Consider the following 144,179-nt stretch of genomic DNA (forward strand, 5'->3'; position numbering starts at 1 on the left):
AACCACAGAAGGTTGTGTCTCACTCCTAGGTTGCTTGGGGTCAGTGGAGCTCTAGAGACCCCTTGTCGAGTGCGGAACGGAGTTGTAGACTAGTGTGACCACAACATCTAGGGAATTGGAAGATCCTATTCCTAGATAATTGATGGGAAATCATGGTGCCATGTGATTTGGACCAAGTATTTCTGTTGGACAGAAGGGTTACATAATTTCTCTTGTATGGGTAGGAGACAAAGATTAACTGGAAAATAAGTTAAGGAACTTGTTTATCAAAAGGATTGCTTGCATTGTTGTCAGAGAGAGAACTAGGGAGAGAGAAAGAGGAGAGAGAAGACTGCAGAAGAGAGAGAAATACTGCAGGAAGAGGGAGAAGAAGAGTGACGAGGAGAGAGAAAGACTAGATTTAGAGAGAGAAATACATGAAAGAAGGGGAAGCCATAGAAGCTATGAGCAAGATGGGAGAGAAAGTCTGTAATTGTATTATTGTGTCAAAAAGATGTGAAAATTTACATCTCCTCTCCTTTTATACCAATGTCAGTGTGACATGGCATAATATCAATGTTATTTACAGTAATTTGTTATTCCCAGCTTCTTACAATCCATCCCTTCCCAAAAGTTTTTGTCCTAAAAAACAAACATGGAAACATCTAGAAAAAGATGGATAGAATAGAGTACTACTTTGTTTTTACAGCTTTACAAATGGAAAATGAATGAAGTATGACTAACTACATGAGCTGAAATTGAAGAACGGAAGTAAGACCCAGCTATATACATGATTTGGAATACTTCAGAAGCATATGGAGCCATAAAGTCTTCAACAAATAATCCCGAAACAAAGTAGACAACTTGCTGAGTAAAAAGACCCTGCTGGACCAAATCTGCCATAACTTCTAGTAGAAGTGTCCAAATGGGACATACCATATATCAAAATGAAGCTCTTGAAGAGTACTTTAAGCCCATGTAGATAGCTTAACTCTGAAAATTAGGCACGATAAAAATTATTCTAAAATAGCGTGCCGTCCTGAACCAGTCTGCATCATTACTAGCTCCATAAGCAATAGGCTTCAGCCCACCAATGTATCCCTCAAGTATGGATACTCATCCAATATAGAATCAGGTCTCCAAGAAGCTTCTTCAGGTGGTAAACCTCTCCATTTGATCAAATATTCCACAATATAACGTGATCGAAGCTTCTTTTCACGTTGACCTATAAGAGCCTCTGGGATGTACTGAATAAGACTGTATTCATCAATAGGTGGTAGCTCATCAACTATATCCACTAGATCATCATAATAGGGCTTGAGCTGACTAACATGGAAGACATTATGAATCTTTGTAGAAGAGGGAAGCTCTAGTTTGTATGCCAAATCTTCAATTCCTTAAGGATCCGGTAAGGGCCATAAAACCTGTGGGCAAGCTTATTACTAGATCCGTCTTTTAACGTGGAGTACTTGGATTTGGGCATCTTCAACAAAACCAACTCTTCTTCTTGGAACTCTAAGGGCCTCCTCTTCTCATCAACATACATCTTCATTTGATCTTGAGCCTTCCTTAAATTCACCTTACATTGCTGAAGAAGGGCTTGCATTCTTTCCAACTCTTCCTTCCCATGAGGATTGATCTTTTCACTAAAGATGACTGTGGATAAGGGTACCTTGTAACCATACAAAGCCTCAAAGGATGAAACACCTATGCTCGCATGAGTGGAATTGTTATAAGCAAACTCAGCCAAGTGTAACCAAGAATCCCATGAGGTTTGGATATCATAGCAAAAATGGCGAAGATAAGTCTCCAACCATTTATTAACTCTCTCTCTCTGTCCATCAGTTTGAGGATTATAAGCCATAGATGGAGCCAATTTAGTGCCCATAGATGTAAATACCGCCTGCCAAAAGTTACTCATAAACTTTGAGTCTCTATCATGGACAATCACCTGCGGTAATCCATGTAGTCTAAAAATATGCTCCATAAATTGGTTGGCCACTTGAGAAGCAGTAAATTGAATCTTGGTTGGAATAAAATGGGCTACCTTGGTGAGTCTGTCTACCACCATGTAAATACTATTCCATCCCTTCTTGATAGTAGGTAAGCCAGTAATGAAATCCATAGTAATATGAGTCCATTTACCTATAGGAATAAGCAATGGCTGTAACAAACCTCTTGGCTTATGGGTGATGTCCTTATTTTGCTGACAAGGCATACACTTCATAACAAAGTCCTTGACATAATTCCATAGTCCTTTCCAATAAAAGCTTTTACTAATCCTATCGTAGGTCTTGAAAACTCCTAAATGTCCAGCTAGAGGCGAAGAATGTAACTCCTCCATAATTTTCCGCTTAAAAGAAGAAGTAGAGGGAATAACAATCTTGCCTTTCCACCAAATAAGACCATTTTTAAGCTGGTAAAGCGAGTTTTCTTCCATAAGACCTTACTGTAATTTTTGAAAGATTTGGCTAAATTTCTCATCTAAAAGATAAGCCTCCTGTAATTCTTCAATCCAATCATTATGTAATTCTGTCATAGTTGAAACTTTGCAGGCCCACATACGAGAAAGAGAACCAACCACTATGTTATCTTTGCCCCTTGTATGAGTGATGTCAAAATCATAATTCTGTAATGTAGCTACCCAACAACATTGCTTTGGAGTAAGATTGGACTGAGTAAGGAAATACTTAAGTACCCTATGATCACTATGTACTCTGAATCGGCTGCCATATAAGTAATGGTGCCACTTCTTGATTGCATGCAAAATATCCAACATCTCCTGGTCATAAACATTCATGGCCATTTCTTTATCTCTAAGCTTACAGCTCTCAAATGCAATTATTCCATGCTCCTGAAGCAAAACAACCCCAATGCCACAGCCACTAGCATCACACTGTATAGTAAACTCCTTGGAGAAGTCCCGGCATACTAAGATAGGAGCAGAGGTAAGGAGTTCCTTTAACTGGTTGTCTGCAAGAGCACCCCAAAAGAAAGCCTCCTTCTTCAACCTGTCAGTCAAAGGAGCTGCAATTGCTGCATAATGCTTAATAAATCGGCGATAGAATGAAGATAAACCAAGGAATCCTCTAAGAGAGGTAGTAGTAGTAGGCGTTGGCCAATCTCTTATGCATTACACCTTCTTGGGATCAACCTGTATTCCCTTTTCATTGACAAAATGTCCCAAGTATTCCACTTCAGTCTTCATGAAAGAACATTTCTTCTCCTTAGTAAAAAGCCTATGATGTCTCAATACATCAAAAACCCTCCTCATATGTGCCAAGTGATCCTGTAAAGTCTTGCTATAGATCAAGATGTCGTCAAAGAACACCAAGATAAACTGAAAGAGGAAAGGTTGTAAAATCTTATTCATCAGGCTTTGGAAGGTAGCTGGAGTGTTTGTAAGTCCAAATGGCATCACTAAGAAATGATAGAGCCCACGATCAGTCCTGAAAGCAGTCTTGACTTCATCACCCTCTCGCATGCGAATTTGATGATACCCTGACCTCAAATCAATCTTCATAAAAAATCGAGCCCCCTTAAGCTCATCAAGAAAATCATCAATCCTGGGTATAGGATACCTGTTCTTCATTGTGATCTTATTGAGATCCCTATAGTCAATGCACATTCTAAAAGATCCATCTTTCTTTTTTACTAACAGGACTGGGGATGCATAAGGTGAAGAACTTGGTTCAATGAATCCCATTTCAAGAAGTTCTTTGATTTGCTTGGCTACTTCCTCTCGTTCACACTTTGATAATCTGTAAGGTGGCTTATTGATTGTCTTTGAGTTGGGCTCCAAATCAATGGGGTGATCCACTACTCTCTTAGGAGGCAATGAAGTAGGTACTTCAAACAAATCTCTGTACTCCTCAAGAAGAGCTGTCAAGGCTGGATGGTTTGCTGAATTATTGGGCTGATCCTGTGTTTCTTTATTCAAATGCAAAACAAATATTTGTGAGCGCTTTTTGTACTCTCTTTTGAGTTGTTAAATGGTGATAAGCTAAAAATCTGATCTACTAGGAATTCCCTGTAAATGGATAGGCTGTCAATTGGAGATAAACTCCATATACAATTGTGAGAAATCCATAGTGATCTTGCCTAGTGTCATCAACCAATCACAACCGAGTACAATATCTATAGGCCCCATTTCTAGAGTGATCAGGTTTACCTTGGCTTCAAAATTTTCAACCAACTGTAAAGAAACTTGTGGAAAAATCTGTGTACTGATTTCCTCTTCACCATGAGCCACTTGAACTCTAATGGGCTACTGTAAGTCTGTGGGAACACAATTTACACTAATTTATTATTCCCAAATTCTTACAGCTGTTTCTACTTGTGTGCTATAAGTTACGCGAACAAACCATGTTCCCTAAAAGGCTTAATTACTGAAGATGATTTTAAATGTCACACACATAAATGTGATAGAACCTCATTAGAAAACTAAAGCTATTGAGGGAAGTGGGTCTCGGCAAAACCCCGATGATGGGTCTATCCAACAACAAGGTGGTCCTAGAAAACTGGGAGGCTTCTCACAAGGTTTTATTGTTGTTTGATCCTTAGGTATAGATAGGTTAGAACCCAATTCATGCCGTTTTAGGGGATTGGAATGGGACTATGCCCTACGGATAAAGAGATTGAGTGGCGCATCCCTCTCGTTTCCCATTCTCTTTGAACCAAGTGTGGTATGGATCTGCTTTGGATTGGGTATCTCTGCGTAAATTAGGATGTCCAAAACTCGATGCTAAGAATGTTGTTAGGAGACCTTGACCCCTAGGAACCTAGATTTCTGGTCGATCCTAGTGGGTTCAACCGTGAATGTTTCATTGTGAGGTAGACTCGGGAAACCCTAGGTGACAAACCCCAGAACATTCCATGGGAATGCTGGGTGGCGATGCTTAGATTCATTTCTCGATGGACCACAAAAACATGCTTGGACAGTCGTGGCATGTTATAGTTAATGGGTTTTGTTTTAGTGCTGTAGTAAATAGATTCGATGGAGCACTTGGAGGGAGCTGCTTGCTCTGCAGAAGCTTCTTATGGCTAAGTCCGTGTGATATCCTTCCTTTATGAGTTCTTTTCCTTTATGTTGCATGTGTATATGTACGTGGAAAAAAATTATTTTTGTTATCCTAGGGGTGGTATTTAGTCGAAAAAAAAATAAGGATGGTTGGAACAAAAATACGAGTAGAAGAAAAAGGATTTAGTATTACCTTGTGAGAGCTTGGTAGGTCCTTAGGTATCGAGATTGGACTTGAGGCCAATGTCTTGTTCTTCTTCTTGGGCCACACTAGGCTTACTCCCTCCTTTTTACATGCTTGAGTATAAAGTACTAAAGAAAATGTGGTAAAATGAAAAATACATGATATTCAATAGCTGAGGCTATAGGAATCCTTGCTTAGTGGGATTTCTTAGCCCAATTGTCCTAGGTCAGGTAGGTAGGTTAGACCACCACTTAGGATGATCTCTTTGTTTAATATCTCTTTTAGCCACTCCATGTTGGAGCACTTGGTTAGTAACTAGCTCTAGATCTTTGTCCAATTATGCTTGGCATATCCCTCATGGACTTCATGCTTTGATTTTATTAGGGGTAGGGTGAGGGCTATGCTTGTGCTCTATTGTATATTTTTATTTGAAGCAGCTTTTTCTCTTTATGGTTTGTGTTTATACAAATCAGTTTATGGGTTCAACATGTTGAATCACCCTATCCCATGGTCACCAATGAGATCTAAACTTTAGAGCTCAACTTAAAGCACAAAATTTGCCCAAGTTCCATAAAAGTGGTGGTTTTGGTGAAAAATGTATCAATTATACAGATCAAGGATTTGAAGTTTTTCTACATGCATTTTGATGCCACGAATCCAATGCAAGTGTTCATTCATTGATTGAAGTTCATTTGACCCATTTAATGGTCACAAGGTTTGGTATTATAAAGTAGCTACCTGATCAAGAAGTTAGAAAGCAAGTAATGGAGGCTAGGATAATAGATTTTGATACTAGAAAGTTGCTCATCCACTCAGATTGTAAATCTGATGTTGCTTGTTCCTCCGTTTAGCCCTAAACCACTTTCAAACAATGTGAACATGGAGTGAACTTTACGAATGTGCACAAAAGTCTTGCAGCCAAACATTTTCAGATGAGCATATGAAGGTGGCTTGCTTGACCATGCTTCTTGGGGAACTCCCCCCCCCAAAGACCTATTTGGTGACCGATTAATTAAGTGAACGGCTATCATAATAGCCTTTGCCCAAAAACCATGGGGTAATGTAGCATGAGATAGCATCGTACGGACCTTATCTTGTATGTCCGATTCATACGCTATGCGACTCCATTTTGGGGTGGATTATGAGGGGCAGTGAGCTCCCTCTTTATCCCTTTGCTGTCACAAATTCATGAAAGGCCTTGGACACATATTCCCCACCATTGTCATAGCGAAGACATTTAAGTGTCTTATCTGTCTGATTTTCAACCAATGCCAAGAAATTTTTAAACTTATCAAGCACGTCATCCTTGCTACAAATGGGGTAAACCCATACTTTCCATGTAGCATCATCGACAAAGGTGAAAAAATGTTTCTTTCCCCCTAAAGATAATCCTGGCATTTGACATACATCTAAATGTACTAACTCTAGAGGAGAAAGAGACTTTTTGTGAGACGTATGTGCATGTTTGCCATAAATACAATGATCACAATGCTCAAAATCAACATAACAAAGACAAGGCAAGTAACCCAAACGAGAAAGCACTTTCATTCCTGTTTGACTCATGTGTCCCATTCGACCATGCCACAAAGAAATGCTTGGCTACTCGGTCACGGAAACAACATGGTCACGCACACTAGATACATGAAGTGGATACAAAGTATCACTCTTGCAACCTCTGGCAATCACTCTTGATCCCGTACAAATCTTCCATTTTCCATCACCAAGGTGGTATGAAAACCATCATCATCTAGTTGCCTTGTGCTAATCAAGCTCTTCTTGAGCTGAGGTACATGCCATACATGCTGAAGTGTAAAGACAGAGCTGTGCTGAAACTATAACTGCACATTGCCAATACTTGCAATCTCACATGCATAGTTGTCCCCAAGATGGACAACACCATGTCGACCCCTTGTATAGGTGGAGAACCACTCACGATGAGGGGTGACATGAAAGGAAGAGTTTAAAGTGACCCTTCTTGCCACAATGATGACATTCAACATCTTTGCCACGTGATTTATTGCGTCCATTGCTATCATATTTACTCTTTTGCTGTGATCTGCCCCTAGTATGCAAAGCACTGGAAGACTTACTGGATGCATTGTTCTGTCGATTCATCTCTTCCATAAGTAGAGCACTCTTTACATCAGCATACAAAAGGATCACATTAGAATTGCTCATAGTAGTCTTGAATGTATCCCAACTCTCCGGTAGAGTGCAAAGAAAGAAAGTAGCCTTAATTTCCTCATCAATCATGAACTTCAAGGAAACCAACTGGCTGAAAATTGAGTTAAACTCACTCAAGTGAGTAGACATTGTTGTACCCTCTTTCATACACAAATGCATAAGCTTTTTCAGCCAATACACTTTGCTTGCAACACTCATTTGTGCATACATTTCTTCAAGTCTAGTCCATATAGCATTGTAGAATCCAAAACTTCAATGTTGAACATCAAGGCATCAGAAATTGATAGCTCTATGGTTGAGTATGCAAGCTCATTTAACTCATCCCAATCATCCTGTTCCATGTTCGTGGGCTTTGCCCCTTTGGTTTTGATCAGCTTTGCCTACTTCTTTTGCAACATGATATTGTAGCACTACTTTTGCCATACTGCAAAGTTATGTGCGCCTTTAAGCTTCTTTATGTGCATCAGATTACTGATGCCATTGCTGCCAGCCATGATTTTCAGCCCAAATGTGACAAAAAACTTGTAAATGTAGGCCCAAACTGTCACCCAAGTGACCAAGGTATAAACAAGTACCAATCAACAATAAATGACCACGTAGAAGCAAAGATTTTAGATCTATAATTAAATTTTTTGAAGCACCAAACCATGTGTTATAGCATTATCCAATTGATTACAGCTATTCCAAGGGCATATGCATCATATTTTATAAGGAATCTCAAAATTTCAGCTGCAATTTCTATTGTACATGTACCCACTGGCATAAAATTTGACACGAATGGTCAAAAGCCCCGAAAATTTGTGCTCAAAGCATCAAACACGCATTTGCATTTTCTCTGTCATGCATAAAACATGCCAATTTTGCCAAAATAGAAAAATTTCAGCAAAACCCCAAATTTTACCAAGTGTTGATGTCCAAATTGCGTGGAATTCAACCTGCATGTACATAAAATGACCAAATGTTGCACAGATTTTGCCCAAATTGCAAAAGCCCCAAATTGCACGGGGTCCAATGTGCATCAATGTTGAGAAATTAGGTAAATTTTAGCCCAATTTGTGCATGTACATTAAAAGCCCCAAATCTCGAGGACAAAATGTCACAAATTCCTGTAATTTCTGAGATAGATGTGCTTGTCCTGCATCAAATTCCCCAAATCTAGGAAAAGCCCCAGATTTCTAGGCCAAGATTGCATGAAAATTGGAAGCTGTGCCTCCATGTGTGAACGCCCGTCATGTAGAATTTTTGAGTCAAAATTTGAATGTCAAGCTAGAGGTTGGGAGAACGAGCAAAGAGGGTCCAAAATGCAATGTAAAAGTACTAAAAGGGGGAAGGGGTGTGACCTTTAGGAGCCCCCAACCCCCAAAAAAACTCACACAACTGTTTTTCTTTGTGGAAAAAAATTATTGACATCTTCTTGCAGCAGAGCGACGCCATGAATTGGGGGGAGGGGGGGCTAGAGATACCAATCAGCCTACTTTTACTTATGGTAGTCAAAGTTGAGTTGAGAAAGAGGATGTTTAACAGGTACAATCCCTCCTTCCTCACTAAGCTCAATAGGAATGTGAATAAGAGCCCTACGACAATGGTGGCAGTAGACCTTAATTTCCCATGTGAAAGATTCATCTTGCAACTTAGTAATATAATAACCCTTACTCCACTAGATCACTTGACCTTGGTGGTGACAATGTTCTAAATACAGATGTTCAAGATAATGAATGATTCTATCCATCTGATTGCCTTGGCACCTATTGCAAGTTTAGGCTAGATCCTAGAGGGCTTGCAGAGGTCCAAGTTTGACATCATCCCCTACAAATAATAAGGTTTCAACTTATTAGAGTTAATTTTTAACTCTATCCCCTATAAATATGCTAAAAGGGCTATAGAGCCATTCTTTCCCATATGGATGATCTTATAGGGACCATCCCATTTGGGTTCTAGCTTGCCAGGAAATAACTTGCAACATGCATCATAATATAGGATCAACTGACCCTTCATAGAAGTTCATGAATTACTTTCATCCTCTTCTTCTCTAACTCTTGATGTAACAAATCCTGCAATAGATCTCATCAAGATGTGCTAGGGAGGTTAACCTTTCTTGCAATGCTTCCTCTCAAAGAAATTTTCAATGCAAATCTCATAGTGGGTAACTCAATTTCCAAGAGCAAGATAAACTCTTTTCCATATACCAGTTTAAATGGGGCGTGACTTGTTGCTCTTTTGAATGTAGTATTGTAAGCCCAGATAGCCACATGAAGTTTCTTATCCCAATCATACTTACCCTCAGTTTCACAGTTTTGGATAAGATCCCTATAAGCTGCTTGTTGGTACTCTCTTCTTGTCCATTTACTTGGGGATTATATGGGGTAGTTTTATTATGTTTAATCTTCAGAGCTTTAGTCAAGGCTTCTATGACCTTATTTAGAAAATGTGCCCCATAGTTGGACACCAGTTTCTTAGGTGGATTGAAATGACAAACAAATTGTTCCATAACAAAACTAATTGTTTCCTTGTCATTGTCCTTTATCGTAGCTCGAGCTTTAGACCAAGCTTCAGATTGTTTTGTATAGTAGTTTGTTGCCACAATGATATAATGCTTCCGCGTAGTAGATGAAGCATGCACATGTCCAAAGAAATCAATGCCCCACTTCTTAAAGTGCAAATTCACAAGAACATGATTAAGTGGCCACCTACAAATTTTCCTAGCATCGTATCTCAGACATATATCACAATGCTTAACATATGCAAAAGCAACTTGGAAAACTATTGACTACCAATAGCTAGCACATAAACCTTTTTGGGTGGTGAGCCATCTAGCAAAATGGCCTCCACGTGTTGAATCATGACACTCCTCTAGAATAAAGGGTACCTCATCAGGCACCACACAACGATGATAAATCTCATCCACACATTTCCTATATAAGACACTTGCTATATTGAAAAGTGAAGTGCTTGTTGCCTAATCTTTCTCTTCTCAAATTTAGAAATAGTTTCTGTTGGGTTGCTTGTTGATGGATAATGTGTAATATAGATGCATACCACGATAGAATAGAGGCTGCATCGATTTTGCATAAATCCTGCAATCACTAATATCAACCCACTCTTCCTTTGGCTCACCAAAATCTTCTAGACACCCTATGATACCTTGCATCTTTGATGGCTTGCTCCTAATCTCATAGTCAAACACCCAATCTCATAGTCAACCACTTGGCTAGGCAATCAAGGGGTTGAATCTTGTTTAGTAAATAAGTGCAATTCCTCTGCCGCATTGGTGAAGAACACCACCTTCTCATAAAGAATATAATACTTGAACTTCTTGGTGGTGAACACCATATCAAAGCAAACCTTCTCCAAATAGCTATAACAAAGCTTTAAAATTTTCAACTTTCAGCTTGCGAATGCAATAGGATGATAAAGTTGTGCCTCCCAAATTTGGGATAGGAAACAACTAATAGCATGCCTTGTCGCAGATGTGAATATATAGAAAACCTCAGCCATTTTTGGAGCTTTTAAAACCAAAACTTTGGATAATTCCATTTTAACATCTTCAAACACCACTTTGCATGCTTATATCCATTCAAAAACATGCCTGTGAGATAAAAGATTTGTCAAGGGTAACGAATGTTCAACCAATGCATTAATGAATCAATGATAATACCCAACAAATAAAAAAAATTGTGAACTTCCCTAGGGCAAGTGGGTGGGCTTAGGGCCACAATAACAATCACCTTTTCATGATCAGTGGTAATACCAACCGCACTCACACACAACATGACTCAATAGCAAACCATAAGGCACCTTGAATAAACACTTTCAAGGATTCAACGCTATGCAATACTCATGACATCACTCAAAGCATATGCATAGAATAATCAACTATCTATGATGGGTCATGGTAGCTTCCTTAAAATCATCTATGAAAACTACAACTCTTCAGGGGATATATTGGGAAACATCTTATTACTCATTTTTGCCAAAACCCAAGAGCATTACACAGTCCAAAAGCTATCACATGGTATGCAAAAGTACTAAAAAATGTAATGAATATCGTCTTTAACTTATTCTCTTCAGCTACGGCCATCTAATCATAACTCGTGAAACATTCCATGAAAGAGTATATCTCTCGCCTTGCTAGCTAATTTAAAATCTGATTGATAAAGGGCAGAGGATAATAGTCCTTCACCGTCTGCTTATTCAATTCCTTAAAATTGACACAGAGATACATTCGATTGTTATTTTTCTTTCTTATTAATACTGGTGAGCACCATTCTATATATTCAATGGAAAACATTAGAGAGCTTTCCTTAAACACATCAATTCCTCAAACAAAGGCTCTCTTAGCTCAAAAGGCATATGTCTAACCTTTTGCCTCATTGGCTTACTACGTTTTTTCAATGGGATCGTGTGCACAACAATAGAGGGGAGAATCCCCTTTAGTTTTCCATAACTCTATACAAATATATATCTAAACTCCTGTAGGAGTAGCAAATAATCTAGATTCTCATCAATAGATAAGATAGTACCAAGTTTAATGGAGTGGGGATTATTGGGAGTCCCAAGATCTAGCTCTATCACATCACATCATGAATCCTATCTTTTGCCTCTATTGTCTCATTTAAACATACTTGATAAACCTCCTCAATGGTAGAACCCTCTTTAGAATCATTGAAGCTTCGGGTTCCAATAGCTGAGTTTCCTCGAGTGCCTCCCGTTTTGTAGTGGGAAGTAATGCCCTTTCATCCAAGAGGTGCTCAAGGTATGCATCCAGAATTATTCTATTTAACCCACATCCAAAAATCAAATCGACTAATTGGGATATTCACCAAACAATCAGAAAGTAATATCCATGAACATCCAAGTAACAATTGATGGCTTGGCCTCTCCTAGCAAATCGAATAACACAAAAGTCAAGGACGCACTCAATATTAGCAATTGTCACATGTACTTGCACTACCATTTCCTTCAATTTCCTTAGGTTATCATCAATCTTTTTTAAAACTGTTCATGACATTCTTTTGGATAAGGATTCCATCGACATATACCTGCACCCTAGGCTCAAGGGGTTCACTATATATATAGTCTCTATATAACGTGCGTTCATGGCCTATTTATAAATATCCTCATCTATGAATTTTTCTTGAATAAAACACAACCCTTTTCTATTCAATTTGTAAGTAACCCCTTTATATGACACCCTTCTATATGTAAAAAATGTATAAAAATGGTGTTTTAAAAACCCCTTATTTTGAACTCACATTATATATACATATATTCATGAGTGACCCCCCCGAGACCCTTGGGCAATTCTTCTCTGCATGATCCCACCATTCACTACTACCCACTCTATGGACACCAAAAGGTTCTATGATATAACCTGTTTGTAGGATTTTCTTGAACTCCTTATGAACATTCGGTGACAATTGGATTAGTTGTAGAAGATTCACATCAGGTTTGACTTTACATAATGTGTTTGCTAGGTCAAACTCACGAAAGTTGGTCACTATTCTCTTCTCTTTCCACACCAGCGGCTCTTTTGGCTTTTTGATAATATTAGTATCCTCCTTTTCTTTTGATTTCAATTTCCCTTTGACCACAAGCTCCTCTAAAGAACCATCATTTTTAAGAGGATCCATATGGGCATCCAACACCTTCTTATCATCCCTGCTAGGTTTAGGGTTAACTTTGCTATCATATTTCTGAGTATTTCCAAGAGTAAGGCTCAATTTTAGATTTTCCCTCGATGAGTAGGCTACTTGTAAGTGGGACCCTACTTTCTCTACTCAGGTATAGTAGTATCTATATTCGCTAGAGGGATACTACTCGACTGCACTTAGATATTGAAGTCCAATCCATGCAAGAAGCATTGCAGTTGGATAGTGGGTGGGATAGGGATAGAGGCTTGCAATTTGCAAAAACCTTTTTCATATTCTTGGCATATACTCAAGCATTTTCATGGGACTCTTAACATGTCACATTTAGCACATGTAGCCAATATTGTCCACCTCTCTCAGGGGCCAATTTCCTTTGAAAGGCTGCAAATAATAAATCAATTATGGTTATGGTACTGGCTCTTCTAAGTTGTGATACCACATTGTAGCGCTTCTCTTTAGGGTCATGTTAAAGAACATCATTAGGTGTCTCTCATCCTAAATTTGATAATTAAACATGAGTTTCTAGAACTCACTAATATGAAGCTCTGCATCCTCCTCTACTAACCCATTGAAAGATGGGTAGAGGGAATCCTACAGCTAGCAAATCCGGCATCCTTGTAAGAATTGCAATAGATTACACCATAATGATAACCGGATTCACTATAGGAGTTTGTAACAGTGTGACTATAGTCCCACTTGAAGTGGTTGACTTACTGGGAGAAGGTTGGGAGAAGGGGAGCACTAGAGCTTCCTCCTCCTCCTAATGAATTGTTTATGGTATTAGGGTAACTAATACCTCTCCCTCATTAGGGTATCAAGCTGCTACATTGAGGGGAACACCTCCTAAGGATTTCAGCCCATTATCTATCTCTTTCAGCTCTTTCTTGTTTTTGGGTCTCATCTTGACAGTGTTTATCATCAGGAAATAATGGGTATAGCTCGATTCTCTTTGGCATAAACTAACTGACTAGTCCCGAATTAACCAAGGTTCAAGAAATGCCACTTATTAGCGGCTCTCAATAAATGCACCACCTTTTGGGACCAAAAATGGATTTGATACTGGCTCTAGGGCTCTACTCATGGGCCTCCTATACTCACCCAAACAATCCATGGCCTTGTGACTAGGAGCGTATAGTCACTACGAATTGATTTATTGAAAGAATGCATTTGTAGACACAATCTCTAGGCTATAGTCCAATGTGATGCCCCTCTCGACTCAAAGTAAAGGGAGTACCCAAACATATAGGTGGCTAATAGCTCGTAATACAACAAAGGGAGTACCCCCCATCTTATCGCTATGGCCCCCCATTATGGCTCTCATATACCCTAGGAATTGGCCCTTGGATGTGTCATCTTAATATATAACATATACACACAAAGTCCACTCTTCACAATATTTGTTCCAAGAGATAGTATATTCCTCACCAAATCAGTCCCCAAGAAAATGATTATACTAAATCTACAACATAGGGAGAGTCACACTCATTATGGGTCAATAGTTTGAAATTAAGTGCTATGCATCCAAGAGATGGTTCTCTTAATACCACATCAATGCAATGCAATGCAAAGTGGATGTCTTTGAGTGCGCAAACATATTACTTAAACAAAATGAGCATTGTGAATGTGATTCTTTCCATGATTTCCTTTCACTAACGACTTTGCTGTGCTGATAGGGTAGTGTCGGACTACTCTATGCCACTATACCTCTTAATACTTAAAAATAAGAGGGAAGAATATATAAAAATTTTAGTAATCAAACCAGATTTTGAACCACATAAGATGTGTTTTCATGTATATTTTTGCATAATGTGAGAATAAATATGCACTTACATATTCAAATATAAGTAAATTGAGACAAATCCTCATGATTTACTTTTGTTATACTTGCACAAGTATACCCCTAATTTTTCATTATTTTTCACGTACAAAAACTATATTTTTCCTATTTTCTTTGTCTCAAAACCACATTTTAAAATATTTTTTTCTTATTTTTATATAAAATAATATTTTTTTTTCTAGATCCAAAAAATTAATTTAAACTCTAACGTATCATCACTTTTAGTATCATCCCATATAAATATGATTTGATCATCCAAAACCAAGAACATAATTTTTTGTCTTAAAACATGTGTTTCAAGTTTTCAAAATTTGATAACTCACACATAGAGACATGGATTCTACACTTTATACTTTACAACTCTCAAACACATCACAAACAATCTTCAAACAAATATTCATCACATATGAACAATATTTGCACCATAAAATCTAAAAAAGAATCCAAATTTCCATTAAAAAAGAGGCTTACTGCCATTTTTTGTGTTTTGGGTCTTAAGAATTGATTTTATGGACAACATCCAGACCCAACATTGGTCTTTGAATAGCATTGGTCATCACTTCTAACTATCGACATGGTCTCATATCAATCCGGACAGTTGATCTCCATCTCGATCTTCTCACAAGAATTCCCACATGAATTGGCCACCCACAAGAGGAGAGAGAAAGATTTTGCATCTCTCAAATCAATGGATCATTTGTTAAGCTGAGATTAGTGATTGGAGGAAAAAAATTCAAGGAATTAACGGGTGTGATTGGTTACCATGGTTGTTCTTTACACCAAAAAGGGGATGGCCGCCCAAGGAGCTAATAGGGAATGTATAAAAGTCAAGAAATGAATGGAGAAACTCATTCTTATGTGTGGCCAAACTTATTCTCTTCTTACTTCTTGCTCTTGCTTCCTTCTTATGCATGAGAGTGTGTGTATGTGTGTGTGAGTGAGGGACCGTGGATAAGCTCTTCTTCTCCTCTCTTCATCATCATCTTCTTCTCTTCTCCCTTCTTGGACACATGGCTATGGAGGTCAAACTTTGGAGCTTGGAGATGGATCTTGCTTGAGGGCGCATCTTCAATCATGGAGCTATAGATGGATTCATGGTGAGAAGAAGCAATCGATCAAATTCAAAGGTATGCTTACTACATTTGTGTGTAGAAGAGTGCGCACGGCTATGTGAGAGGTAGCCATGGCTCTCAACTTGAAAGTCTTGAAGCAATAAGCGGTTCATGGGTCTTGGTGGTGTGCTTGCGAGAGTATGACATTTTGGTTCCATTGCCAAAACCAACAAATTTAAGCTTGAGTGCTTGTGCGCTCCAAATCAAGTGGTGAAGTAGGAGTTTGTCTTTGAAAAACTGCACTTGGTTTTAGATAGAAAGCAAGGAAGTCAAAGGCTATTCAATCTCTCTTGTGGATTAATTTAGGATTAGAAAGCTTTTTGTGCATTGGTTAGAGTAAGAGAAGTGTATTTTGATTAGACTTGAGACATTAAGGTTTGGAAAATAAGGAAAACAAAGGAAAAGATAACTCTGTGTATAACCAGGAAACATGAGAATAGGGGAAGAACGGAAAAATACTTTCTATGTCTAGGATGGAAAATAGAGTGTAAGGGAAGAAAGAGAAAATACAAAAGGTGAAAAAGGAAAAGCTATGAGATTCAAAGAGAGCTATTGAGAGAGAGATAGGGAGTGACAAGTCCAAAGGCAGCAACACCAGCAATATAATGTTCCCATTACTTAGTTTATTTTAATGTGTATATACATCCCAAAGAAAATTGATTTATGAAACTAACTCTCATTATGAAGATAATTATTATTATTAATGAGGTATTATATGCCAGTTCATGGAAGAAAGACTTGGGAGACCCTCCCAAGACTAGCTTATTAAAACTATGTTTGTAGTATAGAACAACAAAAAGAACTAGCCTAGTGGATAGTCACTTGGCAGTTAAGTGCACTTGGGTGATGACACTATCGGGATGGGTGACCTACCGAGAAGATTTTCCTACAAGCTAGTGGGAGCTTCTCGCGTGTAGAAAATAGCACCAAACAAAGCCTTCGTAGCCCATTGCTAATTATGCCAAGGCCAAGATGCCAAGGTTTATGTCTTGGTCGCTACCTTAGTCACTGCCTTAGTCATAAGCCTTGGAGTGATGGCCGCTCGACAACGTGCCACACGGTGCTCACCCATATATTCGTAAATTTTTATCTTCGTGCTACAAAAATGGAGCTCCCTCTCTGATGTCATCAATGATGTCGTCAAAAGCACTAAAAGAAAGCATTCTCTCTTTGTCATCGATGATGTCATCGAAAAATGCTAAAAAGAAAGTGTCCTCTCTTTTACCCCCCTTACAAAACTATAAATTGAGGGCTTGGGGATGACCAAGAAGTGGGACAAGAGCAATCTTGATGAGGACGAGACGTTGATAGAGAAGGAGGAGACTCTATTTAGCGAGATGAAGAGACATCATTCCATTCAACCCAAGGAAGGGGATATGCAAAAGGTCTCTTATCCTCTTCTACTTTAATCTAAGAAGAGAGGACACTGAAGAACTTTATCCTATTCTATCAATCCGATTAGAAGTCATACCTTTACTCTTGTCCCTATTCCATCTACTATAGAGAGAGAATTATTGCTCTCCATGGGGCAAGAAGCACCATCTGCGAGGCCTACATCATTGAATCCCACAATAACCATCATCATCATCGAGAGTCTTACACCCTTGCCAACCGGTATTACTGCCATGTTCTTCTTCTTCTACGAATCATATTTCCATCATGGCCCGAAAGAAAAATAATTCAAAGCAGAAATCATGAATGACCCTACTAATGTGGAAGCAACAATTGGAGTTGCGAGCACAGGAGTCAGTAACGAAATCCTGTTATTCTCGGGTGTGGATAACAACCCTTTACCAATTTCAATACCACAAGTTTTTTTTCCTAAAAATTTCTATCCGAATTCACAATAGAAATAAGATAAGTCTCTTAAGAAATATTGCAATCTTAGAGTATTCACTTGGTGAATTATTAGAACATCTTATAGGCTAGAAATTATTCGGGAAACTATGAAATTCTAAAACCCGAGAAATCATGAGGAATTTTTCAAGATGGATTTATTAAGAACAAACCGTGAAGAAATTAGTCAAGGATATAGTTTAATCTAGAAGCTTTGATAGAAAATTTTAAGACCAAAATATCTCTAAGTTAAAGAAACTAACTTAAGGCCAAGAAACATGGTTACAAGAATAAACCTTAAACTGAGAGGTTAGAGACCCCAAAATCTAGATACCCTAGGGGAAGAGCTCACTGTGTGAATTTCAAAGGTCGATTGCTACGAGATTAATCATCACTTGAAAGTTGCATTAGTATTTGAAGTCATGATTGCTTGAAGACATCAATCTTGTTTGTGATTTTCTAGATTACATCCTGCTTGAAGTATCTGAATAGATATAAATTGAGGAGCCCTATACCTCCCTTGAGGATACGTGCTGAATCCCCATACCAAGAGGGGGTGTTTTTACCACCGCCGAAGCATAGACTGTTGACTCCGATGGCGAGAGGTCTCCCAATAGGGATCATATTAAGTAGGAGGTGGTTAAGGTGCTAGCTAGTAAATCCTTTACGCACCTAGGAACTAGATTGTTTAGGCTAGACCTTAGAAGACCTTAGAAGAAGTCATTTTAGTAATATGTATGGTCTTTTGTCTATTTTGGACATTTTTCAATTTTGATGATTTTTGGATTATTGAAAATGGAAGGTCATAGCTTTTCATAGCATGCCTGGGATTTAGTTATGTTCACATGTATGCTCAGGCGGATCACTATGTAACTATGGCGGATTTTCTGAATGAAAGATGCAGATGCAATTTGTCAACGTGTGTTGTCTTATTTCCTCTATTCTAATCCTTTGCGAGTACATATCTGAGCGTAGTGAGATAAGCAATGATGTAGTAAGTGAAATGCCTGTGATGTGAAGATGAAGTTTAGTGTGAATTGTGATTTTCTCAATTGTCAGATCACATGTCAGAATGTTGTTTGAAATAGTAAAATGGTGTAATTGTTGTTCAATCGTGTAACCATAATACACTGGCGATCACAGTGTTTATGAAGGGTGTTCATGGTCGAGTTTGATCTCTTCTGTAGGAGGAAGGAGTGCCATGCTAAGAAGTGGTTTTGGGGGTAGTTACATTGGAAATCAAAGGGATTAAATGTTTGTGGAGGATTACACTCAGAAATTCAATTAGTATTTGAAGAGGCTTACAAATGCTGAAAGGCCTACAGATGAAATGTTGGCTGGATATTACATGCATGGTCTGTGGAAAGAATTGCAGAATGTAGTAGCAGGTGTAGATGTCGGAGTTGGTTTTAATGCCTTGGTAGACACTGCAACAAGAGAAAAAAAGAGATTTGGAGTTACAAGTCTGAGTTCTTCAAGGAAGAGTTCTCGGGTGAAAAGGAAGGGAAAGAAGGGGAAGGTGAAGAAGAAATATTTGGATGACAGCAATTGTAATGATTATGATACAGATACAGATTCAGATACAAATTTGGATTCCGATTTAGAAGCAAGTAGCAGTTCAGATTCCGACTCAGATTCTAATTCAGATAAAGGAGATAACAAGTGGATGCATAAGAAGAAGGGTAAAGAAAAGATCAAGGGGATTTTAGTTCAAAAGATGGTGGACAAGAAGTTGAAGAAAATGGGTGTCAAGGTAGCAAGAAAGCTCATTGTGATATTTGTGAAAAGGATGGTCATTTGACAACTAATTGTTGGTATAACCCAAAGCTCTGAGGACAAATTCTGGAGTGGGTTCAGCAAAAGATTCAACAAAATTTGGCACATGCAAGTGGATTATTTCTTGATGCTCCAGGAGAGCAGAGACCATTTAACAATTTGGGATGGGAAAGGCAGCAACTGTAATATTCCCAGGCAATAAAAGTTAGTTGGTTAGTTCAAAAGTTAGTTATTCAATTAATAAGTTAGTAAGGTTACTAACTAAAGAAAAAAAATAACTAACATTAATAACTAACTATAAATAAATAAATAAATAAAATCAAGAGTCGTAACTTGATATTTCTTATGAATTAACAAGGACCGTAGCCACCCTTCATGGAAGTTATAACGTGAATAAGAGATATGAGCTATATTAATCACTAATGTTAATGTGCGTAATAAGGATGGCCTAAGAATATTAGATTTTTGGACAAGACTAGAATATTTTAGATATTTTATAGATTATCTTAAATTTTAGAAAAAAAAGAAATATGGAGATTTCTAGAACTAGATGTCATTTAAAAGAAAAAAACAAGTGATGTGTTAGTTAGTTTGAAGATTTTATAAAAAGAAAAATAAAGAAAAGTGACTAGCAAAATCGCGCGCGCCGCGATTGCAGTCTACAGGCAATAGACAGCACTTCGAACAGAGAAAAGAAGGAGTGAACTGAGAGCTTTCTAATCAAGTGTCTTGGGGTTTTACCCCCCTTTCGGAGCCAATGGAACCATCAGATTTATGATCTGAGAATTAGATAACTGATCTTTCCAAGATTCTCCCTCCACAAAGAGCTCCACTTCTTAACTACAAACCCTCTTCTCTAATTCACTATAAATATGAGGCATGGGAGAGGCATAAGAGACATAAGGAGACCCGGAGAGGCTGCGAGAGAGAAGAAGAGAGAAAGAAGGATACTCCTTTAAGAGGCAACGAGAAGAAGCTAGAGAGAGAGAAGCTAGAGAGAGAGAGAGAGAGAGAGAGAGAGAGAGAGAGAGAGAGAGAGAGAGAGAGAGAGAGAGGAAGAGAGTTAGCTCAAATCCCTTGTCTCGATCTTTAACTAAGCCATATTCTCTTACGCTCTCTCATCTCAAATCTATTCCACCTTCCCTATCTCTCGAACCACTCGTGGATGATGGCTCCAAAGTGACGAAGTGAAAAAACCATGAAGACCAATGCAACCGATCAAGCAACGAGTATGGCCAATGATACAGGAGTGCCCGAGGTTGCAGGAGTTGCCACTACAAATGGAACATTGGGTGTGGCTAATGCGAGCGCGAGTAAAGACGAAGTTCCTAATGTCATCATGCTGCCAAACCAAGTTATTCATTACTAGATTATTATTTTGCTATATAAGATAATTACATAAGATATTAGCTTCCATATTCTTCACTTACACAAATTGATAACTCATCTAGAAAACATATTAGTACAAGCATAAAACGATTAACCACTATGATTTGTAGCTAGAATAATTGAGATTCTAAGGCATAGAATCAGGATAGAATTAATTGCCAAAGGTTATTGTACATATGTCTTTATGCGCATTCGATATAGTTATGGTAAAATGCGACGAGGTTAAGAGTTGATTAGTGATGGTTATAGAAACTGATTGTCTATTTAGGAATCCTATAGGTCATCTCGTTGAGTTATTGACACAATATATTTCCTTGAGGGATTTTGCTTATGTTGGAATGAGTGAACCCAAATGGAAAATTCATGCCTTGCTTAATATGTTATAAGAGGTATACTCAACACTTCTTTATGGGAAGGAGAATCCTCATTAGAATGTAAGGTTACCTTAGGATAAGGTCTACCTTGGCTATGTGAAGCTGTGAATTACATGTTGGGATGATTGTCATTACATCATTTGATACATATTTGAAAGGATTGTTTGTGTTTGCTAGAATCTAGATTTTTGATTGAAATTATTATCAAACGGAATAAAAGAAAGGATCGCGCTAGGCTACCCCCAAGCTAGTGGCGAGACCCTACTCCAAGGGGTCATGATTATTGCTACGAGAGGCTTGGACCGGCTCCGTAGGCGAAAGATCTATTAGTAGGGATAGTCTCAAACAGTAGGAATTGTAGGTGCCAGAGGGGGCTCTGGCTGTAAATCTTGCATTGTTCCAAGAATCTGATGAGCCCCTTCGTGACCCAGGATGGGAACTTGGAACCCTAAATACTAGTTATGAGGGTGGAATCTTGGTGGATAGAATATCCTTATGGAATTCTGTGTATCTTGCACTGGGACAGAATGATGGAAACTGTAATAAACTTCCAATATAATAAAGAAGTTTGCTTTACTGTTCGAATTGTATGCGTGTTGGTGAGATAAATTACGTGAAGGAACAACCTTTAGATTGGGAGGAACAGAAAGAAGTTAGAGATGACGTGGTTGAAGTGGAGAAGTTAGAGGGAGAAGAGATGATATCCAAGCAAAAGAAAAAGCAATTGAAGGAAGTGGAGAATTCTAAATTGACATTAGGAGCATTGTTTGAAGAATTGCTTTATACTCTTATGAATTTTACATTGGATCAATTGCTCTCATTAGTTCTGATTTTCAGGGATAGGTTTTACTCAGTTACAAGGATGTCAACTATTCCAAAGATTCAGAGTGCATTGAAGGAGAATGTTAGAAGCTATCAAATTAGTCTCGATGATGTTGATTTTACCATTCCAACTGTTAAGCTTGAGTTTTATGGTTGCACATTTTCAGATATTTTGCTAGATGGAGGATCTAGGTAAATATTTTGGCAGAGGCTGAATTTTCAACCCTGACAAATGCAAAGATTAAATCGGTACCATTTCAAGTAAGGATGGTGGACCAGCGTAGAATGCAACTGATAGGGATGCTGAGAGGGCAAACCCTCAAAGTGCATGGGTTGTTATTTCAAGAAAATTTTGTTGTTTTGAAAATGCAAGATGCAGGTAATGCTTATTCAACGCTATTGGGAAGACCCTGGCTCAAACCAACAAAGCTTAAGCAGGATTGGGAATGAAATGAAGTGGTTTTAAAGAAAGGAAAGAATTCAATAAGGATTCCAATGACATCTATGAAGAGATTGCCAACATCAATAAAGCCAATGATGGCTCAGGCTATTAATTTAGCTAAGGATGTTAAAGATGACAAGGAAGCATGTTTGCTGGATGCCAATCCCAGTGTGGTACTAGTGTTTGAAGTTGATGTGGAAAGGATTGTGCAAAAATATGTCTGTCAAAAGAGAAATCTAGAAAGTCAGTTAAGGAGTCATCTTGTAAATCAGAGGATGTGGATGCCGAGCAAATTTTGACTCAGGAGTCAATGGTTTCTCATCAGTTAAAGCTGAAGGAGGATTTGGAATGTGCAGAAGGGGAGGTTGCACCAAAGGAGGCAATAACCAGAGCTGAAATCTTGTATGACAAGCTGATGGAAAAGGTTTCATGGGTCAAAGAGGATGATTTGCAAGATTTAAATTTGGGATCTGAAGTTAGTCCAAAGATTGTTAAAGTCAGTGTCAATTTGGATGACAGATTTAAGGAGGATCTTAAAAAGTTGTTGCAAGAGTTCATGGATGTATTTGCTTGGGATTATTTGGACCTGAAAGGCATGGATCCGAGAGTGTATAAGCATCTGATTAATCTAAAGGAGGATGTAGTGCAAGTGATTCAGCAATGTTATAGGATGAATCTGAATTATGTAAAGTAGGTGAAGGAGGAGTTATATAAGCTTTTGCAAGTGGGTTTCATTGTTCCACTAGATCAGGCCGAATGGCTGTCATCGATGGTGGTTGTTCCCAAGAAGTCTTTCAAGTGTGTGTGGGTTATAGGAAGCTGTTCTCAATTGTTAGATCTCATGTCAGAATGTTGTTTGAAATAGTAAAATGGTGTAAATGTTGTTGAACAGTGTAAACATAATACATTGGTCCCTTGTATGGCCCAAGTTCTACATGGGACACCTAAAAACACTAGCTATAGGTGGAATTGATCTTGGTGACGTGCAAATGTGTGGGATGAGGCAGCACATGAAATTGTACTTTTTCTCTTGTATGGGCGGAAAACACACATTATGGAACATAATCAATGAATTTGTTTTATTTTGATTGTATGTCTGTGAAAAAATTACACAAATGAACAATTGTGCATAAAAGAATTATTTTTAATTAATGAAGCTTTTTTTATATATTTCACGTAATGTGGTAGGGAAGTAGGTGGATGGATTCCCAACGAATCTAGTCCTATGGCACGCTGGTCTCGATTAGCCAAGAGGTTTTTCCAAAAACAAACGCTAGGAAGGGCTGATTCGCTAACTTACCTAGGGTTGGTCTCAAAACCTAAATTGTAAATTATCTTAGGGAAAAGGTACGGTGATTGTGCTAGAGCACTACAAGGGATTTCATAAATCCTTAGTATGCTACTGGAAAAAAGTGTTGTACTCAATGAACCAGGCAGTCGTTGCTTCCTGACAAGAAGCCTCTCGAAGGACACCTTTGGATGTGAGCTAGTTGTTGATAGGTGATTGTTAGGTTAATTAGGAACCTTTAGGTCGGTCCTTCGTGGGTAACAGTAGGATGCTTCCCTTGCGGGGTAGACCTAGGATTATAGAGCTAGACAAAACATGTGATCATTCTTGTTAGAGTATGGATGGCAACTGCTGGAAGGTAAACTCTGGGCGACTACTAAAATGTTACTCGTCACGTAATAAAGGCGGATACATTACAAATGGTATCAGAGCCAAAAGAAATCAAAAACTTGGTATGGTGTAATTCATAAATTTCCAATTATTTGACAATCTGTGAGAACTAGTATATTACATTGGTATCAGAGCATTAGTTTAGATCCTGTCAGAAGTCATTTTCATGGATTAGATTTAGTTGGAGTGACTAGGGAATGATATGTCAAGAATCGCGTGGTGGGGGGACTTGCTCAAGATGCTGCACCGAACACACACAGAATGCATAAGGAGAAGCTCACTCAAGAGACAAGAAGAGAGATGGAGGCCAAAAAGTTTTCTTGCTGATTTCTTCTTCTTCTTCCACATACTTTTCAATGTACATAAAGTATAGATAAGATACAACATAAAGGAAAGTGGCCTACTAAGTCAAACAATGCATAACCGACTACACTAGTCGACTGGCGCTATAACTATTCCAACTGTAAATAGGTGTAACAACCTAAATATAATAAGTAATGAGTCAGTGGCCATGTGAGAGTCATAATGACCACCGACGTGCTAAGTGTAGACATGTGGACCCATCTAACCAGGCGGTCCATCATCAATGTCCGCATGTGTTGAGCTTGTCATATCAACACTCCCCCTCAAGCTCAACTGCATCTCTGCAACTCCAAGTAAGCTTCGAAACTTTTGAAGCTTCTCTATACCCAATGCCTTCGTGAAGATGTCAGCTATCTGATCCTGTGTGTTGACATACACCAAGTCAATCTCACCTGCTAGTACCTTCTCTCTCACAAAGTGGTAGTGTACCTCAATATGTTTTGTCCTAGCATGGAACACCCTTAGCCAACTATATACTACTCATGTTGTCACAATAAATGACAACTGGACCTTCCACCTGCACATCCAAATCATCCATTAACTTTTGTAGCCATACTACCTCACATGCTGCAACAGCAGCACCTCTATACTCAGCCTTTGTACTTGACAAAGCAACTGTAGATTGCTTTTTGCTGCTCCAAGCAACTGCTGCACTACCAAGAGAGAACATGTATCCCCTGGTAGATATTCTATCAGTCATACTACCAACCCAATATGCATCTATGTATCCAAACACCTGTACATTTGTACCTGCCTCATAGAAAACTCCATAATGTAATGTGGACTTCACATATCTCAATATGCGTCTAACTGCATCCAAATGTGGCTTTCTAGGTACTTGCATAAACTGACTCACAATACCAACAGCATAGCTCAAGTCTGGCCTTGTAATGGTCATGTAGATCAAACTCCCCACTATCCTCCTGAACATAATAGGGTCTTCTATCTCATCCCCAACATCAACACTCAACTTTACATTATGCTCCAATGGGACTGAAAGTGGTTTGCATGATGTCATACCATACTTGGACAACATATCCAAGCCATACCTTCTTTGGGACATCCATATACCATCATCACATCTGATCACCTCAATGCCAAGGAAGTACCTTAGCTCACCTAAATCCTTCATCTCAAAATTCTTCTTCAAAAAGTCCTTGACTTCAGCAATCCCACTATCACTATCACATGTAATAATCAAGTATCCACATAGATGACTATGATGACCAAACCTGCATCTCCCTTTCTCACATAAAGTGAGTGATCAGCATCAGAAACATAAAAGCCAATATTGACAAGATACTCTCTGATCTTGTCAGACCATGCTCTAGGTGCTTGCTTGAGCCCATAGAGCGCCTTCTTCAACCTACACACATACGTGGGATGCTCTAAATCTTCATAACCTGCTGGCTAATCCATATACACTTCTTCCTGCAAATCACCATCCAAGAAGGCATTCTTCACATCCATTTGCTGCAACCTCCAACCTTTGGCTGCTGCCAAAGCAATCACACATCTGACAGTTGCCATCCTAGCAACTGGACTGAAGGTTTCATCATAATCTATGCCATATGTCTAGGCATAGCTTTTTGCAACCAGCCTAGCTTTGTACCTACTAATAGAACCATCTGCATTGTGCTTAATCTTATAAACCCACTTACATCCAATATCTTTCTTGCCCTTTGGCAATGATACTAGATCCCAAGTCTTATTGGCCTCTAATGCAGCCATCTCCTCATCCATTGCTGCATCCCAATGAGTATGACCAATAGCATCCTCAAAACAAGTGGGCTCAACATCCTCAACTAGTTTCACCATATAAGCATAATGGTGAGCTGCATAACCTTCAAAACCAAATCTTTTAACAGGGTATCTGACCCTGCTAGATCTATGTACCACCGGATCACTCAATGGAGCCTTTACATTATTATGAGCTCTCTGCACACCTGGTGTCCTCACTGAAGGAATGCCAAGCTTATCATCCAAGCTCTCTGAACCACTGGAGTCTCCATCAAGAGCTGCATCAATGCCTTTTGACACTTTACTCTTTCCTTTTTCTTTACCTATAGTGCTACTAGATGCACCTGAAGATATAGAGCTACTCCTTAGTCTCCCAGACTAAGGACTACCAGATGATGTCTCTGGTCCACTAAGAGTCCGTGATTCTTACTTTTCAACCTGCACATGAGTGTCATCATCATCATCATCATCTAATGCATCACCACTAGATGCATACCAACTGCTCATTTCATCAAAGATGACATCCATGCTCACTCTGAACTTACATGTGATAGGGTTATAATAGCGATACCCTTTCTGCTCTAAGGAGTATCCAATAAAGACACATTTTTTTGCCTTTGGATCAAGCTTCTTCCGTAGCTCATTTGGCACATGAACGTATGCAACACAACCAAATACCTTCAAGTGCGATACATCAGGCTTCTTGCCAGTAAAGCATTCTTCAGGAGTCATCCCATGAACTGCAGTTGTGGGAGTTCTGTTCATAATATGAATAGCAGTATGAACAACCTTAGAAAAAAAATGCTTAGGCATATTCTTTTCACCCACCAAGGCGCGTGCAACTTCTACAATATGCCTATTTTTCCTTTCTGCAACACCATTTTGCTGTGGGGTATACCTACATGTGAACTGTCTCTTTATCCCATGAGACCTCAGAAAATCACTGAACTCATTCGAGAGGTACTCTCCCCTTCCATTTGACCTCAAGCACTTTAATTTCAAGCTTGTTTCTCTTTCAACTGCAGCCTTGAAAGTTTTAAAGTGCTCAAATGCTTCACTCTTTTCCTTCATAAAATATACCCACAACTTTCTAGAACAATCATCAATGAATGTGACAAAGTACGAACTGCCTCCAAGAGATACATTTTGTGTAGGCCCCCAAATGTCTATATGCACAACATCAAGGATATTTTTGCTTACATCTCTATCATGTGAAAAAGGTTGTCTTGCCTGCTTACCAAACTGACATGCTTCGCATACCTTATGAAATTTTGCAACTCTAAATGTAGGCAAACATGTAACCAACCCTTTGGATTGCATTAATTTCAACCTTTGTACATTTGCATGTCCAGTGCGTTTGTGCCAAATTTCAATATCTGTAACAACACCTTTTCCTTTAGTATACATAGCAGCATTCATAGTAGGAATTCCAACATCCAGAGTAAAGATACATCCAACTCTACTTCCCTTTGCTACCAACCTGCACTTGTCATTGAAGTCTTCTACAAAGTAGCCCTTTGCATTAAATCTAACTTGCAGCCCTTGCTCTACCATTTGACCAATTGACACCAAGTTCTTTGTAATAGATGGCACATGTAATACATCTGAAAGACTCTTTGTCTTACCATCATGCAAGGACAAGGGAACTTTTCCAATGTGTGAAATTGGGTGGCATGAATCATCACCCGTCTGCACATAACCTGCATTTTGCAAATTTTGCATCTCTCCAAACCATCCTGCATGGCTGATCATATGATTGGATGCACCTGAATCAACATACCAAACATCATCATGTGTTCCCTTTCCTATAACAGCATTCAGCATATGCTGCATAACAAACAGACGTTCATTTTTATCTTCATTCTGTCGTGAAGACAATGCATAGTTTCCTTGTTGCAACTTACCACTGTGAATATCATCTTTCTTAGCATAACATTGGGCTGCAATATGACCTGTTTTGCCATAGTAGTGACACACAATACTAGAGTTGTTAGAGCCTCTATTCTGCCATCCACCTCTTCCTCTAAAGCTCCCCTTGCCTCTAAAGTTACCACGACTCCCTGAAACATGCATATCTCCAAATTGCTCATTCAATCTGTTTTGCTGGTTGTCACTACCACGTCCTATACCACGGCCTCTTGAAGAGAACCTGCCACGTCCCCTTCCTGAACTGGAGTAGAAAGCTTGAACCTGTTCACCATTTCTTTCAGATGTCTCACTCTGCATGTTGATCTCTTCAGTTATCATAAGGGAGACCAACTCATCGAAATCTGGAAATGGCTTTCTGACATATACAAAAGTTACAAAAGACTTCCAAGCCTTTTCATTGTTAAGTCCACCCAAGGTAGACGATACCAAATCATCATCATCGGGCATTGCATCAATCACTGCCAATCCATCTCCAACACTCCTTACCTTCAGTGCATACTCGTTTATAGACATCTTCCCTTTTTTCAATGTATTCAACTATTGCTTGAGTTGAATCTTTCGTGCTTTTGTATTTACGGAAAACATACTTTCAAGTATGGTCCAAGCTGCATATGAATTCTCTGCATTTCTAATATGTCCCAACATATTATTTTCAATTACTGCAGACAGCCAATACATGATCTTCTTGTCTTTTGCATTCCATTCCTTCCGTGCCTTTGTCTCTTCTGCAGTTGGAGGATCACTCACCTTCGGCTCCTTTTCTTCACCTCAAACAAACTCGTAGAGGCCTTTTCCAATAAGGAAGTTCGTGACACGGAACTTCCATGAAGGGTAGTTGTTCTTGTCAAGCTTCTTAATGATGGGGCTTCCACTGTTCTCTGCCATTATCACAAAACTAATACCAAACAGTAAGCAAATCTTCTCCAACCCTCGACCTGTAGTGCACAGTAATACACTAGACAACCTTTTTCACTGTCTGCTCAACAATACATGCAATCTGCAACCTGTTTACAAATAAACCTTATGTTTTCTTTCTGCAAACACCTCAAGAATTACAGATTCGCAATCTGTAATTTGCGCACCCACTTTCGGTCAAAACAGCCGAAATCACAATGTACCCTGAAACTATTGTCTGCAACCTTGCGGCTCTAAAATGGGGCCCAAAACGGCCTCAATTGCCCAAAATAATAGTGCAAAGCCCTAAAGGGCTTTATTTGCAAAATACACAATACTCTTCGCGCACACCAAATCTCACTGCAATCTGAGATCTTTGGTCTGCCCTGCTTCCGGTGCCTCCACAGGCACTATCCAAGAGAAAGAGTGGAAGGATGGGAGAGCTTCTTACCTGTGCCTTGCTTGCTTGAACCTTGCTTCTTCTCCTTCACTTCAGCCTTCGAAATTAGCCTCTCTCAATGGCACAGCTCTGATACCATGTCAAGAATCACGTGGTGGGGGGACTTGCTCAAGATGCTGCACCGAACACACACAGAATGCACAAGGAGAAGCTCACTCAAGAGACAAGAAGAGAGATGGAGGCCAAAAAGTTTTCTTGTTGATTTCTTCTTCTTCTTCCACACACTTTTCAATGTACACAAAGTATAGATAAGATACAACATAAAGGAAAGTGGCCTACTAAGTCAAACAATGCATAACCGACTACATTAGTCGATTGGTGCTATAACTATGCCAACTGTAAATAGGTGTAACAACCTGAATATAATAAGTAATGAGTCAATGGCCATGTGAGAGTCATAATGACCACTTACGTGCTAAGTGTAGACGTGTGGACCTATCTAACCAGGCGGTCCATCATCAATGTCCACATGTGTTGAGCTTGTCATATCAACATGATAACTGCAGTTAAAATTCAATCACATGAGTTAGTTCTTCCATAACCATAGTCTGACATGGAGATCTCACAAACCATGACTAAGATGGAGGTTCTTGGCATGAACCAGTGGATAATGGTGGGCACACAATATTCTTACTAAGTCCTCATCAATTCGTTTTCTTTGGCAGTCTTGTTTGCATTTTCTTTAGAAGTCTCGTTTGGTTTAGGGAGAAGCCTCATCAGTGTATCATGAACTACACTGGCAGCATACTCCTGTATATCTCGTCCCAAATATGAGCTATGGAGCTCAAATCACTCACGAATAATGCTCTAAAGCACTTGACAAGTGGTCTCCTTCAAATTTGGAAAGATTTCTCTCTATTATTGGACTCTTTTATAAAATTTGAAGAGAACAGCCAATAGGCTTGACGTCCTACATGCTTAATGTGCATACCAAGAATGTGAGAGGCATGTCCCAAATCCTTCATCTCAAAGCTCTTCTTCAGCTGAGATTTAAGAGCATCTGGCTCATCATGAGCTTTCCCTACTATCATGAGAGCCTATTGTAAGCTTTTTCTAAATCCATGATCAAAAGGAGATCTCCAATCTACAAGCTTTTCTCATATCCTAAATACAATTCTCGCTCTCACCACATACAAGGGTCGCAACCATGTGACACAAAAGGGCCACCCCCAAGCGATATGGCCCTTTGCTACTACTGACATGGGGATCTCTTGCTTAATGGTGACCCATATAGACCTCACAAAAGGGCCACCACCAAGCGCTATGGTATCCTCGGCCCTTTTGAGGGGCCTCCCTTGTTTCATGGTGACCCATTGTGGGTTTAAACCATGCGAGATTCATGATTGAGTAACAAGATATTGGGATTTGAAACCGTGATATTGAGCAATAATGTTGGTTTGATGTCATTATTCACAATATGTATTAGAATGGCAGGCCGTTGCATGAAGTCCTAGCTAAATGTGAAAAAACATAGAACAAACAAAGTGAATCCCAAACAAAGTAATACTATGGAAGCTTACCTCTAGGTATCGTTAAGGACTTGTCTTCATCACCAAGCAAGACTTTATTGGATTGCTTCGTGGAGCAACTATCCTTGCTTGCACTAGTATTTAAGGTCCACATCTCCTCCTGCACAAACTGTGGGGTGTCATGTTGATGCTATGGGGAAATTTCATCTCCTCCTCATTGGGGGCTTCAATGAGGTGGATTTAATAGTCCCCTTCCTTGATGGAATCATCATGGCAACTAGCAAACTGGCAAACTGGGTACAAAGCACCAAGAAGAGAGTTTGAGCATCACACAGCAAAAAGCCCTAGGAGTTGTGTTGAGAGCTTAATGGTTAGAGGGAGCTCATGCGATATCTAGGACAACGATGCTTAGCACGTCTCATGTGGCCCATCAATTGGATAATGGCAAGTTTTGTTTGTGGGATATGACATTTCTCAATAGTTCAAACTTGAGTCTACTTGATTGAAGTCCCCCATCCATACGTATTCATAATGATACCATATATGCATGTCATGTCTTGACATCAAGGCCGATGATGTGCTCAAAATTCTTTACAAATTTAAATTTTCTTATTTAGATATATTTTTCTAAAATCCAAATTAAGAATTAATGGAAGCATTAACAAGGCACAAACAAAATTGTTCCTTTTCTTATACCACCATGCTTTCATCCTCCAAGAGTTAATTTTTCACTTGATTATGATTTTTTTTCCAATGGTGCATTTTATAAATTGCATAGTACTTTCTCTCTCCTTAATATCTTACTTGGTTAAAAATTGATCTCTAATCTCCCCTAATGAGTATTGTAGTCATGCCATCTCACATATTACCATAGCAATACCTCTATACTTAGCCTCTATACTTGATAAAGCAATCATTGGTTGCTTTTGGTTGGTCCAAGTTACCATTGCACTACTAGAAGAAAACATGAATCCACTAGTAGACCTTCTATAAGACATGCTACTAGCCCAATTTGCATCTATATACCCAACCACTTGTGCATCCTTACTTACCTCATTAAAAAGTCCATAATGCAAGGTAGACTTCACATACCTCAATATGCACCTTGATTGTGTCCAAATGAGGCTTCTTAGGTACATGTACAAAGCGACTCACAAGTTCAATAGCATAGCTCAAGTCTAGTCTTGTGATAATCATATAAATCAAACTTCCTACTATATTCCTAAACATAGTAGGGTCTCATATCTCATCACCAACATCAACACTCTAACTATACATTTTGCTCCAATGGCACTAAAAGAGGTTTATATGTTGTCATACTATACTTGGATAACATATCCAAGCTATATTCCCTTTGGGATATCCATATACTATTAGCACACCTAATCACATCAACATCAAGAAATTACCTAAGCTTACACAAATCCTTTATCTCAAATTTTTAATTCTAAAGGCCCTTAACATTAGCAATCCTGTTGTCACTATCACCTATAATAATCAAGTGATCCACATAGATGATTCTCACATAAAGTTAGTGATCTACATAAAAAACATAAAAGCCAATGTTGATAAGATACTCTTCTATCATGTCAAACATGCTCTAGGTGCTCATTTCAACCTATAGAGCACCCTCTTTAACCTACATGCATATGTGGGATGCTGTAAAGCATTATAACTTGATGGCTACTCCATATATTTCTTGCAAATCACCATGTATGAGGTGCCTCCTCCAATAGACTCAGAGGAGTCCTCTTAGAAGTCGACTGAAATTCATATCCATGCATCTCACCATCCCATCTCCCCATGGGAAACCTTGGACTTAGTTGAACATGGGAATCTCAGCTCTACTTCACAAGGAAAGCTGGACAAATCACCCCTAATAGCAATCCAATGGCCACCTAAGAATGACCACTTTGTAATCAATCAAAGGCAGGAGTGAGGTTAACACTGCACTTAGTTCAAAGAGAGTGAGAGACGAGGGAGAGTGTAACTCTATCCCCCTATCCATAAGATAAATATCAGCTATGGTTCCCTAAAATGGTGTTAAACCTGGTAACTAATCCTATCAATATTAGGAGGGTCACGATTTAATTAGCTCTATCTAATGTTGAAAAGTTACCCAACTTATCGGGTCCACCACCCACAGCCATAGGTGTTCGGTCATCAGGATCGAAGCCTTCCACTTTCCTCGATGGGGTTTGCTTAGTTTTCTAATTAGCAAAGCATACTACCATGTTGTTTGGACATATAAAATCAGCTTCCCTTTTTTACTCCATTAAATTGGGTTTGTTAAACTCAACATTTAGCACATAACAAACAATTCAAAAATCAAATACTTTATTTCACCATCACTCTGTAGAGTGATATAAAAATAGACTTTTCGTAGAAAGACACCGTCCAACCTAGGGTAGGACCTTCCAATCCCTTCGAATTGGGCTGTGTATGTGATTACACTCCATCCACGGTCAACAAGGAATTTACTGGCTCAGAGTCCCTCTAAGCTTTCTTGAGCCTCTGAAACCGTCCTACATAATAGGGGCACTTACCACTCGGCTCGTTGCCCTCTCAAGTGCTCGAGTGATCAAAAACCAAAAACACCTACCTCCCTTGGGAGCATAGGACCCCCACCCACAGGTGAGTTTTTCCACACTCTGTAGAGTGTTAGGGAGCATTGGTTTGGGGATCCCAATGTCCCAAACCACCACAATCCACAACTCATCCAGTCGTGCAAGCCCAAAATCATAAGAGCCATAACTCATCATTCACAAATCCAAAAGCAATCATAACCATAAAACATTTTTAACACAATTGTCAATGTATGCGATGCATAGAATCTATCCCCTTCATCAATTCCATGTTCCTTCCTAAAAAGCATTTGATAATACTAACATGATTTTGTAAGTTTAAGTAAATTCTAACTAACCGTGATCCTTTTCTTATGTGCTAACCTGATTATCTCTATTCGGCCATTCATCGTGATTATGGTTTATGGCCACAACCTCAGTTTATTGTGGAATAACCCATCCTTCGGGTTGAATGGATTCGGGGTTAACTTGTGCTTGCGTTTCAGCAACAGCAGCAGTAGACTACTTCCTCATATTGGGGAGTTCCCTGAGTGTGACCTGGCTTAGCATCTCGACGTCTCTTGGGAGCCAAGGAAGAGGTTTGACGGATTTGAGCAACACTTCCACATAGGGAGAGAGAGAGAGAGAGGGAGAGGGAGAGGGAGAGAGAGTGAGTGAGTGATTGCAACATAGCGTTGTCGTGTCAATAGTAGAGAGACTTTTGTGTGTCTATTTGTGTGTCAAACGTGACGCTCTACCCTTGTTTATATAGTAACTGGGGGGGGGGGGGAATAAAAGAGAGGATGGTTGCTTTTTAGCATTTTCTGATGATGTCATCGATGACAAAGGGAGAATGCTTTCTTTTAGTGTTTTTGATGATATCATTGATGACATCAGGGAGGGGGGGATAGACCTTTGCATACTTGGAAACGGGCTATAAAATCTTTGTTGGCGCCATTGGCTACACGTGAGAAGATCCCACTAGCTCATAAGAAAATGTTTCCGAGAGGTCACCCATCCTGGCAGTATCCTCACCCAAGTGCACTTAATTGCCAAGTGACTATCCACTAGGCTAGTTCTTTTTGTTGTTCTATACTACAAACATAGTTTTAATAAGCTAGTCTTGGGAGGGTTTCCCAAGTCTTTCTTCCATGAACTGGCATATAATACCTCATTTAATAATAATAATGATCTTCATAAGTACAACCATGTTCATAATTAGAGCTAATTTTTTTAAAAATGTGCAACATAAATCAATTTTGTTTGGAATGTATACATACATTGTTTATGGACATTACATTCTTCCCTCCTTAGAGAAGTCGAGATGTCCTTATCTCGAGAGAAATTGGGGGTATTCTTTCACAAGGGTTGCCTCATCGACCCAAGTGGCATCTTCTTCAGGATAATCCTTCCATTGTACTAGGTGTTCTCTTAGGATTCGACTTCTTAGAGGTTTTTCCCTTCTTGTATCTAGAATCTTCTCGAGTTGTATTTCTAGAATTCCTTGGGCAGGCATGACTATTTTTTCATCATTAAGCACATGATCGGGGTTTGGTACATAAGGTTTCAATAGGCTTACATGAAATACATTGTGAATCTTGGGATGCGGTGGCAATTTAAGCTTGTAGGCTTGCCTTCCCATTACTTTGATTACTTCATATGGTCCATAGTACCTTGGACTAAGCTTTTTGTATTTCCCCAAGGATAATGAGCTCTTTCCAGGTCTTACCCTCAGAAACACCATGTCACCTTCCTTGAATATTCTTATGGATCTTTCAAGATCTACGTAGGACTTTTGTTGATCTTGAGCAGCTTTGATGTCATGTAGGATCAATTGGATTTGTTGGTCCATCTCTTCAAGCATAGTCTTAAAAGCCTCTACTTTGAGAGTGGGATTTGAGAAGTTTAGAGGTGTATGACATTCTTGCCCATACAAGGCTTGGAATGGCAACATCTTGATTGTTTGTTGAAAGGCAGTGTTATAATCAAACTCCACCAAAGATAAATGTTCAATCCACTATTTCAGTTCTTTGCCACAATAAGAACTTAGAATGTCATCAATGGTCTGGTTCACCCTCTCAATTTGGCCATCAGTTTGAGGATGATAAGCAGTATTGAAGCATAGCTGCGTTCCAATTTCTTGGAATAGGCAAGTCCAAAACTTAGAGGTGAACTTCGAGTCTCGATCACTGATTATGCTATTTGGCAATCCATGTAATCTAAATACTTATTTGATAAAGACTAGAGGAATGTCAAATGACTTATAGGTTTTTTTGATTGGGATCAAGTGTGCAACTTTTGTCAATCTATCAACCACTACCATGACGGAGTCATATCCACCAATAGCAGTAGGTAATCCAACAACAAAGTCCATACTTATTGACTCCCATTTCATTTGTGGAATGTCCAAGGGTTGTAACTCTCTAGGCATATTGATCCTTTCTGTCTTGACTCTTTGACAAGTCAAGCACTGAGTTACATACTTTAATACATCCCTTTTTAATCCTGGCTAGTGATAGCTCTTATGAACTATGTTGAGTGTCTTGGCATACCCCGGATGTCCTGCAATGGGGCTGTCATGTGCTTCCCATAAGATCCTGGCCTTCACTTTTGGTCTTTTTGGGACACAAAGGCGTCATAGTAATATAGACAACCATTGCTAGCATGATAATCCTTAATCTTAGACCTTTCTTTTTCAGAGCTTTCTCCTTGAAGTACCTTAGGCATGAGTCCTTCATATTCCTTATCCTGAGAAATAGCTTGGCATACAAGCTCAAGTAAAGGGTTATCAAGTATCGATACAATTCTTAAGCTTTGAAATTATACAATGTTGTTAAGAAAGGCTTTTTGACTTGATGCATCTGCAAAAACATTGTCCTTCCCTAGACAATATTTGATTTTAAAATCAAACTCTTGCAATATCTTTATCCATCTTCTCTGCCTCATGTGTTTAGGTCAACTTGGGTAAAGATCCACTTAAGAATTTTATGATCTGTCACTAAAGTGAATTCCCTTCCCAATAGATAATGTCTCCACAGTTTCAAGACATGGATTATTGTGAGTAACTCAAGGTCATGAGTGGCATAGTTGGACTTGTAGGGTTTCAATTTTCTAGAAGTATAGGCCACTGGTCTTCCTTCTTGTAATAGCACCCCACCGATTGCAAGTCCACTTGCATCAGTGATCACTTCAAATGGTTGATTGAAGTTAGGGAGTTTTAATACAGGTGCAGTGGTTACAACTTCTTTAAGCTTATTAAAGCTTTCTTGATGCTCAATGGTCCAAAGGATTGCTGTATTTTTCTTCAAAAGATTTGTCAACGGCGCAGCAATGAAGGAATAATCCTTGATGAAGATTCGGTACCATCCTATCAATCCCAAAAATCCTTGGATTTCTTTTACTATCTTAGGTATTGGCATAGAGCTTATTTTCACGGAGTGTCACCTATTCAATCCTATCAGTGAGAAATACGCATTTACTCATCTTGGCATAGAGCTTATTTTCACAGTGTTACCAGGGTAATCTTTAAGTGACCTTCATGTTCCTCTATTGATTTGGAGTATACTAGTATATCATCAAAGAATACTAGCACAAAATCATCTAGATATGGTCAAAAGATGTCTTGCATTAGGCGATTGATTGTAGCTGGGGCATTAGTCAATCTAAATGGCATGACTAAAAATTCATAATGACCATACCTAGTGCTGAAGGCAGTCTTTAGGATATCTTGTTCCCTGATTCGAATTTGATAGTATATGGACCCTAGATCAATCTTGGGAAAAACCTTGGCTCTGTGTAGGCGATCTAAAAGTTTGTATTTCCTGCGTATGGGATACTTGTTTTTGACCTCGTAACCTGGTTTAGTCCTTTGAAGTCAATGTGGAGTCTAAGTGTTCCGTCCTTCCTTTGATGGAAGAGGGCATGCACTCCCCAATGTGAATTATTTGGGCGGATAAACCCTTGCTCTATCAATTGCCTTAGTTGTTCCTTAAGATCAATAGCTTCAGTCATTTTGTGTGGTCATTTTGACACTAGCTCGGCTCTAGGAATAAATTTTATTTCATGATCAACCTCACGCTTTGGAGGGAGTTGAGTCAATTCTTTTGGATCCTCAAAGTCATTGATCCAAGAAGATAGAGTGCCTTCATTAGCATTTTCGACCTTATTCAACCGGATCATGTAGATTGGTTGACCTTTCTTCAATCCCTTCTTGAGTCACTTGCCTTGGCTAGTTGGGGGACTCTAGTTCTTCTAGCTTTCCCATATGCCTTTACAGTTTCTCCTTCCAAGTCTTGAAAGATTATTTCCTCTTTAGCACATAGAATCTGGGCTTTGTTCTTCTTGAGCCAATCCCTTCCCAGAATGCAATGGTAGCATCCTAGTGGTAGGATTCTAAAATTTTCTTAAGTTATATGGCTATCTAACTCAAATTGAAGTTTCCCTACAGTTTCATTGAGGTGATTTCCTTCCCACTATCCAATTCTACTATCATTTTCAAGAATGTACTATCCAATTCTACTATCATTTAACTATCTTGGGTGCAAGAAAGGAATGTGTGCTACCACAATCGATTAAGATTATAAATGGTTTACCCTTGTAAGTAGATAGAGATTGAATTACTGAACATTGGTGGTCCGCTCCTTTCTTTTCCACGGTAGCATGAATGGATCTTCTTTTGATTTCTTCACCTAACATGCATTCCTCGAGTGTCCAATCATGGTATTTACTCCGGCACGAGCTGTTCTTCCACGTCCATGGTGTGGGTTGTTGTTAGTGTTCCCTTGGCCTCTTTCACCAACCTGGTTTGGGCTAGGATTTGGAGGACAATTAGGAAAATTTTCCCTTAGGTGTCCACTCCTTCCACACTGGTAGTTGCGCCTAATTCCTATCCCATTTGGTCCTTGGGTGATTACATCAGCTCTACCATTCCCTCTGGCATTGGCTATGTCGATACCATGATTTGGGTAGCCCCTTCCATAATTGTTTATTGGATGGTTCCTTTGGCCATTTCGAGTGATTTCCTTGGCCATAGGCTTTGCTTGCATATAAGAGCATCTTTGAGAGTCATTGGTCTCATTGATTCAGGGCGAGTGTCCAAAGGTGGATTTAGTCCTTGACAAAACCTTGCAATATGTTTAGACGTTGTCATTGGGGGTGCATATTTGCATAGACTCACAAACTTGGAATAGTATCCTTCCAAGGTTAGGCTTAATTGTTGTAAGTTGTAGAATTCATTCATCTTGATTGATTCAAAAGATGGGGGAAGATAGCATCCTTTCACAGCTTCTTTGATTTTCTCTCAAGTTTGGGAAGCTTCTATTACCCCTTTATCTCAGCAAAACTATTTCCTCCAAAGTTTAGCTTCAAAACCAGTAAGATGAAGATGAGCAATCATGGACTGATTTGCAGCAATAGTTTCAACGGCTAGGAAATAGTTGTCCAAAGCCTCAATCCACGCTTCTGCATCTTGCTCCACCTTGGGTCCTTTAATGCTAAACCTAGGTTTTGGTGTGTGCTTGAGAAGAAACTTATTCTTTTGGAGTTCCTTGTATGTTTCATCAATTTGCACTAATTAGCAATTTTGATTATCTTGTAACTTCTTTGTTATAAAACGATGTGGTTTGGCCTTTGTTTCTAAGAATTGACAAGATTTTGGGAGATTAGGATATTCTAGAAGTTCATAATTTTTTTGAATTTTGCACTCTCAGTAAGGGCGATCCTATCGGGAGAAATAACCTTTGTATATTGGTTATACCCCAATAATATAGGGTCATTGTCTCCCTGTTAATTGTCATTGTATCATTAACCCTATGTCCTTAAAATAAGAAACATTAAACTAGTTTTAGTTCTTAAGCCATTTCAGCAACTTGATGATGGACTTTCACATCTTCGCACAGAGTACATGTAAGGGTCGTCCCGTCCCTAGATTTTGGGCTCCAATTGTAGCCCCTTTGTAAGCTTAAACAACTCCATAGATGAGTCTTCTCTAAGATAGCCATTATGCTTTCTCTTAATTCCAACATGTTTGACTAGCAAGCAATGGAGTACATGATCTCAAAAATCACTCTATAAAGTGTACTTCATCATGAACTTGTCAAAGCAATTCAACTATCATCATAAGCTCATAACTCATGCTCTTCAAAAATAATAATGAGACTTTATATTTATGAAAAATATTTATAAAGATATATTAATCATACTATGATCTACCAATACATCATCTCATGGATCCTTGCCTCATGAAAAGTATCAAGATGTGTATTCTCATATCTTGGTGGATTCTCATGTACATGGCAAACAACATAATGTGGTGGCTCTTTGGGATAACCAAAACATAACGTACCAAAATAAGGCCTTCTTGGCACTATAACAAATCTCTCAGGTGGTACTATTTGTAGCACTTTTCGATATACCCACAAGGTTTTAGGTATAGGCTCATCCCCAATATTTAGTAACTGTTTAGCAAAGGCACTAAACAAAAGATATATCTTAACTATCCTTAGTTGTTCAGCCCATCAAAACCTCCATAGTTTGTAATGAAAAAGGATGTTATGCCCATAATATATCCCCATATGTTACCTATTCCTTGGCCATAAATCTCTCATGTACCATGAGTTAGGATAAGGTTGCAATACAATTGGAGGAATAAAGAGAATCTCCATTAACTCAAATATAGCCTCCCAGTATGAAAATTATTTGACCCTAAGGCTACTTGATACATAATGGGAAATATATCCCACAAACATGTAGCTTTCTCATCATTAAGCTCCTGATGAGCACAATGTGTATGCTAGTATTAGCACAAGGTAATCAACAATAGTTTTCTTTAAACAGGTGTGGCTATTTTATTAATTCCTTTTATATGTTCACTACTTAACCTTACACTAAAATCTCTTTTAAAACCCAGGCTCTGATACCACATGTGAGGTGCCTCTTCCAACAGACCTGGAGGAGTCCTCTTATTAGTCGACTAAAATTCATATCCATGCACCTCACCATCTCGTCTCCCCATGGGAAACCTTGGACTTAGTTGAACATGGGAATCTCAGTTCTACTTCACAAGGGAAGCATTGATAAGTCACCCCTAACAACAATCTAACACCCACCTAAGAAAGACCACTTTGTAATCAATCAAAGGCATGAGGTTAACATCGCACTTAGTTCAAAGAGAGTGAGAGACAGGGAAGAGTGTAACTTGATCCCCCTACCCATAAGATAAAATCTCAACTTCGGCCCCCTAAAACAGTGTTAAACCTGGTAACTAATCCTATCAATATTAGGAGGGTCACGATTTAATAAGCTCTATTCGGGTCCACCTAGCCATAGGCATTCAGTCTTCAAGATCGAAGCCTCCCACTTTCCTCAATGGGGTTTGCTTAGTTTTCTAATTAGCAAAGCATACTACCACGTTGTTTGGACATATAAAATCAGCTTCCCTTTTTTACTCCATTAAATTGGATTTGTTAAACTCAATCTTTAGCACATAACAAACAATTTGAAAATCAAATACTTTATTTCACCATCACTCCACAGAGTGATATAAAAATAGTCTTTCTGTAGAACGACACTGTCTAGGACCTTCCAATCCCTTGGGATTGGGCTATATGTGATCACACTCCATCCGTGGGTCAACAAGGAATTTACTGGCTTAGAGCCCCTCTAAGTTTGATTAGTTTTCTAATTAGCAAAGCATACTACCACTTTGTTTGGACATATAAAATCAGCTTCCCTTTTTACTCCATTAAACTGGATTTGTTAAACTCAATCTTTACCACATAACAAACAATTTGAAAATCAAATACTTTATTTCACCATCACTCCACAGAGATATAAAAATAGTTTTTCTGTAGAAAGACATTGTCCAGGACCTTCCAATCCCTTGGGATTGGGCTATATGTGATCACACTCCATCCGTGGGTCAACAAGGAATTTACTAGGTCAGAGCCCCTCTAAGATTTCCAAAGCCTCTGGAGCTGTGCCACATAACAGGGGCACTTACCACTCAGCTCATTACCCTCTCAGGTGCTAGAGTGATCAAAAACCAAAAACACCTACCTCCCTTGGGAGCATAGGACCCCCACCCACAAGTGAGTTTTTCCACACTTTGTAGAGTGTTAGGGAGCATTGGTTTGGGGATCCCAATGTCCCAAACCACCACAATCCACAACTCGTCCGGCTGTGCAAGCCCGAAATCATAAGAGCCATAACTCATTATTCACAAATCCAAAAGCAGTCATAACCACAAAACGTTTTTAACACAATTTTCAATGTATGCGATGCATAGAATCTATCCCCTTCATCAATTTCCATGTTCCTTCCTAAAAAGCATTTGATAATACTAACATGATTTTGTAAGTTTAAGTAAATTCTAACTAATCGTGATCCTTTTCTTATGTACTAACCTGATGATCTCTATTTGGCCATTCATTGTGATTATGGTTTATGGCTGCAACCTCAGTTTGTTGTGGAATAACCTGTCCTTCGGATTGAATGGATTTGGGGTTAACTTGTGCTTGCATTTCAGCAGTAGCAGCAGTAGACTACTTCTTCACATTGGGGAGTTCCCTGAGCATGACCTGGTTTACCATCTCGACGTCTCTTGGGAGTCAAGGAAGAGGTTTGACAGATTTGAGCAACACTTTTGTGTAGGGGTGGGGAGAGAGAGAGAGAGAGAGAGAGAGTCTAATTGCAGCAGAGCTTTGTCATATCAACAGTAGAGAGACTTTTGTATGTCTGTTTGTGTCTTGGATGTGATGCTATACCCCTGTTTATATAGTAACTAGGGGGGTAAAGAGAGGACACTTGTTTTTTAGCATTTTCTGATGATGTCGTACAAAGAGAGAACACTTTCTTTTAGCGTTTTTGACGACGTCATTGATAATGTAGTAATCTAGGGGGTAAAGAGAGGACTCTTTCTTTTTAGCATTTCTGATGACATCATCCACAAAAAAGAGAGAATGATTTCTTTTAGTGGTTTTGATGATGTCATTGATGACGTCAGGGAGGGGGGACTCCGTTTTTATAGCACAAAGATAAAAATTGACGACTATATGGGTGAGGATGCACCACGCATCATGTCGTCGGGCGGGCGACGACCAAGGCATAGATCTTGGCATCTTGGCCTTGGCATGCTTGGCAATGGGCTATGAAGGCTTCATTGGCACCATTGGTTGTGCATGAGAAGCTCCCAGTAGCTTATAGGAAAATCTTCTCGGGAGGTCACCCATCCCAGCAACGTCGTCATCCAAGTGCACTTAACTGCCAAGTGACTATCCATTAGGCTAGCTCTTTTTGTTATTCTATACTACAAACATAGTTTTAATAAGCTAGTCTTTGGAGGGTTTCCCAAGTCTTTGTTCCATGAATTGGCATATAATACCTCATTAATAATAACAATTATCTTCATAAGTAGGGCCAGTCTCATAATTAGTGCTAAATTTTTTTTAAAATGTGCAACATAAATCAATTTTCTTTGGAATGTATATGCACATTGTTTATTAAAATAAACTAAGTAATGGGGACATTACACCATGAAGAATACACTCTTCACATCCATCTACTATAACCTCTAATCTTTGGTTGCTACCAAAGCAACTAGTTATACATAAGACAATTGTCATTCTAGCAACCAAACTAAATGTCTTCTCATAGTATATGCCATGTGTCTATGCATAGCCTTTGCAACCATCCTGGCCTTATATCTACTAATAGAACCATTTTCATTTTTCTTTATTTTATAGACCCACTTATAGCCAATATCTTTCTTTCCCTTAGTCAATGGTACTATAACCCAAGTCTTGTTGATCACTAATGTAGCCATCTTCACATCCATTGCTACATCCCAATGAGTATAACCAACAGCCTCCTCAAAACAAGTGGGCTCAAACCATTTTCACCATAAAAATACTCAAGGGCAATGAGGATATTATTGTCTTACTATTGCTAGCTTTGTATTTTGGGCAAACTTGGTAAATATGAGTGATTTCACATTCTAGGCACCATCGATCCACTTCATTCTCTTGAGGTTGTTATTATCATTAGGAAAAACATGAGAATATGTGTCCTGGTTGTCTTAAACTCTAGCAATTGATTGTCTCTTTGAGACTAGATCATTCCTCACCTTCTTCCTCGTCCTAACATCACAATAGGCACATGTTTGTAATCCGTGAGGATAGGGCGACTCCATCGTAGTAGACAAAGGGATTAGTGTACTCCTTGTCCTTGCGAATTACTTGACATAACAAACATATGCATCACTTTGGAGATGAGTAATAATTAGGGTTGGTGGTCTAGGAATTCCATAAGGATTTATTTGAACTCATTTTTCCATTTGTCTTTGCTCCAAGAGAGCTGACAAGGCTAGAGATTGTTGCTATCTTGGGTAGTTAATCCCACAATTATGTTGAGGATAGCAAAAGTTGGGATTGGGGTTAGGGAGTCATTGTGGAGATCTACAATAGGCTACTTCATACTCAAAGCATCCACAATTAGTGCATATGTATCCTAGCCTTAAGCACTCCAAAGGGAGCTAGTCTTCACTGAAATGGATGCACTACATACTTTGTTGCTGAGGTTGGGATATTATCAAGGTTTCTACTCGTTCGATGGGGGGGGGGGGGTCACTTATATATATGTAAAGATATTATGTGGGTTCAAAACGAACTTTTTCAATACCATTTTTACAAAATTTTTATACACAAAAGGTGCCATATGAAGGGTCATTTATAGATTGAATTGAAATGGGGAGTGTTTCATTTTGGAAACATTCATAGTAAGGGTATTGTTAAATAGGCATCAAACATATCATATAGATGTTTTATATATAGTGGATCCCTTGAGGGTTTCTGCCATTTTTAGGAGCTCTTACTACAACTCCTTTGTGCTAGCCATGAGGTCTTTTGTGATATTTAGTTTACTCCACTTCAAGGATGAAGGTCCCACACACTACTTTTGGGTATAGATCTAACTCCTTCAAGGAAGTGGTCTCCTCATCTGATGCACCACTAAAAGTGACTTCCTCCTTCCATGGGGGTTTGATTGACTCTTTGGGATGCTAAAATGATATCATTGTTGTTTCAGATTTTATGGGAGGGTTTATTATCTCTTGACCTGAGGACTCATCTTCTAAGAAGGCCTCTAGGAATGCCACATAACAAGAACCATTTGAGTTCTACTTGGGCTGTAAGATTGGTGTTTGTTGGCAAGGGGAATCATCATCATCTCTTCTTGGGAAGGGGAGATTAGGGGACAAGCCATTACTAAAAGAGGGCTTATTCTACTTAATCCATTTTTTATGGAGGGTTTGCATATGATGTGACTCATTAACTAGTCCAAAGGGTACTAGTGTCATTCTATCTAATAGCATGGAATTTTTAGTGTCAATTGCTTTTAAAACTTCATCCTCATTAGTATTCTCCTCTAGTTGTATAGCTTCTTCCATGTCTCTTTCATTGTCCTCATCTTGACTTTCATCCTCATCTTCTACAAACTTTGTTTCTACCTCTGTAGTAGGGGCTCTATATGAGAAAATTAGACTCTCTAATTATATCCTCTACTTCTAGTTCTGCCTTTGGATCTGCTCTTGTGTCTGTCTTTGTCTTTTCTATTGTCTTTGGCTTTGCTATGGCCATGTAATAGCGAGAATAGTATATCCATGCCTCTATCTCATTGTTAAAGTGATTTCAAAAGTCATTCCTCGTTCAAGCAACATATATTCACCCATCGACAATCACCCAATGACTTTGCTTCTTTTGGAAATTGGCCTACGTTGCCCACTCTCAAGGACTATGCCTTTGTTTTCTTAGGAAATATCTGTTTGATGGCTTCTTGGTCTACTAATATCCCATTTGTAACTTCCTAGGAGGAGTTTGTTATGACTTCGATAGAGGTGGATCCATTCCTTTTTTGATAACCATACAACTGTACCACCACCTTGTTAAATCCTTTGCCTAGGGTTAGGGTTCCCTTGAACCAAATCTGTTCATACTCTTGCTTCAAAAAGCCATGGTCTTCCCAAAAGTAGAGGATATGAGGTCCCATAGGAATTTGGTTTTACCACCAAATAGGTCAGCCAATAGTCTCATCCTACGAGAGTTGTCTTCATATATGGGAGAATACGTAGGGGTATAATTTTGCTTCTTGCATACCTTGCAAGCCTAGATCCTTCATTATCGCATCCATTATTATGTTCAATGATGAACCTCCATCAATCAATGCATCCGTAATAAAAAATTCTTTAATCCAAATTCCAATCTTTAGGGTACCAAGATCCATGAAGGCATTAGCCACATCCACTTCTTTCACAGGGTCTGGGGCTTTATTAGACTCAATGGCAGCTACGGGAGCAATTCTTAGGCCACGTCGTCTTGTTAATGATGTTTGGAAATTCTTCAATGAAGGCCAAATATCCCATGGATGGTCATTTTCTCTATTTTTGCTTTGCTTTTTAGTTTTGTGAGAAACAATTGGTTATTGTGATACAAATTTCTGTAGTTTCAAAAGATAGTAGAATCAATCTATTGTATAGAGCATGCATCCACATAGTAACATGCTTCTGCCATTGAGAAATGCACTTCTTGTAGAAAGTGGCTTGATCTCCAATTCTTCAATAGTAGCAATGATTCTCCAATCTTTCATTGTTTTTCTTCCTCTTCAACAGTGCCACTTCTTCCATTTTTAGCCTCTGTTGGTGCTTGTTGATGGCAATTTTCCCCGACTGTGCACCAAAAACATGGAGCTCTCAAGAGAACACCAAGGAAATAAGGATCTTACTGCAAGGAAATCTATCATGTATTCATCAACAAGTTTGTTTTCATCCTTTATATAACCACAATAGGAAAAAAAACACTGAGCACAATAAATCTTCATGCATTATCTTATAAAGAATCTTCCACAACTTTATCTTTAACAAAATTGATCACAATCTTCATATTCTTCTTAGAATCCATCAAAAAACCACCAAAACACAAAATAATGCTCCACTTTGAATGGAATTTCATCACATAGTATTCATCTGCAATGTCTTCATAGCCTTCTCTCAATCTCACATATAAATATAGTCATTTTTCAATGTAGAAAATGACTATCTCTGACACTTGATCTCTCTCATACATATTCTCACTCAATATACATTGGAATTATAATGAATAATACTCAATAATCCTCTCTTGTTCATGGATACCCCTCCCAAGAGGTATGTTTGTATATCAAGAGTCACCACAGAGCCACTACAGTGTCCCTTGAGAAATCACTACTATCGTTGTCACTGTAGTCTTGACTTCAAGTCTTCATCAGCTACTTCTTCCACTTCTTTGAGCTATTTTGAGCTTGCATTATTCCTCTTCCAAGATTAGCTTTATGGAAGCTCAACAGAGGGTCAATAGAAGGCATAAATACCATATAGAATCAAAAAAAAACATTCAACATACTCTCAATCCATCCTCAAAAACTTGTTCACAGTCTCAACCTCACAAGTGCAAAGAAAACAGAGGCAAAATAGACCATAACAGAACCAAATAGACTCATCATCACATAGAACCTATCATAACATCAAATCTCAACCAAAATTCATCATGACTCTCCCAAACATACTCAAACTATCCCAAAATACTTCCAAAGTCATCAAAATTCAATCAACATACCCTCATACCAACCAAAAACCATCCAAAAATCAAACAAAAAACAACTAAAAATACAATCATTTCAGCACTCAATAGTTATGATGCAAATGATTACTTTATTGGAATACCTTTTGATCCAAGTGATTTTACTTTAATAAAACACTTTTTGATGGTGTCATGCTACAAGGTCTCTCAAGTGATGTGAAATCCCATCCTCAAACTCAAGAAGAATTAGTAATGATGTGAATACTTAAGGCAAAGGATTGAATTCATTGAGCAAATAACTTGATGTATTCAATTCCTACAATGAATTAAAATACAACAACTCCACGAAGTTTGGGATTTTTATGGTCTAAGATGATGATTAATGTTGTCTACTTTGCTCTAACAATTCATTCATTGAACTTGGAGCTACTCAAGAATACTTATGGTCATTGTACTATGATCAACAAAGTTCTTTACTGATGAACATGACATTGATAGTTTGGCCTTCTAATGATACTTATTTCATTGGAGAACTTCATTACACTTATGTGGATACTTTATGACGAGGGTCTACATATTGTAGGAATTCTCACCTTGAGCTTCTATTGTACCTTATCCTATCTTTTCCCATTTTGAGGACAAAACTTCTTCATGAGAGGATGGCTTGTCATGGAGCATATTAACCTTAGTTTTAGTTTTAGGAATGTAGCTAAGGTCGTGAGAACTAGGATTGAGTATAAAAGGTGGAGATCTAGTCTTTTGTGTATCTTCGATCATTTTGGAATAATCATTATTGTCATCTCCATTCTTGGAGCTTTGAGATTTCATCCTCCTACCATGGGATGTGATATGTTTCATGCTCCACCATAGCAAGTGGTAAGTTGCATGCTTCACCATTACAAGAGGTGTGTTTCTTGTTGCAATTTCATGTCCATCTTTGTATTTCATAGCTATGGCTACATTCGGTCATATGCATAATGTGACTTGGCTATGGCTATTCATTTCCTTGATTTCTTACAAGTAGTAGTTGTATTTTTTGGTTAAAGGCTGGCTTCATTACAAAAAAATGAGTTGATAGAGCTATTATATTTTATATTTTAGGCCTTTAAGTTACCTAATTCAATATTTTGCATTTATTCCCAAACCATCCTTCACGTTTATTACTTTCATGTTTTGATCACATATTCATATGCCCATGACTTCTCAAAGTTGAGTTATGTTTGAAGGTTTATACTTCAATTTTTTTGCCTTGATTTGACATTAAGATACATATTTGTTAAAATTAGTTTAGAGACATTCCATAATCTCCAATTATGCAACCTTTTACTTAAAAAAATGACATAAAATTATGAGATATTAAAATTAAGATGATAATTTGAAGAACAAGTGTTTCTTTTAAAGACAAGTGATATATTTACATGTTGTCAAATATTAGCACATTTACATGTTGCCAAATAATAGCATAAACAATAGTGTTGAGAACCTATGTATTTAAAAAATGAGAAAGTCCAAAGAATTAAAATAGAAAATTTAACAAACAATTTGTGTAGATACACATATCTCAAGACATTACTTGCTCTACAATTTTACAAATATGTTAATCCAATATACCAAGAGGATATTATACTAATCTCATTAAAAACACATAAGATATATTTTTATGTAATAATATATTAAGATAAATATGAAAATAGTGAATAGTATGTTTACAAAAGATAAATATTTTTCACTCTTTTCATATTTTACATTACACCCTTGTAAACATACTATTCAATCTGTAAATAACCCCTTTACATTACACCCTTTTGTATGTAAAAAATGTATAAATATGGTATTTTAAAAATACCTTATTGAGAACCCATGTGATGCACACATATATTTATGAGTAACTTACCCGAGTGTATGGCATGTTGTGTAATAGATAATCAATGCCTTTTGTTCGTGGCATGATTGTCTTTGTCTTAATTGTGATTGACATTAATACAGAATTTTTGCATAAGAGGATATATTGCCAAGGACCATTGGATGAGTCGTGAGCATATTGAAGGATGTCAAAAGACTCATCTTATGATATGAGGGTATGATACCCTTATGCAAGTGATAGCTGTTTACTTTTTTTTAGTAGTAGAGTTTTTGTTAAGGCAAAGAACCAAGTGGTAAGTATCCCTATGATGTAGGATGCTTGTGGAAGTGCTTCTTCTTCATAGAAAAATTTATCCAATTTTAGTAGAGAGTCTAGATGTGAGGATGATGGATCTTAGAGAAATGGCTACATTGTATCACGATTTGACGTTTATATAAGAAATATTGACCCTATATTTATACCATTATCTCAAGAGGAAGCTTTACAAATTTATTTTTGCTTTATCTCCTCAACTTCAAACTCATCCTTAATCTTTTTTATAGGCACATAGGACGGAATGATTTGGATAGTTTTTGCATTCTTCTTTATTAAGGTCTTTAAAAATCCATCCTTGATTAGTATACTTTTTATCATGGTCTTGCCAAATTTTCAAAAGTTGGGTCAAGCTAGGTGAAGCATTCTATCTTGATCATCGAGTGTGACTAACTTTAATGCTAGTGAGTGGCTATGGCGATGCACTCATCTCATGGGGGATCTTTTTCTTTGCCTCTAAATATGTATAAAGATTTTGATTCAATTTTGGCTACTTTATCCTCTTTTGATGATGGTACAGCTTTGGCTATAGGTGAGCCATAAATTTGGCCCTTTCTTATTTTGTGAATCCATGGTTTTCTACATACTACTATCCTTAGGTTTACATGACTCCTAATATTTGATGGAGTAACACAAGCAATAGTCATGGGCCTTGCTACTATGGATCTATGGTTGTGGGTTGAGTAGCATGATTAGATTTTTCGTTTAGTTTAGCCTTTGCTCCTTGAGAAACAAATGAGTTTTCTTATTGTTTGGCATGTATGGTTGGCAATTTCTTTCATTTATACACTAAGAGCCTTTGTCGGGTTTCAAGGAGCCATGGTGGATTTTGGAACTTTAATTTTTTCCACTAGATCCTTTAGATGTTCCTTGAGAAAATGTTTGGTTTTAGGCTCCAAACATATGTTGGTGAGTTGAGGGGGTGGATGCATTTCCTAGCTTATAAGTGGCGATTGCCTTGTTGGTATACCTACTCCTTTAGTAGAGCCTTGAGAACCTATCATAGCTAAGGTACAGAGCCATCTATGCTTCCTTCTTCATCAAATTTGAGTTTTGCACTTAGAATTTTATAGCCTTTGGGATTTAATGGCACTTAGATTTAATATCATTTGTGAGGTGAGATTTGATAAATACTACCTTTGTCTCCATTGGTAACTACCGATCTTCTTGTTTCGAGGGCTTGGACTTACTAACGAGTATTTGTTTCTTTTCTTGTGCATTGAGTAACCTCCAAAATAAGTTCTAAACCCTTTGTTAATAAGAAATTCTCAAGGTAAAGTCACAAAAAAGTCAAAGAATAATTCCAAATTTATTCTTTAGAAGTCAAAGCATAAGTGCCAAATTTATTGTTTTGAGAATTACTATTATTTAGACCTTTAGCATATTGTATTTCTTCATGGACACATTTTATTTATAGTTTTTTTATTTTGTGATATCTAAGCTACATTGTATTATTTCTCATAGTTGTATTTGGCACACCCACAACTATTGTGTGGGTTGTGCATAAAATTGTGATTAGAATGGTCTAGGCTAGGTCTAATTAGACTAAGGTAGAAGAATGCATAAAGGAAGGATTTGACCAAGAGCCCAAAAATTGATAGGATTCCCAATAAGGGGTATAAACCTTAATCCACAATTGTGGAAACCCTAAAATGCAAAAGGGATGCAAAGCTTAGTTTACAAAAGGGGCTAATCCTAATCCTAGAGGTCCCAATTTACAATCATCCATTTGATACTTCCATGCTCTATTGGAGTACCCATTTGGTGCATCCATGTTGCAAAAGCTTCGCTAGCATAAATATTGATCATTTGTTCACTTCCTCTATTCTACCATCATATCTCCATTGTTGTGAGTAAGGGAGAGAAAGAGTGACAACTATATGGAGTAAGCAACTTGGAACAATGAAGCTATTCATCTTCTTATTGCTTTTCTTCTTCTTCCTCCCATTCATGATAAGAGGTTTGCAAGGTTGTGAGCTTGCAAGAGAGTGAGAAATCTAGGTGAGATGGAGCTCTTCTCTCTCTCCTTCTACTTTATCTTCTTCTCTTAATGTGGATGTATTTGGTAGTGGATACAAAGGAGCAATGGCATTGCCTTAAGCCATGGAATTTTGATGTACTCATGAGAGCCAAGTTCACTTGCATGCAATTTACAAAAATGTCTTTTAGTATCAAAAAGGTATCCATAAGGGGTGGGCAATTGTATTTCTGATCAAATTCCAAGTGGATGGTGAAGTTTCAACCAAAGTAGCTTCTCATGCAATTTCTATACTCATGTTTTGTTGACGGGGGCAATTCTTTATGTCTTCTCATCTCAAATTATTCTATAGATTTCTTATCAATGTGTAGTAATCATAACATTGTGTATAAGACCCATTTATTGCATGTTGATGTGACTTAAGTTATATGGGATCCCTTTTTATATTTACTAAATGTCACTCGCTATCTCCCTTAAGATGTCCATGGCTAACTTTTGTTGCTTTGGGAGTTTTTGCTAGCTAAAGCTTCATATTTTAGAGACCCCCTTTCTACTTTGTTAACCATTAAACTAGAAAATTCACTCTAAACTGTACTTGATTGCTAACAATTGTATTTTATAATATACAATTTTCTATGAGACTTGAATCACTTTGATAAAAGCCTAGCATCCAATATCGCAATATTCATTCACAAAGCTACCCACAATGAGAAGACAATTGTGGGCATGATATTTCCATCCACCATAGGCCATGCCAATGTGGTTAATTTAGCACTAGTCTTTTAGCAAAAAAGCCACTTTTGTGGAAATTTAGACCCTCTACAAAAAATTACATTTCTCATCAATGAAAAAGATGAAGAAAAAATGGTTTTGGGGAAATGTGAGCAACACAAGATACTAGTTGAAAAAATAGAAAGAGTCAAAACAAGCTAGGAAGTGTATATTTTTATGTTTATCTTTAATACATTTTTTCAAAAATAAAAAAAATTAGAAAATATATATCATGTTAAAAATCTCATAAAAAATATTTAATATGCATAGTATGTATTCCCATTAAGAGATTGGGAATTATATTAAAACTGTCAACTTTTTTAAGAGCTACAAATAGCATTATCAAGTATTGTTTTAACCAATTTTTATGCACTTTTGAGAATCCACTTTTTGTAAAAAATGAATTTCCACTTGAAACTTGTTCCATACTATTGGGAAAGTCCCATCTAATTTTGGTATCATATGCACATGTTTATTTCAAATTTCGTGAAATGGGGTATGAGCCGCTAAAATGTAATAGAGGGGAAAGTAAAATAATGGGGATAAAATACTAGCTACATTGGCCGGTATAAAAGGTGTAAGGGACTTGATTTTTTTTTATGATTATTATAATATAAGTCTCCTTTGTCTTCTATCTTTCTCAATTTTTATGGCTGTCCTCTCTCTCTCTCTTTCTGTCTTTCTCTCTCCTTGTCACTCTCTTTCTCTCTCTTTTGCACCTCAACTTCTCCCTCTTTTATAGTCTCTCTTTTCTCTTTCTCCCTCCCCAGTCCACTTCTTGACAAAGTGCTATCTGAGCTACTCAGGTTCTTGATCTAGTTAGCCACATTTTATCTAAGGTTTTCTTTTTAAGTCATGCAAATCCAAGAAACTTTCATGTACACGGGTACAAACATGGACAAGGAGGAGTAGTGACATGACTAGAGGTCCATAGACCAAAATGACAACATGCTTGGAGTAGGTAGAAAACCCTGCCATTTTGTGGGAAGCTCATTCGTGCAGTAGGATCACGGGCAAAAGGGAGGATCAACCCCAACTCATGAAGCAAGAGTTGAAGTAGATGTCCAAATCCCCTTGCTGTAGAGTGCCTTGGCACACTCTCATACAAGACAATATCCTATGTCCTTTTGTTAAAGGACCCTGATGCATGTGATGCTAGAGCTAGTGTGGAGGCTTGTGGCTCAAAAGCCCTTGAAATAGCTTTCCCAATACTTTCTTGAATGCTAAAAGGCTTTACAGCTTCCTATACATAGTCCTTCATCTCCAAGCAGCAACATTATCACTGAAGCCAAAGCCTCGAAAAATCCCATTCTCCAAACGATTACAAAGAAACATTGTGCTGCAACTATGAAGGCTTCAGGTTTACAAAATGTATTTTCAAAGAGAATCCGATTGTCCATCAGCCTTGCAATCTGGTCCTGGTATACTCCAACCTGAACTTGGCCTTTTCGGTAGCCTTGCAGTGTCCTTGCTCACAGCTTGCTCCCCTAATGAATTCACAATTGATTTTCCCTTTTTGAAACATTTCCACTGGGATGCTTTATTTAAGATATATGTATAGATAGTGATGTCTGTGCAAGAGAACCTTGCAGAGAGGAGTTTGGTGATATATCTAAGGAGATGAGGGTTTTAGATGCACTGACTAATAGATTTGCTTTTGGATAGGACTTGGATGAAACAAACTTGTAAAGAAGGTTTGCGAAAACTTGCAAAGAAGGTCATGTGTGCAAGCAAGGAGATGATCATTGATGGGAAACTAAACGAGTTAAATTACATGAAACATACTCTTCAAAAGTTGAAGGTGCAAGACAATGCCTCTACAACACCTCTGTAATAAAATGCAGAGCTCTTAAGCATAAGCAAAGTTCAAAACCTTTTTATGGATATATTTCTAGGGATGCTATCGTGATAAAGCTAATAGAATTCCAGATTGGGAAAGACTATTACCAAAGAGGATTTCTAGGGGATCACATGGCTGGAGGCAGTAACAACAGTGGCAGTTCCTGTAGGCAGTTGTATTTTCTTCCATCAACTATTGTGAATTCCTTCCAAATAGTGGAAGCATCGATTTGCTCCACTACTATCATAAGCTCTAAGGGATTCTCCAAGCTTGATAACTTTGTCCTTAATCTATAGTAGTACCTTCTCCCATCTGGTGATTTATGTTCTTGCCAATCAGAGCATTAGGTGGTGCTGAAGGAGCTACAATGGTCCCCACCCACACACACTGACTTGGATCCATGAGAAGGTAGAGGGTTTTTTCAAATGAATGGAGATACTATTAATGCCATCCTAAGTCTAGAGTTTTTGTTAATGCCATCTCAGGTCAAAGGGACCAATCCTTGCTAAGCATTACAATCATAGAGTATGGTGGGGGCATTATGGAGCAATTTGGAGGCTATGGTTACTGATTGGCAACCCATTTTCATCAATCATTAAAAGGTATTTGGTTCTTGATCTCCCTCTCATTTCATCCTCTTATTGAGCCTATGCCACTTGTTGGAGAGATTCAAGAGCTAACCGATGTGTTAGGTGAAGCCTTGATTGCTTGAATGTTGCCCTTTTACCTCAATCATGTCATTATGTTTTCCTTGCATTGGAATGAGTTGTTTTATGTGCTGAAAATTTATTGGTGTAGACACTCTTTCATGACCTTAACCACTTGGGCTTTTTTTAATTGATTGAGCATAAGAAATTATTGAGAAATCCATTGTAATAAAGGTAAGCAAGAAATGATGCGTGGTAAGCCCTTCACCTATCCCTTTTCAATTGATTCCATTCTCATTTCCCTGTATCTCATGGAATGGACTAAAATTTTCCTTTCAGATCATGCAGTTCATGCTAATTTATAAACTTAGTATGCCATTTCCATGTATATTTATGCAAGGAAAAGTGGATGCCCAATGAGATGTAGGACAAAAGAGAGGTGACCCTCCCTCACATCGAAGATCTGGAAGGGGTGCACAACCCATCCGGGGAGGAACTTTGCACACCTCCCTACGTCTCGGAGCCTATGCAATTTCAAGTTTAGGTGTAAGTGCAGGTAACCCCTTTGCATAGCAAGAAAGCGATGTGCCATTGATGTATTCACCAATGTATTCATGTATGGGATACAGTAGGATGCATTCTTGACTGAAGATGTATAAGATGTACTCATGAGAATATATATGTAGTCATTGGCAGTTGAATGCCTATGCTCGAGTTGCATTTGAGATGCCTATGCTTGGTAATTTTTGGCTTTTATGGTTAGCATAGTTGTGCTAATGTAAGCACTGATTTGGGCTAGAGGACTGCACTTTACAATGGTAGGAATAAGGGAAAACCAAAGGCAAGTGAGGATGTACACCAACAAATCAGGGATGCTAGGGACTTAGAAGCTAGACACAACCCTGGAATCGATTATGAAGGGTATTCGCAAGACATGGGAAGCCTAAGTGCTCTAAATCGCACCTTATGTTTGCACAAAGCAAGGCATGCTAAAAGACATTAACCCATGATGGAAAAACATGAAGTTGTGATGGCAGCCATAGCAATAAACACAGTCAACAATGTAGACATAATGAATGAAATGTGCCAAATGAGAGCCGCCATGGATACACTTGTTGGTCAATTCACTAAGTGGATGTAACTTTAGATGAAAGGAAAAGATTAAAAGGACAGATCACATGTACATACTGAAAGACTAACTCTCCCATCAGTAAATATAAGCTTTCAAGGTATCTTGGGAAAAATGGGTATTCCTACTAGCATTTTTGAGCATGGGGAGCTTTCACATAGGCAAGATGGATCAAGGGACAATGCACTACAGGGTACTTAAGTCCCACAAAGTTCCATGCCTTCCACAAGATTTTAGCACTCTTTTGGAAGAAATTATTCCAATAATAGCACCTTCGTGGGAAACCATACCAATCAACCTCAGTTTGGACAGTTTGGACAACCCTCTCACCATGAACGAGAACTAAGGGATAAGATCATTTTCTCTAAGTTCAATGGCCAATCATCATCCCCCCACCAAAATTGAAGAGTGGCTCTCAAAACTTGAGGATTACTTTAACATTTTTCCAAGGAGTGATGACTAAAAGATTCACTTTTCCACTATACATTTGGAAGGGTTTGCTCACATGTGGTGGTGATATATAAAAAGAGAAAATTAGCAAAGTAGACACTTGGGATGCATTCAAGGCACTTATGGTGCAAGTTTTTGTGTCACCCATGGAAAAAGAGAAGCTTGCTTACAACCTAAAGCAACATGGTCTCAATGTTTGGGACTACACCAATCAATTTCTCAACCTCACCATATATGTTGAATCAATTAGCGATGATGCCAAGTTGCACAAATACATATACGGGCTGGATCCCCAATTGTAAACGGCTGATGTTTCAACACAATCTCCTTCAAAATTTGTTCATGGACATTGAATTGTTGAAAGGTACTCTCGAAAGTATCATAGGGATACTTCATTTGAAACACATTATGGACAGCAAAGTGGAGTATCTCAACCATCTTTTGGACAGCAAAGAGGGCATGTGCAGTCATCTTTTGGACAACAAAGAGCTGTTGTGAGAAAAGAATAGTTTGGGACCAATTATGGTGGTTGTAATGCACCATTCAACACTCCTAAAATCCACACATACCCCACCTTAAATATTTCAAAATAGTAACATAATTTTACGACAACAAACAATTCAAGAATGGATAATAAACAAGGGGACAACAAGAATAAAAATGCTTCAGCTTTTGGTAGCCAAAAATACATCCTATGAACTTGTACAACAAAAGAAAAGAGAAGGGACTTTGCTTTAAATGCGGTGAAAAATATATAGCTGAGCATGCCACAAAATGTGCCTATCGAAATGCAAAAGCAAGTATTCAAAGTATGTTGGTATTGTTGGGAATAAAGGCCTCGTGCCTTTTAAATGTGCTCGAGTGTGAACACACCCTTAGCACTTGTACTTACACATATATATCTATCTAAAAACCTAAAGGTACACTCGTCATTGTACCTACAAACGTGCTCACTCCCTACTCTGCTCTATCTCACTCCCTCTTACTCTCACTCTACGTAACGACAGTCTGTCTCGATCTCCGTGCCTAACCGGTCCCTACAAATTGGTATTAGAGATGTAGTTGAGGTATTTGTGCCTCTCGGAGTTCGAACAAGACAGACGAGCAAGTCATGAGCTGCAGGCATTGTGTTGCTAGTCACAGGCGATAGGGCTAGGTGTGAGCTACAAGTATCGTGTTGCTAGTCCACAGGTGACAGGGCGAGGCGTGAGCTACAGGCATCGTATTGCCAGTCACAGGCAATAGGGCCAGGCTCCAGTGAGGAGAGTGTGCGACAGGACCAACGAGGCCCCGGGCATGCAACAGGCAATGGGTAGCGTGCAACCTGCAAACAAGGACCAAGAGTCGGTGGGGTGGGACCATTGGGCGCTGATGATGCAAATGGCAAAAGATTCGAGGTTGCTTTTCCATAAGGTGTATCAAGAACCTCCATCTTATGGTGAGATCACAACTAGGTTTGCATGGAGCTATGCATTTGAGCAATGCCATGATGGGATGGAAGACTCCGTAGACCACAGAGTGGCATGGGCTAGGTTTGGGGAAAGTGTAATTTGGATGTGCAAAGGCAGGCTAGGGGGTTGGAAAAGAAGATTGAGATATGGAGAAGGGAGAATTGCCCACTATGATTCCTAAAAATGAGTAGAGACTAGGTAAAGATAATATGTAACTCAACCACTTTTGAGTTCAACTTAGTCTCCCACACATACCTAATTTTTAACCTATTTGTAGCTCCAAGAGCTTGTGGTTTGAAGAGGAGTCTATTGTGAAAGTAAGCTTCCACATGATGTTCTTGCAACCAAGGATAGATTGATAATCATTGATTTCAATGCACTACTCTTGAAGGAATCAAAAGAACCTTTTAAATAGAACTAGTTGTTGGAGGGGTCCAAAATAGTTCAGGTTAGTGAGGATTGTTAATATATGGCGAGGCCTAAAGCCAAAAAGTTCCTATTGGCATTGGGAGCCAAAGTAAGTATCATGGTTTGGGGACATTGTAGGAAGCCAAAGTTGATGCAGTTTTTTTTTGCATTCTTTCCTTACACCCGGCCGATGAAAAATTTCTTATAAGTAAAGCTACTTGGAGGCTATCGATATTTCTATGTCATTCTATAGTTTTCTTATTGATTAAGTCTTATGTTCCTATTTCTTTAGGAATAGATTATTCTCTTAGAGAGATTGTGAAGTGTGGCAAAAGAGTTTTCACCATATCCCTTATGTTGATGAGCAACATTCAAAAAAACCTGTGTTATTAAAGGACTTGTGAAAAGTGTGGGAAAAGAACCTCAGTTCGACACCAACAACACCATACTCTTGGAGGATTGTCACTACAAGTCTCTAAAGAATGCATATGAGAATTGCTTAGATCTCCATTCCTACATGCCAAAGATTGAGCCTTGTGGCAATTCATTATATATGATGGATACTGTTGAGCCTTGGCTTGTAGGGTCAATCAAAGATCCCTACCCATTGGCCTACTATAGGCAAAATTCGATTTATGATATTGAAGATGACTTGACTTTACTAGTGACAGATTTCTTCATTCAGATGGAAGGCTATTCATATTGACCTGAAAGGCCAAATTTATGAGTTGTTCTAGCTGGCGTGTGATATGAACCCCACGTGGGTCACTACCAACAAGAGATAGAGTATTATCACAATAGTGGAGTTTTCTCTTATCATTTGGTGGTGACCCTTTTGGGTTTCCACATTATACGATACCATAGTATGCACTTATGTTTGTATTAAATTGTAAATGTCAAGGCCCTCTTGGATAATTATGCAATGATGTAATAATCTTATAAGTGGTAATATGTGGTTACCTTACGGCTCTTAAATATTTCAATGGTGATTACGTTCTGATTATGAGGTGATACAATGTTGTGGGTGGCAATAGGTGGTGATCTCTAGGCTTTTAAAAATGTCAATGCTGATTATGGTAGCTTGGAAAATAATGTTGAGGAGGTGATCATATATATGACTCGTTATCACTTGGTGGCGACCTTTGTATACTATGAACCATGCATGGGTCACCTCCAAGCAAGAGAGTCCTGTCATAGTAGTGGAGTTTCCTCCTATTGCTTGGTGGTGACCGTCATGGGTAGTGAGTGTGAGAACCACAAGTACCAAGTGTGATAAGATGTTGTGGGTGGCGATACATGGTGATCTTCGAGCTTTTAAAAATGTCAATGTTGATTATGATATCTTAGGAAATTATGTTGAGGAGGTTACCATCATGTTGATATGTCCCATTATCACTTGATGGTGTCTTGTATGTGTTTTGAACCTTGCACGAGTCACCACCATGAGAGCCCCATCACAATAGTTGAGTTCCTCCTTTGGCTTGGGGATGACACACATGGGTGGTGAGGGTGAGAACCTCAAGTGCCAAGTGCGGTACAATGTCATGGGTGGCAAGGGTGAGAACCACAAGTAGCAAGTGTGGCACAATGTCATGGGTGGTGAAATGTGGTGATCTTTGAGCTTTTAAAAATTTCAATGTTGATTATGGTATCTTGGGAAATTATGTTGAGGAGATGGCCATCATGTTAATATGGCCCATTATCACTTGGTGGTGACTTTGTGTGCTCTGAACCCCACATGGGTCACCACAAAATGAGAGAGCCCTACTACAGTAGTGAAGTTCCCTCCCATTTCTTGGTAGTGACTCTTGTGGGTGGCAAGGGTGAGAACTACAAGTGCAAACTATGATACAATGTTTTGGATGGTGATACATGGTGATCTTTGGGCTTTTAAAAATGTCAATGTTGATTATGGTATCTTGGAGAATTATATTGAGGAGATGACCATCATGTATGAAGGGCTCCAAATGGGTCACCACCAAGCTAGGGAGGTTCCTCCAAGGGAGTTGTGGTCCATTATGGCTCGGTGGTGTCTTGCATGTGGTGTGAGCCCTGCATGGATCACCACCAAGTGAGAGAGCCCCATCCGAGTGGTGGAGTTCCCTTCTATTACTTGGTGGTGACCTTTGTGGATAGCAAGGATGAGAACCACATAGTGCCAAGTGTGATTATTAAATAATAGCCCTCTATTATAAAATCCACTATAACTTTTGTACTAGATTTTTGAAACAACCCAATGTTTATTCTAGGATCAAGAAGAGTACACAAGGAAAATAAGGGAACAATGTCTAAGTTTTAAAACAAAAGGTGATGGAAGGAGACAAAAAACCCATGTGCATTACATCAATGATGGTGTTGCTATACTAGCTATGGTTTCAAGCATAGGGCTTGTTACAATGACCATAAGGGTGCTTTTTTCCTACCTTAGAAAAGAGCTTCGAAAAGATACAATCACTTGAAGATTTTACTGCTGCATCAACCATCTTTAGATCATTATGTTTGCCTTGGTGACTCCTCTAGTATCACCATGTAGGCTATCAATTGTACCCTTGATTGTCCCTATGTCCATAGTTGCTTCCTCAGTACTCTCTTCACAGACCTTTGACTCGGCAGCCTTGTCCACATACATTTTGGGACTCTCAAGAACTATGCCATCCTTGGCATCTTTTGCCTTCTTATTAGCCCCCCTACCGCTCCCATTTGACCCATCAGTAGCCCCCTCTCCACTTTTGGTATCAATAGCATCCAGATCCCCCTCAATCCCAACACCATGTGGTGCTATCTCATCAATGGAAGAGTCTTTCTCAGTCTTAGTATGCTTCATATTTGGCACGTTATCCTCGATGTTCTTAGGTTTAGTAGCACCATGTAATATTTCCATGCAATAAAAGTTAGTTGGTTAGTTCAAAAGTTAGTTAGTCAATTAATAAGTCAGTAAGATTACTAACTAAGGTAATAACTAACTAACATTAATAGCTAACAATTTTTATTTAATCAAAAATATATATTTAAAAAAAAAAACCAAGAATTGTAAATCTAATATTTTTCTCGGGTTGACAAGGACCGTAGCCACCCTTCACGAAAGTTATAATGTGAACAAGAGTTATGAGCCATATTAATCACCAGTTTTAATATGTATAGTATGGATGGTCCAAAAATATTAGATTTTGGGCAAAACTAGCATAGTCTAGATATTTTAGATATTATCCTAAAAAGATATGGATATTTCTAGAACTGGATGTCATTTAGAAGAAAGGAAAAGTGTTGTTTTAGTTAGTTTTGGAGATTTAATAAAAATAAAAAAATAAAGAGAGAGATTGGAAAAATCGTGCGCGCCGCGATCGTAGTCTACAGGCAATAGATATAGCACTTCGAATAGGGAGAGAAAGAAGGAGTGATCCGAAAGCTTTCTAATCAAGTGTCTAGGGGTTTCACCCCCCTTTTGGAGCCAATGGAACCATCATATTTATGGTCTGAGCATCAGATCACTGATTTTTCCAAGATCCCCTCCACAAAGAGCTCCTCTTCTCAGCATTTCCTAAAAGGCTTAATTAGGGAAACTGATTTTAAATGTCACACATAAATGTGATAGGACCTAATTAGATAACTAAAGAACACCCATTGAGGGAAGCAGGTGGAGGGAACCCCCAACGGTTCTGTCCCCTACGACAGGGTGGTCCTAGAGAACTAGGAGGCTTCTCACAAGGTTTTATCGTCTTTGACCTTAGAAATTGTTAGGATAGAACCTCGATTCATCCCATTTTAGGGGGCTAGAATGGGACTATGCCCTACGGGCAGAGAGGTCGAGTAGCGCATCCCTCTCGTTTCCTATTCTCCTTGAACCAAGTGTGGTATGGGTCAGCTTTTCGGCTTGAGTATCTCTACATAAAGTAGGATGTCCAAGACTGGACGCTACAATGATGTCAAGAGACCTTGGCCACTAGGAGCCTAGATTTTAGGTTGATCCTAGTGGGTTTGGTTGTGAACGTTCCATTGTGAGGTGGATTCGAGAAACCCCTGGCAACAAACCCCAGAACATTCCATGGGAGTGTCGGGCAGCAACGCTTAGAATCGTTTCTTGATAGACTGCTAAAATGTGCTTGGATAGTCGATAGGTAGGCATGTTACACATCAAATCTTGGGTTTATGTCCCATGGGACATCTCTCACGTTCTCCATACTATATGACTCCTCGAACATGGGACTAGCAACAAATTTTGTTGGCCCTAGCCCACCATATTTCAGATTATCTATAGTCTTTCCATCTTCAATGACCTCAATCATATGTTCCTTGTCTACACATTAATCATAGGCAATCCAAAATGCATGATTACACCAAATCAACATTGTAATCTCCATGTAAAATAAATGTGATAGATAATTGTGCCAACTTACTCTTCAAACTATAGTGTCCACTAGTCCATGCCTTTGCCACTACACGTTCTTCAATGTTGTAGTTTTCTTTCACAAAAAATCCATTTTCTATACAAAATTGTGTTTTAAAAGCAAAGGGGATTGTATTGATGTTGGAATGCGAGCATGAAGCTACCCATGACATATGCCACTTCCAATGACTCTCCACATGCAATACAAATGCCAAACACATGGATGGTCTTATGCTTCTCTATAAAATGTGTCTAGGGAAAGAGGTCATCTTTCCCTTCTTCACCTCAGTGATCATTTTGTTGACAAAGTCCATGTGGACTTGTCCTTCCTTGCAAGAGGACTCTAGCTTATCATACTTTGACTAGCAAGTGAAAGAAATAAAGAGGATTAAACTTACAAAAACAAAACATCATAGGAACCATACAACAAGCACCAAACTTCCACCCATAATACCATTACTAACCATTTTAGCAATAGCATCCAATGTACCAAATGTATCAAGGAGAACCTAATGTCCACCAAAAGATACCAATAATAGCTACAAATAGTACCAAAGAAAAGCTTTGTACCAAAAATAGCATGAGGAAGAACCAATAAATACCAAAGGTACCAAAGAGTACAAGAAAACACTTAGCACCAAAAGGTACCAAATGTACCAAATTCAACAGCCTACTTCATATACCATAGATCTTTAAATACATCAAGTACAAGGACCATCAAAATGTACCTAAAAGTGACAAAGGTAGTACCAATTAGCTTTTTAGTAATGAAAATAGCCAAAGAGTATCCAAAATCTCTAGTGGTACTAAAACAATTTCAAAAATAACAAATGTATCCAAAAATACAAAATGCTACAAAAAGATTAAAGTACCAAAAAGCACTAATTGCACTAAAGGTTCAAAAAGAATACACCAGGTTCTACCAAACACTTCAAGTACCAAAGAGCTTAAAATATACCAAATAGTATAAGAACCACCAAAATTATCTCAAAAAGAGCATGAGAGAATTCAAACAAGCTTTTTAGTAATGAGAACAGCCAAAGAGAGTACCAAGAAGCACCAAACCATACTAAAAGGGTTTTAAGAGTACCAAATATATCCAAAAAAAAGTGCTCTAAAATGATTTTTTGATGGAGAGAGAGAGAGAGAGAGAGAGAGAGAGAGAGAGAGAGAGAGAGAGAGAGAGAGAGTGTGTGTGTGTGTGTGTGTGTGTGTGTGTGTGTGAGTGAGTGAGTGAGAGCATGCTATGGCAATTTCTACTACGATAGTGAGGAGAGAGAGAGAGAGAGAGAGAGAGAGAGAGAGAGTGTGTGTGTGTGTGTGTGTGTGTGTGTGAGTGAGTGAGTGAGTGAGAGCATGCTATGGCAATTTCTACTACGATAGTGAGGGGAGAGAGAGAGAGAGAGAGAGAGAGAGAGAGAGAGAGAGAGAGAGAGAGATACTGAGTCCTAACCTCAACCTCTCCCTTCAACCCTACCATGTCCACAATCAATTGCAATGCCCATTAATAGGGGGCTGTGGTACTTCAATCCTTAAATTTAAATATTTTAATCCTTCCATTTATTTTCTTTTAAATCCTTCTAGTAGCCAATGGGATCTTAGCATAGTGGTTGGTGTGTGGATCGAGATTCACCAAAGGTACAATCATCAAGTGACTAAAAATTGGTTTTATGCCACCAAACCATTCTTTCAACCTAGTACTTTTATTTACTATCATTCATTGATGTGACAAACTTCAAAGATGTCATATGTACCATCTTCAATGTCTCACCAATGCATAGAAACTACCCTACAATGACTCTCTCAAAATCTTCCCTCTCCATTTTCAAATGTTTATTTTTTAGGACTCAAAACCACATCACCATTGTAAGTGTGGATCATTGTTTGGAACTCTATTGCAAACATGGGTGGCCATAAACGTCTATACCATCTTCGTATTGATTTGAAAGATAAGTATGAACCCATTTACAAGAGAAATTAGGTGTTTGTTAACACACCAAGTATGGTAGAGCCATTTTGATCATAGGGTAGAAAAAATATTGATCTATGGACTAATGGAAAGTTGTATCCTATGGATCCCACAATGGGAGAATCATCCCTCCATTCTCATGTGTTTCTCATTTTGCTGAGGTTTGTTTAATATGGTAGCCAAGGGTTTCTAGTTTATATACATAATCTACCATGCCATTCAAACATTTTGAAGCTACAAAACCAAAGGTTACTCCATGAGAGCGCTACAATGATAAAACAATTGGAGGAGTGTCGAGATTTAGGCATCACACCCATTTGTATGCCTTTTTACATGGAGTATTTGGGCAAGGGAAATGCAAGCAACTAGGAAATGGTGCATAAATCCCATAGGCATAGTGAGAAAGAGTGCTACTATCATGGAACTATAAAGCTATATACTTGACTATCATTTTCAATGCAATGCTATTGTACGTTGTCCTTTCACTCTTGTCTCTTTGTTATCTCAAGATTGTGGTTAGTCTCAACTCTCATCCTTGTCTAATCCATATCCACATGCTTTTTGTTCACGAGCTTCAATCTCTATAGCATAGCCTGTTGAGATATCGAGCTCCACTCGTGATACGCCAGGGTGACCGTTGTGTATTTATGTCACCGACTTGTCAGTTGCAAACACGGTTGGTACACGGCCCATGCATAATAGCTACATGATAGCTATCCTTATCTACTCTAGTTCGTGGCTCAGTTAGTATGCCACCTTAGTTTGTTGAGTTTGGTTTGAGACCCATATATAGGGTTCTTCTATTTCTTTGTACTAGAGTTCTTTTGGCTTCCACAACTAAGAAGAGGAAAACTGTTTTTAGCCTCCACCCTTATGTGTATTCCCCCATTGTGCAAGCAAGAAAGCTTCAAGTGAGACTCCTTCCTTCTCTCCCACAATCTTGACATGGTATCAGAGCCTTGTTCGTGGTAAGGAGCTCAAGAAAGCAAGCCAAGCTCGCGGTGTTCTAGTAAGAGGAGCAGTGTTGCTTTCATTTTCTGTTTTGGGAGCAGATCTCTGCACAGGTAGCACAGTCGGAAAGTGCAGGAGTGCATTGTCTCAGGTTGAGACGCCCTTCGCGGTGAAGTAAGAGGGCAGTATATGCTGCGGGTGAGGGCTTTAGCCCTCGGTGACCTTGTTTTTTTTATTTGAGGCCATTTTGGGGCCTGTTTTGGAGGCGGAAGTTTTCTGCACGCACTTAGGAAAAGGCCTAGTTTTATGCTGTGTAGCCACTGTTCTACAGGTTGGTGAAAAGTTACTGTAGAAATTACATCGTATGCTTGTGCGCAAAGACATTGGGAGTTACAGAATCATCCCTGTTGCCTATTGATGCAAAATCGTCACTAGGAAGTGACTGTGTGGTCAAATACCACTTTCGTCAGTTTTGCAGATTTGCCTTTGTGAGGCTGAAGCTGTGTTCTTTGCAGTGACAGAATTTTTTGCAGTGTTCTGTAATGGCACCTGATTCTCTCTCACAGATTGTCACTGAAAAGCTTGACAAGAACAACTTCCAAGCATGGAAGTTTAGAATGACGAATTTCCTTATGGGAAAAGGATATTGGGAATTTGTTGCAAGAAATGAAGAAGAACCAGTTCTTCCTGATGTTCCCAATCAACAGCAAATGCAAGCATTTAAAGCATGGCATGAGAGAGCCAGGAAAGTTATGTACTGGCTGTCTATCAGCATTTCAGACTCTATGATTGTGCATATTCAAGATGCAAGTACGCCAAAGGAGGCATGGGATACTTTGTCAAAAATGTATAGCACAAATACGCAAGCCAGGAAAATGCAACTCAAGCAAGAGTTGCATAATGTGCAAAGAGAAAATATGAGCATCAATGACTACCACATGAAGGTGAAGAAGATTGTAGATGCACTTGCTTCCATTGGGTCGCCAGTGGAAGATGATGATTTAGTTTCTGTGACCTTGAATGGTCTAGGAAAGGATTATGCACGGTTCCGAACATCCATTTCCGTCCGTGAAAGATTTCTTGATTTTGAGGAGTTGATTGCTCTTCTAATTTTTGAGGAGCAGAGAAATGGTGGTGCATCTTCTTCAGGAGGAACTTCAAAAGAAGCTGTCTTCTACTCAAATGCTGGAAGAGGCAGAGGCAGAGGTAGAGGAGGCCGATATGGAGGCCATGGTAGAAATCAGAATATGCAGCAAACTCAAGAAAACCAATCCTACGGAGGAGGATGTGGTAACTCTAGAGGTAGGGGGAGCCAAAGAGGTCGTGGTGGATGGGAAGGAGGCCAAAATGTAAACAGTAATGTTGAATGCTACTACTGTGGTAAAACGGGTCATATGGCTAAAGACTGCTATAAAAAGCAGAATGACATCATGAATGGAAAACTGCAACAAGGGAACTATGCATCTTCTAGTAGACAAGGTGATGACAGAAATGAGCACTTATTTATGGTGCAGCACATGAACAATTCTGTGACAAGTGCAGAAGAAAGCAATGATGTATGGTATGTTGACTCAGGTGCATCAAACCACATGACAGGTCATGCAGAATGGATGGAGGATGCAAGAAAAATGGAAAAACCAGGATTTGTGGAGACTGGTGATGATACTGCACATCCTATTGTGCAGATTGGAAAAATTCCTTTGTCTATGCAAGATGGGAAAAATAAATACATGTCCGATGTATTTCATGTCCCGAATATCACCAAGAATCTGGTTTCTGTTGGTCAAATGGTTGAGCAGGGCTTGCAGGTCAGATTTAATCCTCATGGATGCTTTGTTTAGGATATGAAAAATAAAGGTCGCTTGATAGCAAAAGGAAAGAAGAAGGGCAGAATGTTTACATTGGATGCAGACATGTCTGAATTGAGTGCAGCGATGTTTGCACATGGGACCGGTGTAGTTGCAGATATTGATATCTGGCATAAACGCATTGGTCATGTTAATGTACAGCGACTTAAATCAATGCAGGCCCAAAATATTGTTGCAGGTTTGCCTAAATTCAAGGTTGCAGAAATGCATAAGGTATGTGAAACCTGTCAGTTTGGAAAACAGGCAAGGAAACCATTTCCTAGACATGTGCAAGAGAGTGAGAAGCCATTGGAATTAATCCACTCTGATGTGTGGACTACTAAAGCTGCATCTCTTGGAGGCTATCATTATTTTGTCACTTTTATTGATGACTATAGCAGAAAATTTTGGGTGTATTTTATGAAAAAGAAAAGTGAAGTTTTTGGGCATTTCAAAACCCTTAAAGCTATGGTTGAAAAAGAAACAGGTCTGCAAATAAAATGCCTAAGGTCAGATGGAGGGGGAGAGTACCTCTCAAATGAGTTTGCAAGGTTCCTGCAGGAGCATGGCATAAAGCAGCAATATTCATGCAGTCATACCCCACAACAAAATGGAATTGCATAAAGGAAAAGCAGGCATATTGGAGAGGTATCTTGTGCCATGCTCAATGAAAAAGACTTGCCTAATTTTTATTGGGCTGAAGCAGTTGCTACAGCAGTCTACATAATGAACAGAACTCCCACTGCAGCAATACATGGAATGACTCTAGAGGAGAGGTATACTGGTAGGAAACCAGATATTTCTCATTTGAAAATTTTTGGTTGCATTGCCTATGTACATGTGCCAGATGAGTTGAGATCCAAGTTGGATCCAAAAGCTGAGAAGTGCATCTTTATTGGTTACTCTCTGCAGCAAAAAGGGTATGATGCTATAACCCTTCTACTCGTAAGTTTACAGTGAGCAGAGATGTTGTTTTTGATGAGATGAGTAGCTGGTATAAACCAGTAAATGTGATTGATGATGTAGATGCACAAAATGGTAATGCTGCACAGAATTCACAGCAGTAGTCACAAAATATTAGTGGACCTGGAGCGTCCTCTAGCAGTGGTTCACATTCTTCGCCATGGACAGGCAGATTGAGATCAGGAGAATCTTCTCAAAGTAATGCAGATAGTGGTATGCAGGTATCACGAAAAGGAAAAGAGAAGGTTGATCAGCCCATGTTTGATGTGAATGCAGGTCACTCTTATGTGGATGGTGAATCCAGTGGCTCAGAACAGAGCATTGATGATGAGTTGGGTATTCCTTCTATTGTTACACCTGGAGTAAGGAAGACCAGGGATGTTTTGAGAGCACCTGGGAGTGAACCTACTTTGCGCAGGTCTATGAGAGCTAGGTATCCTGTGGATATGCTGAAATATGATGGATTTACAGCCATTCACTATGCATATATGGTCAAAGTGATACAGGAACTAGAACCCACTTCTTTTGAGCAATCCATGGGAAAAGAAAAATGGGAGAAAGCCATGGATGAAGAAATGGATGCCTTGGAAGCAAATGCTACATGGGAATTGGTACCTTTGCCTAAAGGTAAAAATGCAATTGGCTGTAAGTGGGTTTATAAGGTGAAGCACAATGCAGATGGTTCTGTGAACAGATACAAGGCAAGATTAGTAGTCAAGGGGTATGCACAAACATATGGCATTGACTATGAAGAAACATTCAGTCCGGTTGCAAGGATGGCAACCGTAAGAGCAGTCATTACTATGGCTGCATCAAAGGGATGGTCTTTACATCAGATGGATGTAAAGAATGCCTTCTTGCATGGTGATTTGCAAGAAGAGATCTATATGGAGCAGCCACCAGGTTATGTGCATGCTGTTCATCCTGAGTTTGTTTGCAGGTTGAAGAAAGCCTTGTATGGCTTGAAGCAAGCACCTAGAGCATGGTCTGACAAGATAGGACATTATCTTGTCACTATTGGCTTTCAGATTTCCAAGGCAGATTTCTCACTTGATGTGAGAAAAACAGAGAAAGGTATTATGCTACTTGTCATTTATGTTGATGATTTGATTATGACAGGTGACAGTGATGAAAATATCCTTCATGTGAAAATGTTATTGAAGCAGAAGTTTGAGATGAAGGATTTGGGAGAGCTGCGTTATTTCTGGGGCATTGAGGTGATTAGATCACCAAGTGGGATACAACTCTTGCAGAGGCAGTATGGATTGGACATGCTGTCCAAATATGGGATGACAGGCTGTAAGCCTATTTGAGTTCCTTTGGAGCGGAATGTGAAGCTGAGCACAGATGCAGGTGAGCTTCTAGAAGACCCTACTATGTACAGACGCATAGTAGGAAGTTTGATTTATATGACTATTATTAGGCCAGATTTGAGCTATGTTGTTGGATTGGTAAGTCAGTTTATGCAGGCTCCAAGGAAACCACATTTGGATACGGCTAGACGCATACTCAGGTATGTGAAGTCCACATTGTAGTATGGACTATTTTATGAGACTGGGGTTCAGATACAGTTGCATGGATACACTGATGCTGATTGGGCTGGTAGTATTTCTAATAAACGATCTACCAGTGGATATGTGTTCTCTTTTGGGAGTGTTGTAGTCACTTGGAGCAGCAAGAGACAGCCTACAGTTGCCTTGTCGAGCACAGATGCTGAGTACAGGGGTGCAGCAATGGCTGCATGTGAGGTAGCTTGGTTGCATAAGCTACTTTATGATATGGGCCAGTTGTCATTTATTGTGACAAATGAGTAGTATACACTTGGCAAATAACCCAGTCTATCATGCTAGAACAAAGCACATTGAGGTGCATTATCACTATGTGCGAGAGAGGGTTTTACTAGGTCTTATTGATCTAGTTTATGTCAGCAAAGAGGATCAGGTAGCTGACATATTCACGAAGGCATTGGGCGCAGAGAAGCTGCGCAAGTTCAAAGACCTGCTTGGTGTGCAGGAATTGGGATTGAGCTCGAGGGGGAGTGTTGAGATATCGAGCTCCACTCGTGATACGCCAGGGTGACCGTTGTGTATTTATGTCACTGACTTATCAGTTGCAAATGCGGTTGGTACACCGCCCATGAATAATAGCTACATGATAGCTATCCTTATCTACTCTAGTTCATGGCTCAATTAGTATGCCACCATAGTTAGTTGAGTTTGGTTTGAGATCCATATATAGGGTTCTTCTATTTCTTTGTACTAGAGTTCTTTTGGCTTCCACAACTAAGAAGAGGAAAACTGTTTTCAGCCTCCACCCTTGTGTGTATTCCCCCATTGTGCAAGCAACAAAGCTTCAAGTGAGACTCCTTCCTTCTCTCCCACAATCTTGACATAACCATGCTCTAGATCCATGTTTCTCAACATGGTATCAAAGCCATGGTGAGCATGGATTAGCTCTACAAACTCTTCTCTCAGCTCCTCTTTGCCTCTATCTAGCTCAAGTCCACAGCTAATGATTCCATCTCTCACTTTACACCCTCTACCTCTTGTCTGCCATGGCTAGCAGCACCCTATTTGCTCTTGGAGTTCTTGGATCTCTTGAAATAATCCATATCAACTCATGATTTTTTCTATATATCTCCTCCTCTGCTTGGGGTACTCCGTGCTATCACCTAAAACCTTGACATTGATGCCTCCTGACTCCAGCATTGCATGGATTTCCTATTGAATCCCTAAGAGAAACACCAAGAAAATGGAAATTCTACTGCAAGAAAATATATCTTGCATCATCAAAAAATATATTTCTCATATTTGGTATATCCACAACAACAAAGAAAAGAACACCAAGGACAAGAAATCTTCACACAGCTTCATAGAAACAATTCTCTCACATCTTTAACTTGAACAAAATTGATTATGCTCTTCATATTCTTCATAGAATTTATCAAGGTACCACAAAGACACAAGATAATACACCACTTTGAATGAAAACCATCACATAATATTCTTCTTCAAAAGTTTCATTGCTTTCTCTCACAATCTCTCACTCATAGATACATTGTTTTCATAGATTTGGCTATCTCTCTCACATATGGTCTCTCTCAATTGTACATTGATATAATGAAGAATAATAATTCATAACCCCTATTTGAGTGTCCCTTAAGAGCTCAATAGTGTCAATGTCACTTCACTCTTTACTTCAAGTCTTCAACAACTGCTTCTTCTAGCTATTTTGAACTTATATTCATCTCTTTCCAAGATTGGAAGAATTACCCAAGCTACAATTCATCCATCATCACACTTACATAGGTGTATAGAATATAACAGAATAGAGATAGAGGCTCTGAAGCTCAACATAGGGTTTACAATACCATATAGAAGGTCATTAAAAATCCTTGAGCTCACTTAAATCACTAAAAAACAATAAGAGTCAATCAACAAGCTTCCAAACGCTCTCAAAATTCATTAAAAAACATTATTCTAAACCCTCATACAGAAGAAAAACATAGCAAAATAGAAGGTCAATAGACTCAAATAGAACCAATCAAACACTATTACACGGGGAGTTCACTCATAATAAAGAAGACATGTCACTTGTGTGCAAGGACGTCTAAAAAAACCCCTATTTATGAACCTTGTAAGACTAATATATCCCCCTATTTAAGCTTATGAGATATATACATGTATGACTTTTTATGTATCCCCTTTCTTAAATGTAAGTCTTCATAGAACATATACTAACTTTCTTTTTAAAAGTTGGAATTGTCCTAAGCAATTAAAAGTATCAAAATGGTCATATCACAAACTGATTTATGTAGTGGCACTTGGATACCATCAAAGTATGTGTCACAATGTTTTTGAGTGCCCGTGCCCCCTTACCACATGAGGAGAGAGAGCAGGGGAATTGAACCCCTTTATACTTAAAGTGACTACACCAAGCGGACACCAAGCTCTCTTTGGAAGAAGGGGAGTTGAATATCTCTATCAAAAACATGGGATAGTCCCAACTCCCCCCTCCCACACTATGATTAATTCAATAACCCTACTATGTGAGGGTTTAGGGTTTTAACCTTACTTGTCAAGGTCTCTTGTATGCCATGGAGAAACCAATCTATGGAGAGAGGTGATCAAATTCATCCCCTCCTTTTTTCCCTCTATCCCCTCCTTAAATTTATGTTCAATATAGGAAATTAAGAGGGGTCTACCTCTAATGTATACGCTTAAGTGTCCCCTTCCAAAAATCCCCCTCCCTTACACTCACGTGATACCATACAACATTTATAGTGAACCCCTCGGGCACTATTAGGACATCAATAGAACATGTCACAACATCATATCTCCACTATAAACATCATGAGCTTCCAAAACCTAATGAACCTCATCCAAAACACTCCCAAACAATTCTAAAACAACTAATCATCATAAAAATTTCATCAAAAATCAACCATTCAGTCCACAAAAACAACAAAAATCAACCAAAAATCGACTCCTTTCAACCCTCAACATATTCCCACACTTAATCAGGGAGCATCCTCGCGACCTAGAAAAAAGAGAATAGAAGTTAAAAATATAGCTCATCTTGATCTTCTTTAGTATATTCAATAAACATCATCTAAGCACGACCCCAACTTATAACCTATATCTAATAAAGAATTGCAACGAGAGGAAAATACCTTTATCCATTATCACAACTTAGAAAGATAAAAGCATGACAAACTTGTAAAGGATATAAGAGGTTTTGCATCTTTGTATCTTGACCTATCCATTTAGCATCATCATCACCACGAATCTTCAAAAATATAACTTCTTGAATTTCCAAACACCACAATCCCATCATCATAAAATGAAATAACCATCACACACACACACACACACACTTAACACAAAACAACTATCTAAGTGGCACCTCCAAAAGAGATATCATTATGAATCATCAAGAATTAAATCAATGGGTATCAATGAAGATGATCTCTCTTGAAGGCTTGGTGATTATGGAAGTGATCCATAGACAAAGATTTGTCTACAAAAGTCTTGGGAGGATTTTGGAAAAATTGCAAACAATACATTCTCTCCACACCAAGACAAGATATCTACTAGGCAAATAGAGAGCATGAAAGTATAAGATATCCAAGTATTGGGAATCAATAGTCATATTCACATTCATGCACAGCTTTGGTATCGACTTCTGATTATTATGCGAATGCCTATGCATATACGCTAGATACCAAGTTAAGTGAGCAGTCAATCTCACTGAAGGATCTAAAGACTATGAATGTTGCTGAGAAAAATAAAGATATTTCTGAAAAGCTTGACTAGCAGTCATCCCATTCACTTGGAATCAATGGCCAATTGATCCGAGGTCCTATATAAGTGAATCTCATGCACTCCATCCTCGTCTTCTAGGAATCTTCTCACCAAAGATTGCATATCCACTAACCAACAGAGGGGGATGAGGGATGGAAGTAGTAGGAGAGGGAAGAGGAACCAATGAAAGAGAATGAAGGGATATGTAAGAAAAATCATAAAAGTAAGAATGAGCTAAAGATAGATTAGCTGAGAACTTAGGAGAATTTGTTAAAAAGGATATTAATAAATAGGCTGGAAAAGTGGAACGAATATTTATAGACGGGGAAGGACAAGACAGAGGAGGAGAAAATATTCGATCCTCAATAAAAGAACACTAAGTGAAAATAGGAATTTGAGGAGCACCTTGGGATTGAAAAAGAAGAGGTAAAATAATTTTTGAGTTAGATTTATAAAGGGAAAGATAAGCATCATATCTATGGGCCATTTGCTTACTAATAATAAGATAAACTAGGAATTGATGGACGGATTGACAATGCTAAGCATCAAAGAAATATGAATCAAAATGAGGTTGTTTTGAAAGGTGGGTTGGTTAGTGTTTTGCACATGAATAGAGGCTTTGGTTTGTCTTTGATTCAAGATCACAGATTCAATCATTGTATGTTAAGAGGTTTCAAGGCAATCAACCACTTTAGAAGAATAGGCTTGGAACATTTGATCAATATGCAACTCCAAATATCTGACATACAATGTAGCTTGTAATACCACATCCCCTACATACCAAGTCAAATCTTCATCATCTGGGATTAATAAATCACCTCTCAAGTACATATAAGACATCAAGATAGTATCTGTAGTCACAGAGTACGAAAAAACCATTCTAGCCACTTCAGTCAACAAATCAGCAGACCAAGCTTCACTCCAACCATCCTCTGGTAGAGCCAAATCCATCGTTGAAAGCTTGATATAGAATGCCATCTTTTGTTGCTCTGTTGATAATGAACAAAGAAAGACTGGTCTGGAGGAACAATCTCTTGAAACTACTCAAATGAAGACACAATGAATCCATTTTGGACTGAAGTTTTGTCCACCTTGGCTTGGAATAAGGCGCATAAAGTAGCATTCCTTTGAAGGATCGCAAAATCCACATGGGAGATAAGGAAGGATTTGGCTATGCATTAGGACTTTAAGTTGTTGAATCTGAGTGTTGCTCTATTCTAGGGTGGTATTAGCTAATTTAAGCTCTTCTGTCTGGGCAGCTATCAAAGCTTTAAGCTATGGAGACTCTTGCAACAATCTATCATGCTCCTCAATCACAGTAACCACTTGGGATTTAGTGTCAACCAACTAAGTTTGCAAACTAGAAATCTCCACTTTCTAAGCATCAATGATCTTAGTTTCCTGCTCCATCTAGGTACAAAGATTAGAAAATCTTTCTTGAGTAGAAGCTAACTCATTATTTGCTTTATGTAACTCTTCTTTGTTCTATTGAACTTCTTCATAATAAGAAGAATAAAGCTGTTGGATATAGGCAATAACCAAGAGTTTAATAGAACTCTGGATATCTTTGCATAAGAAAGGAATTGTGTCTCCTATCACCTATGTTTCACATGATATGACTCATTAGTCAATCCAAAAGGTACTAGAGTCATTCTGTCTAGCAATATGGGATTTCTTGCTTTTGAGCCTTTTGGAACTTTCAAAACTTCTTCCTCATCTATGTCTTTTGCAAGCAAGATAGATTCTTCTAGCTTGCTTTCATAGTCTTCTTCTTCACCGTCATCTTTGTCCTCTTCAGACTCTGTTTCTACCTCTATGGGGGCTCTGTAAGAGAAGAATACACTCTTTGTTATGTCCTCTGCCTCCGCTTCTATCTCTGTAGGTCTATCTCTGGCTCTGACGGCCATATAACAGGGAGAACAATACATCTATGCTTCTATCTCACTATCAGAGGTGATTTCAAAAGTCAATTCAAGTTCGAGCAGGAGATATTCATGCATTGACAAAAAAATTACTTATTTTGGAAATGGTCTTACAACACCTATCGTCAAGGATTGTGCCTCTATTTTCTTAAGAAAGATTTGTTTGACGGCTTCTTCATCTCTTGATGTGCCATCTATTACTTTGTTAGAAGAGTCTGTGACGACTTCAATGAAAGTGGATACATTGCCTTTTTGTGATCTATACAACTTCAACACCACTTTGTTGGGTCCTCTACCTAGGGTTAACATTCCTTTTTGAACCACTCTTTTCATGCCCTTACTTCAAAAAGCCATGGTCTTCCTAGCAGGTAGTAGAGGATGTCAGGTCCCGTAGAAATTTGGTTTGACCACCAAATATGTCAGCCAATAATCCCTTCCTGCAAGGGTTTTCTTCACATATGATAGGAGAATGTCCAAAGGCTTAATTCTGCTTTGGTTTGACAATCTAATAAGCCACTATGTAGGTTGCATTCCTTGCAAGCCTACATAGCCTAGATCCTTCATTTGTCACATCCATCATTATGTTCATGGATGAACCTCCATCAATCAATGCATCTACAATAAAGCATCCTTCAATCCACACGTCAATCTCTGGGGTACCTAGATCTAAGAAAGCGTTAGCTACATCCACTTATTTCACAAGCTCTGGGGATTTGTTAGGCTTGGTTGCTGTTGAGGGAGTAATCCTTAGGCCTCTTCTTCTTGTCAATATGCTTTTGAATTTCATTTGGCAACTAGGAGATAACGTTAGAAATTGTCGGAATGTTAGGCTAGATTTAAAGGTGTCTAGGTCTTTGACCAAGTCATATTATTTGATAGGAACTACGAGCTTTTCCAATCAGCTAGAGAATGGGGCCATGCCCACTTTTATCTTCTCTTTTTCTTCCAGGAGCAGCAACCTCTACATTTCTTCTACTTCTAGGGGTACTTCAGCATCCTATCTTTGTAACTGTCTCTGTAGCTCTCTATGCTACTCTGGAGGGCTCCAAACTACATTTTTTTGTATTGCATTGTTATGTTTCTCCCTAGGAAGGTTGAACTTCACTGTCTTAGAAAAGGGATTGAACTCCTTTGGAACCGTGGTTTCTCTTTTCTTTGCACGCATTATTGCAGAATCCTTTAGTTCCACCAAATTGGAAGCATGTTCTTGGATCTTCTGTCGAGTGTTGGTAGTAGCTTTTACATGAGTTGGGCAGATTTTTGCAATGTGGCCTTCTCCTTTGCATTGACTGCATAAGGGTTTGTAGCCCATGGACCTTCTACAGTTTGGACAATTGGGTGAGATATGTCCCTTTTCTCAACATATGTAACACTCCACCTTTGATCTCTGGCCACTGCCAAACTGTTGTCCTTTGTAACTTTGAGAGGGAAACCTCCTTGGGCCAAAATTAGGACCAAACTCCCTAGGCTTTGGTCCAATGTCTTGCATTGTCATTTTAGACTCCAGCAAGTTGAATCTTACTTCTTCATCTTTCTTTCTTCTTTCATGCATCTCCTTCAGAGAGCAAATATCCTACATATGGTTCTTCCTCAAATAGTATGAGAAGGCTCCAAGAATAGTTGGTTTTTGAGTACATTCAATGGCTAAATGTCCTACTTGATGGCACTTTCCACACCAAGTTTAGACTGCATCACATCTCTTCCACCTCCTATAGGAGTGGATATGTTGGAAGTATTCACCTTTAGTGTCTATAGCTATTCTGTAATCACATCCATAAACTCCTTCTTGATACTTGCAATTGAATTGGACAGGTAGTCCTTCAATTTTTCACCTCCTAGAGTACTTACAATAGGTTTTGTGAAGCCTCTATAATTACTGCATATACTAGTTGGGTTGATCTAGAGGGCCCTCTATTCTAGTTCTGATTTAGAGCTCGTGTTGAGACTGAGGGTTGTCAGTTCCAATTGGTAGGGTTCTAGTGTTGTTGAGTCGCTATTGGGGGAACTGTTTGAGGTCATTTTTGTTGTGGTTGAACCATCATTTGAGATATTGTCGTCTCTGCAGAGGCATTGTGGATTCGGTGCACTATACTACAACATTGTTTGCATCTAAGGTAAGAGTAGGAAACTATTATTGGGACTACATTTGGTAGGCATGCCATTCCTGGCATAGGAGGAGGTAGGACTCCTCTTCCTGAGTTCATCAACAGCCTTGCTTCAACTTCAGTCTTGCACCTTCCACTGTAGCTTGCAGATTGATTGTTCCTCTCAATTCCACAAACTTTCAAACTTCTAGTTGTAGGTCTCTAAGGAAAACTCCCTTCTGGATGCCTTCATCCAAATGATGGTTGGTCCATCTTTTCAATATGGATTCCATTCTAGATACATATGATTCCACCCGTTCACTAGAGGACTGACTTAGGTTCATGAACTCCTCTCACATTCGCTCTTCAAAACCTTCACGCTTGAATTTAGTGAGGAAGACCAACTTCAAGTCATCCCATGTGCCAAAATTTTTTACTGCTTGTCTCTTATACCATTGAAACACTGTGCCTTTAAAAGTGGCAGGAAATATTGCTAACCAATGCTCAAGGGTTCTGGCATTGTTAGCCACACATGCTACCGTGAACTCTACTACATGAAGATCAGGGTCTTCATTGTACTATTCCTTAAAGATGGGCAACGAGACTACATTCATTGGCCTATCATCAATATTTCTAGGACAGATCTGACTAGGAAGGGAACCTTGAATTGCCATGGAGAATTTTATAAAGAGTGCTACTAGGGCGTCAAAGGAGGGTTCTTCTGCTAGCTCATTCTCGGCTTTGTTTTTGCCTTCTCTCTCTTACATACCTCTCGACTCGTTCTAGTGCTTGCCTCTTGATCGCGTCATTCATTAGGGAGTTATCTCCACCCAATTTTCCTGTACTCCATAGAACAAAATTAGAGGGGACTTCAGTCCTTGGAGGACTCTCTTGCCAACATTTCTTCAACTTCCTTCTTTTGAATGTCTTTGAATTCATCTTTCAGACCGCTATAGAGGGAAAAGTATTCGATTCTGAAGGTATCAAAACTCATTCTTCTGGGATCGTTGTTGTGCCATCATCATAGTAATGCCAACTTCTTTTGATGGTTTCAATAGTGTAAGTTGTGAAGAATACTCTATCTATCAACTTCCAATGGGTTGCTTTTGAGCATCCACAAAAAGATTCCAACTCTTTTCCTTCTTGTTCTTGTGAACTTCCACTGATCATGACTCTTGAAGCTTCTTCAAGATTTCTCACTTTATGATGTCTTGAAACTTCTCAATGAATACTAAATCTCCCATGGATGATCATTCTCTCTGTTTCTACACTTTAGTTTGCTCCCAAAAAATATGCCACCAAGATGCACGTATCTATTGCTTCAACAAGGAGAGAAAATAGTCCACCACATAAAGCCTGCATCACGATGGTAATATGTTTCCGCCATTGTGGGATGAACTTCTTGTAGATAGTGGCTTTGGCAATGAGAATCTCCAATTATTTAGTGGTAGAAGGAACTTTGCAAGCATCCATTGCGATTGACAATACCATTTCCTTCATTTTCAGCCTCTTCTGATACTGATGGCAGTATTTCCTAGTTGCGCACCAAAAACATGGAGCCCCAAGAGGAACACCAAGAAAATGGGGATTCTACTGCAAGAAAATCTATCTTGTATCATCAAAAAATATATTTATTATATTTGGTATGTCCACAACAAAGAAAACAATACCATGAACAAGAAATCTTCACGTAGCTTCATAGAAACAATTCTCCCATGGCTTTATCTTGAACAAAATTGATTATGCTTTTCATATTCTTCATAGAATTCATCAAGGTACCACTAAGAAATAAGAGAATACACCATTTTGAATGGAAATTATCACATAATATTCTTCTTCAAAAGTTCCATTGCTTTCTCTCACAATCTCTCACTCATAGATACATTGTTTTTCATAGATTTGGCTATCTCACACACACACTCTTTCTCATACATGATCTCTCTCAATTATACATTGAGATCATGAATAATAATCATGCATAAACCCTCCTTGGTCGTGGATACCTCCCCCAAGAGATATGTATGATATGAAAGGTCACCAGGACTACTACAGTGTACACTTTAGTCTTTACTTCAAGTACACTGTAGTAGTCCTGGTAACTAAAGTTGCTTAACATTATCACTGTCACTTTAGTCTTTACTTCAAGTCTTCAGCAACTACTTCTTCAACTTCTTCGAGCTATATTCATCTCTTTCCAAGATTGGAAAACTTCCCCAAGCTACACATTCATCCATCATCACACTTACAAATGTGTACAAAATATAACAGAATAGAGACAGAGGCTCTACAAAAGCCCCACAAAAGCTCAACAGTGGGTTTACAATACCGTACAACACAGAAGGTCATCAGAAAGCCTTGAGCTCACTTAAATCACTCAAAAAAATAAAGAATCAATCAACAAGATTCCAAAAAATCTCAAACTTCATCGATCATTATTCTAACCCCTCATACATAAGAAAAATAGAGCAAAATAGAAGGTTAATAGACTCAAACAGAACCAATCTGACACTATCAAGACATCAACAAAACATGTCAGAACATCATATCTCCACTATAAAACATCATGAGCTTCCAAAGCCTAATGAACCTCATCCAAAACACTCCCAAACACTTCCAAAACAACTAATCATCATACAAAATCCATCAAAAATCAACCATTTAGTCCACAAAAACAACAAAAATCAACCAAACAATCAAGTCATCTCAACCCTCAACACGTGTCGCTATTAGAAATGTGCCTCTTGATGGTTGTATGTTCAATGCTGCACATACAATATGTGATTCCTCATATGGTTATAGGGCATTTGAAGCTTGTTTTATAAGCTCTCTCTCAACCAAATCTTGTGGTAGATGATTGTATTACAAGCTGCTACAATGATTTTGATGTGTTGAATTGGGTGCTTCAACGAACTTCTATACTTGAGGTGATAAGTTGTTAACAATCAAGGGTGGAACTAAGCATCAAGGGTTTGGACAATATAAAGTGGAGTGGCACATGGCCGTAGATTTAAAGAAACTAAAGTGCATGTATAATGTGCCAAAAGATACTACTGCTAAGAGTATTTGCATTTGCTACATAGACATGGCCATGGCCAAGGAGTGTAATATTGCTAGTTAGAACAAGGCATCCGACAGACACACCAAATATCCAAACTTTCAATCCATTCTAGATATGCCTTTAACAAATGTCCACATATGCACATTGAATACCTTGTGCAAAATAGTTGAGAATTTGTGCATCTATACATTGGATTTGCATGGGAATTACAACCCCAAAAGGTCAGGGATGGTGCTATCACAGGGCTAGTGAGAGGGTTTTATCAAGCATTGGTCTCCATGGGGGGAATGTTGTGATTTAGGTCCTCAAAAATCCTCAAATGGAAATAGTGTTCCCAAGAAACCCTCAATAGGTGGGGCATTGGTCTCCGTGGGGGGAATGTTGTGATTGAGGTAGATCCTCAAAGATCCAAAAATGAAAATAGTGTTCCCAAGAAACCCTCAATAGGTGGGGTTAAGGCCAAAATGTTTTTAGGCTTCATGGCAAGCTTGGAAAAGATTCTTCTTGCATTCATCACAACCAATGGAAAGTGCTACATAATATAGTCAAAGACCATGGGGATGATGGAAGAGCAAGGAACAAGAATATCAAAGTTTGGAAGACATTGGACACAGTGTTTTTGTATTGTGATAAAGCACCTTGGTCCATTGAGGATATCCTAGCCTTTAAGAAGGCCCTAGACATATTCAGAACCTCCATGAAGGGTGCATGGGCAAAAAACAATTTCACGCACTATATGGAAAGGAAGTTCCTTCAAATTTTTACGACAGAAAGGAAAAAATATGAGGCTTCAATGACGCCAAGTGATATGGGGCCCTTCCTCTCTGAGAAAGATGCTTTTTTGCGTAGTAGTGACCCTCCCTAGAAATGAGGCTTGACTAGTAGCAAGAAATATATTGGCCCTTCCTCTCTAAGGGAGGTACTTTTTCATGTGGTAGTGACCCTCCCTAGAAATAAGGCACCCAACATTGCAACTCACCAAATTCAAGATAGATGATGAAAAGGGGTCACTACCATGCAAAATGGGGACTTTCCTCATTGAGGCAATGGCCCATTTCACTTGGTTTTTGTTGAATGCTGAAATGACTTGGTTTTTTCGTTGATTTTTGTTGTTTTTTAGGCCTGAATGGTTGATTTTTGATGGATTTTGAATGATGATTAGTTGTTTTGGAAGTGTTTAACAGAGTGTTTTGGTGGATGAGGTTGATTATGTTTTGGAAGCTCATAATGTTTTATAGTGGAGATATGAGGCCCTTTGATGTTCTAATAAATTCTATTGAGGTTCTAATTAGTTCTAATAGCTTCTGTTTAACTTCTATTTTGTTATGTTTTTCTTCTGTATAGAAGGATGGAGTAATGATTGATGAAGTTTGAGGTTGTTTGAAAGCTCATTGAAATGTTTTTGACAGTTTGGAATGGTTTTAGTATGAGTTAGGTGGTTCTTATGCTTTCTGTTGACCTTCTATAAACCCTCTGTTGAGCTTCTGTAGAGCCTCTTTTCCTGTTTTGTTATGTTCTATATGCCTCTATATGTGTTCTATTGGATGAGGATGTAGTATGGAAAGGTTTTATAGCCTTGGAAAGAGGTGAATGAAAGTTCAAAAGAGCTCAAGGAAGTGGAAGAAGTAGCTGTTGAAGACTCAAGAGAAAACTGAGTGAAGTGATAGTGATGAGCTGTGAAGAGTCATTGTAGTGGCTCTGGTGACCTTTTATATCAAACACACCTCTTGGGAGGGGCATCCACAAACAAAGAAGGATTATTGTGAGGGATTATTGAGTATTTTAGTGAGGAGATAATGTACTATTGAGAGAGAGAGAGAGAGAGAGAGCCAATTCAATGCCAAACAATGTATCTATCTATGAGAGATTGTGAGAGAAAGCTATGGAATCTTTGAAGATAACTCATATGTGATATCTTTCCATTCAAATTGGGGTATTATTTTTTATTTTCCATGTCTATCAATGAATTCTATGAAGACTATGAAGAGTATGATGGATTTTATTAAAGTTAAAGCTGTGGGAGAATTGTTTCTATGAAGCTGCATAAGATTTCTTGTTCCTAGTGTTGTTTTCCTTGTTGAGACCATATCAAATATGAAAAAGATGGTTGTTGATAGTGCAAGATATATTTTCTTGTAGTAGAAACCTCATTTCCTTGGTGTTCCTCTTAGGGCTCCATGTTTTTGGTGTGCTACCGGGGAAAACTGCCATCAACAAGCATTAGAAGAGGCTGAACATGAAGGAAATGACATTACCAAGAAGAGAATAATTCAATGGATGCTTGCAAAGTTCCTTCAACCAATGAAGAATTGGAGTTATTCATTGCCAAAGCCACTTTCTACAAGAATTTCATTCCGCAATGGCGGAAGAATATCACCATCTTGATGCATGCTCTATACGGTGGACTATTTCCTCTTCCTACTGGAGCAACAGAGATGTGCATCTTGGTGGCAAACTATTTGGGAGCAAACTAAAGTGCACAAACAGAGAGAATGATCATCCATGGGACATTTGGCATTCATTGAGAAGTTTTCAGACATTATCAACAAGTGGGAGATTATAAAGAAGCTTCAAGAGCCGTGGTCAGTGGAGGTTCGCGAAAACAAGAAAGAAAAGAATTGGAATTTGTTCGTGGATGCTCAACAGTAGGATATGTGGGACACACGGTGCATTGACAATCTCTTCTTTGTCCAATTAGCAACCCACTAGAAGTTGGTTGATAGAGTATTCTTCACAACATACACTATTGAAGCCATTAGAAGCTGGCATTACTATGATAATAGGACCACAACAATCCATAGAAGAATGAGTTTTGACACTTTCAAAATGGAATACCTTCTCCTCTGTAGTGGTTTGAAAGCTGAATTTAGAGACGTAGAAAAGTAGGAAGTAGAAGAAATGTTGGCAAGAGAGTCCTCCAAAGACTAAAGACCCTTTGATTTTGTTCTGTTAATGAGTACGAACCAACTAGGTGGAGTCAACTCCTTGATGAATAACACTATCAAGAGGCAAGCACTAAAACAAGTCTAGAGGTACGTGAGAAGAGAGAAGGAAAAAATCAAGGTTGAGAACGAGCTTGCAGAGCAGAAGCCTCCTTTGACGCCCTAAAAGCACTCTTTACAGAAATCCCCATGGTTACTCAAGGTCCCCTTCGTAGTCAGATCCGTCCTAGAAATATTGATGACAGGCGAGCAAATGTAGTCCCATTGCCCATCTTTAAGAGACATTACAATGAAGATCCTAATCTTCATGTAGCAGAGTTTATGGTAGCACATGTGGCTAACAATGCCAAAACCCTCGAGCATTGGTTAGCAATATTTCCCCCCACTTTCAAAGGCGCGATGTTTCATTGGTATAAAAGACAAGCAGCATGAACTTTTGGCACATGGGATGATATGAAGTTGGCCTTCCTCACAAAATTCAAGTGTGAAGGTTTTGAAGAGCGGATGCGAGAGGAGTTCATGAACCTAGTTAGTCCTCTGGTGAATGAGTAGAATCATATGTCTCATGAATGGAATCCATACTGAAGAGATGGACCAACCATCATTTGGATGAAGGCATCCAAAAGGGAGTTTTCCTTAGAGGCCTACAACCAAAAGTTTGCAAGTTTGTGGAATTGAGAAGACCAAGTCAATCTGCAAGCTGTAGTGGAAGGTGCAAGATGGTATAACAAAGGTTGTCAATGACCATAGGAAGAGGAGTCTTACCTCCTCCCATGCCAGGAATGGCATTCCCACCAAATGTAGTCCTAGGGACAATTCCCTGCCCCTATCCTTAGATGCAAACTCTGCAGCAGTACAGTGCACCTAATCCACAATGACCATAGACAACAGTGCCTCAAATGATGGTTCAACCACAATAGCACCGGCCTCAAATACTTCCCCCAATGGCGACTACAAGTAATCCAAGAGGTGAAAATCTGAAGGACTACCTATCCAATTCAGTCACAAGCATTAAGAAAGAGCTTATGGATGTGATTACAAAACAGCTACAGACGCTGAAGGTGAATACCGCCAATATATCCACTCCTGTGGGAGGTGGGAGAGATGTGATGTGTTCTAATATACATAGTGTGAAAAGTACAATCAAGCGATACATTTAGCCACTAAATGTACCCAAAAACCAACCATTCTTGGGGCCTTTTATTCATACTGTTTGAGGGAGAACCATACATAAGATATTTGCTCTCTAAAGGAGATGCATGATAGAAGAAATAAAGATGAAGAAGCAAGATTCAATTTTTTGGAATCCAAAATGACAACACAAGACATTGGACCAAAGATTAGGGAATTTGGTCCTAATTTTGGTCTGAGAAGGTTTCCCTCTCAGAGTTATAGAGGACGACAATTTGGCGATGGCCAAAGATCAGAGGTGGAGTGTTAGAAATGTGGAGAAAAGGGTCATATCTCACCGAAATGTCCAAACCCTAGAAGGTTTATGGACTACAAGCCCTTATGCAGTCGATGCAAAGGAGAAGGCCACACCGCAAAAGACTATCCAAGTCTGTTGAGATATCGAGCTCCACTCGTGATACGCCAGGGTGACCGTTGTGTATTTATGTCACCGACTTGTCAGTTGCAAACGCGGTTGGTACACCGCCCATGAATAATAGCTACATGATAGCTATCCTTATCTATTCTAGTTCGTGGCTCAGTTAGTATGCCACCTTAGTTAGTTGAGTTTGGTTTGAGACCCATATATAGGGTTCTTCTATTTCTTTGTACTAGAGTTCTTTTTGGCTTACACAACTAAGAAGAGGAAAACTGTTTTCAGCCTCCACCCTTGTGTGTCTTCCCCCATTGTGCAAGCAAGAAAGCTTCAAGCGAGACTCCTTCCTTCTCTCCCACAATCTTGACATGGTATCAGAGCCTTGTTCGTGGTAAGGAGCTCAAGAAAGCAAGCCAAGCTCGCGGTGGTCTGGTAAGAGGAGCAATGTTGCTTTCATTTTCTGTTTTGGGAGCATATCTCTGCAGGTAGCACAGCCGGAAAGTGCAGGAGTGCATTGTCTCAGGTTGAGACGCCCTTCGCGGTGAAGCAAGAGGGCAGTATATGCTGCGGGCAAGAGCTTTAGCTCTTGGCGACCTTGTTTTTTTTATTTGAGGCCATTTCGGGGCTTGTTTTGCAGGCGGAAGTTTTCTGCACGCACTCAGGAAAAAGCCCTGTTTTATGCTATGCAACCACTGTTCTACAGGTCAGTGAAAAGTTACTGTAGAAATCGCATCGTATGCTTGTGCGCAGAGACATTGGGAGTTACAGAATCATCCCTGTTGCTTGTTGATGCAAAATCGTCACTAGGAAGTGACTGTGTGGTCAAATACCACTTTCGCCAGTTTTGCAGATTTGCCCTTGTGAGGGTAAAGCTGAGTTTTTGCAGTGACAGAATTTTTCGCAGTGTTCTGTAATGGCGTCTGATTCTCTTTCACAGATTGTAACTGAAAAGCTTGACAAGAACAACTTCCAGGCATGGAAGTTTAGAATGACGAATTTCCTTATGGGAAAAGGATATTGGGAATTTGTTGCAGGAAATGAAGAAGAACCAGTTCTTCCTGATGTTCCCAATCAACAGCAAATGCAGGCATTCAAAGCATGGCATGAGAGAGCCAAGAAAGTTATGTACTGGCTGTCTATCAACATTTCAGACTCTATGATTGTGCATATTCAGGATGCAAGTACGCCAAAGGAGGCATGGGATACTCTGTCAAAGATGTATAGCACAAATACGCAAGCCAGGAAAATGCAGCTCAAGCAAGAGTTGCACAATGTGCAAAGAGAAAATATGAGCATCAATGACTACCACATGAAGGTGAAGAAGATTGCAGATGCACTTGCTTCCATTGGGTTGTCGGTGGAAGATGATGATTTAGTTTTTGTGACCTTGAATGGTCTAGGAAAGGATTATGCACAGTTTTGGACATCCATTTCAGTTCGTGAAAGATTTCCTGATTTTGAGGAGTTGATTGCTCTTCTAATTTCTGAGGAGCAGAGAAATGGTGGTGCATCTTCTTCAGGAGGAACTTCAAAAGAAGTTGTCTTCTACTCAAATGCTGGAAGAGGTAGAGGCAGAGGTAGAGGAGGCCGATTTGGAGGTCGTGGTAGAAATTAGAATATGCAGCAAACTCAAGAAAACCAGTCCTATGGAGGAGGACGTGGTAACTCTAGAGGCAGGGGGAGCCAAAGAGGTCGTGGTGGATGGCAAAGAGGTCAAAATGCAAACAGTAATGTTGAATGCTACTACTGTGGTAAAATGGGTCATATGGCTAAAGACTGCTATAAAAAGCAGAATGACATCATGAATGGAAAACTGCAACAAGGGAATTATGCATCTTCTAGCAGACAGGGTGATGACAGAAATGAGCATTTGTTCATGGTGCAGCACATGAACAATTCTGTGACAAGTGCAGAAGAAAGCAATGATGTATGGTATGTTGACTCAGGTGCATCAAACCACATGACAGGTCATGCAGAATGGATGGAGGATGCAAGGAAAATGGAAAAACCAGGACTTGTGGAGACTGGTGATGATACTGCACATCCTATTGTGCAGATTGGAAAAATTCCATTGTCTATGCAGGATGGGAAAAAGAAATACCTGTCCGATGTATTTCATGTCCCGAATATCACCAAGAATCTGGTTTCTGTTGGTCAAATGGTTGAGCAGGGCTTGCAGGTCAGATTTAATCCTCATGGATGCTTTGTTGAGGATATGAAAAATAAAGGTCGCTTGATAGCAAAAGGAAATAAGAAGGGCACAATGTTTACATTGGATGCAGACATGTCTGAATTGAGTGCAGCAATGTTTGCACATGGGACCGGTGTAGTTGCAGATATTGATATCTGGCATAAACGCATTGGTCATGTTAATGTACAACGACTTAAATCAATGCATGCCCAAAATATTGTTGCAGGTTTGCCTAAATTCAAGGTTGCAGAAATGCATAAGGTATGTGAAGCCTGTCAGTTTGGAAAACAGGCAAGGAAACCATTTCCTAGACATGTGCAAGAGAGTAAGAAGCCATTGGAATTAATCCACTCTGATGTGTGGACTACTAAAGCTGCATCTCTTAGAGGCTGTCATTATTTTGTCAGTTTTATTGATGACTATAGCAGAAAAGTTTGGGTGTATTTTATGAAAAAGAAAAGTGAAGTTTTTGGGCATTTCAACACTCTTAAAGCTATGGTTGAAAAAGAAACAGGCCTGCAAGTAAAATGCCTAAGGTCAGATGGAGGGGGAGAGTACCTCTCAAATGAGTTTGCAAGGTTCCTGCAGGAGTATGGCATAAAGCAGCAATATTCATGCAGTCATACCCCACAGCAAAATGGAATTGCAGAAAGAAAAAATAGACATATTGGAGAGGTATCTCGTGCCATGCTCAATGAAAAAGACTTGCCAGATTTTTATTGGGCTGAAGCAGTTGCTACAGCAGTCTACATAATGAACAGGACTCCCACTGCAGCAATACATGGAATGACTCCAGAGGAGAGGTATACTGGTAGGAAACCAGATATTTCTCATTTGAAAATTTTTGGTTGCATTGCCTATGTACATGTGCCAGATGAGTTGAGATCCAAGTTGGATCCAAAAGCTGAGAAGTGCATCTTTATTGGTTACTCTCTGCAGCAAAAAGGGTATAGATGCTATAACCCTTCTACTCGTAAGTTTACAGTGAGCATAGATGTTGTTTTTGATGAGATGAGTAGCTGGTATAAACCAGTAAATGTGATTGATGATGTAGATGCACAAAATGGTAATGCTGCACAAAATTCACAGCAGCAGTCACAAAATATTAGTGGACCTGGAGCGTCCTCTAGTAGTGGTTCACATTCTTCACCATGGACAGGCAGATTGAGATCAGGAGAATCTTCTCAAAGTAATGCAGATAGTGGTATGCAGGTATCACGAAAAGGAAAAGAGAAGATTGATCAGCCCATGTTTGATGTGAATGCAGGTCACTCTTATGTGGATGGTGAATCCAGTGGCTCAGAACAGAGCATTGATGATGAGTTGGGTATTCCTTCTATTGTTACACCTGGAGTAAGGAAGACCAGGGATGTTTTGAGAGCACCTGGGAGTGAACCTACTTTGCGCAGGTCTACGAGAGCTAGGTATCCTGTGGATAGGCTGAAATATGATGGATTTACAGCCATTCACTATGCATATATGGTCAAAGTGATACAGGAACCAGAACCCACTTCTTTTGAGGAAGCCATGGGAAAAGAAAAATGGGAGAAAGCCATGGATGAAGAAATGGATGCCTTGGAAGCAAATGCTACATGGGAATTGGTACCTTTACCTAAAGGTAAGAATGCAATTGGCTGTAAGTGGGTTTATAAGGTGAAACACAATGCAGATGGTTCTGTGAACAGATACAAGGCAAGATTAGTAGTCAAGGGGTATGCACAAACATATGGAATTGACTATGAAGAAACATTCAGTCCGGTTGCAAGGATGGCAACCGTAAGAGCAGTCATTGCTATGGCTACATCAAAGGGATGGTCTTTACATCAGATGGATGTAAAGAATGCCTTCTTGCATGGTGATTTGCAAGAAGAGGTCTATATGGAGCAGCCACCAGGTTATGTGCATGCTGTTCATCCTGAGTTTGTTTGCAGGTTGAAGAAAGCTTTGTATGGTTTGAAGCAAGCACCTAGAGCATGGTCTGACAAGATAGGACAGTATCTTGTCACTATTGGCTTTCAGATTTCCAAGGCAGATTTCTCACTTTATGTGAGAAAAACAGAGAAAGGTATTATGCTGCTTGTCATTTATGTTGATGATTTGATTATGACAGGTGACAGTGATGAAGATATCCTTCATGTGAAAATGCTATTGAAGCAGAAGTTTGAGATGAAGGATTTGGGAGAGCTGCGTTATTTCTTGGGCATTGAGGTGATTAGATCACCAAGTGGGATACAGCTCTTGCAGAGGCAATATGGATTGGACATGCTGTCCAAATATGGGATGACAGGCTGTAAGCCTATTTCAGTTCCTTTGGAGCAGAATGTGAAGCTGAGCAGAGATGCAGGTGAGCTTCTGGAAGACCCTAGTATGTAGAGACGCATAGTAGGAAGTTTGATTTATATGACTATTACCAGGCCAGATTTGAGCTATGTTGTTGGGTTGGTAAGTCAGTTTATGCAGGCTCCAAGGAAACCGCATTTGGATGCGGCTAGACGCATACTCAGGTATGTGAAGTCCACATTGCAGTATGGACTATTTTATGAGACTGGGGTTCAGATACAGCTGCATGGATACACTGATGCTGATTGGGCTGGTAGTATTTCTGATAGACGATCTACCAGTGGATATGTGTTCTCTTTTGGGAGTGCTGCAGTCACTTGGAGAAGCAAGAAACAGCCTACAGTTGCCTTGTCGAGCACAGAGGCTGAGTACAGGGGTGCAGCAATGGCTGCATGTGAGGTAGCTTGGTTGCATAAGCTACTTTATGATATGCATCAGTCTACAGATGGGCCAGTTGTCATTTATTGTGACAACATGAGTAGTATACACTTGGCAAATAACCCAGTCTATCATGCTAGAACAAAGCACATTGAGGTGCATTATCACTATGTGCGAGAGAGGGTTTTACTAGGTCTTATTGATCTAGTTTATGTCAGCACAGAGGATCAGGTAGCTGACATATTTACGAAGGCATTGGGCGCAGAGAAGCTGCGCAAGTTCAGAGACCTGCTTGGTGTGTAGGAATTGGGATTGAGCTCGAGGGGGAGTGTTGAGATATCGAGCTCCACTCGTGATACGCCAGGGTGACCGTTGTGTATTTATGTCACCGACTTGTCAGTTGCAAACGTGGTTGGTACACCGCCCATGAATAATAGCTACATGATAGCTATCCTTATCTATTCTAGTTCGTGGCTCAGTTAGTATGCCACCTTAGTTAGTTGAGTTTGGTTTGAGACCCATATATAGGGTTCTTCTATTTCTTTGTACTAGAGTTCTTTTTGGCTTACACAACTAAGAAGAGGAAAACTGTTTTCAGCCTCCACCCTTTTGTGTCTTCCCCCATTGTGCAAGCAAGAAAGCTTCAAGCGAGACTCCTTCCTTCTCTCCCACAATCTTGACAAAGTCTAGATCCTGTGAAAGCTACTCCTAATACCCAACATAAGACCCAAGAACCTACTTCCAATTTGGTGGAATTGGAAGTGGCCGCAATAACGTGTGCAAAGAAAGGAGAATCAGCAGTTCTAAACGAGAATGTTCCCTCTATTAAGACCATGAAGTTCAACCTTCCTAGGGAGAAACAGAATAGTGTAGCATAGAACAATGTAGTACATAGCACTACAGAGCCACAGAGAGACATAGAGACAGTTGCAGAGACAGGACCAAAGGTCCAAGAGATAGAGGATGCTGAAGTACCTCCTCAAGAAGAAGAAGTGTAAATGTTGCCACTGCTAAAAGAAAGAGAAAAGATAAAAGTGGGTGTGGCCCCATTCCCTAGCCGATTGGAGAAGCTTGTGGATCCTATCAAAGAATATGACTTGCTCAAAGACCTAGACACTTTTAAGCCTAACCTAACATTTCGAGAGTTGGTGATGTTATCTCCTAGCTGTCGAAAGAAATTCAAAAGCATACTGACAAGAAGAAGAGGCCCAAGGATTGCTCCCTCTATAGCAACCAAGTCCAACAGAGCCTCAAAGCCTATGAAGAAAGTGGATGTGGCTAATGCCTTCCTAGATCCTGGAACCCCATAGATTGGTGTATGGATTAAAGGATGCTTATAGCAGATGCATTCATTAATGGAGGCTCATCAGTAAACATAATGACGGATGTAACAATGAGGGATCTGGGCTTGCAAAAAGGAATGCAGCCTATGCATTGGCTTATTAGATTGACATATCACAAGCCTTTGGGGCATTCTTCCATACGTGAAGACAACCCTCATAAGAAGAGATTATTGGTTGACATATCTAGTGGTCATACCAAATTCCTACGAGACCTCATACCCTTTGTTGCTAGGAAGACCTTGGCTCTTTGAAGCAAGAGCAAGGATGAATTGGTTCAAATGAACCTTAACCCTAGGCAAAGGACCCAAGAAAGTGGTGCGTTGAAGTTGTATGGATCACAAAAATGCAATGGATCCATGTCCATTGAAGGTGTAACATACTCCTCCAATGAAGTAATAGATGGTACATCAAGAGGCGAAGAGGCCATCAAATAGATCTTTCCCAAGAAAACAAAGGTACAATCCTTGACAGTGGCCACTGTAAGCCCGCTGCCAAAGGAAGCAATGGCTTTGTCACACTAGGTAAATACCTCCTACCTGAACCGAATTGACTTCTGAAATTACCTCTGATAGCGAGATAGAAGCATGGATGTATTCTTCTCCCTGTTACATGGTAGTAGCAGAGACAGAGACACAGATAGAGACAAAGAAAGAGATAGAAACAGAAGAAGAAGTAGAAGTAGAAGTAGAGGACATAACATATAGCTTATTCTTCTCTTACAAAGCCTCCACAGTGCAAAAATGGAATCTGAAGAGGATGAAAGTGATAATGCAAAAGAAGAGTATGAAAGCGAGCTAGATGAGCATGTCTTCCTCACAGAAAGGAAGACATGAGAAAGAAGTTCCTGAAGTTCCTTGAGTCTCAGAAGCAGAAGATCCCTTGTTGTTCAACAGAATGACTATGGTACCCTTTGGGCTGATTAATGAGTCACATCATATGCAAAACCTCTATAAAAAATGGATTAAGAAGAATAAGCCTTCCTTCAATAGTGGCTCTTTTCACCCAAAGTTACCCTTCCTAAGAGAATATGATGATGATGCACCTTGCCAACAACCACCAGCTCAACAGCTTAAATAGAACGCATAAGGTTCATGTTATGTGACATTCTTGGATGCATCCTCAGAAGATGAGTCTTCAAGCCAAGAAGTAACTCATCCTCAAACCAAACTTGAAACCCCAATGATACCCTTTTCGCTTCCCAAAGAGCAAGGTAAGCCTCCATTAAAAGAGGACATCATCAAAAGAGGAGACAACTCCCTTAAAGGAGTCACATCTCTACCCAGAAGCAGTCCATGGTACATTTATCTGCGAAGTGGAAGGTGAAAGAAGGAAACTAACATTTGTGGATGTTGAAGGGAGTGAACGCCACCTGAAGGTGGGAATAAATCTTCCTAAAGAAGAACTATTGGTCCTGCGTGACCTACTAAAGAAGAACTTGGATGTGCTTGCCTAGCCATACAAAGATTTGAAGGGGATTGATCCCACAGTATGCCAACATCACATCAACTTAGAGCTTGACACTAAACTTGTGAGGCAAAGACAAAGGCGCATGAATCAAAATTACTCCAACCTAGTGAAAAGTTAATTATTGAAGCTCCTTGAAGCAGAATTTATCTATCCAGTGGCTAACAATGAATGGGTTTCACCCATTGTGGTAGTACTCAAGAAGAATAGAAAGTTGCGAATATGTGTGGAATTTTGAAAGCTGAATTCCAAGACAAAAAAGAATCATTTCCCTATCCCTTTCACAGACCAATTGTTGGACATAGTGGGGGAGGCCATGAGCTCTATTCCCTCTTGGATGGATTCAGTGGATATAATTAAGTCCGAATCATAGAAGAGGATCAATCCAAAATGACCTTCACAACAAAATGGGGAACCTATGCTTACAGAGTGATGCCATTTGGGCTCTGTAATGCCCCTAGTACCTTCCAACGAGTGATGACGACTGCATTCCAGAACCATCTATATGATTTCATTGAGGTTTACCTAGATGACTTTTGTGTCTATAGCCTAATCCGTGAGCATTGGGGACACCTAGAGCAATGCTTTGACAGATGTTGAGAGTATGGGATTTCTCTCAACCTCAAAAAATATATCTTTGGTGTCTCATCAAGAGTTCTTCTAGGCCACATTGTCTTTGTACAAGGGATAGCAACAGATCTTGCCAAGATTGAGAAGATTGCCACCTTAATATCCCCAACCAACCTCAAACAATTGAGAGGATTCCTTGGCCATGTGGGCTATTATAGAATATTCATTGCAAACTTTGCAACAAAGATAGCCGCCATGCATAAACTCCTCAGAAAGGATGCAGAGTTTACATGGACCAATGATTGTGACGAGGCATTCAACACCCTGAAGTAGTGTTTGATTAAAGCACCTATCCTGCAGCCTCCTGATTGGAAGAAAGAGTTCCATGTACACAGTGATTCATTAGTTGAAAACCTAGGTGTAATCTTATGCCAAAAGGGCCCCTTGAAGTTAGATCAACCTATCTATTATGAAAGTCGAAAAGTAACCTATAGAGAAACAAAACTACATAGTGACGAAGCTTGAGTGTCTAGCAATGGTGTTTGCCTTGGAGAAGTTCTGACACTATCTACCATCGATGCACTTCAAACTCTACATGGACCATGAGGCTCTGTCCTTCTGGATGAACAAGGCCGATGTGAAGGGAAGAATGATAAGATGGATTCTTTTGTTTTAGGAGTTTGACTTTGAAGTGGATATTAAACCTAGTTGCTCATGTCTTGCTGATCATCTTTTGTGAATCCCTCAGAGCAATAACAAAGAAGAGGAGGATGATCCAAACCTTCTTGATGCTTCCTTGTTTCTAGTTGAAATAGTTACCCCATGGTACGTAGACATAGCCAACCTCCTGGCATCTCAATAGTATCACCCTAGTATCTCGAACTGTGAGAAGAAGAAGCTTCTGTTGGAATCAGCCCCCTATACCCTATTAGAGGGTGCTCTATACAAGAAAGGCAAAGAGAAAGTCTTGCAAAGATGTGTTGCAGGAGAAGAGATTGAAAATGTGCTGAAAGCATGCCATGATGAGCCATGTGTGGCAGACACTTCACAGGAGAAGTGATAGTTAGAAACGCCTTACTTGTAGGATATTGGTGGCCGACCCTTCACAAGGATGCCTATGATTATTGCAAACTATGTGATGCCTATCAACAATGAATGGGAAAGCCTACCAAATCTAACGTCATGCCCCTACAACCTATTCTTCCTTTAAAGACATTTGAGAACTGGGGAATTGACTTCGTTGGTCCTATTGATCTACCAACCAAAAGGAAACATAATAGATACATCTTGGTCTGTACTAACTATGTAACTAAGTGGTGTGAAGCCAAAGCTCTGAAGTAGGATGATGGCAACAACGTGGCCCTATTCCTGTACGAGAACATCATCACCCATTTTGGCGGTCCCCTAGAGCTCATCAGTGGATAGAGGTACTCACTTCCTTAACAAGATTATGGGAGAGTTGACAGAGCTCTGTCATCGTAAGTCCACACCCTATTACCCCAAAGCCAACGGCTAAGTCAAAGTTACCAATAGCATCCTCTACTCAATTCTGACAAGAATGATAGCCACACATTATCGTGATTGGGATGATCAACTTACAGAGGCCCTCTGGGAGAATAGAACCTTCCATAGGGCTGCAACAAGACAAACCCCTTTCCAATTGGTGTATGGAACAGAAGCCGTCTTCCTTGTTGAACTCGAGCTGCCTTCTTTGCACATGGCTATCAAAGAACGATTGGGAGATGGCGAGTCACTGCAATGCCGTCTCTTGCACTTGGAATGTCTCGATGAGCAAATGCAGAGGGAGAGGGGTCAAGGAGAGAGAGAGAGAGAGAGAGAGAAGGAGAGAGAGAAAGAAAGAGAGAGAGGAGAGAAATTGGGGGGGTGAGGGGAATTGGAAGGGGTAGTTGGGGGGAATTTTATTTTTAAAAAATATTTAATTAACATGACTTTTTGGTTTTTAACATATATATATATATATATATATATATATATATATATATATATATATATATATATATATATATATATAAGAAAAGAGAAGTGTCCCCCCATCCCGCACACGCATGGGCGAGGGGTAAAAAAAATTGCATTGCCAAAAATGATAGAGGGTGTGCGTAGGGATGGAGGATGGCATGCCGAATGTGGCAATGCATGTCAAAAGACGGAAACGAGGGCATTCGCGTGCAAACCCGCACGACGTGGGGACGCAAAATTAGACAAAAATTAATTTTGAAAAATTTGTCCATCAGAACGAAGTAAAGAAGGAACATTGTGTAAAACGATGTGTTGGCAACAGGCCTATCACAAGAGAACGCCTTGCCAACAGGGATAGGACATGTTCACATGGGAAAAATTGTAAAATACACTTGAAACTGTTGGAAAGATCCGATAGTCGAAACCCGATTAGGTGAACATGAAAAATGTTCACAGGAAGAGATCGGACAGGATAGGTAAAGTAGAACGTAGTTTCGAGGACGGCAAGGCATGTTCACATGGGAAAAACGATAAAAACACAAATAAAAAACGGAGTCGAAAATTAATATGGAGAAATCCATGCATCGAAACGATGGGCACTAAAAATGAAAAATGGTACGGGAAGTAACTGGAATAGGTTAATCTAGGTCAAAACACAGTTCTGATGGTGGTAGGGGGCATTTACATGGGAAAAAGAAGAAAAAAATATAAAAATGCACAAAAAGTTTAATGAAATAAAATCGATAGACTGGATCAAGATGGGGGAAAAATGAAAATTATTCAGGGGACCAAATTAGACATGGCTATTCAATGAAAATTGAATTTTGAGGTGATTAAGGCAAGTTCACGTGGGGAAACTGTAAAAAACACATCCGAAAATATCCAAAATTGCATAAAAATTTAATAACAGACAAACCGTATATCGAAGTGGTGGGTACTAAAAAGGAAAGATATCTAGAAGAAGGTGTAGGTTAGGACCATCACATCAAAATCATTGTTCCGAAGTTAAAAAGGCACATTCGCATGAAAACATATTAAATGGGCATAAAAATCTTCAAAAAATAATAACTCATGATCCGTGGCATAGAGCAAGGGGCTGTAAAAAGAAAAAGGGGCCAATTCAAAGGCATGAACAAGGCTATAAGGTTGGATGGGGTTTCGGTGAACGTAAGATGCGTTCACATGGAAAAAATCGTAAAATAAGGGATAAAGAGAAATGAAGAAAGAACAATCTCGAGAGCGGGGTAAAAGAGGACAGGTGCATGGGGAAGGGACCCCATCAGAGTAAAATCAGGGCATGGCATACATGCATGAGAAAAGTGTGGTATATGGATGAGGGTATATAAAGCATACACGCAAGGATGCGTCCCCACAGTTAAGACCTTACAAGGAAGGGTAAACTGAGCAACAGGGACCTAAGACTTGACGCTGACATCCCCACACTTAAAACATGGTCATATCAGTGATAAATAGAAAGTGTAGGGTTAGAAAAACTTTGCCCGTATATTGCAAAGAGTCGAGGGGGATTGTTGATGTCCCGTGCTATGGCGCAATCGGCTCCAGGAGATACCAAAGTGTCGTCACAGCACATTGTCCAACATGGCAAGGACCATGTAGTAACACCCAGGGAGGCAACATTGGTGATAAAGCCGTGAGAGAAATTATTGATGGCGAAGGATGTAGCACTCTGCCTACATCACTCAAATTGGAATGAACGAACAATCATTCGCTCCACAATTGACATCAGTCGATTGAATAATGATGGAAACCCAGTCTCACACCCAACTTAGAAATCAACAAGGGAGATGGTTAAGAGGGAGTATGCAAGTGTGCACGGTTGATGGTGCATTAGTGCATCCAACCCGGTCTGGCATAGATGCAAGCAAGAAGGCCAGAAAGCCTTGTAGTGCAGTGTATAGAATAAGATGATGTGTCCTGTGGGGATGGCAGAGACCCATCCCGTGTGTGCATAGGGAAACGAGAACATACCTGACTCCAAGTGTTGTAATGTCCCTCAATCCACACCTCTAAATAATTGTTTGAGGAAACATCAGACACACTCAACCCCCCCTCTGTCTCACGCTTTGTTAATAGATACATGAGGGCAACCGAGTTCCTTACATCCCGTTGATGGAATCCTCATGGTCACTTGTGCAAAGGTTGTATGCCTTGTGCGCAATTGATGGTGCAACAATGCATCTCTCCATGTGCCGGCATACGGTGTAAGAAGGAAGGCCAAGGAGCCTTATAGTGCCGTGCACAGGAACAATTTTGTGCTTTGTGCATTGAGAGGCCCATCCCATGCGTGCAACACTCTATTCACACATCTCACCTCTCTGTTGAATATAAAGGGCAAGCACTAGTCACTCACCTCACCCTCTCACGCTCTGTTGATGAATACAAAGGGAAACCCATACTCACATCCCCATCCCGCTAGGATGCAATGAAGATCAGCTTTGTCGGGTTAATGATGTTAATGTGGATCTGTTGATGAAGAGGCATACCTAGGGAGGTAGCCAAAAATTCTAATACTTGGATTGCATGTTGGAAACATCGTATATTGTAGGAGTCAGAAGCACCGATGAGTTTATAGGATTCAGTGCACCAAGGAGGCAGCTTGGAAATGTTTGTTGTGAAAGTTCTTGTGAGAGATTCAGCTGTCCTGGACTGCAGGGTGTTACCACCTTTTCCACAGCTAGCTTCTTGTCCAATGGTGTGTGTCACCTTGGAACGAAGCATGTTAGGACAGGGAATTTCTTTCCTTTTTTCCATAACAATTTTGTTTTTATTTTATATTTATTTTCTTTTCTTTTCTTTTTCCTTACTCCCAAGGGTGTTTTCACATTTTCTCGAAAAATAGGTCAGCATGACAGGGCCCTAAGTCATTTTCTCCCATGATCGATATATCTTTATTATTATTTTTTCTTTTTTTTTCTTTTAAAAGAGGAGAATGGCAGGAATGCCATGTATCAAAACCATCCTTGCCACCTCCCTCCTTCCCCTTCCCTCTCCCCTTCTCCTCCTTCCCATCCTTCCTCCTTCTTCCCCACCCTTCCCTCCCTCCTCCTCCTCTTCCTCCTCCTCCTCCTCCCTCCCTGCCTCCCCCAGGCCACTCCTCTCTCCCTGCCTTTCGTCTGCCACCCGCCCCGCCACACATCCTCCTCGCGCACCACCTTGTGGTCCTCACCACCACCCGTGCTACCTCGACTACCGCCCGCTGCCCTGAGGCCATCCCTACCCACCCTGCCTTGTTGTGGCACATCGCCCTTGTGGCACGGCGCCCCTCCTTTCTCCACCTCGCTCACATTGCCCACCTCACTCCCCCACGGTGCTAACTGTGGATGCTGCTGACCCGTGGCCCTGTTGGCTGCCATCACCTCCTCCCACCGCTTCCAACCCCCCCAAACCAAGCCCCTTTCCCCCCAGTTACCCCAACCCACCTCCAATTGCCCCTTAGTCCCCCTTTCCACCCCCCCATAATTCAACGCAACCCAAAGAAAACAAAACAAAAATACTCCCCCCCCGGTGTAGGCCCCTCTTTCCCATCCCGCACCCTCTAGGCCCCCTTATTGGTTCTCGGTCATGCGTGCCGCATCTCGCCTCCATGCTATCCCTACATGGAGTCATTTTTGCCGCTATTCGTGTGTTAGTTCGTGTGTTGGAATTTTCTGCGTGTTGGAAGCGCCTGTTCGTGCGCAGCACATGTGTGGTTGATCCCGTTCATGTGTACGTGTGCCGTTCACGCCCTGTTCATGTGCAAGGATGCGCATCTAGTTTCGCCCGTGTCGCGGAGTTGCTATTCGCACGCAACTATTGTCGAGTACCTCGTTGTCTTGACATTGATTATTTTAATCCCATAAATCAAAAAACCTGCAAATTCATTTAATTTTTTTGTAAAACTTGCAAAATTCAATTAAAAATTCATAAAATTATCAAAAAATGAAAATAAAATTTTAAAATTCCAAAAAAATCTTGAAATTTAAACACAATCTTCTTCATGCTTTTGACACATTTCAAATATATAAAAAGTTTTATAAAAAATAAATGAGAACTTTTCTTTTAAAAATAGCTAGAAAACTCTTGAAAATATTTTGAAATTTACATTTCTTTTGTGGAAAACGCCTATGTCTACAATTGTGAAAAGGCTTGTTCATTTTGATTTTATTTGGGCTGATTGAAGTGGGTATCATGTATGGTGGATCTCATGAGGGTCACCACCAAGTGAAGCAGGCCCCTCCTCCCTAGGCTGAAGGGCCCTCCCTTTGCTTGGTGTTAACCCTCATGTACACTAAACACCATACGGGTGACCACCGAGTAAGAGAAGCACCTCCCTAGGGAAATGAGTCATGTATTGCTTGGCCATGATACTCGAAGTGTAGGTTGCTCAAATTTAGTGCCATTTTCAATGATTGATAACTCTAATCTGATTCACTCATGGCCCAAAGTAGACCAATATACATTGATATGAGAGATTACTCGAATGAGGCACAAGTAATTTGCACTTATGAACCTATTTATCATGTATAAAAAGTATCCAAATGCCACAAAAAGGTACTGTGGAACTACTAAATTTGGTACTTAGAACTACCAAGACTAATAACAATGGTATAGTAAGATCGATAGTAATGGCACTAAGGAATAACGAAAAACTACCAATTTTGGTACCCTAGGACAAAGAAAACCACCAGTAAAGATAGTCTTGGATAGAAGTATGGAATGATTCTAGAATACAAAATAAGTATTGAGAGCTGTTAGGGAATGTGCTATCCAAATGCTAATTGTGATGCTTAAACTTCATTCTATTCTACTTTATATTTGTACAACTTTTGTTTTATTTCTATGTTTTTGCTCTCTACCTCTGTCTATCTCTATCACTATCATTGCAGCAAATGTATCTCTTCATATGACTGAGGCTAGCTTTATTTTGTGATTGCTAAGTGAAAATGGAGTTCTTAGAGGTGGTGATGTATCTTTATTTCATAGTCCAAGCCTTAATTTTAGGTATATCTCCTTGAATCTTACAAGTCAGTGCTTGCTATCCTATAACTATACAATCCTCAAAGGTAGCGTTGCCAAGATACTAATGGGAATGCAATTTCATAACCTTATTTGTTATCTCTTTACACATGAAATTATTTTCTTTTCTTATTGGAACCTAGTAGACATTGATAGAGTAGTTAGAGATAATGTGATGCAAACAATTCCTTTTATCATGTGAATGTAAAGCAAGATAAGCAACGCAAATAGCATATACCTTTTGATCACAAATATAGAAGCTAAACAAAGTAGAAAATTGGATGTCTTCATTTTGGAAGTCCATTCTCAATTGTCATAATGTGCATGTTGACCCAACCTTCATAAAAAAGTTTACCATCCATCCACACATCAATATCTTGTAATGAATTTCTAGAAAAATCCTTCATGTCTTGGTCTAGTGGTGCTAGTTTCCCACGAACATGGTGACATCTTCTATACAAAAATGGCTTGATGAAGTTTTGAGTGGAAAACACATACTTGCTGCAAGTGATTCCATCTTGTACCTTTGTATCCTAGCTTGCATCATCTTGTAAAAATTACACGGCACAACTAACAAAATCTGAGAAAGAGAAAGAGAGTACATAACAAATAAGAGGAGAATTTAAAAAAAATCTTTAGCTCCAAACAACTGATACAACGATGGCTCTGTCCACTCGTGCGCTTCCACTGTAAAGCTTAGATGGTGATCTAGATAAAATATACGAGCTTAAGGCTAGTTGGAACAACTCTAACTAGGTGAAAGATAGATTATGGATGGCTGTGAAAGGGTTTAGCTTTCATAGCCCGCGAAGGTGGTTAGGTTGGCATGACCAACCTACCATATGAGCCTCCACTAGTCGGCTAGGAAATATTCCCTTTACCATCGGTAAGCCAGGGGCACTGCCCTCGGATCCCAAAATAGGGGCCCTTGATAACTCCCTTACCCTACAACTCGATGCAATGTTCCTCGAGTTGCTACCAGCTTAACTATTCCATCCAACCCAAATATTAGACCCACAACAGTCACCTTTTTGCCATCCGATCACATCGACGTCATCTGACACACAAGTCAAGACAATCAATATCCGGGCTCACATATGGCTTCTCCTCATAATGGGGGCCTTATAACTTTGAGCACCATGGATCATTGGTGGCAGCTTATAAGGGTGGGGCATTGAGCATATCTAACATATCCACCAACTCTAGGATACTCTGCATCTGAGTGCTTCACTAAGAACATGGTTCTTGAGGTGAGGACTTCAATATTGGAGAAGACGTCCATGAAAATGGCTATAGGTATAAAAGTGGATATTTTTCTTTAACTACTTGAAATGTTTAGGCTTTAGACATTTCTACACCTTGTGAAAAATGTTGCACCTGTAACTCTTGCTTTTTCAAGAATCTAGTAATGGCCACTCTTTGCTCTTGAAATCTGGAAGGGAAAGATTGGACAAGGCTCCCCATTGCCCATTGGAGGGAGTGGTATGTAAAAATGGTCATAAAAGAATATGCCCCTCTTAGTCAACATGCTGCTTTGGTCCTCCCCTTGCAAAGATCTTTGCCAAGAGAGTCATGGATGATATCTAGAATATCTACGACACATTCTATTGGCTGATGCCACTCTTGGACGCTTGATAGATATAAGTTTGTTAACATCAAATGTTCTTACCATTTATAAGGTGAATAAGAAAGGCAGACTTTCATTCATACTAAAAAGTAGATGCAATCAAAATGCACCAAAAATTGGATCTATGGAGAGGGAGATTATAGGTAGTGGGTTCAAGGTGAAGCTCCATATGCACATGAAAACATATTGCACATGTACTTCTTTGATTGTCTTCTTAGAGCTACCAAGCCTAGAATCCGTTACCCTATCCTTCTAGCATGATAAAAAAGGGTTGGCTATCAAAAATCTCTTTAACCCACCTATCTTGCTCACCAAGTATATTGAAAGTGACTATGGACTCAATGGAAGCACTAGGCCTTCTATATGGAAAAAATGCCTCGATGGAGTAGAAAGATGGAGCGTAGAAACGTGAAGTTGAGTGGAGAAAAAATAAATAGAAACTTGAAAGGTTGTACAGCGGAGGTAAGAGAGAGGGAACAAGCATTGAGCACTCAAATATTTCAAATGAAGAGAGAGTTTTTTGTCACCTTTTTTCCCTCGGTAAGAGAAATGGCTGAAATATGAGAGCAAAATATTACTAATGGAAAATGGTAGCCACTTTGCTTTATTGCTAGAAAGTGATTACTCTACTCATTTCAATAAAACTAACAATATCAAATATTTCAAAAAAAATTGAAATTATAAAAATGATTTTTTTTTAAACATCCCATCATGAAAGCCTTCTTCTCGTTGGTGGAGCGTGCACTTTGTCTACAAGAATGAAAAATGACCTCAAACTCTCACTAATTAGTATTAGGTGATTTAGATGTGTAGGGAGAGATGGTCTAGTTTCCATTCACTATGACAACATGTTGGGACCTAAAATGGGTCGACACTGGCTCTATGGCACTGGCTCGGCCTCTACTACTCACCTCAAACCACTCCACAAGGCCTCGCAACTAGGAGCGCTAAGGGGTACACTACCCTAACCTCCGATACAAAACTTTTGCATTTGTATGATTTGTAGTCTAATGGATCTCCTTCCCCACACTCCTCATAGGGAGTTCCTAAACATATTGGTGTTATACACCACATAAACACACACAAAGGGAGCACCCCTTGGATAATCACCAGGCTCCACTATGGCTCTCCTACACCTCAAGGATTGGCCCCAAGATGCATCGTGAATACATAAGCACATTCCAAACAAGCTCCAGTCTTTTGATTGATCAATCTAGGAGATAATAGATAATCCTCACTAAATATTCCCCAAGGAACCGAACCTCTAACCCTACAACTTAGGGTGCCTCACACTCAACATATGTCATCGCTCATAAAACCAATATTGCTATGCATCCAAGATGATACCATATGGTGCATGCAATGCAATTGTGTATGACTACCATGCTCAAACAAGTTTATTAATTAATGATCATCATTGTGAAAGTGCAAAAATATTTATTTCCATGCTTTTCTTCTAAACCACAGTTGTTGCATTTCTTAGGGATAGTATTGAGCCTTCTCGTACTACTAAACCCCTTTAACTTTAGACAATAATGTACCCTATATGCCATGCATCATAAAACATCAGAATTTAATGTACTTTAAACACTCAACAACCCCCTTCTCCCTACTATTTAAAGTTATGCATTATGTGGTAGGTTTAAGGCATATTCTTCATGTATTTTGATTTCCACGAAAGTAATAAAAACCCACTTTTACATAGAGATAGGGCTAAACTAAGGCTAAAAACCTCATGCTTCAACTCTACTATATATTCACAAATATAGATCTTATTTTTCCTTATTTTTTGGATACAAAAAACTATTTTTTCTTATTTTTTACTATTTACTTATATATAATGACTGATATTTACTAATTTATTAGTTTAGATTAATTGAAATTGATCTTACTAAGAATTATTTTCTTATCATATTTCAGCCCATAAGAATACTATACGCACGACAAAACCCAAAATTGCATAATTTTCCTTAAATTGCAAAGTTGTGGATTTTGCACGTTTAGCATAAAATTATTATACAATTGTTTTTCCTAATTACTTTAACATATTAGAGCATTGCCAACCAAAATTTATCATAAAACAATGAAATCTACGACTTACCCATAAAACTATGCTTTATGACATACGTATTTTGTAATTGGAGGCTCGTTGATGCTTCCCAAAAACCACACTAACGATCCATCCAACTGCAATCTATGCTCCTTTTTGCTCTCACATCATCGCACAATCAAAATCTTTCATCTCAATCCACCCCCTTCTCCACACAGAAACATACAAGAGGAGAGAGGAGAGAGAAATACTAAAATTAGATCTCTCCATTCAGTGCATCATTTTTTAATCAGTTTGTCATGGTGGAGGTCAAAGAAATTGAGCATCTTGTTGCCTTGTGCATTCCTCTGATCTCCACCAACAAGAAAATGATAAAAATTTACCAAATTGGGAGGCATGGAAAAAAACGACACCCCTCCCTCCACATTTCATGTTCATCATTTTCATTCCTCCAAGCCTATTAAGCTTGTTAAGTTTTAAACCCAAAAAAACTAGTTCATTCTTTTGTATTCACACTTGGCATAAGTGGTTTTTTCCTGAACAGAGGCCCAAAAAAACTCCGATTCATGAACGGATTAGACGGCCGGCCTCGTGGCATCGAAAGCTATAGATATTGTGTCCGCCATGCACTTTTCAGCTCCTGAAGCATATAGCTACTTCATAACGCAAACCTTTGCAAGGATTAAATGGAGGGTCAAATAGACTCCAATCGATGAGCCGAGATTTGTGTAGGGTTCCTGGCATCAAACTCCATCTATAAAAACTCTAGCTCATCGATTCGCAACCATTTCATTTTGCATGAAAATTTGGTTTTTTATGGCTCCCAGTGTCGCAGTGTGTAGGGTTGAAGGTCACCATAGGGGTTTGGCAAGAAAACTAGACAAGACAACTGGAGAGGTGTCTTCAAGAGATAAGTAAATTACAGTGGATGTTTAAAGGTTCAAGAAGTACTTCCACACATATGTGGGATACTCTAAATCCTTATAACCTACTAGCTACTCTCTATATACACCTCTTCTTGTATAAAAAGGAGGGCAACGACCCATTAAGGGGGGATGGATGCTCAAGGAAGAAAGGGAAGGAAGCTTTAAGCATTGTTTATGCCTTTATCTATGGAGAAGCATCTCTCTCCTTTCAATTGAGCCTCTTGCTCCACTTCTTGATCTTCATTATCAAGACTTGTGGGCTGAACTCATAGGCCAAGAAAGCTCTTTAATGAGTTGAATCTCTATTTAAAGGAACTCTTGTATGGATCAAGAGATACATGTAATTGTGTAGATGAAGTGAAAGATAATGACTATGTTTCTACCTCTTGATGTAGACCTTCTTCTCTATTAAGGAGAGATCTTTGGGAGACTTTGAACTCTAAATTTGGATTGACATATTCAGCCCATCATATTCTTTGGGTTGATTCTTATCTTATTGATGTTTCATTTTCTACTCTCATGAATTCTTGAAGAAGGGTTATTCTTGACCTGTGTATTCCTCTACATGCTAAGACTGTTCTTCTTCCATGTCAAGAGAGACATCAAATTCACTCACTTAAGTCCTTTAAGACACTAAATAAAGACTGGTATTGATTTTCCAAACCTGAAATCTGAAGGGCTGAAGCTCATTTACTTGATCTATTGTTTAATATATCTAAAATGGCCCATTATTACTTGTTGAGAGTGGAAAAAGACTGAATTTTTTCATTATTTAATATATCTAAAATGGCCCATTATTACTTGTTGAGAGTGGGAAAAGAGTGAAATTTTGACTGATTTTTGTTGTTTTTGAGGTCTGAATGGTTGATTTTTTATGGATTTTGAGTAATGTATGGTTGTTAATGGAAGTGTTTGAGAGTATTTTGGATGATATTGATTATGTTTTGGAAGTTCATGATGATTTTTAGTGAAAATATGAGGCTATGTGATGTTCTGATAGGTTCTGTTGAGGTTCTAATTGGTTCTGATACCTTTTGTATAGCTTCTGTTTTGTTCTGATTTTCTTCTGTATGAAGCATGGATTGATGATTGATGAAAGTTGAAATCTTTTGAAAGATTATTGAATAGATTTTGATAGTTTGGAATGGTTTTAGTATGAATTATGAGGATATGATGTTATCTGATGACCTTCTGTAACCCTTTGTAAACCTTTTGTAGAGCCTCTATCTCTGCTCTATTCGTGTTTTGTTCTGTTCTGTAGATCTTTTGTAAGTGTTTTGTAGAATGTATGTGTGAATTTGGAAAAGTTTTCTAACTTTTGGAAAGGATGAATCTAAGTTCAAAAGAGCTAAAACAAATGGAAGAAGTAGTTGTTGAAGACTAAAGAGAAGACTGGAGTGACAGTGATAGTAGTGAGTTATGAAGAGACACTATAGTGGCTCTGGTGCCTCTTCCACACAGATATACCTCTTGGAAGGTGCATCCACGACCTAAGAAGGATTATTGAGAGTCATTATTGAGTATTGTAATGAGGAGATGATGTATTATTGAGAGAGAGAGAGAGAGCTAGAGATAGTCAATTCTATCAAAACAATGTATTTGTATATGAGAGATTGAGAGAGAAAACTATGAAGACATTGAAGATGAACACTATGTGATTGATTTCCATTCAAAAATGGTGTATTCTATTATATTATCTGTTCTATTGATGGATTATATGAAGATGTTGAAGATTATGGTTGATTCTATCAAATCCGTGGGAGATATCTACTATGATGCTGTGTGAAGAATTGATGTTTTCTTTGTTTTGGTCACCAAAAGAATGAAATAAAAGCTTGCTGATGTCACAATATAGATTTTCTTGCAGTAGAATCTCATTTTCCTTGGTGTTCCTCTTGGGGCTCCATGTTTTTGGTGTGCAGCTGGGGAAACTTGCCATCAACAAGCATCAAAAGAGGCTGAAAATGAAAGAAATGGCATTGCCAAGAAGAAAAGAATTGAATGGATGTTTGCAAAGTTTCTTCTTCCACTAAAGAGTTGGAGATTCTCATTATCAAAGCCACTTTTCACAAGAAGTTCATCCCACAATGGTAGAAACATATTACCATCATGATGCAAGCTCTCTGTGGTGGACTGTTTCCTCTTCCTGTTGAAGCAACAGAAACTTGCATCTTGATGGCAAATTGTTTGGGAACAAATTGAAGGGTAGAAATAGAGAGAATGACCATTCATGGAAGATTCGGTATTTATTGAGAAGTTTCCAAACATCACTAAGTGGGAGATTGTGAAGAAGCTTCAAGAGTCGTGGTTTGTGGAGGTTCACAAAAACAAGAAGGAAAAGAGTTGGAATTTGTTTGTGGATGCTCAACAGCAAGATACGTGGGATGCTTGATGCACTGACAATCTTCTGTTTTTTCAATAAGAAACCCACTGGAAATTGGTAGATAGAGTGTTTTTCACAACATACACTGTTGAAACCATCAAAAGCTGGCATTATTATAATGATGGCACAGCAACGATTCTAAGAAGAATGAGTTTTGATACTTTTTGAACGGAATATCTCCCCCTTTGTAGTGGTTTGAAAGCCGAATTTAGAGATGTTGAAAAGAAGGAAGTAGAAGAGATGTTGGCCAGAGAATCCCCCAAAGACTAAAGCCCTCTCTGATTTTATTTTGTTGAGTACTAAACAACTAGTTGGAGCCAAGCCCCTGATGAATGACGCAATCAAGAGTCAAGCATTAGAACAAGTCCAGAGGTACATAAGAAGAGAGAAGGTAAGAATCAAGGCTGAGAACAAGCTTGCAACAAAAGCCTCCTTTGATGCCCTAAAAGCACTCTTTATAGAAGTCCCCATGGCGACTCAAGGTCCCCTTCCTAATTAGATTCATCCTCGAAATATTGATGACAGGCCAACAAATGTAATCCTATTGCCAATTTTTAAGGGAGAGTATAATGAAGACCCTGATCTTCATGTAGTAGAGCTTATGGTAGCATGTGTGGCTAACAATGCCAGAACCCCTGAGCATTGGTTAGCGATATTCCCTGCCACTTTCAAGGGCGCGGCATTTCAGTGGTATGAGAGACAAGCAACAGGAACTTTTGGCACATGGGATGGCCTTCCTCACTAAATTTAGGCGTGAAGGTTTTGAAGAGTGGATGCAAGAGGAGTTCATGAGCCTAAGTCCTCTAGAGAAAGAGTAGAAGCTTATGTCTCGCGAATGGAATCCATCCTGAAGAGATGGACTAACCATCATTTGGATGAAGCCATCCAAAAAGGAATTTTCATTAGAGGCTTACAACCAAAAGTTTGCAAGTTCGTGGAATTGAGAAGACCAGTCAATCTGCAAGTTGCAGTGAAGGTGCAAGATTGTATGATGAAGTTGAAGCAAGGCTGTCAATGACTCCGGGAAGAGGAGTCTTACTCCTCCCATGCCAAGAATGGTATACCCACCAAATGCAGTCCCAAGGATAGTTCTCTATTCCTATCCCTAGATGCAAAAAGTGCTACAATATAATGCACCTAATCCATTGTGGTCGCCACAAAGGACAATGCCTCAAATGATGGTTCAACCACAACAACAGTGGCCGCAAACACTTTCTCCAATGGTGACTCAACAACAGTGGAACCTATCAACTGTAATCAACAACCCCAACTCTCAACAAAATCTCTGAATCAGAACCAGAACAGAGGACCCTTTGGATCAACCCAACCAATGTATGCAGTAATTACAAAAGCTTCCCAAAACCCTACTACAAGTACTTCAAGAGGTGAAAATCTAAAGGACTACTTATCCAACTCAGTTGCAAGTATCAAGAAAGAGCTTATGGATGTGATTACAGAGTAGCTACAAATGCTGAAGGTGAATATCGCTAATATATCTACTCCTATGAGAGCTGGGAGAGGTGTGATGCATTCTAATACATGTGCGGAAAGTGTCATCAAGCGGGACATCTAGCCATTGAATGTACCCGAAAACCAACCATTCCTGGAGCACTTTGTTCCTGCTATTTGCAGAAGAACCATATAGAGGATATTTGCTCTCTAAAAAAGATGCACGAACAAAGACAGAAAGATGAAAATGCAAGATTCAACTTGCTAGAATCCAAAATGACAACATAGGATATTGGACCAAAGCCTAGGGCGTTTGGTCCTAATTTCGGTCCAAGGAGGTTTCTCTCTCAAAGTTACAGAGGATGACAGTCTAGCAGTGGTCAGAGATCCGAGATGGAATGTTACAGATGTGGAGAAAAGGGTCACATCTCCTTGAATTGTCCAAACCCTAGAATATCTGTGGATTATAAGCCCTTATGAAACCGATGCAAAGGATAAGGCCACACTGCAAAAGACTGTCCAAGTGCAGCCTCTGTCAAGGCCAATGCCACCGATAGCCAACAGAAGGCACAAGAGACTACCTCCAATTTGGTAGAGTTGGAAGTTGCTGCTATCATGCGCACCATGAAGAAGGAACTAGTTGTCCAGCAAGAGAACAACTCTCCTGCCAAGATTTTGAAGTTCAACCTGCCAACAGGGGGACAGAGCAGTACGCGACAAAATAGTGCAGTACAAAGCAGTGCAGTGCCATGGAGAGTCACAGAGACAGTCCCAGAAACAAGACCAAAGGTCCAGGAGATAGACAATACAAAAGCACCTCCAGAAACAGAGGAAGTGCCGATGTTGCCATTGCTAGAAGAAAAAGGAAAGATAAAAATAGATGTAGCTCCATTCCCCAGCAGGCTGGAAAAGCCCATGGATCCTATCAAAGAATATGACTTGATAAAAGACCTAGACACTTTTAAACCAAACTTAACATTCTGAGAGTTGCTGATGCTATCTCCCAACTTCCGAAAAAAATTCAAAAGCATCTTGACAAGAAGACATGGACTAAGGATTGGTCCTTCAACAACGACCAAGACTAATAAGGCCCCGGAGCCTGTAAGGGAAGTAGATGTGCCTAACGCCTTCCTAGATCCTGGAATCCCAGAGATTAGTGTATGGATAGAAGGATGCTTTATTTCAAATGCATTGGTTGAGGGGGGCTCATCAATAAACATAATGACGGATGTGACAATGAAGGACTTAGGGTTGCAAGGAATTCAACCTACACATGGGCTTATCAGATTGGCAGACCAAAGTAGAATTAAACCGTTGGGCATCCTCCCATACGTAAAAACAACCCTTGAAGGAAAAGATTACTAGCTAACCTATCTGGTGGTTAAACCAAATTCTTATGGGACCTCATATCCTCTGTTGTTGGGAAGACCTTGGCTTTTTGAAGCGAGAGCCAGGATGGACTGGCTCAAAGGAGCCCTAACCCTAGGCAAAGCATCCAACAAAGTGGTGTTGAAATTGTATGGATCGCAAAAAGGCAATGGATCCACATCCATCGAAGTCATAACTGACTCCTCCAACGAAGTAACAGATGGTACATCAGGAGATGAAGAGGCTGTTAAACATATATTTCCCAAGAAAATAGAGGCATAGTCCCTAACAGTGGGCACTGTAAGCCAACAAAGGAAGCAAAGTCTTTGTCTATGGTAGAATACCTCCTGTCTCAACTAGAATTGACCTCTGAAATCACCTCTGACAGCGAGATAGAAGCATGGATGTACTGTTCTCCCTATTACATGTTAGTCGCACAGAGACAGTAACAGAGACGACAGAGCCAAAGACAGAGGCAGAAGTAGAAGTAGACACAGAGGTGGAGGATTTGTTCTTCTCCTATAGAGCGTCTACAGAAACAAAGACAGAGCCTCCAGAGGAAGAGGATGAAAACAAAGAGGAAGAAAACAAAGCATGTTATAAAAGTGTAGATGAAGAAGATCCTCTGATAGCAGATGATCTTGTTGATGTCCCTACAGAGACCTTAGAGGCCGAAGATCTCGGGGAGTTGGAGAGAATGACCATGGTTCCATTTGGGTTGACCAATGGACCACAAAGTATGCAGAATCTACATAAGAAATGGATCAAAAGCATAAAAATTAAGTTCACCAGTGGCTCTTGTCGCCCTAACCATTCATTCCAGAGAAAAGATGATGATGATGCCCCTTGTCAACAGAAGCCAAAGCCATTAGAGCCACGACTTCTAGAAGGTCTGTGCTATGTGACATTCCTAGACGCATTCTCTAAAGATGAATCCCTAATTCTAGAAGAAATCACCACTCACACTGAAGCAAACAAAGCTCTGATACCCTTTTAGCAATCTCAACAAATAAATGAGTCATTTGTTCAGAAGGAGGACATTGGTTCTAGTGGAACATCAGACAAGGACACTACTTCCTTGAAAGAGTTGGACCTCTATCCAAAAGCAATCTGTGGGACATTTATCCGTGAAGTGGAAGGTGAAAGACAAGTGACTTTCCTGAATACTGGCAGTATTGAACATCACCTGAAAGTGGGTCTCAATTGTCCAAAAGAAGAACTAGTGGTCCTGCGAGATCTACTAAAGGAGAACTTAGACATGTTTGCTTGGTCATACAAATACCTAAAGGGGATTGATCCCACAGTATGCTAACATCACATTGACCTAGAGCTTGATGCCAAACCTATAAGGCAAAGAAAAAGGCGTATGAATCCTAATTATTTAGCTCTGGTGAAGGCTGAATTATTGAAGCTTCTTGAAGCCAAGTTCATTTATCCCATGGCTAACAGTGAATGGGTTTCACCCATTACGGTTGTACCTAAGAAGAACGGGAAACTTCGAATATGTGTAGACTTTTGAAAGCTCAATTCGAAGATGAAGAAGGATCATTTCCCTATCCCTTTTACAGACCAACTGTTGGACACAGTGGCAGGCCATGAGCTGTATTCCCTCTTGGATGGATTCAGCGGATATAACCAAGTCCAAATCGCAGAAGAGGACCAATCTAAAACAACCTTCACCACAGAATGGGGGACCTATGCTTATAGAGTGATGCCATTTGGGCTCTGTAATGCTCCTACCACCTTCCAATGAGTAATGATGGCTGCCTTCCAGAATCGTCTGTATGATTTCATTGAGGTGTATCTTGATGACTCCTATGTCTATAGCTTAATATGAGAGCATTGGGGACACCCGGAGCAATGTTTTCACAGATGCCGAGTATGGGATTTCTCTCAACCCCAACAAATGTGACTTTGGCATTTCATCAGAAGTTCTTATGGGCCAAATTGTCTCTGCACAATGGATTGCAATAGACCCGATGAAGATTGAGAAGATTGCCGCCTTGGTAGCACCAACAAACCTCAAGCAATTGAGAGGATTTCTTGGCCATGTAGGCTACTACATAAGATTTATTGCACATTTTGCAACCAAGGTAGCTCCTCTACACAAGCTCCTAAGGAAAGATGTGGATTTCCTTTGGAGGACTGATGACTATGAAGGAGTCTTTAATATCCTAAAACAATGCCTTATCCAAGCACCTATCTTGCAACCTTCTAACTGGACGAAGGAGTTTCATGTGCACACAGATGCATCAGTCGAAGGGCTAGGTGCTATCCTATGTCAAAAGGGCCCCTCTAAATTAGATCAACCAATATATTATGCAAGCCAAAAGGTCACTGATAAGGATCAAAACTACACAATGACAGAGCTTGAGCACTTAGCAATGGTGTTTGCATTGGAGAAGTTTCGACACTATCTGTTGTCATCACATTTCAAGTTCTACATGGATCATGAAGCCATGTCCTTCCTGATGAAAAAAGTAGATGTCAAAGGACGACTGATGAGATGGTTGCTCCTATTCCAGGAGTTTGATTTTGAAGTGGTCACTAAGCCTGACCGTTCCCATGTTAGCTGATCATCTATCACAAATCCGTCAAATTGCAAGAGAGGAACAGGATGATCCAGATCTTCCTAATGCTTCCTTGTTTCTAATTGAAACAGCTTCTCCTTGGTATGCAGACATAGCCAACCTCTTAGCAACTCAACAGTATCCTCCTGGCATCTCAAGCCATGAGAAGAAGAAGCTTCTGTTAGAATCAACCCCCTATACTTTGCTAGGCGGTGCACTGTACAAGATAGGCAAAGATGAAGTGCTAAGAAGATGTGTTGCAGGAGATAAATGTAACGTGTCCACTAGAATCCTCTAGGACACGTCTTAGCAGTCCATCGGAAAGGTTGTCTAGAAAACTCCACCCGGCACTCCCACGGAATGTTGCGGGTTTTGCAATCTAGGACTTTCCGCGTCTGCCACGTAACGGAAGCGTCCTGGCCATTCCCACTAGGATCGACTGGAATTGTTTGGTCATTGTACTAACAGCGACTAGCGTCAGACCTGATCGAACTACCTTACGCAGAAACGCCAGGTCTGAAGCGGATTCATGCTGCACTTGGTTCAAGGAGAATGGGAAACGAGAGGGATGCAAGGCTCAACCTCTCTACCAAAAGGCATAGTCCCATTCCGTTCCCCTAAAACAGCTTGAATCGGGTAATCGGTAATTTCGAGTCATCGTTCTCATTACTTGTTTCGGTGATGTCGATCGCCCTTCTGTTCGTCGAATGCTTTGAGAAAAGTTCCCGGCTAACCGGGACCACCCATCCGTAGGACGGACCCATGGTCCATCCTCCGCACTTTCCTCGGCTTGTTTTAGTTATGTAATTACCTACCACATTAGTTTGACATATAACAAACAGCTTCCTTGATTAACCGTGTTAAGCACTGGTTCCTTCACGTAATCTTATCACAGGACATAAAGAAAACAATGCCAAACAACTTCTTTATTATCATTTTATCCTTTTATCTTTGCAATACAAGGAGTTCCCCGCCCGTAGGCGTATTCATAATCCGCCCGAAGGCTATCCAGTAATCCACCAGGGATCACTAATCCAAGTTTCCGCCCGTAGACTAGTATGCGGGCCTCGAGATCCAATCCCGAGTCACGTTAGCCTCTTGTGCAGGGCCCGGAAGGCGAGAGATTTACGGCCAGAGCCCCCTCTGGCACCCAAGCGTCCTCCTGCTCCAAGTAGAACTCAACGGAGAGACCTCTCATGGCGGGTTCGGTCCACGTTCCCGGCGCGGTTAACAACCCCCTTGGTTAGGGTTAGGCAGGCAGTCGGGGTTAACTGAAGCTGCCTCTTCCTTCAGGCTTCAACCTGAAGTATTTAGATATGTTTTCCTCCTTTAGTTCATTGAGCAAACAATGCAAACAGTGCTTTCTAAACTGTTACAAGCACAAGCAAATTCCAATGGTCGTTTGGCTGGCAAACTGTTAAGGAGTGACTCCTTTCCTCCGAATGCAACCCGCATTCGATCCGGGATCAATTGCAACTTGGCAAGATTCCTATCATTCTTGGGTTAGGGTCATACCCTACCAATGCTTAAGGTTCTGTTGTGGTAGGATCCAGCGACCATGTCGCTTTAGTTTATTGTCGGGTCATTCGCAAATACCTAACTTTCCTTTTCCTTGGCAATTATTCCCCAAGAAAAGTAAGTAACAGGATGAGTAACATCCTCTTGTAAATTAACTTGCCAACCTCATTTCGAGAGATGACAAAACTCTCTTGTGGACAAATCTCAAGTCTATACAATGTTGCAGCTTTTTGCACATGTATTGCATCTAATTCCACGGGATCATTCCATTGCTTAGTGTTTTCCGTTCACGGAATTTACCCCAGCCGAGTAACAGGGTTTTAGGGTATCCTCTAAATCATTCCTAATTAGGTTGACCCATGGTTCTAGAAATATGCAACTCCGTCGGAGTTTCATCATGATCCTTAGGATAAAACCTTAGATCATTTCATACATGAACATCCAATTGCTTCGACATTTTGTGAACGTATGTAGGATCTTTAGATTCACGGTTTTTGTCTAAAGGTAGGTTGAATTATTATTGCACTAAATCCTAGTTAGCACTTGGAATACCTATCATACCGACGGAGCCATACCCATATGAGTCCCTTGTGGTTTAGGTTACTTAGTCACTTCAATTATACCTATCTTGCGACGAGGATGATCCTTCTAAAGGTAATAAACTAAATCTAACGGAGAGCAATAGATACAATTCCACCAATACGCGTAAACAAGCGATTGATTGCCTCTACGTATCACATGGTTCATGATAACTTTATCTTTCCTTGGTAAGGTAAAATGCTTGCCAATCTGTACGCTAACTTTCCTAGTTCCTGCTAGGATTTACCAATTAATCATGCCTACTACTTTGTAGTCTATACTTTCGAATCCTATGCTTTGACGAACCATGCAATCTTTCCTAAATGCGGTTTCTAATGAATGACGTTATCGCATGATGACTATGCAATATGCAACATTCTCCTAGCTACGAAGTAGTTAATGAAACTTATACAAAGCTAGTGTTAACTTATTCCATCTTACATGCTATTTGCAAGACCATACGTTCATTTTAGTATTCTATTATTTCTTTCCGGATAATACCTTATGGTGCTAACCTTTTCCTATGAAACCATTGCGAGAAGTATGTTGCCTAACGTGCGGCACACACTTATTTCTACCATGTCTAGGACGAAAGAGAATGCATTTATAAATTCCATTTCTTTGCCTAATTTTAGACTCATTACTTTGATAATGCACCAAAACTACATGCCACTAGCCTTCTAAGGTGGATAACTCGTTCAAATTCATGATATTTTTCAATCTTGCCTAATGTTCAAGAGATGCTTTATCACATGTATTCCTTTCCAATTTCCGTATGCATTAAAATTAAACGTAAAAATGCAATTTCCTCTATGAGCTAAGTGCGTCTAATCATGAGAGAATAACTCGAAAGAACCTGGACTTGTGGCCTCGGGGAGATGTCCACTTGTACATTCGGAGATGAGCCTTCCGCGGTCGCACCTTGTGATCTTTTTGGGGCCATCGTAGTCGTAAATTCGACTTCCGATTTGCCTTTGTGGTCTACGGAGTGACGGCCCTCGGAATGCGGCCTTCCGACCTCTGCTTTATCCTTGTATGCGGGAGATTTCCTTTTCGGGATGGTGCTTGCGGAAAAGCCTTTAGGAGATCTTTAGGGAAAACCCCGGGTTGGCACGGAGTTGATTCTCGGATGACTTGCGGCTTCAAAGTCCTTTTACGAAAGCCTTTTTCAGAGGGTCTTGTGGGGTTCTTTACGGCCTTCACCTCCTCCTCTTCAAAGTCCCGGGGAGGGGTATGAACGGGTCTTTTGGGGAATGTGGTGGGAAGGGGGCTTAAGGAGGCCCCCTCCTTAGAAGCTTCTAAAGAAGCTTCAAGAAGCTTCTGGGCTTCAGCAGTGACGTCGAGGGGGGGTAACGTGGTCCAGCGGCGGCAGACTGAGGGCCTGGCGGCTGGAGGACCACAGCGGCAGCATGGCGGCGGACTGGGCGGATTGCAGCTCGGGGCGTCGGCGACCTCCTCTCCACGGCTCACTCTCTCCTCACGGGCCGTCCTCCTTACCCCTCACACAGCCTTGGGGGGGTTTTTATAGGCATTGGGGGGTGGGGAAGGGGGCATCCACCACGGGGCCCCCTTGCATGGGTTCCCCCCCCCCCCCATGCAAGCCACGTCTGCCATATCCCCATCCTCCCCACACTCCCCCTTCTCCAGCCATGCATCGGCTGGAGAAAAAGGGGAAAATAAAAAAATTTGCCTTGAATTCCTCAAAATGCCCCTCCCAAGAGGGTGTTTTTGTGAAACTTGCGGTTTTTAATTCCCGGTTTTGATTTACCAATGCGGAGGATCCCATTTCACGCGTGCGGTCCACATTACACTGCCAATAATTTCAATGCAAGAGATAATCCTTTGCACAAGGTTTACGTCGTGTGCGGGACGTCAATATTTACGGTACGCAGTTGCGGAAATATTACATTCTCTCCCCCTTAGAAGAATCGAGATGTCCTCATCTCGAGAAAAACTGGGGATATTGAAGACTGAAAGAGCTTTCATCCATCCAGGTAGCATCCTCTTCGGGATAGTCTTTCCACTGGACGAGGCATTCTTTCAAGGTTCTAGATCTCAACTGTCTCTCCCTGACATCTAAAATATTTTCCGGTCTTAGTTCAAGGACTCCTTGACTAGGCATTACGATTTGTTGGTCATCAAGTACATGATTTGGGTTGGGTACATACTTTCTTAAGAGACTAATATGGAATACATTGTGAACCTTTAGGTTATCAGGAAGTTGCAATTTATAAGCATTGGGTCCTAGGCATTTGAGGATTTTATACGGCCCGCAATACCTTGGACTTAGCTTCTTGCATTTTCCTAGAGATAAAGAACTCTTTTTTGGCCGTACACGAATGAAGACCATGTCTCCTTCTCCGAAGATCCGCTCTTGGCGCTTCAAATCTGCATATGCCTTTTGTCTATCTTTGGCTGCTTGTATGTCTTGTCTTATTGACCTTATTTGGTCATCCATGTCCTCCAACATTTGTCTTGAAGCTTCCACTCTCAGGGTAGGATCAGAAAAATTTAGAGGACTTCGGCAATCATGACCATACAATGCCTGAAAGGGAGTCATTTGAATGCTCTGCTGGTAAGAAGCATTGTAAGCAAATTCTACTAACGGCAAGTATTGAATCCATCTCTTCGGCTCTCGACAGCAGTAAGCCCTAAGCATATCCTCAATGATTTGATTTACTCGCTCTGTTTGTCCATCTGTTTGGGGATGGTAGGCAGTGCTAAAACAGAGTTGGGTTCCAATAGCTTCAAAGATAGCTCTCCAGAAGTGAGAAGTGAAAAGAGAATCTCGATCGCTAATGATCCTTCTAGGTAACCCATGTAGCTTGAATATTTCTTTGATAAACACTCTTGCAATATCGGAGGCTTTATAGTTTGTCTTTACTGGAATCAGGTGTGCAACCTTAGTAAGCATGTCAACTACAACCATAATGGAGTTGTACCCTCCTTGGACTTGGGTAAGCCCACCACAAAATCCATACTGATGAATTCCCATTTCATTTGGGGAATGTCAAGTGGTTGCAATTTTCCTGGCATCATGACATGTTCAGCCTTGATACGTTGGCAAGACAAACATTCGGTGACATATTTGAGGACGTCACCTTTGAGCCTCTCCCAATGATAGCTCTTCCTGACTGCATTGAGAGTTTTTGCATAGCCAGGATGTCCTGCGAAAGGGGAGTCATGAGCTTCCCACAATATCTTCTGCTTAAGTGACTGGCTTGCTGGTATACATAGCCTTGTTCTGTAATAAACAAGTCCATTGTCAATAGAAAATTCATGATACTTGGCCTGTAACTTCGGATTCTGATCCTTGGTAGATATTTCTTTTATCATTGCTTGGTAAGCTAAGTCATGGCATGCTTCCTCTCTAGCTAATTCGAGTATTGGGTTGCTTGGCATAGATACCTTTGTAGCCAGAGATCTGGCCGTTGATGGATTCTGCAAGATTAGGGAATTTAGGAATGCCTTGCGACTGAGTGCATCGGCAACTACATTCTCTTTCCCTGGTTGATACTTGATTTCAAAATCATATTCCTCCAATACTTCAATCCATCGACGTTGCCTCATGTTGAGCTCGTTCTGGGTAAAAATCCATTTGAGACTCTTATGATCGGTTACTAGAGTGAACTTATTTCCCAACAGGTAGTGTCTCCAAAGCTTTAGAGCATGGATGACAGCTAATAACTCCAGATCATGAGTGGCATAATTCTTTTCGTGACTCTTCAATTTCTTTGAAGAATATGCTACTGGATGACCTTCCTGCATAAGAACACACCCCAATGCAAGAATACTAGCATCAGTTACTACCTCGAACTCCTTATTGAGATCAGGAAGTCTCAGAATAGGTGCTGATACCAAACATTGCTTCAATTGATCGAAGCTATTTTGCTCGGGAGTTGACCATGTAATAGAAGTCTGCTTCTTTAGTAAGTCGGTAAGAGGTGCTGCAATCAAAGCATAGTTTTTGATAAAGACCCTATACCATCCTGTCAAGCCAAGAAAACTGCGTATCTCTTTGATGGATAATGGTATTGGCCATTCAAGCACATCTCTGACTTTGGCTGGATCTACTGATATTCCTTCTGATGATACTATGAATCCTAGATATTCAATCTGACGTTTGAAGAATGCACACTTCTTCATTTTTGCATACAGCTTATGAGACCTCATTGTCTCCAAAACAATTCGTAGTTGAGGTTCATGATCTTCTTCCCGTTTAGAATAGACTAAAATGTCGTCGAAGAAGACAAGCACGAAATCATCAAGATATGGCCTAAAAATATCCTGCATTAATCTATTGAAAGTGGCAGGTGCATTTGTAAGTCCGAATGACATAACCAAGAATTCAAAGTGCCCATATCTTGTATTGAAGGCCGTTTTTGGAATATCCTCATCCTTGATCCTGATTTGATAGTAGCCTGATCTGAGATCAATTTTGGAGAAGATCTTTGCACCTTGAAGGCGATCAAGAAGCTCATCTATTCTAGGAATAGGGTACTTGTTCTTGACTGTTGATTGATTCAACCCGCGGTAATCAATACATAGTCGAAGTGTCCCATCTTTCTTTTTCTGGAATAGGACTGGAGCTCCCCATGGTGAATTGCTAGGCCGGATGTAGCCCTGATCTAACAGTTGCTTGAATTGTTCCTTCAACTCAATAGCTTCCGGAATAGACATTCTATAAGGTCTCTTTGCAATTGGCGCAGCTCCAGGTATTAGCCTTATTTCATGATCAACTTCTCTTGGAGGTGGAAGTTCAGTTAATTCCTCAGGGAATACGTCATCATATTCTTTTAGCCAAGAGGGTCCCTCATGAGACTCTTGCTTTTGATCCAATTTGTTAAGTTTGATCAAATAAACGGGTAATCCTTTCCTAACCCCTTTTATGATCCGCGATACCTTGGCTAATTGGATTCTCGGCACTCCTGCCTCACCTTGAGTCGTAACAAACTCTCTGTCAGAGTTTCGAAAGGAAACTTGACCTTTTCCACAGTGGATGTGGGCGTCATTGGGCTTAAGCCAATCCATCCCGAGTAGACACTCATGGATGCCTAAGTTCATGACTCTGAATTTGACTGAGGTTTTCTTTCCTCCCAAATAGAACTCCTCCTTAGCAGTTTGCCTAGCACAAGTTACCTCACGACCGTTTGCCAATTCCACAAGTAGGGTAGGTGCTTCTACTGTGGCTATTCCTAATCTCTTAGCACATGCTGGTGAGATAAAGGAATGTGTACTGCCACAATCAATCAAGGTTTTGAAACCTTTACCTTGATAGTCCGACGGTGTTTGAATTACCGAGAACTGGCGATTCGGCCCCTTCTTGTGTAGAGCAGCATGGACCGTCACTCTTTCAAAATCCGCTTCCATAGTCGGATCTTCCTCTTCCTCTGCTTCACATCTTTTCCTATTGGTAATGCAGGCAGCTCTTCCCCTTCCACGGGCGGCGGCTCCTTGACCGCGGCCAATACCTTGACGGTGTCCCTCGCTGAGCTTGGGGCATTGCTTTTTGAAGTGACCGAGTTCATTGCAGTGGAAGCATCGGATGTTTCGGCCATTACCGTGAGTAGGAACAAAGTTGTTGACGTTATTTGTCCTTGCCTTCTTTCTTTGTCCCTGATTGTGGCCTTGAACTCTCTTAACCTGGGGTCTGAATGCTCCTCTGCTTGGGTCGCTATAAGACCAATTCTTAATACTCCTTGGTTTAGCTTGTACTTCCTGAATTATAGGTGCTGCTCGAATGAGTGCATCCTGAAGATCCGAGGGACGCATAGATTCGAGACGGGTATTTACAGGTGGATTTAAGCCTGCGCAAAACTTGGACACCTGCTGTGTCGTGTCCATTTGTGGCGCATACTTTAACAGTGAGACAAACTTAGAGTAGTATGCGTCAAGAGTGAGTCCTAACTGTTTTAGCTCATAGAACTCATTCATTTTCTGAGTACGATATGCGGGTGGCAAATATCTCCCTTGCACGGCTTGCTTTAACTTCTCCCAGGTAACGGATCCCTCTGAAATCCCTTGATCCCTACACCATTGTTTCCACCATAGTCAGGCTTCACCGGTGAGTTTTAAATTGGCGAGCATGGCCTGATTAGCAGGTGCAGTGCCAGCGGCTTCGAAGTAGTCCTCCATAGATTCAATCCAAATCTCAGCGTCTGACTGGACGAATCTGCCTCTCCCGTCAAACTCGGGTGGCTTTATCTGTTTGAGGAGGAACTTCTTCTCCTGGATCACAGTCGTACTTGCCGTAGGGGGTGAATTTGGAACTTGTACCTGGGGTTGCGCCTGGGTAGAAAGTTCTTAACGTTATTATATGATAACTGACATTAGCTTATCCTTAGTTCAACTATTTCGTAACTCATGAAGCTATTTAACTTTTTGCAACAACCTTGATGCACAATCGGATAGTGATAAAAAGGAGTCCTTATTTATATTTATATGGCGTAGCCTCATACAACATCTCCAATCATTACACTTAGTTTGGGGAGAACAACATAGTATTGGATTTGTCTACAGGAACTGTGTAATAGTAGGGTTTTGGGTCATGTATCTTTAGGAATCGATAATTCATCGAAAGTTCGGGATATCCTTTCCGCTGGAATCCATACTTCCCATGGCGGCCCAATACCTTAATTCTATCAGCTGGAATTACACGGGTTACTTCCTCATAAACATATGAGTTTAATTCAACCCTCCGACCCCGAATATGCAAAGTTGAATTCACGTGAGCTTCCACAAAAATGAACAGCTTCACGACTTTCAAGTCTTCCAACCACTTGATCCTTTTTAGGTTGGTCTGTAGATAAGCGAACCGGTGGGCAGCTATGTAGTAGATTCCTGAAGACCCAGTCCATCTTCGTTCTATATATAGAGGTGATGGGTTATAAATCTGTTCCAAGATGTTCATCATTTCAATTCTCTGCCTATAATGCGGAGAATGCATCGCAGTCATCAACATGATCCGGAACACCAAAAACTTGTTCCACGCCTCGTAATTCTGCAAGACAGTATCAAAGATGAGAAAATGTTTGGACAGGAACAATTTCTTTACATCACTTCTAATGAAATCTTATGAAAACAATTCCATTGTAAGTCGGCTCTGATACCAACTGTAACGTGTCCACTAGAATCCTTTACGACACGTCTTAGCAGTCCATCGGAAAGGTTGTCTAGAAAACTCCACCCGGCACTCCCACGGAATGTTGCGGGTTTTGCAATCTAGGACTTTCCGCGTCTGCCACGTAACGGAAGCGTCCTGGCCGTTCCCACTAGGATCGACTGGAATTGTTTGGTCATTGTACTAACAGCGACTAGCGTCAGACCTGATCGAACTACTTTACGCAGAAACGCCAGGTCTGAAGCGGATTCATGCTGCACTTGGTTCAAGGAGAATGGGAAACGAGAGGGATGCAAGGCTCAACCTCTCTACCAAAAGGCATAGTCCCATTCCATTCCCCTAAAACAGCTTGAATTGGGTAATCGGTAATTCCGAGTCATCGTTCTCATTACTTGTTTCGGTGATGTCGATCGCCCTTCTGTTCGTCGAATGCTTTGAGAAAAGTTCCCGGCTAACCGGGACCACCCATCCGTAGGACGGACCCATGGTCCATCCTCCGCACTTTCCTCGGCTTGTTTTAGTTATGTAATTACCTACCACATTAGTTTGACATATAACAAACAGCTTCCTTTATTAACCCTGTTAAGCACTGGTTCCTTCACGTAATCTTATCACAGGACATAAAGAAAACAATGCCAAACAACTTCTTTATTATCATTTTATCCTTTTATCTTTGCAACACAAGGAGTTCCCCGCCCGTAGGCGTATTCATAATCCGCCCGAAGGCTATCCAGTAATCCACCAGGGATCACTAATCCAAGTTTCCGCCCGTAGACTAGTATGCGGGCCTCGAGATCCAATCCCGAGTCACGTTAGCCTCTTGTGCAGGGCCCGGAAGGCGAGGGATCTACGGCCAGAGCCCCCTCTGGCACCCAAGCGTCCTCCTGCTCCAAGTAGAACTCAACGGAGAGACCTCTCACGGCGGGTTCGGTCCACGTTCCCGGCGCGGTTAACAACCCCCTTGGTTAGGGTTAGGCAGGTAGTCGGGGGTAACTGAAGCTGCCTCTTCCCTCAGGCTTCAACCTGAAGTATTTAGATATGTTTTCCTCCTTTAGTTCACTGAGCAAACAATGCAAACAGTGCTTTCTAAACTGTTACAAGCACAAGCAAATTCCAATGGTCGTTTGGCTGGCAAACTGTTAAGGAGTGACTCCTTTCCTCCGAATGCAACCCGCATTCGATCCGGAATCAATTGCAACTTGGCAAGATTCCTATCATTCTTGGGTTAGGGTCATACCCTACCAATGCTTAAGGTTCCGTTGTGGCAGGATCCAGCGACCATGTCGCTTTAGTTTATTATCGGGTCATTCGCAAATACCTAACTTTCCTTTTCCTTGGCAATTATTCCCCAAGAAAAGTAAGTAACAGGATGAGTAACATCCTCTTGTAAATTAACTTGCCAACCTCATTTCGAGAGATGACAAAACTCTCTTGTGGACAAATCTCAAGTCTATACAATGTTGCAGCTTTTTGCACATGTATTGCATCTAATTCCACAGGATCATTCCATTGCTTAGTGTTTTCCGTTCACGGAATTTACCCCAACCGAGTAACAGGGTTTTAGGGTATCCTCTAAATCATTCCTAATTAGGTTGACCCATGGTTCTAGAAATATGCAACTCCGTCGGAGTTTCATCATGATCCTTAGGATAAAACCTTAGATCATTTCATACATGAACATCCAATTGCTTCGACATTTTGTGAACGTGTGTAGGATCTTTAGATTCACGGTTTTTGTCTAAAGGTAGGTCGAATTATTATTGCACTAAATCCTAGTTAGCACTTGGAATACCTATCATACCAACGGAGCCATACCCATATGAGTCCCTTGTGGTTTAGGTTACTTAGTCACTTCAATTATACCTATCTTGCGACGAGGATGATCCTTCTAAAGGTAATAAACTAAATCTAACGGAGAGCAATAGATACAATTCCACCAATACGCGTAAACAAGCGATTGATTGCCTCTACGTATCACATGGTTCATGATAACTTTATCTTTCCTTGGTAAGGTAAAATGCTTGCCAATCTGTACGCTAACTTTCCTAGTTCCTGCTAGGATTTACCAATTAATCATGCCTACTACTTTGTAGTCTATACTTTCGAATCCTATGCTTTGACGAACCATGCAATCTTTCCTAAATGCGGTTTCTAATGAATGACGTTATCGCATGATGACTATGCAATATGCAACATTCTCCTAGCTACGAAGTAGTTAATGAAACTTATACAAAGCTAGTGTTAACTTATTCCATCTTACATGCTATTTGCAAGGCCATACGTTCATTTTAGTATTCTATTATTTCTTTCCGGATAATACCTTATGGTGCTAACCTTTTCCTATGAAACCATTGCGAGAAGTATGTTGCCTAACGTGCGGCACACACTTATTTCTACCATGTCTAGGACGAAAGAGAATGCATTTATAAATTCCATTTCTTTGCCTAATTTTAGACTCATTACTTTGATAATGCACCAAAACTACATGCCACTAGCCTTCTAAGGTGGATAACTCGTTCAAATTCATGATATTTTTCAATCTTGCCTAATGTTCAAGAGATGCTTTATCACATGTATTCCTTTCCAATTTCCGTATGCATTAAAATTAAACGTAAAAATGCAATTTCCTCTATGAGCTAAGCGCGTCTAATCATGCGAGAATAACTCGAAAGAACCTGGACTTGTGGCCTCAGGGAGATGTCCACTTGTACATTCGGAGATGAGCCTTCCGCGGTCGCACCTTGTGATCTTTTTGGGGCCATCGTAGTCGTAAATTCGACTTCTGATTTGCCTTTGTGGTCTACGGAGTGATGGCCCTCGGAATGCGGCCTTCCGACCTCTGCTTTATCCTTGTATGCGGGAGATTTCCTTTTCGGGATGGTGCTTGCGGAAAAGCCTTTAGGAGATCTTTAGGGAAAACCCCGGGTTGGCACGGAGTTGATTCTCGGATGACTTGCGGCTTCAAAGTCCTTTTACGAAAGCCTTTTTCAGAGGGTCTTGTGGGGTTCTTTACGGCCTTCACCTCCTCCTCTTCAAAGTCCCGGGGAGGGGTATGAACGGGTCTTTTGGGGAATGTGGTGGGAAGGGGGCTTAAGGAGGCCCCCTCCTTAGAAGCTTCTAAAGAAGCTTCAAGAAGCTTCTGGGCTTCAGCCGTGACGTCGAGGGGGGGTAACGTGGTCCAGCGGCGGCGGACTGAGGGCCTGGCGGCTGGCGGACCACAGCGGCAGCATGGCGGCGGACTGGGCGGACTGCAGCTCGGGGCGTCGGCGACCTCCTCTCCACGGCTCACTCTCTCCTCACGGGTCGTCCTCCTTACCCCTCACACAGCCTTGGGGGGGGGTTTTATAGGCATTGGGGGGTGGGGAAGGGGGCATCCACCACGGGGCCCCCTTGCATGGGTTCCCCCCCCCCATGCAAGCCACGTCTGCCATATCCCCATCCTCCCCACACTCCCCCTTCTCCAGCCATGCATCGGCTGGAGAAAAAGGGGAAAATAAAAAAATTTGCCTTGAATTCCTCAAAATGCCCCTCCCAAGAGGGTGTTTTTGTGAAACTTGCGGTTTTTAATTCCCGGTTTTGATTTACCAATGCGGAGGATCCCATTTCACGCGTGCGGTCCACATTACACTGCCAATAATTTCAATGCAAGAGATAATCCTTTGCACAAGGTTTACGTCGTGTGCGGGACGTCAATATTTACGGTACGCAGTTGCGGAAATATTACAATAAAATCGGCATAGTATTGAAAGCATGCCACGATGAACCATGTGGTGGACACTTCGCAGGAGAAGTGACAACCAGGAAGGCTCTGTTGGTAGGATACTGGTGGTAGACCCTCCACAAGGATGCATATGACTACTGCAAAAGATGTGATGCTTGTCATAACAAATGGGGAAACCCACCAAAACAAGTGCCATGCCACTGTAACCTATTCTTTCCCTAAAGCCGTTAGAAGTGGGGGATTGATTTTATGGGTCCCATTGATCCACCCACCAGATGGAAGCAGAAAAAATACACCTTAGTATGTATGGATTATGTCACAAAGTGGTGTGAAGCTAAAGCTCTAAAGCAAGATGATGGTAATAACGTAGCTTTGTTCATGTATGAAAATATTCTCATCCGTTTTGGTAGTCCCCTCGAGCTGGTAAGTAACATAAGTACTCATTTCTTGAGAAAAATCATGGAGGAGCTGATGGAACTATATAAGATCCGCCAGCGCAAATCCACTCCTTACTATCCCTGAGCCAACGGCCAAGTTGAAGTCACCAATTGCATCCTTTGCTCGATCCTGAAAAAAACGATTGCCACACATTGTCATGATTGGGATGCTCGACTTATAGAGGCCCTCTGGGCATACAGAACCTTCCATAAGGTAGCTACAAGACAGACCCCTTTTCAGCCGGTGTATGGTAGTATCGAAGCCGTCTTCCCTATTGAACTGGAATTGCCCTCTTTGCGAGTGGCCGTTAAAGAACGCTTGGGAGATGATGAGTTGCTACAATGCTACCTCTTACACTTGGAATGTTTGGATGAGATTCAGCAGATGGCCCTACAGTGTATGGAAACCACTCAAGCGCAACGAAAGGCCTATCATGACAGCTTCATCAACAAGCACAAGGAGCTCAAAGAAGGTGATCTTCTTCTAGCCTATGATTCAAGATTTGGTAGGTTTCTTGGTAAGCTTCAACAACGGTGGATGGGCCCTTATAAGGTACTTGCTATCAATCCTAATGACTATGTCCAAGTGCAAGATGTGCTGACGCTTCTGAGGATCCCTTTCTAATAAATGGCTATCGTTTGAAGAAGTTCTTCCCTCCTTGGGGATCTTAACAATCACAATCGACCCACCCTTTCCCTTTTGGGTGTCCCACTGTCCTTCTCTTCATGCTTCTATTGAGAGTGGAAAAAGATTGAATTTTTGACTGATTTTTGTTGTTTTTAAGGACGGAATGATTGATTTTTTATGGATTTAGAGTGATGTATGGTTATTAATGGAAGTATTTGAGAGTGTTTTGGATGATATTGATTATTTTTTGGAAGTTCATGATGATTCTAAATGAAGATATGAAGCTCTGTGATGTTCTGGTAGATTCTGTTGAGCTTCTGATTGGTTTTGTATAGCTTCAGTTTTGTTCTGATTGTCTTGTGTATAAAGCATGGATTAATGATTGATGAAGATTGAGATCTTTTGAAAGTTTATTGAATAGTTTTTTATATTTTTTAATGGTTTTAGTATGATTTATGAGGTTCTGATGATCTTTTGTAGACCCTTTGTAGAGCCCCTGTCTCTGCTCTATCTCTGTACTGTAACTGTACTGTAGTTATTCTAGTGCTGTACTGTAACTGTTCTGTAGACCTTCTGTAAGTGTTCTATAGAAAGTATGTGTGAATTTGGAAAAGTTTTCTAATCTTTTGAAAGGATGAATTTAAGTTCAAAAGAGCTAAAACAAGTGGAAGAAGCAGCTGCTAAAGACTGAAGAGAAGACTAAGTGACAGTGACAGTAGTAAGCTGTGAAAAGACACTATAGTGGCTCTGGTGACTCTTCATATCAGACATACCTCTTGGGAGGTGCATACACGACCTAAGAAGGATTATTGAGGGTTATTATGAGAGTATCGTAGTGAGGAGATGATGTACTATTGATGGAGAGAGGGAGAGAGAGAGAGAGAGTCAGAGATAGTCAATTCTATCAAAACAGTGTAACTGTATATGAGAGATTGAGAGAGAGAACTATGAAGACATTGAAGATGAATACTATGTGATTGATTTCCATTCAAAAGATGGTTTATTCCTTTTTTTTCTTTGTTATATTGATGGATTCCATGAAGATGTTGAAGATTATGGTTGATTCTATCAAATCCATGGGAGAAATCTACTATGATGCTACGTGAAGAATTGCTGTTTTCTTTGTTTTGATGATCAAAAGAATGAAATAAAAGCTTGTTGATGTTACAAGATAGGTTTTCTTGCAAGATAATTCCCTTTTCCTTGGTGTTCCCCTTGGGGCTCCATGTTTTTGGTGCGCAGCCGGGGAAACTTGCCATCAACAAGCACCAGAAGAGGCTGAAAATGAAGGAAATGGCATTGCCAAGAAGAGAACAATTCAATGGATGTTTGCAAAGTTTCCTCTTCCACTGAAGAGTTGGATATTCTTATAATCAAATCCACTTTCCACAAGAAGTTCATCCCACAATGGTGGAAACATATCACCATTATGATGCATGCTCTATGTGGTGGACTATTTTCTCTTCCTGTTGTTTAACGCAGCAGAAACTTGCATCTTGGTGGCAAACTGTTTGGGAACAAACTGAAGAGTAGAAAAAGAAAAAATGACCATCCATGGAAGATTTGGCATTCATTGAGAAGTTTCCAGACATCATCAAGTGGGAGATTGTGAAGAAGCTTCAGGAGTCTTGGTCTGTAGAGGTTCACGAAGACAAGAAGGAAAAGAGTTGAAATTTGTTCATGGATGCTCAACAGCAAGATACATGGGATGCTTGGTGCACTGACAATCTTCTGTTTGTTCAATTAGCAACCCACTAGAAGTTGGTAGACAGAGTGCTTTTCACAACATACATAGTTGAAACCCTCAGAAATTGGCATTATTATAATGACGCAACAACGATCCTAAGAAGAATGAGTTTTGATACTTTTAGAACAGAATATCTTCCCCTCTATAGTGGTTTGAAAGCCAAATTCAGAGATGTTGAAAAGAAGGAAGTAGAAGAGATGTTGGCCAGAGAATCCATCAGAGACTGAAGCCCTCTCTAATACTATCCTGTTGAGTCCAGGCCAACTGGTTGAAGCCAACCCCCTGATGAATGACGCAATAAAGAGGCAAGCATTAGAATGAGTCCAGAGGTACATAAGAAGAGAGAAGACAAAAATCAAAGCTGAGAATGAGCTTGCAGTAGCAGAAGCCTCCTTTGACGCCCTAAAAGTACTCTTTACAGAAGTCCGCATGGCAACTCAAGGTTCCCTTCCTAGTTAGATTCGTCCTGGAAATATTGATGATAGGCCAGCAAATGTAGTCCCATTGCCAATTTTTAAGGGAGAGTATAATGAGGACCATGATCTTCATGTAGCAGAGTTTATGGTAGCATGTGTGGATAACAATGCAAGAACCCCTGAGCATTGGTTAGCAATCTTCCCCGCCACTTTCAAGGGTGCGGCATTTTAGTGGTATGAGAGACAAGCAGCATAAACTTTTGGCACATGGGATGGGACCTAAAGTTGGCCTTCCTCACTAAATTCAGGTGTGAAGGTTTTGAAGAGTGGATGCAAGAGGAGTTCATGAACCTAAGTCAGTTCTCTGGAGAAAGAGTAGAAGCTTATGTCTCGCGAATGGAATCCATCCTGAAGAGATGGACTAACCATCATTTGGATGAAGATATCCAGAAAGGAGCGTTTCTCAGGGGCCTACAACCAGAAGTTCGCAAGTTTGTGGAATTGAGAAGACCAGTCAATCTGCAAGCTGCAATGGAAGGTGCAAGATTGTATGACGAAGTTGAAGCAAGGCTGTCAATGACTCCAGGAAGAGGAGTCTTACCTCCTCCTATGCCTGGAATGGTATACCCACCAAATGCAGTCCCAGGGACAGTTCCTTACCCCTATCCCCAGATGCAAATAGTGCCGTAGTATAATGCATCTAATCCAGTGTGGTCACCGCAGACGATAGTGCCTCAAATGATGGTTCAACCACAACAACAGTGGCTTTAAACAGTTCCTCCAATGGCAACTCAACAACAGTGGAACCCTACAAACTGGAATCAACAACCCCAAGTCTCAACAAGAGCTCTGAATCAGAGTCAGAACAGAGGACCTTCTAGATCTACCCAACTAGTTTATGCAGTAATTACAGACACTTCCCAAAACCCTACTACAAGTACTTCAGGAGGTGAAAATCTGAAGGACTACTTATCCAACTCAGTTGCAAGTATCAAGAAAGAGCTTTTGGATGTGATTACAGAGCAGCTACATACGCTAAAGGTGAATACTACTAATATATCCACTCCTATGAGAGCTGGAAGAGATGTGATGCGCTCTAATACATGGTGTGAAAAGTGTCATCAAGCAGGAGATTTAGCCATTGAATGTACCCAAAAACCAACCATTCCTGGAGCCTTATGTTCCTACTGTTTGCGGAAGAACCATACAGAGGATATTTGCTCTCTGAAAGAGATGCATGAGTGAAGACAAAAGGATGAAAATGCAAGATTCAACTTACTAGAATCCAAAATGACAACACAAGATATTGGACCAAAGCCTAGGGAATTTGGTCCTAATTTTGGTCCAAGGAGGTTTCCCTCTCAAAGTTACAGAGGACAACAGTCTGGCGGTGCACGGAGATCAGAGGTGGAATATTACAAATGTGGAGAAAAGGGACATATCTCCCCGAATTGTCCAAACCCTAGACGATCTGTGGATTACAAGCCCTTGTGCAATCGATGCAAAGGAGAAATCCACACTGCAAAGGACTGTCCTAGTCCAGCCCCTGTAAAGGCCAATGCCACTGATAGCCAACATAAGGTACAAGAGCCTGCTTCCAATTTGGTCGAGTTGGAAGTTGCCGCTATTACGCGCACCAAGAAGAAGGAACCAGTGGTTCAGAATGAAAATAACTCTTCTGCCAAGACAGTGAAGTTCAACCTACCTACAAAGGGACAAAGCAGTACAGAACAGAACAGTGCAGTACAGAGTACTACAGTGCCACAGAGAGTTACAGAGACAGTCCCAGAGACAGGACCAGAGGCCCAGGACATAGATGATACAGAAGCACTTCCAAAAACAAAATAAGTGCCGATGTTGCAATTATTAGAAGAAAAGGAAAGATGAAAATGGGTGTAGCCCCATTCCCCAGCAGGCTAAAGAAGCCTGTGGATCCTATCAAAGATTATGAATTGGTCAAAGACCTAGACACTTTTAAACCAAACCTAACATTTCGACAATTATTGATGCTGTCTCCCAACTGTCGAAAGAGATTTAAAAGCATCTTGACAAGAAGGTGTGGACTAAGGATCGCTCCTTCAACAACAACCAAGACCAATAAGGCCCCGAAGCCTGTAAAGGAAGTAGATGTAGCTAATGCCTTCCTAGATCTTGGAACCCCAGAGATTAGTGTATGGATAGAAGGATGCTTCATTTCAGATGCATTGATTGATGGAGGCTCATTAGTAAACATAATGACAGATGTCACAATGAAGGACTTAGGGTTGCAAGGAATTCAACCTACACAGTGGCTTATCAGATTGGCAGACCAAAGCAGAGTCAAACCATTGGGCATTCTCCGATACGTAAAAACAACCCTTGCAGGAAGAGATTATTGGCTAACATATTTGGTGGTCAAACCAAATCCTTATGGGACCACCTCATACCCTCTGCTGTTGGGAAGACCTTGGCTTTTTTAAGCAAGAGCCAGGACCCAACAAAGCGGTGTTAAAGCTCTATGGATCGCAAAAAGGCAATGGATCCACATCCATTGAAGTCATAAATGACTCCTCTAACGAGATAACAGATGGTACATCAAGAGATGAAGAGGCTGTTAAGCAAATCTTTCCTAAGAAAACAAAGGCACAGTCCCTCACAATGGGCACTGTAAGCCAACTGCCACGAGATGTAAAATCCTTGTCCATGGGAGAATACCTCCTGCCTGAACTAGAATCAGCTTCCGAAATCACCTATGCAATGAAATAGAAGCATGGATGTATTGTTCTCCTTGTTACATGACAGTCGCAAAGATAGAGCAGAGATAGTATAGAGACAATATAGTTACAGAGCAGAGATAGTACAGAGACAGAGCAGATACAGAGCGGCTACAGAACAGAGACAGAGTGAATACAGAGATAGTCACAAAGACAGTAATAGTAACAGAGCCAAAGCCAGAAGTAGAGTCAAAAATTGTGACCGGAGTAGAAGTAGATGCAAAGGCAGAAGATCTGTTCTTCTCCTACAGAGCCTCTACAGAAGCAGAGACAGAGCCTCTGGAGAAAGAGGATGAAAATGATGAGGAAGAAAATGAAGCAGGTTATGAAAGTGTAGATGAGGAATTCCCTCTGATAGAGGATGATCTTTTTGATGTCCCTACAGAGACCTCAGAGGCCGAATATCTCAGGGTACTGGAGGGAATGACCATGGTGCTGTTTGGGTTGATCAATGGACCACAAAGTATGCAAAATCTGTATAAGCAATGGATTAAAAGCATAAAAATTAAGTTCACCAGTGGCTCCTATCGCCCTAACAGTTTAGTCCAAAGAAAAGATGATGATGATGCCCCCTCTCAACATAAGCTAGAGTCATCAGAGCCACGGCCCCTAGAAGGTCCGTGCTATGTGACATTCCTGGATGCATCCTCTGAAGATGAATCCCTAAGTCCATAAGAAATTACCACTCACACAGAAGCAAACAAAGCTTTGATACCCTTCCAGCAACTTAAACAGACAAATGAGTCATCTGTTCAGAAGGAGACACTGGTTCTAGTGGAACATCAGACGAGGATACTACTCTCTTGAAAGAGTCAAACCTCTATCCAGAAGCAATCTGTGGGACGTTTATCTGTGAAGTGAAAGGTGAAAGACAAGTGACGTTTTTAGATGTTGAGGGTACCGAACGTCACCTAAAAGTGGGTCTTAATCTTTTAGAAGAAGAACTAGTGGTCCTACGAGACCTACTCAAGGAGAACTTAGATGTGTTTTCTTGGTCATATAAAGACCTAAAGGGGATTGATCCCACAGTATGTCAACATCATATTGATCTAGAGCCTGATGCCAAACCTGTAAGGCAAAGACAAATGAGGATGAATCCTAATTATTCCGCTCTGGTGAAGGCCGAATTATTGAAACTTCTTGAAGCAGAGTTCATTTATCGCGTGGCTAATAGTGAATGGGTTTCGCCCATTATGGTAGTACCCAAGAAGAACGGGAAACTTTGAATATGTGTCGACTTCCGAAAGCTCAATTTGAAGACAAAGAAGGATCATTTCCCTATCCCTTTTACAGACCAACTATTGGACACAGTGGCAGGCCATGAGCTGTAATCCCTCTTGGATGGATTTAGCGGATATAACCAAGTCCAAATCGCAGAAAAGGACCAATCTAAAACAACCTTCACCACAGAATGGGGGACCTATGCCTACAGAGTGATGCCATTTGGGCTCTGTAATGCTCCTACCACCTTCCAACAAGTAATGATGGTGGCCTTCTAGAATCATTTGCATGATTTCATTAAGGTGTATCTTAATGACTTTTGTGTCTATAGCTTGATCCGTGAGCACTGGGGACACCTAGAGCAATGTTTTGATAGATGCCGAGAGTATGGGATTTCTCTCAACCCCAACAAATGTGTCTTTGGCATCTCCTCAGGAGTTCTATTGGGCCATATTGTCTCTGCACAAGGGATTGCAACAGACCCAGCAAAGATTGAGAAGATTTCTGCTTTAACAGCACCGACAAACCTCAAGCAATTAAGAGGATTTCTTGGCCATGTGGGCTACTACAGAAGATTTATTACACATTTTGCAACCAAGGCAGCCCGTCTACACAAGCTCCTAAGGAAAGAAGCTGATTTCCTTTGGACGGATGATTGTGAAGAGGCCTTTAATACCCTAAAATAATGCCTAATCCAAGCACCTATTTTACAGCCTCCTGATTGGACGAAGGAGTTCCATGTGCACACAAATGCATCATTTGAAGGGCTAGGTGCTGTCCTATGTCAAAAGGGCCCCTCTAAATTAGATCAACCGATATATTATGCAAGATGAAAGGTCACTGATAGGGAACGAAACTATGTAGTGACAGAGCTTGAGTGCTTGGCAATGGTGTTTGCACTGGAGAAGTTTCGACACTATCTACTATCAACACATTTCAAGTTCTATGTGGATCATGAAGCCCTGTCCTTCTTGATGAACAAAGCATATGTTAAAGGACGACTGATGAGATGGTTGCTCCTATTCCAAGAGTTCAACTTTGAAGTGGTCACTAAGCCTTGCCGTTCCCATGTCCTAGCCGATCATCTATCACAGATCCCTCAAATAGAAGAAGAGGAACAGGATGATCCAGACCTTCCTGATGCTTCCTTATTTCTAGTTGAAACAGTTACTCCCTGGTATGCAAGCATAGCCAATCTCCTAGCAACTCAACAGTATCCACCTGGCATCTCAAGTCGCGAGAAGAAGAAGCTTCTATTAGAATCAGCCCCCTACACTTTGCTAGGTGGTGCACTGTACAAGAAAGGCAAAGATGAAGTGCTACGAAGATGTGTTGCAGGGGATGAAATTGGCATAGTATTGAAAGCATGCCATGACGAACCATGTGGTGGACACTTCGCAGGAGAAGCGACATCTAGGAAGGCTCTTTTAGCAGGATACTAGTGGCCGACCCTCCATAAGGATGCATATGATTACTGCAAGGGATGTGATGCTTGTCAGCGAATGGGAAAACTCACCAAAACAAGTGCCATGCCACCTCAACCCATTCTTCCCCTAAAGCCATTCGAGAAGTGGGGGATTGATTTTGTGGGTCCCATTGATCCACCTACCAGATGGAAGCAGAACAGATACATCTTAGTGTGTACGGATTATGTCACAAAGTGGTGTGAAGCTAAAGCCCTGAAGCGGGATGATGGTAACAGTGTCTCCCTATTCATGTACGAGAATATTATTATTTGTTTTGGTAGTCCTCTTGAGCTGGAGGTACTCATTTCCTTAACAAAATCATGGAGGAGCTGACTAAGCTATATAAGATCCGCCATCGTAAGTCCACTCCCTATTACCCCAGAGCCAACAGCCAAGTTGAAGTCACCAATCACATCCTTTTCTCAATTCTAACAAGAACGATTGTCGCACATCGTCGCGACTGGGACAATCGACTTACAGAGGTCCTTTGGGCATACAGAACCTCCCATAAGGCAGCTACAGGACAAAGACCCCTTTCCAACTAGTGTATGGTACAGAAGTTGTATTCCCTTTTGAGGTGGAATTACCCTCTTTGTGAGTGGCAGTTAAAGAACACTTGGGAGATAGTGAATCACTGCAACACCATCTCCTGCACTTGGAATGCTTGGATGAGATACGGCGGATGGCCCTACAGTGCATGGAAACCACTCAAGCGCGATGCAATGCCTATCATGACAGTTTCATCAAGCACAAGGAGTTCAAAGAAGGTGATCGTGTCCTAGCCTATGATTCAAGATTTGGCAAGTTTCCTGACAAGCTTCAACAATGGTGGATGGGCCCATATAAGGTACTTGCTGACTGTCAATCCTAATGGCTCTGTTCAGGTGCAGACCGTTGATGCCTCTGATGATCCTTTCCTAATCAATGGCTATCGTTTGAAGAAGTACTTCTCTCCCTGGGGATCTTGACAATCACAGTCGACCTACCCCTTCCCTTTTGGGCACCGCACTGTCCTTCTTGTCATGCTTCTGATAACCCTTATGATTCTCCTCATGAGGCGGTCTCGTTCTGCTACCCCCTCGCAGAAACATCTCAACCCGACATTGTTCTCTTCTTGTCTGATCCAACAACGGTGGCGAGGTTGGTCCTGATATATGGTATTTCTACCATTCCCTTTATTAAGAAAAAAAAGAAGGAAAAAAAAAGAGAGAAAAAAAACAAACAAAACTGTTATGGGAGAAAAGGAAGAAATTCCCTGTCATAACAGGCCTCGTTCCAAGAAAAGGTGGAAACACCCTTGGGCGGGAAGCTGACTATGGAAAAGGTGGTAACACCCTGCAGTTCAGGATAGCTAACTCTCCAGCATAACCTCTTTAGCAAGTAATTTGAAGACACCTCCCTTGGTGCATTGTCTTGGCAATATCAATCCGTCTGCCCTTCTTAAGAGATGACTCTTCTTACAAGTCATTGAAGAACAGGACTTGTTGGCTGCCTCCCTAGGTATGCCTTGTCCTCAAGATCCTGATGACACCAACAGCCGATATGATCTTCATCACCAACCCCTTGAGTGATGTGAGCTTTCATCCTAACAAGATGGGGACGTGAGTAAGGGGGGCTACCCTCTGTATCTATCAGAGAGTGAGACAGAGGGTGGGGTGAGTGACCAGTCTTTCCCTTCAAATCGAATGAGAGGTGAGATGTGTGAATAGAGTGTTGCACACACGGGATGGGCCTCTCTATGCATAATGCACGATTTTTTTCTTTGCAATGCACCATAAGGCTCCCTTGCCTTCTTGCACTATATGCCGGCATAGGGCGGGATGCACAGTTGCACCATCAAATGCGCACAAGGCATACAACCTCTGCACAAGTGACCGTGAGGATTACATCAACGGGTTTTAGGACATGGCTGCCCTCTGTATCTATCAACAGAGCATGAGATAGAGGGTGGGCTGAGTGTGACTAGTGTTTCTTCAATCAATTACCAAGAGGTGAGGATTGAGGGACGTTACGACCTTTGGAGTCAGGTACGTTCCCATTTCCCTATGCACCCACGGGCTGGGTTTCTGCCAATAGCATAGGACACATCACTATGTTCTATACACTGCACTACAAGGCTCCCTGGCCTTTCTCCTTGCACCTATGCCAGACGGGTTGGATGCACTGATGCACCATCAATTGTGCACCGTGGCATACTCTCTCTACATCATTCCCTTGTCGATTTCTAAACCGGGTGTGAGCCATGGATTTCATCTTGATTTCCTCGAGTGATATTAGTAATGGAGTGAGTGACTGCTCTTTCAATTCATTTGAGTGATCGTGAGTTGAGTGCAATATCCCTCGCCATCGACGAATTTTCTATGATTCTTTCAACCAGCTACCTCCCTGGGTGTTGTTGGTCCCTACCATGAAGGACAAAGGACGTGTGCTGTGAAGATACTTTGTTACCTCCTGCAGCCAATGACACCTCCAGACGCAACCTTGAGAGTCGACATTCCTTCTTGGCAGTATGGGCCAAGTTTTTCTAACCCTCACCTTCTGTTTCTCAGTACCAGTCATGTTTTAAGCGTGGAGATATTTGTGGTTGGTTTGATGTGAGGTATCAAGCCCTTGATGTTTGGTTTAACCTTTCTGTTAAGGTGGGGTTAAGGTCTTAAGTGTGGGGATGCGTCCCTGCGTGTCTATCTTGTATACCCCCATGCATACACCCTATTCTAATCATGCATCTATGCCGTGACTTTATGTTACCCTGATGGGGTCCCTTCCTCACCCTTACGTTCTATTTTACCCTATCCTCGGGGTGGTTTCTTGACCATTTACCCTTATTTTAGATTTTATGCTTCTTTCATACGAACAGACCTTACGTTCACTGGAAGCTCAATCCAACCTTACAGCCCTATTCGTTCCTTCGAACTGCCTATTTTTCCTTTTTACCGACCATTGTTCCGACAGACGGTTTTCAAGTTATTAATTTTTGAAGCAATTCCCGTAAAATTGGACAGTTTTCCATGTGAACGCATCTGTTAACCCCAAGTCAAGATGGCAAATTCAAGATGGCGAAAAATGGAGGAAAAGCAAAGGAAGATGAAGAAAAAGAGCAAAGACACGCAAGCGGCCCCTAAAGATGGACCAGGGCAAAAATCACAACCATAAAAGAAAAGGTGCCTCAAAAAACTCGAAAAATCTTTATAAAAGAGCGCCAGGCTCCCTCCTATGCCCATTGTAACCCAACACGAAGGAAGCAAAAGAAAATAAAAAAGATGTAGGGCAAAGGTGGAAAAAAGGTAGCTCAACTAAAGAAAGAAGAGGAGAAAAGGCCAAAAGCGCGAGGGCAACCTTAAAAGTCCAAGGCAACTGCAAAAAGGAGAAAGGTGCATTGTTAAATACAAAGGTGCACCCTGAAATCTTGTAAAAAAGTGCCAGGCGGTGGAAAATCCGGAAAGCTAAAACTGAAGACAAAGATGAAGGCCAAGGCAAAGAGAAACGGAAGACAAAGGCACAAAAGGAAAAGCGCAAGTCAAAAACCCTTGTAAAAGAGCGCTAGCGCATCATGGTTTAATTCAAGGAGCGTCGGGCTCTCACCCGTGCAATTTGTAAATGTAGATGGGTGGGGGAAAGGAAGCTAGGAAGATAGAAGGACAATGAGAAAAAGGGCCTAGGCTACAGCCGGCCATGTAAAAAAGGGAAGGACTGCCCAAAAAGGGATTTAGGGTTTTGTATATAAAGTTGAAAAGTGAATGAGAAGCTCATTCTTATGTGTGGAAAAAAGTGGCTCTCTTCTTCTTCTTCTTCTTCTTGCTTGCATGAGCTTGTGCTTGAGAGAGGGAGTGTGAGAGTGTGAGAGAGTGAGTGTGTGAGGGTGAGGGGCATGGGGTGGAGAAGCTCTCCATCTTCTCCTCTCTTCTTCTCTCCTCTTCCCTTCTCTTCTCTTGCTCGCGGTGATGGAGCTTGGAGTGTGGAGCTTGAGGATGGAGCTTGCTACCGGAGTGCGCGGGAGAGGAGGTAACTCAAACGGCATGGAGGTAAGCTCACTACACCCATAGGATCGACGGTGCGTTGGCTAGGTGAGAGATAGCCATTAGAGCTCGCTTGGAACGCTTGAAACAATAAGCGGTTCGTGGGTCTTTGCGGTTGAGCGAAAGCTCCCACATTTTGGTTCCATTGCCGGGATCAACGGATTCAAGCTTGAGCACTTGCGTGCCTCATATCGAGCATTGAAGTAAGGGATTCATCCCCGAAACAGAGCTTGAGATAGGTAGGAAGTTGGGTGTTTTTGATTTTCAAAACAAGTATTTTGGGTTATTTTATTCGTTTGATGATTAGGAAACATGGAGAAATCAGTTCAGTATTTGGCTTTTGATTCGTGTTGCATTTAGAGTAGGATAGGATTAGAAAATCGCATCGGAGAAGGGTAGGGTTTACAGTTGCAAAACAGGGAAAAAAATCGTGTAAAAATGGCAAAAAGCTCCCTTGCGATGCTTAAGAGTGGTAAGTGAGTGATTCAAGGCGTCAACACCATACTGGGGAAAGGGTACAAGAGCCAAAAGGCCAAGGAAACACTCATTTGCAACATCTCAATGTGAAAGAGAGAGAGAGAGAGAGAGAGAGAGAGCTACCGGCCGATTTGATTAGATTGCACCAACGACGAGGAGCCCGTCACTCCATCTAGGTATATGAATCCCTTCTCTTACTTTCCTAGGTCGGATCTGGAAGTTTGTGCCTGGTATGATTGAGTGAAGCACGAGAAACGATCGAAATCGAGTTTTCGTTGTATACGTGCGCCACACTCGGCCCGTCCGAGTGACCACTCCTGGGCTGAGTCCCAGAATTGGACCTCGACCACGTGTCAAATTTGGCCCATCTGACCAAAACCCTAATCGGCCCATCTGAGTCTATAATTCGGACCGTGGACAAACTCGGCCCTCAGCCACGTGTCAAATTCGGCCCTCGGTCCATGTTGAGTGTTGAAATGACTTGTTTTTTGGGCTGATTTTTTTTGTTTTTGAAAGCTGAATGGTTGATTTTATGAGATGATTGATTGGTTTGGAAGTGGTTTGAGAGTGTTTTGGATGATATTGATTGTGTTTTGGAAGTTCATGATGTTTATCAATGGTTCTGTGATGTTTTGATAGGTTCTGATTGGTTCTGTATACCTTCTGTATAGCTTCTGTTTTGTTCTGTTTTGTTCTGATTGTCTTCTGTAAGGAGGGGTGGGTTGATGATTGATGAAGATTGAGATCTTGTGAAAGTTTATTGAATGGTTTGTGAGAGTTTGGAATGTTTTGAGTATGAGTTATGTGGTTTTGATGACCTTATGTAACCTTCTGTAGGTCTTCTGTAGAGCCTCTGTCTCTGTTCTATTCTGTTCTGTACTATAGCTGTTCTGGTACTGTTTTGTAGACTGTTCTGTATGCTTCTGTATGTGTTCTGTTGGATGAGAGTGTAGCTTGGGAAAGTTTTCTAGCCTTGGAAAGAGGTGAATACAAGTGCAAAAGAGCTTAAAGAAGTGAAAGAAGTAGCTGTTGAAGACTCAAGTGAAGACTGGAGTGAAGTGACAGTAGTGAGCTATGAAAAGACACTGTAGTGGCTCTAGTGACTCTTCATATCAGACATATCTCTTGGGAGGGGTATCCACGACCTAAGAAGGATTATTGAGAGTGATTTTTGAGAGATTGTAGTGAGGATATGATGTATTATTGATAGAGAGAGAGAGAGAGAGAGAGTCAGAAATAGCCAATTCTACTAAAACAGAGTGATTGTATGTGAGAGATTGAGAGAGAAGACTATGAAGATATTGAAGATGAATACTATGTGATTTATTTCCATTCAAAGATGGTGTATTCCTTTTCTTTCTTTGTTATATTGATGGATTTTGTGAAGATGTTGAAGAATATGGTTGATTCTATCAAATCCGTGGGAGATCTACATGATGCTGTATGAAGATTTGTTGTGCTTGGTGTTCTTTTCTTCATTGTGATCATATGAAACATAATAAACAAGCTTGTTGATGTTACAAGATAGATTTTCTTGCAAGAGAATTCCCTTTTCCTTGGTGTTTCTCTTGGATCTCCAGCCCACTTGCCTCGGCCCATCCGAACAACCTTGTCCAAATCAACCGCTCGGCCCGTCCGAGTGACTCCGTCCGAGTCCACCCTGTCTAAGTCCTCGGATTCGGCCCTCAGTCCATGCTCCTCGGCCCGTCCGAGTAACCCATTTGGACCCTGCAATTCGGACCAATTGGGCCGAGTGTAGATTTTTGCCAAATCTTCAAAAAATTGACCTGACCCGACTAGACTCAGCAACTCAGACTGTCAAGAGCCCGTAGGGCACTCAGAACTTGATTTTGGCACATGAAATAGGCAAATAGGAGGGCACCACTGCTTAGTAGCTAGGAGTGGGCAGTTGCAAGACCTAGAGGCTTAGACGCGACCCACTAAGCTATAAGATGGCCAGGAAGTTGACCAACAAGCCTATTCAGCCCAAAACAATGCGAGAGTGCGTAAGACGACTAAGTAGTGGTTGCTACACTCATCTTGAATTTTTGCACTTGAAGTACACTTAAGGAAACTGAAAGCCTGATTGAGAACAAGTGCACGAGGAAGGACACATTGAGTGGCCATGAATTGAGGACTGTATTAAATAACTGAAGGAACTCACCCAGATAAACCACTCAAGGAACCCACCAATAGGAGAAAACCCAATACAGAGACAAACCATCAACGCTCAGAGGTAGGACCAAGCAAGGGACGCCAACGAAGTGGATCTCCGAGCCCACTAAACCTAATCGGTAGCTTGGTGGAGCACGACAACTCGACAATGGCAGAGGAAAGTTCAGACCACAGATACAATGAGGAATTCGACTTAGGAGCCTTTCCAAATTCAGTTCAGCACTGGTCAGTAGTTACGACACTCATGCTTAATACGAGCACCGCGGTAGGAGAGCGGAAACTATCATTGCAAATCTAGAAGAGGAGAGAAAGTTGGCCTGCAAGGCATTGCAAAGCATGACTGCGTACAATAGGGATCATTAGTAGGCAAGGATTCAAAGGCAAGGCATGGAGTTGCGAGAGGTGCAGTGGGTACTGAACTTGGTTGGCAGGAATCGAATGGACCATGAGAGGGCACTAGAAGGAGACTTAACGCTGAGTGAGCTTCTGATGAAGCGACTGCTCGATAACATGGCTGCAGAGAAAAGTGCCATGGCTCTAGCGACATCACTGCTCGCAGGATTAGGACAAACCAAGGCTCAAAGAGCCTAGCTAAAATCCCTATTGTTGCCAAGCAACTCGATAAGTACCAGCCCCATGATGATCCCTACAACTTTGTTGAGCAATTTGAGCAAGTCTGTGAAGCCAACGGCCTCAACGACCTAACTCAACGCTCGCAAGTGTTCAGGCTTTGCTTGGGCGACAAGGGTAGGTTGTGGTATACGAGCTTAGATAATGCGGAGCGAGCCAACTTTGATGGCCTCAAGGATCTCTTCATTAATAGATTTGCTGAGCCCGGATACTCCGATAATCTACTTGTATGCTTAATGAACGTCAAGAAGAAAGAGAAGAAGGACATTCGCGACTATGTGACCCATGTATGGAGTCTCTTTAAGAGAATCCCTACTGGAGAGCGACCAGCTAAAAGAGCAATGTCAACTATATTCATCAGCGGGATTCAGAACGAGGAGCTATACAAGGCTTTGGCAAGCAACTCGAGCTTGCAATGGAACCTACTAGCCAGGGTCTTTGAGGAGGCCATCCGAGTGGACGATCAGCTGAAGGAGCGGAGCTCCAGAAGCGCGAACGTAGAAGAGACCACTTCGCGAAGCTCAGAGAGGCTATTAGCCTTGAGTGAGCAATCAGCACCATTAGCCCAGGTTAAGGGAAAAGCCACCAAAACGAATCAAGACTTGGTTGATGTTAAAATAGAACTAGCCAAGTTGCAAGAAATGTTGAGACGACCAATGCGTCCACACATCCGATGCATGTACTGTGGTGGAAACCACTTATTGCCAGCCGAGTGTCAAGACCCTAGGTCACGACCTTGCACTAACTGCGGTAGGTTCGGTCATGACGTCGCGCATTGTAGACTGCCAAGGAGACTTCCATACTCACAACCATATGGCAAGCCTTACCTAGTGAGCAGGCCGCAGCCATTCTTCGGAAGGGGAGCCCCATTGGCCCTTCCCATACCCAACGACGTTAAGCCGGCCGTTCCTAGGATGGAGATAAATCCTATAGGCATTCCTAGGCTGCCTGGTCCTAACGTAACCCACCCACCGAGTGATGCTCCTGTCTACTATGTGGAAGAACCAAACAAGGAGGAAGCTTACATATGCCCTTATGTTTTGCATGACAACAAGGGCAACGCTGTCCTCATGGACTATCGACCAGTCCCGATGATGGCGTTGGGAAGAGGACGAGGTAAGGGCCTAGGAGGGCAGGCATAGGACCCAATCACCTGTTGAACCTGTGGCCACCCAGGTTATGTCTCATCGTGCTACCCTAAGAAGGAGCAACAAAACAGAGATAAGGCCGACCAAAGGTGCATTGAGTGCGGAATCACCCATCTTTTCGTCGATTGCCCAAGGAGAAAACCGTCACCTAGTTCAGCCAATGAGCCGTCTGTCCCATTGGGGCTGCTCGGTGTCGAGAACCACGACGGGGAGGCCATGCCTATCCTATTGCGGGTCATGACCCATGCCCAAACGAAGCAAGCTAGCATATCTCTGCCAGGACCTAGCAATCTGGATGCGGCCTCAATAGGGAAGAAGAGCCGTACGGCGGAAGAGGAAGTCAGAAGCCAAAATCGCACTAAATATTGAGAGGGTTACAACTCTGCCCGCTGGAAAGAAGGTCTCCAATGCATAAGTAGAGACATCAGCCCCTAAGATGGCCGAAAAGGGAAGTGCTAAGGTAGGGGAGTACCTGCAACCGAAGCGGCAATTAGAGGCCATAGAGAAGGTGAGGGAATGGGTGAAGGAAGCCCAAGAACTTCTAAAGGACGCGACATAGAGGATGGGATCGATGACCTCTCTAGCATAAGTATGTCGACCTCACTCCCACAACCAAAGTCGAGAGAAGCAACTACACCACAAGCGGTGCCATTAAGGCCAAGCCTCGACACTGCTAAAGGGCCGCGGTTCAGTCACGGCCACTGGTCATGACAATCCAGGTTAGGAGAGAGACGAACACCCAATGATCTCCTAACCACACTAGTGACTACCCCTATAACACTCAATCTGGGAGATCTGCTTAGGCAGCACCCCACCCTATGGCAGGACCTTAAGCAATGGGTTGAAGGGACACAAGAGCAGGCCACGATAGATTCTCATGACCATGAGGTAGAAACGCAAATACCGAGTTTGACACTGCACACTGTGCCTAAGTCCTTGCACGTCAATGCCTTTTGGGAAGGCTCCAAGATGCATGCAGTCTTGCTAGTTTTAGCCCTAGGCGACACAACGAGGAAGGGAATCGTAGACACAGGAGCCGGGGTTAGTGTGCTTAGCCACACAGTGCTTTGACTTGGGGAAAAACACCTGTTGAGACTGCTAGGTTTAATGTCACACTAGCAAACGGTATGAGAGTTAAGCCATTCGGGGTGCTTAAGAATTGTCCTGTGAAGATCGCAGGTGTCCAGTTCTCCGTTGACTTTATAGTCATGAAGGGAGTGGACTACGACATCCTATTAGGCCGCCCCTAGATGCACAACGCTGGGGTCATCAAAGATTGGAGCAACGGCTTGATCTTCCTTGGCAATAGGATGGACACTGTGAGAGTGGAGATGGACACTTGGAAGACTTCA

This window comes from Lygodium microphyllum, chromosome 30 (assembly GCF_053477565.2).
Source record: "Lygodium microphyllum isolate KBCC chromosome 30, Lygodium_microphyllum_v1.1.10, whole genome shotgun sequence".
Lineage (NCBI taxonomy): Eukaryota > Viridiplantae > Streptophyta > Polypodiopsida > Schizaeales > Lygodiaceae > Lygodium > Lygodium microphyllum.